This window comes from Crotalus tigris, unplaced genomic scaffold, assembly GCF_016545835.1.
Source record: "Crotalus tigris isolate CLP2741 ecotype Arizona unplaced genomic scaffold, ASM1654583v1 scf7180000024297.1652928, whole genome shotgun sequence".
Lineage (NCBI taxonomy): Eukaryota > Metazoa > Chordata > Lepidosauria > Squamata > Viperidae > Crotalus > Crotalus tigris.
This window is the reverse complement of record NW_024100470.1, coordinates 341,951-486,129: the sequence shown is the minus strand read 5'-3', so window position 1 is coordinate 486,129 and position 144,179 is coordinate 341,951. Positions and strand designations below refer to the sequence as shown.

Here is a 144,179-nt window from a genome sequence, read left to right as displayed (position 1 = left end):
CGATCACCCTCACGTTCGATGGTGACTCAGATCGGTTAGCAGTGTTCCTGAGCCACGTGCTAAACCACCTGGACCGCTATACCACCTTATATTCCTCCAATTGGGCGATGGTGGTGGCGGTCACAGCATGCTTGCAGGGTGAAGCCGCTGCTTGGGCCGCAGATCTATACAGCGACCAGGCCGGAGAGTTGACCGACGTAGGGCTGTTCCTCGAGGCGCTGAGAGCAAGGTTCGACGACCCAACCCGGTTACAAAGAGCTGAGGCCCAAATAGTGGGGTTAAAGCAGAGGGGTAGACCGGTGAAGACCTATATCCGCGAATTCCAAAAGGCGGCCGGGAGGCTGAGGTCGTGGCCGGATCGTTTACTGATTCACCACTTCCAGGCTGGCTTGGATTCGGACATACGTCGCGCCTGTGCGGTGAGAGGAGTTGTGGGACGCCTGGTCGACTGGTTTAAAGCTGCCATGGAGTTGGAGTTTGGACTGAGGGACCGTCCCGACGTACGTGCCGACAGGCCGCCCGCGCGCCGTGCTCCAGATCGATCCGGAGAGGGCAGTACACAAGCCGTACCGGGTACCACCCGGCCGAAGCCCGTATTCAGGTGCTTCCGCTGTAACCGGCCGGGCCACCGGGCCGCAGAGTGCGGGATAACAGATCTAACCGAGCTGACCGGTACACCAACGGCAATCGGAAGACCGGGCGTTACGCCGAAGAGAACGGCGGAGAAGTCCCGAGTTGCATCCCAGACGGCTCAGACGTCATTCCAACAACTCCCTGGTGATACGACCCCAGTGCTCCACGAATATGAAGAGGAAGGTCAGGTGGAGGATCCTATGGTGAGTGAACCGATAGTCCCATTTAACATTCCGGTAACATTGACTAGCCCGGTCACTGGGGAGACAAAATCATTCCAGGCATTGGTTGACACTGGCTGCACCAGATGTCTTATTAGCAAGGAGGTGGCGTCCCAGATGCATATTAGGGTGACCCGATTGAAGTCCCCCATTCGCTTTGAGCAGGTGGATGGGTCCGTATTAGGAGGGGCCCCGACTACGCTAGTGACTGAACCCGTTAGGATGGAAGTAGCCGCGCATTGGGAGATGTTGAGATTCATAGTAGTTCCATCCATGTCAGAGGCTATTATCCTGGGGTTGGCGTGGTTGGATAAATGGACACCAACCATATGGTGGGCAGATGGCTCCCGCCATCTACGCCTTACAGCAGGCCCTCAACCACCAGTCCCGGAGCGGTATAATAGCAACATGAAAGGGGAAGGGGCAGATCACATAACGGATGGGAATCAGGGCGAGTACCCAGCAGTGTACGAGGATCTTGCAATGGTCTTTAGTGAGCAGGAGTGCGACAGTCTGCCTCCCCATAGGCGTACAGATTGCGCGATTGAACTTATCCCTGGGGCGAAACTCCCAAAGGCCCGAATGTACCCAATGACGTTCACGGAGTTACAGGAGATGAGGCAGTACGTGGATAAGAACTTAGCCAGAGGATTTATAGTACCAGCACGGTCTCGGATGGCCGCCCCTGTACTGTTCCAGGGAAAGAAGGATGGGGGTTTGAGGTTATGTGTAGACTTCCAAGGTCTCAATGCGGTGTGTATAGAACAGGTGTATCCCCTGCCCCTTATAAAAGACCTTCTGACCCACTTGGCTACTGGAACCATCTTCACAAAGCTGGACCTCCGTGAGGCATACTACAGGGTTCGCATCAGGGAGGGAGATGAGTGGAAAACAACCTTTAACTGTCCGCTAGGCAGTTATCAGTTCAAAGTAATGCCATTCGGGTTACAAGGGGCCCCGGCTGTGTTTATGCAGCTGATCAATGAAGTGCTGCACGACCACTTATACAAGGGTGTCCTCGTGTATCTGGATGACATCTTAATCTACTCACGATCACTAGAGGAACATGTGGAATTGGTGCGCACGGTTCTACGAAAATTGTTAGACGCTCAGCTGTACTGTAAAATATCGAAATGCGAATTCCACAAGGAGCGTATTGACTATCTTGGCTTCAGAGTGTCGGCGGCAGGGATAGAAATGGATCCCAATAAAGTAAAATGCGTATTGGAATGGCAAGCGCCAAAAACCCGTCGTCAGCTACAGCGGTTTCTAGGGTTTGCGAACTTTTACCGGCAGTTCATCCCCTCCTTCGCTGACGTGGCCCTGCCGCTGACTCAGCTGTTGCGCACCAAGCGATTAACCGGAAAACCTCGCCCAGGACAACCTCTTGCCTGGACTATGGCCTGCCAACAGGCTTTCGAGTCCCTTAAGGGACTATTCGCACGAGAACCCATTCTGATACACCCCGATCCAGGCCGGCCATTCGTCGTACAGGCCGACGCCAGCGATGTCGCCATTGGGGCGATATTGTTGCAACGTAATACAGACGGACTGTTACAACCGTGTGCCTACACATCCAAAAAGTTCACGGACACGGAACGCCGCTGGGCAGTGTGGGAGAAGGAAGCGTTTGCTGTGAAATGGGCCCTGTCGACATGGCGTCATTTGCTGGAGGGCGCACAGCACCCCTTCGAGGTGTGGACAGACCATCAAAATCTAGCGGTCCTCCAAACCCCAAGAAGAGTAGCACCCAAACATGTGCGATGGGCGCAATACTTCCAACGGTTCAAATTCCACCTGAAAGTCGTTCCGGGAGGGAAGAATTTCCTAGCCGACGCACTATCCCGGCTACCACAGTACAATAGCAAGAGAGAGCAGGTGATTCACGCTATCATACCTCCGTATAATCCGGGTCCCGGCCTGCCTGAGAAGGGTGCACAGTTAGGAGCCTTCGAGGATGGGCTGAGATCGGCTTTGTTAACAGACCCCTGGATTTTGGCTAACCCTGGGGTCTTGAGTCGTTGTGATGGGTTAGCCTGGTATGGGGATAAGCTATACGTTCCACTGGCACTAAGGAACCGAGTGTACCACAGATGTCATGACTCAAAAACAGCCGGCCATTTTGGATTTGTAAAGACACTCCATCTAGTGAGACGCCAGTTCTGGTGGCCAGGGATGAGGAAAGACATTGAAGAATATGTCAAACGGTGTCACCTTTGCGCCCAAGCAAAAACGGTACCGAAAAAACCCATGGGATTACTACAGCAAGTATCTGACCCGGACCGCCCATGGCAGGATCTCGGGATGGACTTCATTGTAGATCTGCCAAACGTGAGGGGCTACACGGTGATCTGGACAGTGGTGGATCTCTTTTCTAAGCAGGCCCACTTCATCCCCTGCAAGGGTCTGCCATCTGCAAAACGGTTGGCGAAATTATTTGTACAACATATTTACAGACTACATGGGGCGCCCCGTCGAGTTATTTCAGATCGCGGCGTGCAGTTCACAGCCCGCTTCTGGCGAGATTTCCTAGCCAGTATTGGAACCACACAAGGATTGAGCTCGGCATACCACCCCTGTACCAACGGGGCGGCAGAACGGGCAAATGCAGCGATTGAACGGTACTTACGCTGTTATGTATCGTATCAACAGCTGGATTGGGTGGACTATGTTCCATTTGCTGAACTAGCGTATAATAACGCAGTGCATAACAGTACCGGTCTAACCCCATTTCAGGTTGTTTATGGGTATGATGTGGTCCCCTTACCCGATTGTGTGTCACCAGACCCCCCTCTACACCGATCAGAGGGTTGGTTTGCTCGAGCGGGCCAGGTGTGGCGTAGCGTAAAGCAGGCACTAGACCAAGCAACACAGGTGGCTAAGTATCACGCTGACAAGAGACGTCGACAACCGCTCCAATTCCGTGTGGGGGATAAAGTATACTTATCAACCAAATATGTTAAGTTACAGGTCCCCTGCAAGAAACTGGCACCAAAATATATCGGGCCCTTTCGCATAGCACAAATCATCAATCCGGTAACGGTGAGGCTCGAATTGCCAAAGCTTCTAGGTAAAATACATCCGACATTTCACGTAAGTTTATTGAAGCCGGTGGGGAGGACATCTCATGGACAAACCCCAGGCCCTGTCACCCCAGGACGGTACGAAATAGAGGACATAGTTGACTCGCGACTACGGGGTAAAAGACTGTACTACCTGGTCATGTGGAAGGGGATCCTTTGTCTGAAGCCTCCTGGGTATTGAGTAAGGATGTATCCGCCCCCGAGCTAGTTAAAAGGTATCACAGAAGGGTACCACACGGAGCGCGGGGGGGGCAAGGGGACGGTTAATCGGCGTATCTGGCCAAAGTGCACACGCGGTGACTCATCTGTTACCTTTGTTTCAGGGGGAGTTGTGGTGAGGGGAAGCCGAATGTCAGACCCAGCACACTACCAACCTGGCCGCTACCAACCTGGCCGTCTGCAGCCTCCAGACTGCGCCAACGGCGAGCGCGTCCTGGCGGCTCCGGCGGGACGGCACCTACACCGCCGGCGTGATCTGCGTGCAGCCAGCTGATTGGGCATGTGACGTCCTCACGTGGAAGCCAACACGGAGGATGGGGGCTGTGGGCAGGAGCTATGAATTGCCGCTGGGTCTGACAGGATCTAATATCAGTTAGGGCGGGGGGACTGAGGACTTGTTTCATGGGGCTTGCTGCGGTGGAGGTTAGCACAGGGTGGGGTGGATGGGTGGATTATGGGCGGGGTATCCTTATAAGGCTTGATGAGGGTGTGTGCTGTGGGTGTAGCCCGGGACGGCATATAGCGCGCCGGGTTGGAGCCTCTCCCAGGGTAAACTTTGTTTCCTGCAACGTGCAATAAACTTTGTTGGATTCTGGAGCGTGCCTGGTGTATTGCTTGCCTGATTCACTCAAGGACGTTCCTTACATACATCAGATGGTTGAAGAAGAAAAAATGGCTTTGGAAGAATATCTGAAGAACAATGATGAAGATGCACTGAAATTAGTATATCAGGAAGGCTTACTAACTACTGGAGAGACCAAACTGGCCTACAAGAAAGACCAAATGAAGAACAGAATAGAGGCATGGGAAGACAAAGCACTACATGGCCAATACATGAAAAAAATAGCTGGGAAAGCAGATAATAATAAAACCTGGCAATGGCTAAGAGCAGGAAAATTGAAGAAAGAGACCGAGGGACTAATTCTGGCTGCACAAGACCAAGCCTTAAGGACAAATGCATACAAAGTCAAAATTGAGAAGACAGCAACAGACAGTAAGTGCCGCCTGTGCAAAGAAGCTGAAGAAACAGTGGACCACTTGGTAAGCTGTTGCAAGAAGATTGCACAAACTGATTACAAGCAGCGGCATGACAAAGTAGCAACAATGGTGCATTGGAAGATCTGCAACAAATATCATTTGCCTGTAAGCAAAAATAAAATAGGGATCATAAAATAGAGAAAGTCATAGAAAATGATAAAATTAAACTGCTCTGGGATTCAGAATTCAAACAGACAAGCACCTGCAACATAACACCCCAGACTTAACAATTGTCGATAAGAAAGACAAAAAAGTCTGGATAGTGGACGTGGCAGTGCCTGGAGAGAGCAGAATAGAAGAGAAAGAACTGGAGAAGATAACAAAATACAAAGACCTACAAATAGAAATAGAAAGACTGTGGCAAAAGCAAGCAAGGGTAGTACCAATAGTCATAGGCTCCTTGGGTGCAATCCCAAAACAACTGGAGCACCACTTGAACACCATTGGCATTGACAAATTCGCTATTAGTCAATTGCAAAAGGCGGCCTTATTAGGAACTGCTTCCATCCTGCGACGATATCTGTAATACCATCAAACATCCACATCTGCCTATCCCAGGTCCTGGGTAAGGACTCGATAGGTAGACAAAATGCCAAATCCAGTCTGAACATCTGGCTGACTGTGCGATGATCGATAATAATAATAATAATAATAATAATAATAATAATAATAATAATAAGTGGTAGTGCCCAGTGAGGCACTACCTTGACGTGGTTGTGGGGCTTGTGTACTCTGAGGAAGATGAGAGCTATGCCAGAGGTTCAACCATACTGGACAGGTCTCATCAGAGGAGTCAGACAAAGAGTGTCTCTCCCATAAAAAATATGGTGAGACGTAAATTTCAGAATGCCATACCGGCTCGGACGTCGCCCGGGTTAACAAGGTCCGCGCTAGATATTGGAGTTCCTGGATATCTGGTGAAAAATGGGTTACAGGACTCAGGACTGTTGGCTGAGCAACCAGGGCCAGCAGCTGCAGAACTACTGGAAGAAAAGGTGTTTACCCGTCGCAGATACACAGTGATGGAAAACAAAGAAATAATGATCTGTTACTACAGATCAAGTCCAACAAGAAGAGGATATCTAAAACGAATGCACCAGTTCTGGAAAGAACAACATCCAGAATCAGAAATAACAGAACAGAGACTAGCAGATCAACGCCGATTTATAACACGAAATAAAATATTCACAGAAACAGAATTGGACGAACTGCAAAGGTTTACCCAGGGCAAAGAAATCAAAGCCTTACCAGAAGTAATTCAGAATGTAGAGGCAAACCAGGGGGAGTTGGCAGTGAAGGAATCTAGCAGAGATATACAACTGTTCTCATTTGGAAACCAGGCACCTCTACCTCAGGAAGAACAAAACCCTCTAACTAAAGAAATAAAAGAATTGAAACAAAGAATAACTGAGCATCTAGAACAGCACAAAAACAACAGAATAAGGCTACCTGCATTGAAGCTTGTTCCAAAGAAACAGCTAGCACAAGCATTAAAAGATGCAAATACTGCAATATCAAGTATAAGCACCAATTCACTGCAAGAAACAAACCAACTAATGTACAGCACAGCTGCAGTTATAACAGAATACCTGGGATGCAAAATCAACAAAAAAGAAAAACAAACAAACAGTGCACCAGAAAAATGGAAGGTTAGACTAGAAAATAAGATCAGCAAGTTAAGATCACATGCAAGCAAGCTAGAACAGATGAAAGAAAAGAAGCTGAAGAACAAGAAGACCAAAGAATACCTAATCAAGAAATACCACTTAGAAACAAGGAAGATCAAGGAAGCACTGGAAATAATAAAGCAACAAATAACAGCTATAGCCAGGAAAATCAGTAGATATGAAGCTCGAATTGCAAACTATAGGCAGAACCTCCAATTTCAATCCAATCAGAAACGTTTCTACCAATCCATCAATGGAGAAACTGCAAGGAATCAGTCAGTACCTGACAAGGAAGAAACAGTGCAGTTCTGGAAGCAGATATGGGATAACCCAAAGAAATACAACAAGGATGCGGCTTGGTTAAAAGAGGTGGATGCAAATAAAACAGAAGTTGAAATGAAAGAACTAGTAATAACAACAAAAATGGTAGAAAAAAGAGCAAAGAAAATCAAAAATTGGTCAGCACCAGGTGAAGATGAACTGCATGGGTTTTGGTTGAAACATCTAACTGTTATACACCCACTCATTGCCAAGCAGTTCAACAATATACTACAAGGAGGAGAAATTGAAAAGTGGCTAACAACTGGGAAAACCTACCTAATAATGAAAAATCCAGCAAAAGGGGCAACACCAAGCAACTACAGGCCAATTACCTGTTTACCAACAACTTTCAAATTACTAACTGGTGTGGTAGCTGATGCAGTACAACAGCATCTAGTTGAAAACAATCTCTTTCCACCTGAGCAGAAAGGAAACCGCCCCAATAGCAGAGGAACAAAAGATCAACTCCTAATAGACAAAATGATCTTGGAAAACTGCAAGAGAAGGAAGACCAACCTGAATGTGGCATGGATTGACTACAAAAAGGCATTTGACTCTCTGCCACATGATTGGATAACAAAGTGCCTAGAAATAACAGGAGTCAGTAGAAACATCAGAAAATTTGTGCAAAGATCAATGGCACAATGGAAGACACAGTTGCAGATCAATGGTGAGAAGCTGGGAGAGGTTAATATCAAGAGAGGAGTATTTCAAGGAGATTCATTATCACCATTACTATTTGTTATTGCACTGTTTCCTTTGTCAACAATACTGAATAACTCAGGACATGGCTATCAAACATCAAAAACATCTGCCAGACTATCCCACCTCCTTTACATGGATGATCTGAAGCTGTATGGAAAAACATCATCTGAAATAGAATCGCTGCTCAACACTGTCCGTATATATAGCCAAGATATTGTAATGGAGTTTGGCTTGGACAAATGTGCCACACTTACTATCAAACAAGGAAAAATAGTGAAAACTGAAGGAATCAAGATGCCCCACGAAAATAGCATTAAGAGTCTGGATGAGGAAGAGTACTACAAATACTTGGGTATCCTTCAAGCTGACAACATCAAGCACACTGAAGTCAAGAAAAAGATTAGAGGTGAATACATCAAGAGAGTGAAGAAGATCTTAAAGTCCAAACTCAATGGAGGAAATACCATAAAGGCAATCAACACCTGGGCAATCCCAGTCATTAGGTACACAGCTGGAATAGTGGACTGGACTCAAGCAGAACTAAAAGCAATGGATAGGCATACCAGAAAAATAATGACAATGAATCATGCCCTTCATCCACGCAGTGACATTGATAGACTTTATCTACCAAGGCAAATAGGTGGGCGTGGAATGCTACAAGTACATCAGATGGTTGAAGAAGAAAAAATGGCTTTGGAAGAATATCTTAAGAACAATGATGAAGATGCACTGAAATTAGTATATCAGGAAGGCTTACTAACTACTGGAGATACCAAACTGGCCTACAAGAAAGACCAAATGAAGAACAGAATAGAGGCATGGGAAGACAAAGCACTACATGGCCAATACATGAAAAAAATAGCTGGGAAAGCAGATAATAATAAAACCTGGCAATGGCTAAGAGCAGTAAAATTGAAGAAAGAGACCGAGGGACTAATTCTGGCTGCACAAGACCAAGCCTTAAGGACAAATGCATACAAAGTCAAAATTGAGAAGACAGCAAAAGACAGTATGTGCCGTCTATGCAAAGAAGCTGAAGAAACAGTGGACCACTTGGTAAGCTGTTGCAAGAAGATTGCACAGACTGATTACAAGCAGCGGCATGACAAAGTAGCAACAATGGTGCATTGGAAGATCTGCAAAAAATATCATTTGCCTGTAAGCAAAAACTGTTGGGATCATAAAATAGAGACAGTCATAGAAAATGATAAAATTAAACTGCTCTGGGACTTCAGAATTCAAACAGACAAGCACCTGCAACATAACACCCCAGATTTAACAATTGTCGATAAGAAAGACAAAAAAGTCTGGATAGTGACGTGGCAGTGCCTGGAGACAGCAGAATAGACGAGAAAGAACTGGAGAAGATAACAAAATACAAAGACCTACAAATAGAAATAGAAAGACTGTGGCAAAAGCAAGCAAGGGTAGTACCAATAGTAATAGGCTCCTTGGGTGCAATCCCAAAACAACTGGAGCACTACTTGAATACCATTGGTATTGACAAATTTGCTATTAGTCAATTGCAAAAGGAGGCCTTACTAGGAACTGCTTCCATCCTGCGACGATATCTGTAATACCATCAAACATCCACATCTGCCTATCCTAGGTCCTGGGTAAGGACTCGATAGGTAGACAAAATGCCAAATCCAGTCTGAACATCTGGCTGACTGTGCGATGATCCATAATAATAATAATAATGTTGGAAGGGACCTTGGAGGTCATCTAGTCCAACCCCCTGCTCAAGCAGGAAACTCTATATCATTTCAGACAAATGGCTGTCCAGTCTCTTCTTAAAAACTTCCAGTGTTGGAGCATTCACCGCTTCTGGAAGCAGGTTGTTCAACTGGTTAATTGTTCTAACTACCAGGAAGTTTCTCCTTAGTTCTAGGTTGCTTCTCTCTTTGATTAGTTTCCATCCATTGCTTCTTGTCCTGTCTTCAGGGGCTTTGGAAAATAGCTTGACTCCCTCTTCTTTGTGGCAGCCCCTGAGATATTGGAACACTGCAATCATGTCCCCCCTCATCCTTCTCTTCATTAAACTAGACATACCCAATTCCAGCAGCTGTTCCTTATATGCTTTAGCCTCCAGTCCTCTAATCATCTTTGTTGCTCTTCTCTGTACTCTTTCTAGAGTCTCAACATCTTTTTTACATCATGGTGACCAAAACTGGATGCAGTATTCCAAGTGTGGCCTTACCAAGGCATTGTAAAGTGCTATTAATACTTCATGTGATCTTGATTCTATCCCTCTGTTAATGCAGCCCAGCAGTGTGTTGTCTTTTTTGGCAGCGGCAACACACTGCTGGCTCATATTTAAGTGATTGTCCACTAGGACTCCAAGATCCCTTTCATAGTTACTACTATTGAGCAAGGTACCCCCTATACTATACCTGTACATTTGGTTTTTCTTGCCTAAATGTAGAACCTTACTTTTTTCACCATTTCACCATTTCATTTTGTTAGATAGTGTCCAGTGTTCAAGTCTTTCCAGATACTCCTGTATCTTAAGCCTGTCTTCTGGAGTGTTGGCTATTCCTGCCAGCTTGGTGTTGTCTTCAAATTTGATGAGTTCCCCATCTATTCCCTCATCCAAATCATTGATGAAGATGTTGAAGAGCACTGGGGCCAGAACAGAGCCCTGGGGCACCCTACTACACACTTCCCTCCATGTAGATGCGGTTCCATTGAGAACCACTTGCTAAGTATGGCTGGTCAGTCAGCTACAAATCCATCTGGTGGTGATGCTATCCAACCCACATTTTTCTATCTTATCGAGTAGTAGGTTGTGATTTACTTTATCAAATGCCTTACTGAAGTCCAAGTAAATTATATCCACAGCATTCCTCTGATTCACTAATTTTGTCACTTGGTCAAAGAATGCAATAAGATTTGTCTGGCATGATCTGTTTTTGACAAACCCATGTTGACTTTTAGTAATGACTTTGTTTGCTCTAGGTGTTTGCTGATTATCATTTTGATTATCTTGTTTGGTTATCTTTTCCAGAATCTTCCCAGGTATTGAGGTCAGGCTGATAGGTCTGTAATTTCCTGGATCCATTTTTTTTTTCCTTTTTTCAAAATGGGAACTACATCAGCTCTTTTCCAATCCTCTGATAGTTCCACAGTGCTCCAGGATCTTTGAAATATATAGTTCAGTGGTTCTGAGATGACTTCTGCCAGTTCCTTGAGAACCTTGGCATGTAATCCATCTGGTCTTGATGATTTGAACTTATGTAGGCTGGACAAGTGCTCATTTACCATTTTCTTGCCTATCTTAACTTGTCTTTCTATTCTGTTTTTTATGGCACTATTTTTTGATACGTTGGTCTGTTTTTTCCCTTTGTGTAAAGACAGATGCAAAAAATGAGTTAAATAGTTCTGCTTTCTCCCTATTGCTTGTCACCTTCTTGCCACTTTCACTCACTAATGGACCAAACATTTCCTTCACTTTTCACTGTTTTTTACATGTTGAAAGAAGCTTTTTTGGTTATTTTTGACTTTGGTCACAAGCGTTAGTTCATTATGAGCCTTAACTTTCCTCACTTCATCTTTGCAGGCTCAGGCTATTTGCTGACATAGTTATGTGCCCCTCTTTCCACTTTCTATACTTGTCTTTTTTATCTTTCAATTTATCAGAGAGTTCTTTATGCAGCCATGCTGGTTTCTTTTGAGAGCTGTTATTTTTCCTCTTTGTTGGTATTGTGCTACACTGGGCTTTTATTATCTCACTTTTCAAAATTTCCCAAGCTTCTTGAGTTGTTTTCTCCTGAAGGATTCTCATCCATGGAATCTTTCCCAAACCCTCTCTATGTTTATTGAAATTTGCTCTCTTGAAGTCCAAGACTCTAGTTTGACTGTGTTCCATTGCTTGTGCATTTTTGAACAAATGAGTCAAAAAATGTATTCTTCTTCATTTATTTATTGAGGAGTGCTGATCCATAAAGTGGCTGAGGGTCAGACATGACTGAATGGCTGACTATGACAATAACAGTGTATGGATAAACATAGATACAGATGAATGCAACAAGGAATTGGATGTCTACAATTATTGCCTTAACCACCAAGCTAAAGCTTATCATCACCAAGCATTATCGATACTCTCTTTATGCACTAATCTCTGTAGGGGAGAATTAGATGTCATCCAAGGCTCAGGAATAATAGCGACATCAAAATTAAAGAAGTCACCAATGGTGGGACAGTAGTCTTCATGAACAAGACTACTTTTTCAGGGAGGCTGAGAAGAAGATCTCCAAGATCATCAACTTCAAATACCTCTCCTCAGGTTATAGAAAAACAGACCTCCTAGGCCAGAGATAGGCAACCTTGGCTCTTTTATGACTTGTGGAATTCAACTCCCAGAATTTTGAAGTCCACGAGTCATAAAAGAGCCAAGGTTGCCTATCCCTGGCCTAGGCTTTTATGACTATTGGAGAACAAGAACACTAAGTCCTCTTGTTTCTGGCCTAGCACCTCCCCTGCTACAGCAAAGTGGCTCTCAGACTTTCAGAAATGTGGAAAGGGATGTTAATTTGAATTTTTCTATACCTTGAAATGATTAAGGGGAACAGTGGGATATCTTGAAGTGGCAAAAAAGAAACTTTTTTATTATTACTATCTTGAAACACAGAGAAAGTTGACAAGCATTTGGTTTCACATTTTCCAGGGATGATTTTAGTGTAATGAGTCATATAAAGTAGATATTTTCTTTCTTTTTGGAAGAAATATGGTGTAACTCATGGGCTTCAGGATTTAAATCCATTCGTTTTTACACTAATGCACATTATATCACTAAAATATTTTTAATATTTCTTGATTAGCTATCCCTTACTATTCTGATTAGTAATTATTTAACATTCCAAAGAAAACATGCAGAGCAGTTCTATAGCTTGTTAAATGAACTTTTCAGTGCAATTGCTTTGTATATTAATGTAATGATGGAGGGAAGAATGCAGAATCTCAAGCTGGGGGAAAGAAAATCTATAGGCTTAAAGTAACCAATTCGGCTTTATTCAAAGTATCTGGTGATAAAATCAGTTTCATTTTTTGATTAGCTGCTTCTTCTTGTTCAGATCAGGTCTCAGAATAATAATATTGAGGGAAAGATGCAACCCAGTAATCCAGCTGCTGAAACCAAAATGGAGAAGATCTCTACAGCCACTATATATTTTCCCTTGGTGTTCAGATAGGTTGGAACAAATGACACCCAAACACTGCAAAAGACCAACATGCTGAAAGTGATAAACTTGGCTTCATTAAAGCTGTCAGTTAGATTCCTAGCTAGGAAAGCCACCGTGAAGCTGGCAGTAGTCAAGAACCCCCAAAAGGAAAGGACTGTATAAAACATGGTTGAACCTTCATTACATTGCAGAACAATTTCTTCAGCCATGGAGTGCATGTCAGAATCTGGGAAGGGAGGAGAAATTGCCAACCACATTATACTGATGTTAAATTGAGCCAGGAAGCAAGATAGGACAATAGCAGTGGCCATCTTTTTCCCCACCCATTTCCTAATTTTGGAACTGGGCTTGGTGGCCATGAAAGCAAGGACCACTATAATTGTTTTCCCCAATATACAAGAAAGAGCTACCGAGAAGATAATGCCAAAAGCAGTTTGTTGCAAGAGACATTTGACTTGGTCAGGTTGCCCAATGAAGAGAAAAGTGCAAAGGAAAGAGAGGAGGAGAGCAATGAGAAGGCTTCACAGGTGAGGTTCTTGTTATTGGCTTTAACTATAGGTGTGTCCTTATATTTAATGAAGATCCACAGCACCACAGCTAAGATGACAGAAAAGGAGACTGCAATCACTGCCAAAGAAATCCCCAATGGTTCTTGATAAGTTAAATAAACTATACTTTTGGGAAGGCAACCGTCCTTATCCTTGATATTGATCCTCTGGACATGGGAAACAGTCATCTAAGTCTGAAACAGAGACCATTCATGAAAACATTATTGTTTTGAAGCATCTTCATTTCATTTTCAGCCCTGATTTTACAGCATTCTGCAGTTTTATTGAGCTCCCAATTTGATTATGGAATCTCTTTATATGGTGCTGCCCTTGAAGACCATTTCAAAACCAAACCTGCTCTGCAGTTAACTAAATCAGTTGTACTACTACTGCTATACTTGCTCCTAGTGACTTTCCATATGAAATTCAAGTTGCTGGTTATCACCGTTCAATCCCTGAATGTCACTGGCCCAAGTTATAGGTGTGCCCACCTCTCTTAAATGGTATCAGATACCATTTATTTATTTCTCAATAAGTCTGATAGGTGGGCGTGCTCCAGATCTTTTCTGTTAAATGTTGTGATGTGGGAGTTCAGAGTTGAATCTGATCTATACCATCCAGCCTTTTCCAATACTCTTCAACCTGAATTATGAGCTATTCCTAAATTTTTATTCTTGTAGCTGGCTGGAAAATTTTGTTGTTCTCCAAAAGTGTTGGAGTAGGTTGGGTGTTGACTCAGGATGGTGATTTGTCTGGCAGCCGGTAACAAGGGTGAGTTTTTAAATTGTTATTTCTGTTTTTAAATATTGTGGGAAGCCTCTTAGTCTTATTATATGAGATAGATAGCATTATGAATTCCAGAATCATTCAATCAATCAATCATTCAATCACTTTACATTTTTCTTTTTTTCAGTGTCCAAGCTGGAGTGGATTCTATATGTTAAATTTATTTGGTATTTGGACTCCTTTTTCTCTTTTTAGGTACACCAATTTTTTGTACTGTTGTTAGTACTGGATGTTTGTTTTTGTTTTGTTCTACTTTTTTTCTGTTTTGTATTTTACCTTTCATTGTAAAACAAAATAAATATTAAAAAAATAATAAATAAATAATTTCGGTAGAAAAGGAGGTGAAAAAAAAAAAGAGAAAAGCATGGAAAAGTTTACCAATGCAAAAGCACCCTGACTTCCAAAAAGTAAAAACAAAGATTTCTGGGGAAAAAAACTGTTTATAATCTTTCAATGTGATCTTTCAAATTTTTCAATCACCATAATATGTATTAAAAATTCAGCCCTGGCTTATATTTATTATATCATTGATACATTTGATATATTCCTTTGCTTGCCCATCTGGTCAGCTATCTTCCCTTCTGGACAAAGTTTACAGTCATAGCAGCAGGATAATTTTACTTCTAATTTTATCTTGCTATGGCCTAGAGGACACTCCTTATTACAGATGGAAAGTGGTAATGTCTATTCAGAAATAAAATGAGAATTCACACATAGAATTTATTTTGGGAGGGATTATTCTCTTCATCAATTGTACATACTTTAGCTCTTCGTATGTAATCCAAACAGTGGGATTGCATTTTCCAGTTTTCTTCCTGATGTAAACTCCCCATTGTATCTTCAACTGCTTCTTATTTCTTACCTATTACATTAATCAATGGATCATTCCATTGGAGCAATATACCTGAAGCTGATGTGGGAAAATCTGTAACTCTGGATCTCTCAGAGTATGCTCTGCTTGATGTCCCATTTTGTTTGGGTCATGTAAAATCAAATCAAATTTATTCATATAAAAAGGTTAAATACTTTAACATAGGGCTTTTTAACCTTTTCACCGATTGTATCACTTTTAGAATATGGCAACGTTCGAGTACCACCAGTCACCTAGCGAGGTGTCAAAAATTTTATGACCCCCCCCAAAAATGGAAAAAAGTGATAAGGTACAGGTAGTCCTTGACTTACAACAGTTTGCTTAGTGACTGTTCAAAGTTACAATGGCACTGAAAAAGTGACTTATGACCATTTTTCACACTTATGACCGTTGCAACATCCCCAGGGTCATGTGATTTACATTTCAATGCTTGGCAACTGATTCATATTTATGATAGTCACATTGTTCCAGGGTCATGTGATCGCCTTTTGCAACCTTCTGACAAGCAAAGTTAGTGGGTGGGGAAAAGGCTGGCCAGCACTATTGTCCTATTTTGCTCCCTGATACATGTCACTATTTGTAGTGTGTGGCTAGCAATTTCTCCCCCATTCCTAGATTCAGGCATGCATTCTATTGTTGAAGAAATTATCCAGGAATGTAATGAAGATTTAGCCATCATGTTTTACACTGTCATTGGCTTTATGGAGTTCTTGGCAGCCATCAGCTTTACAGTAGCCTTCCTAGCCAGGAAGTTACCTGATAGCTTTAATGAAGCCAAATTTATCACCTTCAGTATGTTGGTCTTTTGTAATGTCTTGATATCCTTTGTTCCCATCTATCTGAGCAGCAAAGAAAAATACATGGTGGCTGTGGAGGTCTTCTCTATTTTGATGTCTGCAGCAGGATTACTGTGCTGCATCTTTCCCCCCAAATGCTATATTATTATTCTGAGGCCTAGTTTCAACAGAAAGGAGCAGCTAATAAAGAAACACATGTGAAATCTTTTTGTTTATATTTATTTAGTAAGCTTCTTACTCCAGGTCCAACTGGAGCTTCTTTCAGTTTGCTAAATTTGTTCAGAAATAGTTCTTTTTTTCCAGAGTAATGAAGAACAATATATGCACTTCATCAGAAAGGTAATCCCATTATTTATATGAGCAATGAATATTTTTTCTTTTAAAAACACAGGAACAACCATACAGTATATTTCTGGTTGAGCGAATTATAGTTATTCCTAAACATTCAATGCAGGAAAATGTTACATTTTCTAGAAAAAGAAAGTTTGCCAAAAATATCTGATTTCTATTCTAAACTGCTCAGTTTTCAAACTAGCATTTCAGAGGGAGAAAAGATGGATAACTCCCTACTTAATTTTTACTAATTTTCCCTGCATTCTCAAAATGTGTCTACACTTATACTAAGAGTATGGAAAATGTACTCAGGCACTTGAATACTTACTACTATAGGAAGCATACATTTTAGGGAGATGTAATGGGATGACTCTTCTGATTGGAATATAGCACTTAAAAATACCATTAATCCACAAACAAGAGAAGTAATTAAAAAGAGAATGATTAAAAGAAGTGGTACTGTATATACATTTTTCCCCAAACTGGTCAGATATGTAAAAGTATGAATCTGGTGATGCTAATGAAAACAAGTGGGTTAAAATAATTGTAAATATGTAAAGTATGTTGGTGGTAGTGACTATCACCAACTCACACCAGAAGAAAGTGTAAATGATGAGTTTCAAAACCTTCTAATATATCTTAAAGTGTTTCACCACACTGACCATATTCTAGAGGCAAAGTCTGCCAACTGTGGCTCTTCCAGATTATTTATGATTTTTCATTTTGACAACTAATGAATGAGTTTATTGGTTCTTGGATTTTTATGACTCCCAACATATAATATATATTGAGTGTATATGTATATGTACTTTTCACTTGAGTTACTCTTCCTGCTTAGAAGGAGAAGAAAGTAATATAAGCAATTTAGTAAGGTTAGAGTTTAAGATTAATAAAATACTAAGAGCAGATACATTATTTTGGAGATCAAGTTGCAACTTTAAATAATTGGAAGCTTCTTGGATGAGAAGTGAAACATCTTCAAAGAAAAACAAGAAAGTCCAGTTGCCTTATGAAAAAGCATCTTTGGCACAATCTCTCTCTTGATTCAGTTTGTAGCAGAGAGAATAAATACCAAGTCATATCTTCTTAAGTTTGACTTCAATTTTTTTATGTCATGTATTCTCTCATAGCCTTAGGCCCTGGGTCACAAGCTACACATGTGTTTGAGAAAAAAGTCACTGCAAGTACCACAAGTCAAAATTGATTCAATCAACCATAACATCAAAACTGACTATAAATTTTCTAAATGAAACCATTTAATGATATTTCAAGGACTGACGGCCAGAGAAGAGTAACAAACTCTTGGTGATCTAAAACCATGGATGTTTTGTGACAAATAATGAAGTTTTTTCATTTCCTCATTGGTAAAACCTACTCCAAGGGGATACTTAATTTCTGTGTCATACCATCACACAGGCCAAACCTGACAAACTTATTTTTTTTTCATACATTGTATTATTTATTTGGTTTCCTTTGTCTTCTTTGCCTTCTATTGCAATCTGCTTTTCTGTTGCTACTATGCAGAATGCCACAAACCATTTACTCCAACCTTATTATTTTATCCTATTATATCAGAAAAACAAAAGATGTTGTATCCCATAATTGACTATGTTTAATTCTACTCCTCTGAGCTCTAGGGAGTTTCAAAGATCCAAGCAAAATAGAAGCCAACCCAGACTGACTGATGTTATTAATATTCCTCATTTCTAAACATATTGAAATACAGCAATAAAGAGCAACAATGTATGAGTTTGTTTTTCTTATGTAATGTAGTTCTTCATTTAGATTATCCAAGAGAAAAAAGCAAAGTGTTAGGTTTCCCTATATTCAGAAGCCATATCAATGATCATTTGTACAACATGCATCTATGATTTGGAATCTTCCTCTTCAAACTGTGGATGAAAAAATAGCTTCTTCAGATCATGTTCCGTGATGCTAAATGCACCATCAACAATCCAATTGTTAAATACAAGTCTTACCATTCAGGTGATCTCATCATTGGTGGCATTATTTCTCTGATCTACATGATGTCTAACCTAATCACCTTCAAAAGAATTCCATCTGAAGAACTTATTGATGATCCCTTGTATGTAGCTCTCATTTTTAATTATATCAGTTCACAAATCTGACTGGATAATTAGTTAATGTATTTTAGGGAGGCCATGAATGATTGAAATATATCTTTTATCTTGAATGTGTATGTATGTATGTATGTATATATATATATATATATATATATATATATATATATATATATATATTCCTTGAATCATTGAAGAACATAAGAACTCAGTCAAAAAAGAGGAACCAACATCTTCCCTGGTCCAACACCTTAAAGCCACAGGACATGAAATTGACTTTAAAAATACCAGAACCATTGCCAAAAGTGAACATTTTAATAACAGAATAATCAGAGAAGCCATCGAGATAGAAAAACGCCCACACAGCATGAACAAGCGAGATGATACCTCCCGCCTACCAGCCATTTGGAAACCCGCCCTTATTGACAAACGACTCCCTAACCCCAAAATCTTAAACCCCTCTGCAACTCAGACTAACCTGAGCACAACCAAACAGAACACTCCCCCAGCCAATCAGAGCACAGCCAAGCCCCTAACCATTCAGAACACACCTCCACCCAATCAGAACACAGCCAAGCTCCCATCCAATCAGTTCATACCCTCACTGGCAGTTAAAAGGAAGAAACAGCTAAAACCACACATTGCTGCTCAAAGCAAGAAGCTAAAAACACCAGCCTGAAGATGACGAATGTGACTTCGTCGAAACGTTGCCAAGACACTTCCAATTTTACGCGGGAGAAAACCCGAACAACCAAAGACCTATATACAAATACCCGCGAAAACCTCAGAAAACAAATATCGAACCTCTACGGGGAGGAAATCCACCATCTGACCAGGACCTATGAAAAACTTGAAGTCCAAAGAGCTTCCATTTTATGTGACCTCGCATTCCTACGTAACTGCCGAGATCAAAATCTAATCCCCACATGTTTCCAACTGAAATTCCACTCCAACTCTGCAGCCACCAAACGGATCCTGAAAAGAACAGAATTGGCCCTAATCAGAAATGAACTTCACACAAAAAGATTCCTCCTAGACCGAATTAACAAAGATCTCCTCACACTCCACCTCAAACTCAGCAACAAGATCCACCCCGCACTTTGGGACAAATCCAAACAACTCGCCGTCTGGAGAGCCGAAACACAGACCACCCTCAAGACAGATACACACACCAACAAACTCCGAAGACTACAAGAACGCCAGAAACAAACCCCTCCTCCCTCACAGCCACACATGAAACAAACAGTGCATAACATCTCAGATAGGATCCTCACCAAAGCCGAAACCAATGTCCTTTCCAAAGGATTCAACTTTGCAGTCGCTCCCAAACACATCCCCACTGAAACCATTATATGTGGAGTTGAAACCAGCCTGACCAAAATCAACCCCGATGACGCTAACAAAATCAGACTCAAAATCACCAACATCCTCTGCACCAGCAAGCCACCCAAAAGCAACTTACCCAAAGAGGAACAGACAGCACTACGTAACCTGAAAGAAGACACCAGCATAATAATCCTACCAGCAGACAAGGGCAACGCCACGGTGGTTATGAACACATCTGACTACCAAACCAAATTAACCAACCTACTCCAAGACTCCACATACAAACCCCTAAATACAGATCCCACCACCTACCTGGAAAAAACCACCAGAACCAAGATAAAAGCCTCCCCCATTAGCGAAGAGATCCAGCAAAGAATCATTCCCAGAGAGAAATCATCCAGATGCCCTAAACTCTATGGTCTCCCCAAGATACACAAAGAAGGAACCCCACTCAGACCTATAGTCAGCTCCATAGGCTCACCTCTACAAAACCTAGCCAAATTTCTCGCCAAACAACTACAGCCCTATGCAGAATCCATCACCTCACACGTAAAAAACTCATTCCAGTTTATAGAGATCATAAAGAAACAAAGCTTACAGCCCAGCGACCTACTAGTGAGCTTCGATGTCATATCCCTCTTCACCCAAGTGCCTATCAAAGAAGCCTTGACAGCTATTCAAAACAAATATAACCCCCCCAAACACATCTTAGATCTGACCAACCACTGCCTATCCAACACATACTTCATCTATAACGGACAAAAATACAAACAAACAGAAGGAGCACCCATGGGATCACCCCTCTCACCTGTCATTGCCAACCTCTACATGGAACACTTTGAAACCCAAGCTCTAGAAAAATCGGATCACAAACCCAAACTCTGGCTCAGATACGTAGACGACACCTTCATAATCTGGCCACATGGGAAAGAAAAACTGGACAACTTCCTCACACACCTCAACAGCCTACACCCCAAAATACAGTTCACCATGGAAACAGAAGCTAACAACCAACTTCCCTTCCTGGATGTCTTAGTCTACAAGAAATCCAATGGCTCCCTAGGACACACCATCTACCAGAAGAAAACACACACAAACCGCTATCTGCACGCTCTCTCACACCACCACCCAGCACAGATCAACTCTGTAGCCAAGACACTCATCTCCAGAACAAAACGCTTAGCTGACGAACAACACCTAAAACCCGAACTACACACTCTCACCAATGTACTAACATCCAATGGATTCCATAGAAATAAGATTACAAACCTAATCCAAAAAGAAACCCCCACTAAAATCCAAGACAAAGAACAAGAAAACGGCAAAGCCCTCCTCCCATACATAAAAGGCACCACAGACAGAATCAGTAAGATCCTCCATAAACACAACATCAAAACAGCATTCTGCACAAACAGAAAAATATCCACCATCCTTAGAAACCCCAAAGATAAAATTGAATTAGAAAATCAAGGAGTATACGAAATCCCATGCACCACTTGTCCCACCACATACATCGGACAAACCAACAGAAGAATAAGTGCACGCATTGAAGAACATAAGAACTCAGTCAAAAAAGAGGAACCAACATCTTCCCTGGTCCAACACCTTAAAGCCACAGGACACGAAATTGACTTTAAAAATACCAGAACCATTGCCAAAAGTGAACATTTTAATAACAGAATAATCAGAGAAGCCATCGAGATAGAAAAACGCCCACACAGCATGAACAAGCGAGATGATACCTCCCGCCTACCAGCCATTTGGAAACCTGCCCTTATTGACAAACGACTCCCTAACCCCAAAATCTTAAACCCCTCTGCAACTCAGACTAACCTGAGCACAACCAAACAGAACACTCCCCCAGCCAATCAGAGCACAGCCAAGCCCCTAACCATTCAGAACACACCTCCACCCAATCAGAACACAGCCAAGCTCCCATCCAATCAGTTCATACCCTCACTGGCAGTTAAAAGGAAGAAACAGCTAAAACCACACATTGCTGCTCAAAGCAAGAAGCTAAAAACACCAGCCTGAAGATGACGAATGGACTTCGTCGAAACGTTGCCAAGACACTTCCAATTTTACGCGGGAGAAAACCCGAACAACCAAAGACCTATATACAAATACCCGCGAAAACCTCAGAAAACAAATATATATATATATATATATATATATATATATATATATATATATATATATACACATACAAAAGAAAGAAAGAAAGAAAGAAAGAAAGAAAGAAAGAAAGAAAGAAAGAAAGAAAGAAAGAAAGAAAGAAAGAAAGAAAGAAAGAAAGAAAGAAAAATCTGTAGCACTCTACTTGATCCTTTCCGGTTTCCCAATGTTTCTGTCCCAAACTTCCATGGCACACCAATTCCAGTATAAAACTGTATGCCTGTAACTGATCAGATCACATCCTGCAAGGAACAGACATTTCTGTAAGCTAAACCTAAAGTTAATTATTTTATGTCTGAGATTAAATATATGCAGAAGTTCCATGTCACTTTTTTAAAAATTGATTTAAGTATGGCTGGAATTTGGAGTAGACATAACAGTGGCCCAACCAACATGTTTTTAGTTGAGAACAGTTTCTATTCTGGTTTATAGTCATGTAAAAAAAAAATCTAAGCACACTTTTATTTCATAACACTTTGGCCTTTACTTCACATGTAGGAAGAATTCTGCATCTTCCACTGAATTTAGCCTGGGTAGTTTTGCAGTCTAACTCATCTATATAATTCTTTTTTTTCCTAATCAAACAACCTTGAAATCAAAGAAAGGATTTCTTAGGTGCTAAAAATGTTTCCTTTCCAGCTTTTACATATTACCATTCCTAATGTGGCTCAATATACAAAATTTGATCTTTCAAAATGAGATAGAAATATCCCAATACTAGAAAAACATTGTAAAAGGGATAATTTACAGTACTCAAAGAAATGGATATCAAACAGGTTGTCATCCAAGTAGTTTATTCTATATTCAAATTTATGGAACAGTGAGGACAGGTATTTTCTATAGACTATCCTTGGGATCTTGGAGTCTAATTTGAATCTTGCTATTAACAAAGATTATTAAATTAAAATGTAACAAATTCTTTGTTTGGAAATATAAATATTGTGACAGAGGCAGTACTCTCCCTTGAAGTTTGTTTCTACAGAACTATTTGCATATCTTGTCCTTGGTATTTGCTGTAAAGGAGATCAATGAAAATCCTCAGATCCTGCCAAACATCACTCTGGGCTTTGGTATATATAACAACTATTTAACAGCAACATGGACTTACCTTGCTTCTATGGAGCTTCTTTCTTCACATGACAAATTTGTTCCCAAATACAAATCCAGCATCCACCAAAACTTAGTATGTGTTATTGCGGGACCAAACTCTCATCTCTCTCAGGTTATGGCAGACATCCTGAGTATTTACAAGATTCCACAGGTAGGACCTACTCAAGAAAAAAGCAAAACTCCTATTCTTTTTAATGGAATTTATTGGATTGGCTGTAAACTAATGTCAATCAGTAGATATATAACTTCAGGTTACACAACACTTAACATTTTTCCTATCCTGATTTAATGAAAATTATGTTGATTTTGGGCATCTTGTCTCAAATTGGAAAAAAAAAGAAAAGAAATGAATCCTCTTGGTCTTAAGAGAGATTTTTCTTTTAATTTAAAATAATTTTCTGTTGATTTCCGTGAAATTTCCAAACCAATTAAGGTAATAACAAGACTAAAATAACAAGAAATTGAAATATATTATATATTTTGAAGTTGAAAGTGGTGTACTATAATAAAATAGAACATATGACTGAATCGTGATTTGTTCCTACAAATGATTTAAAATAACATTTTAGTTTGTCTAAAGACAATTATGGAAATGTTTGTTTTATTGAGGCTAGGTGGTTTTTCTTGGTTCATTTTTCTCTTTCCTTCACTGGATTATGGAGTAGGAGCTTAAATGAGAAGGTGATTGGAAATTACACTTAGAAGGCAATTACAATTATCCAGAAGCATTATTTACATTACAAATTTCTCTGGTTGATAAGTAGTATCAAATAATCTAATACAGGTAGTTGTAGTACCAATAATCTCAGTCACAAGATTTTCTTCCATGACAAAATATGATTGCTTTAAATAATGTATTCATTCCATGCCTTATACCCCAGTATTTCAATCTACAAGAATGTAGCTGCATTCATATTCTTACTAAGAAAAGAAAGAAAGGGAAGGAGAGAGGTTTATGGTTCTAAAATAAAAAAACTATAACAAAATAGTGCATTAAGACATTATTGTTAAATTATTACTTAATGGATCTTTGGAGTTACAAAGCCTTAATGAGAAGTTACTCTGATCATCAAATTCTGCCAATGAAATCTTTTGCTACACATGTACTGTATATGCTCATTTTTTTCTGGATAAATATGCAGCAGGGTTGTACCCATCATAACCAGCTATGTGAGTTCTCAACAGAGAACTCAATACTAAATTGTTCAAAATGTTCAATTAATCCTACCTAAACTGGATGAAAACCAGTTTTTTGATGATCTGAAATACATTATTAGAGGCAGAAAAGAAGTAAATATACTACATCAATTCTGAACTCAAGTTTAGTTTAGACTACTCTGATAAACCATACAAACTGGCTTTTTATATTTTTAGTCTTCTCTCAAACCCAATGCATTCCACCCACATTGAATGTGGTTGATATTTTAAAAACAATGGGTTTATTTTAATTATTTTCATAGAAATTAAAAGATGATTCTTAATGAGGTATGAATAATCCCTGAAAATCAAACCAACAATATGGATCAGTCAGATTTAATTCATTTATCATTTATATGAAAAACATATGCCTATGGTTTGCATTTCTTTATTTCCTAAGGTTACATATGGCTCTGCTCCAGTGATGGATAACAGGATTCATACAGCTTTCTTTTATCAAATGTTTCCAAATGAACATCTTCAAATTATGGGGATTCTCCAGTTACTGCTTCATTTTAAGTGGTCCTGGATTGGGATACTTTTTCACAAAAATGAGATTGCTGAAAGATTTATCAGAGAAGTGCTTGTCTTATTTTCCCAGAATGGAATCTGTTTCGATTACATTGAAGAATTTCCAATAGTAACTTTTTCAAATGATTTGGGAGAAAAAATGGATAGTTTTCTTCAAATATACAAAGTCATTACAACAAGCATATCTAGTGTTGTGATTGTATATTGTGAAAATCAGATTATGGTTCTTTTCAGAATTATCTCCTCTGTTTCAGAATATTTGGACACAACATTAGAGAGAAAAGACAAAGTCTGGATTTTTTCAGCCCAGATGGAATACACTTCACTTCCATTTCAAAGAGACAGCAGTATGGACTTCATCCATGGGGCTCTTTCTTTCTCAGTTTCATCAAAAGAATTATTAGGATTCAAGACATTTCTTCAGATGAGAAACAGTGTTCCAGAAGAGGAAGATAGTTTTTCAAGGGTCTTTTGGGAACAAGCCTTTGGATGTTCCTTCTCAAATTCCACTTTAAATACAAAGTCAGAAGAAAGGTGCACTAGGGAAGAGAAGTTGGAGAATCTTCCAGACTCTGTTTTTCAACTGGGCATGACTGGGCAAAGCTACAGTATCTACAATGCAGTCTATGGTGTGGCACATGCTCTCCAAGCCATACATACATCCCACTCCAAGCACAGAGCAATGGCTGCTAGAGGGAAGCAGAAGCTTCTCTTTCATCAAGTATGGCAGGTAAGCTCCTATATTTGCTAATTTAGGAGGTGATTTTGCTTCCTTATCTACAACTGTCCACATAGTATATAGAAAGTAATTTAAATATAATGCTGGAGGAATGACTTAGATGGATCATAATGTTCACATCTCCCGATCTTGTATCAAAAGGTTAATTTCCCCCAGAATTTTTCTTTATGATGCAAAGTTCCAAGTATTCCAATGTATTTGGATTTCAAATGACTTTGATAATCAGTTGACTAAAGTATTGCTGCAAACAAGGAATGCTTGTTTGCAATAATACATTAGTTATCTGATGATCCAACTAAAGGTGCAATTATTGTGTCATTTCTCCATGACATTTCTAATTAAATTGTAAATAAGGACCCTGAAAGAAACATCTCCCATGAACCTTTCCCATGAGTGGTATTGCTATCACTTTTCAGAGCAAATTAGGTTGTTTAGGAATGGTGAAATATAATGAAATGGTGCATCCACTTTCTCAATGTATATCACAGAATTTTGAAAAAACAGTTAGTGCTTTGGAAAAGATGGATACATAATTATGACAGGGGAGAACAGTGGCTTCAAGCACTAAAATAAAAATTACAGTACAGAGAGGACACAATGGTGAGCAAGGAGATAGCAAAAGATGGCATGATTGTCAAATTACACTAAGGAAGAGGAAAACATGCTGTTGGTGGTTGTGGCACGTATTTCCATGTGATGGAACTGTCTTACACCACTGGGATTGGCTCATATGACTCCTGCTGGCAGAGGGGGTATGTTGCGGGTCCCATCAGCCCAAATATTTCAGCTGGTGGGGTCCAGGACAACAACCTTCTCTGCTGTTGCTCCTACCCTCTGGAAAATCTTGCCCCACCTGAATTTGAGGTGGGCCCCAACCGTCCTATCTTTTCTTAAGGGCCTAAAGACAAGGTTTTGCAAGTTGGCTTGGGGCCCCAGTGGGGGAACAGCACAATGTTGACTGAGTAATAACAGATCCCCCCTCCCCCCTCACATTCTGTCCCCCTCCCTCACAATATGTCTTTGGTGTTAAGGTTTGATTTTATCATTTACGTTTTAATTTAGATCTAACTATATGCCACCTATGTTACCCTATGGTAAGATGGGTGGCCAATACATTTTATAGATGATAGATGATAGAAAGATAGATAGATAGATAGATAGATAGATAGATAGATAGATAGATAGATAGATAGATAGATAGATAGACAGACAGACAGACAGACAGACATACATTAAAGGGGGGCTGTTGGGGTCCATACCATTTCTCTGTCTTTTTTCGTGAGCATTCTGGATGCTGTTGATTCAAGTGATGAATTAATAGTATTATTACTATAAATAGGGAGCACAACAATATCTTTTGAAATAATATTGCTGTAGGTTTTTCCTATTGTTGTATATCTTTATTAATTACTGTCATGTTCTTCTCTTGAGCTTCATCACTACCTGAGAAAAGTCTCATTTAACAACAGTGCTGGAGAAAACATACTATTTGACAAGAATGGGAAGGTTGCAACTGGCTTTGATATTATCAACTGGGTCACCTTTCCAAATCAATCCTTTCTTAGGATCAAAGTTGGGAAAGTAAATCCATCAGCTCAGCTTGAAAGCCTTCTTTCTCTATCAGTAGATAACATTGTCTGGCCCAAGCTTTTTAACCAGGTACAGTATCTATTATTCATTTTTCAATGGGTAGTTCACTGTTCATGCTGAAGCTGTTCTCTGAAATTAATGAATTAAGTACAAGAAAAACAATATTCTTGATACACAGGACTTTGAAGTGGATTTTGCAGAAGAAAAAGAAACATAATGTCCTATCTATGAGCTAATCAATATTATATTGAAGCCTATCAGATAAATAACAGATTTTTCATTTTACGTGACACATTATGCCAGAAGGATATTTTATGAGATAAGATAAGCCTTGCATACTAGCACTGAATCTTTCATTGAATCTTTCTGACCAAAAGAGAAAAGAAAAGATTTCTCCAAAATGATTATTTCTAGAATGTTAATTTTTAAATTCTAATTGTACTGTACTTTCATTTATTAACAGACACAACCTCTTTCTTTGTGCAATGCTCATTGCTCCTTGGGGTACAGCAAAGTCAAAATAGAAGGGAAGCCATTTTGCTGTTATAAATGCCTTTGTTGCCCAGAAGGGAAAATTGCCAACCAGACAGGTAAGAGATGCCATGCAAGAAGTTGTGTAATGGAATGTGAGAATACCCTTGGTGGAAAAGGGCAAGATATGCTATCTACAATAAAGAGTCAAACAAAGTAATTTTAAAAGGGCCTGCCTTAATCGGTCAATAGAGCTAAACATAGCAGAGAAAGGTTTTGTGCTTTCTGACTTGAAAGATTCTTTAATGTAGCTGTATAACAATGTAGAATTTGCTCACTTCTTTATTTTTCCTGTCTGATTTATTGGGGAGGATTGATAACATTTGATATCTATTAACTCTGAAGGTTAATAAGTTTAAAGCACTATGCAGGCTACACATTCTTAAGAGATGGATAACTACTATGTCCATGGGGATTGTTTCTAGTCAACATGGCCCCAACTCACAAAAAAAGGCAATGGGACATGATCTCTCTCTCTCTCTCTCTCTCTCTCTCTCTCTCTCACACACACACACACACACACACACACACACACACACAGAGAGAGAGAGAGAGAGAGAGAGAGAGAGAGAGAGAGAGACATCAATCTATCATCTAGCTATCAAATTCAAGGGGTATTCTTTTTGCTTTTCCTTTTTTCCTCTAAAGGAGGGTTTATAATCTTATTTAGAGAGAGCATATACATTGGTTTCAGACTTGAGCTAAATTGCCTGGTTCATACCCTTTTTTACACAGCACCAAATTGCATTCAGCTAGTTAACAAACTTCTTACAGCATACAACACGATAAAATGCAACATATCACTGAAGATTCATTTACTGTATTCATACATAATTTCTTTCCCAAAAATCTAAATATAATAAGAGATGAACAGGTTGAAAGGTTTCACCAGGACATTGCCACAATGGAAAAACAGTATCAGGGAAACTGAAATCCATCAACACTTACTGACTATTTTTGGACACTGCAGACAGATAATACAAACATTATGGAATTAAATATGTTATAACATGTTTTCCCCTAACTAAGACCAACTGGAAAATAAGCCCTAGCAAGATCTTTCAGCATTCCTATAATATAAGCCTCACCACAAAAATAAGCCCCAATTAAAATCGTCAGCCAGACACATGGATTTAGTACCGTATTTCTCCAAAAATAAGTCCTAACCAGAAAATAAGCCCTAATCTGTGTTTTATATCTGTTACTATAAATATTGTTCATGTGTTCTAATGCACCAATTTATTTCCCCTAAAGCAATAGTGTAAGTGGGAGGTATAATCCAATTTGAAATGTACAATGATATCTGAATGAGTAATCCAATTTCAAAGCCTATGTTATCAGACAAATTAGATTTAATTTTTTCTTGCCTATAACTTTCCAGATAAATTGAATTTAAATTCTCTAATTCCCAGACATTGTGATGAATACCTGGAAATTCCAGGGACTCAAATATTTTATTTTTAAAAGTTCAGGATGGTTAAGCTAACTTTCAATTCTTATGTGCTTGACAACTCTATTTCTCTTCCAGATTTAGATGACTGTATCCCATGTCCTGAAGAAAGCTATCCTAACAAGAACCAAGATCTGTGCATTCAAAAACATCCAACCTTCTTGTCTTACAAAGAACCCTTAGGAATCACTTTGACCAGTGTTGCTTTCTTTTTTTCTTTCATCTCAGCTGTGGTACTGGGGGTCTTCATTAAAAATCAGAACACTCCCATTGTCAAAGCCAACAACCGGAACCTCACCTACATTCTTCTCATTGCTCTCTTCCTCTCTTTCCTTTGCACTTTGCTTTTCATTGGACAACCTGACCAAGTAAAATGTCTCATGAGACAAACTTCTTTTGGCATCATATTCTCTATAGCCCTTTCTTGTATATTGGGTAAAACAACCATAGTGGTCCTTGCTTTCATGGTCACCAAGCCAGGCTCCAAAATGAGGAAATGGGTCGGGAAAAGGCTGGCCAACATTATTGTCCTGTCTTGCTCCCTGGTACAAATCACCATTTGTAGTGTGTGGCTAGCAATTTCTCCCCCATTCCCTGATTCAGACATGCATTCCATGGTTGATGAAATTGTTCTGGAATGTAATGAAGGCTCAGTCATTATGTTTTATATGGTCCTTGGTTTTATGGGGTTCTTGGCGGCCATCAGCTTCACAGTGGCCTTTCTAGCCAGGAAGTTACCTGATAGCTTTAATGAAGCCAAATTTATTACCTTCAGTATGTTGGTCTTTTGTAGTGTCTTGATATCCTTTGTTCCCACCTATCTGAGCAGCAAAGGAAAATACATGGTGGCTGTGGAGGTCTTCTCCATTTTGATGTCTGCAGCAGGATTACTGTGCTGCATCTTTTCTCCCAAATGCTATATTATTATTCTGAGGCCTGATTTGAACAGAAAGGAGCAGCTAACAAAGAAACACATGTGAAATCTTTTCGTTTATATTTATTTAGTAAGCTTCTTATTCCAGGTCCAACTGGAGCTTCTTTCAATTTGCTAAATTTGTTCAGAAATAGCTCTTTTTTTTCAGAGTAATGAAGAACAATATATGTACTTCATAAGAAAAGCAACCCCATTGTTTATATGAGCAATGATTTTTTTTCTTTTAAAAACACAGGAAAAACCATATAGTATATTTCTGATTGAGCAAATTATAGTTTTTTCCAAACATTCAATGCAGGAAAATGTTACATTTTCTAGAAAAAGAAAGTTTGCCAAAAAATCTGATTTCTAGTCCAAACTGCTCAGTTTTCAAACTAGCATTTCAAAGGGAAAAAAGATGGGAAACTCCCTACTTCCTTTTTCCTGCTTTTCCCTGTATTACCAAAATGTGTCTACACAGATACTAAGAGTGTGGAAAATTTACTCAAGCACTCGAGTGCCTACTACTATAGGAAGCATAAATTTTAAGGAGATTTGATGGAATGATTCTTGTGATTGGAATATAGAACTTAAAAATACCATTAATCCACAAACAAGAGAAGTAATTGAAAGGAGAATGATGAAAAGAAGTTATACTGTATATAAAACTTAACCAAAAAAGGGTCAAGTATTTAAAAGTAGAAATGTGACAATCCTAATGAAAGCAACAGTAGAAATAACTGGAAATATGTAAACTATGTTGGTGGGTGTTGACTATCACCAACTCACTCAGGGAGAAAGTGTAGATGATGACTTTCAAATCTTGTGCCTTAAGGAGTTTAATCTCACTGATCATATTCTAAGGCAAAATCTGCCAACTGTAGTCCTTCCAGAGAATTTATGATTTCTGTTTTGACAACTGGTGGATGAAGGTTTATTTATTTTAGTATTTTTATCACGCCCAGCATCAGGTACTTCATAAGAAATATATATATTGAGTGTAGGTATGTATATGCATATGCATATGTATATGTACACTTGAGGAAAAGAATCAAACACGAAGATAATTACAAACAAAACTCTTTAATAAACTTATTGTCATGGTTCCAAAAAGAAGCAGCTTTTCAAAGAACTTTGAGGCTTATTTACCTTAAAGAATTCTTTTATTGCTACATAAATCACCCCCAATCACCCGTAACAAAGCATAACTCACTCCTTCATTTTACAGTCATCAATCAGATTCTCCAATTAGTATGAAGTGTGAAATGTCCCTCCCATAAGCCTCCTGTTACAGCTGACCTTGGCAATGCTGTGCTGAAATGTTGTTATGGTTAACTAGTATATTTTCTCATGCACTAGGCTAGTATTGTCTGCTTTAACTCTAGAAGTGATATGCAGGCTAAATAAAGCATGTTTGCTTCTTCATATATGGCAAGCAAGAACATCCGATGTTAGCAGTCTTGACACTTAGCTTTTGTTGGCTAACTGCCGAAATTATCAGAGTAAAATACCAGAGGTTTGGAAGCTTGCTTATGAGACTGGCTGTTTTGTGCTCTGCTCATTCAGCGAGTTACCGGTCTACATGCTCCAGTTGTCCGTATTACTTGTAGTTGTCCTGCGTCTGTCTGTGTGATCCTAGATCAGGAGTCGTCGCCTCTTTCATTGTCACTCTCCTTGCTTGCCTCATTCATATCTGAATACCCGTCGCTGTAGACTGGTCCCCTAACGCCACCTCCCTGTTGCTGTGTGTGTGCCCAGGCTCCCATCTTTGGTTCTTACGCAGGTTCCAACCTCTGGCGTTTTACTCTGACAACGTCAGCAGTTTGCTGATGAAAGATATGTTAATTAAACAGTTTTGTTTGTATTTATCCTGGTGTTCGATTGTTTTCTTCAAGTACGAATGTATCCAGGATTTGTATTTTTAGTATAATTAAGGATAATGTATATGTATAGGTACTTTGCTCTTGAGTTATATCTCTTCATGCTTAGAAGGGAGAGAAAGTAAAGTAAATAAGATTAGGGTTGGTTAATAAAACACTACACACTATACAACGATGTAAAAAAGATGTTGAGATTCTAGAAAGAGTATTATTATTAGTAGTAGTAGTAGTAGTGGTAGTAGTAATAGTAGTAGTAGTAGTAGAAGTAATAATAATAATAATAATAATAATAATAATAATAATAATAATAATAATAACCCCCAGTGAGGCACTACCTTGACGTGGTTGTGGGGCTTGTGTACTCTGAGGAAGATGAGAGCTATGCCAGAGGTTCAGCCATACTGGACAGGTCTCATCAGAGGAGTCAGACAAAGAGTGTCTCTCCCATAAAAAATATGGTGAGACGTAAATTTCAGAATGCCCTACCGGCTCGGACGTCGCCCGGGTTAACAAGGTCCGCACTAGATATTGGAGTTCCTGGATATCTGGTGAAAAATGGGTTACAGGACTCAGGACTGTTGGCTGAGCAACCAGGGCCAGCAGCTGCAGAACTACTGGAAGAAAAGGTGTTTACCCGTCGCATATACACAGTGATGGAAAACAAAGAAATAATGATCTGTTACTACAGATCAAGTCCAACACGACGAGGATATCTAAAACGAATGCACCAATTCTGGAAAGAACAGCATCCAGAATCAGAAATAACAGAACAGAGACTAGCAGATCAACGCCGATTTATAACACGAAATAAAGTATTTACAGACACAGAATTGGACGAACTGCAAAGGTTTACCCAGGGCAAAGAAATCAAAGCCTGACCAGAAGTAATTCAGAATGTAGAGGAAAACCAGGGGGAGTTGGCAGTGAAGGAATCCAGCAGAGATATACAACTGTTCTCATTTGGAAACCAGGCACCTCTTCCTCAGGAAGAACAAAACCCTCTAACTAAAGAAATAAAGAATTGAAACAAAGAATAACTGAGCATCTAGAACAGCACAAAAACAACAGAATAAGGCTACCTGCATTGAAGCTTGTTTCAAAGAAACAGCTAGCACAAGCAGTAAAAGATGCAAATACTGCAATAGCAAGTATAAGCACCAATTCACTGCAAGAAACAGACCAATTAATGTCAGCCAGCTGCAGTTATAACAGCATACCTGGATGTAAAATCACAAAAAAAGAAAACACAAACAGTTTACCACCAGAAAAAGGAAGGTTTAGACTAAAAATAAATCAGCTTAAGATAACCTGCAGCAAGCTAGAACAGATGAAAGAAAACGAAGCTGAAGAACAAAGAAGACCAAAAGAATACCTAATCACAATACCACTTAGAAACAGGAAGAGCCAGGAATCACTTGAAATAATAAAGGCAACAAATTAACAGCTATAGCACAGAAAATCAGTAGATATGAGGCTCGAATTGCAAACTATAGGCAAAACCTCCAATTTCAATCCAATCAGAAATGTTTCTACCAATCCATCAATGGAGAAACTGCAAGGAATCAGTCAGTACCTGACAAGGAAGAAACAGTGCAGTTCTGGAAGCAGATATGGGATAACCCAAAGAAATACAACAAGGATGCGGCTTGGTTAAAGAGGTGGATGCAAATAAAACAGAAGTTGAAATGAAAGAACTAGTAATAACAACAAAAATGGTAGAAAAAAAGAGCAAAGAAAATCAAAAATTGGTCAGCACCAGGTGAAGATGAACTGCATGGGTTTTGGTTGAAACATCTAACTGTTATACACCCACTCATTGCCAAGCAATTCAACAATATACTACAAGGAGGAGAAATTGAAAAGTGGCTAACAACTGGGAAAACCTACCTAATAATGAAAAATCCAGCAAGAGGGGCAACACCAGGTAACTACAGGCCAATTACCTGCTTACCAACAACTTTCAAAGTACTAACTGGTGTGGTAGCTGATGCAGTACAACAGCATCTAGTTGAAAACAATCTCTTTCCACCTGAGCAGAAAGGAAACCGCCCCAATAGCAGAGGAACACAAGATCAACTCCTAATAGACAAAATGATCTTGGAAAACTGCAAGAGAAGGACGACCAACCTGAATGTGGCATGGATTGACTACGAAAAAGGCTTTGCCCTCTGCCACGATTACTTGGGATAATCAAGGCTGCCTGAAATAACAGGAAGTAGTAGAAACATCATAAAAATTTGTGCAAAAAATCGATGGGCACATGGAAGACACATTGCAGATCAATGTGAAAAGCTGAGAGGTTAATATCAAAGAGAAATTTTTCAAGGGAATTCATATCACCATTACTATGTGTTTATTGCATTGTTTCCTCTGTCAACAATACTGAATAACTCAGGACGTGGCTATCAAACATCAAAAACATCTGCCAGACTATCCCACCTCCTGTACATGGATGATCTGAAGCTGTATAGAAAAACATCATCTGAAATAGAATCGCTGCTCAATACTGTCCGTATATATAGCCAAGATATTTTTATGGAGTTTGGCTTGGACAAATGTTTCACACTTACTATCAAACAAGGAAAAGTAGTGAAAACTGAAGGACTCAGATGCCCCACGAAATACATTTAAAAGTCTGGATGATTAAGAAATCTACATAACTTGTGTCTCCTTCCAAGCTGACACATCAGCACACTGAAGTCCGAAAAGATTATATGTAATACATCAAATGAGAGTGAAGAAGACTTAAAATCCAAAACTCAATGGAGGGAAATACCATAAAGGCAATCAACACCTGCAATCCCGATATTAGATAACGCAGCTGGAAGAGTGGACTGGACTCAAGCAGAACTAAAAGCAATGGATAGGCAGACCAGAAAAATAATGACAATGAATCACGCAGTGACATTGATAGACTTTATCTACAAGGCAAATAGGTGGGCGTGGAATGCTACAAGTACATCAGATGGTTGAAGAAGAAAAAATGGCTTTGGAAGAATATCTGAAGAACAATGATGAAGATGCACTGAAATTAGTATATCAGGAAGCTTACTGACTACTGGAGAGACCAAACTGGCCTACAAGAAAGACCAAATGAAGAACAGAATAGAGGCATGGGAAGACAAAGCACTACATGGCCAATACATTAAAAAAATAGCTGGGAAAGCAGATAATAATAAAACCTGGCAATGGCTAAGAGCAGGAAAATTGAAGAAAGAGACCGAGGGACTAATTCTGGCTGCACAAGACCAAGCCTTAAGGACAAATGCATACAAAGTCAAAATTGAGAAGACAGCAACAGACAGTAAGTGCCGCCTATGCAAAGAAGCTGAAGAAACAGTGGACCACTTGGTAAGCTGTTGCAAGAAGATTGCACAGACTGATTACAAGCAGCGACATGACAAAGTAGCAACAATGGTGCATTGGAGGATCTGCAAAAAATATCATTTGCCTGTAAGCAAAAACTGGTGGGATCATAAAATAGAGAAAGTCATAGAAAATGATAAAATTAAACTGCTCTGGGACTTCAGAATTCAAACAGACAAGCACCTGCAACATAACACCCCAGACTTAACAATTGTCGATAAGAAAGACAAAAAAGTCTGGATAGTGGACGTGGCAGTGCCTGGAGACAGCAGAATAGACGAGAAAGAACTGGAGAAGATAACAAAATACAAAGACCTACAAATAGAAATAGAAAGACTGTGGCAAAAGCAAGCAAGGGTAGTACCAATAGTCATAGGCTCCTTGGGCGCAATCCCAAAACAACTGGAGCACCACTTGAACACCATTGGCATTGACAAATTTGCTATTAGTCAATTGCAAAAGGCGGCCTTATTAGGAACTGCTTCCATCCTGCGACGATACCTGTAATACCATCAAACATCCACATCTGCCTATCCCAGGTCCTGGGTAAGGACTCGATAGGTAGACAAAATACCAAATCCAGTCTGAACATCTGGCTGACTGTGCGATGATTGATAATAATAATAATAATAATAATAATGACAAATTCGCTATTAGTCAATTGCAAAAGGCAGCCTTATTAGGAACTGCTTCCATCCTGCGACGATATCTGTAATACCATCAAACATCCACATCTGCCTATCCCAGGTCCTGGGTAAGGACTCGATAGGTAGACAAAATGCCAAATCCAGTCTGAACATCTGGCTGACTGTGCGATGATCGATAATAATAATAATAATAATAATAAACTGCTTCCATCCTGCGACGATACCTGTAATACCATCAAACATCCACATCTGCCTATCCCAGGTCCTGGGTAAGGACTCGATAGGTAGACAATATACCAAATCCAGTCTGAACATCTGGCTGACTGTGCGATGATCCATCCTCAATAATAATAATAATAATAATAATAATAATAATAATAATAATAATAATCAAGGAACCACTGGAAATAATAAAGCAACAGATAACAGCTATAGCCAGGAAAATCAGTAGATATGAAGCTCGAATTGCAAACTATAGGCAGAACCTCCAATTTCAATCCAATCAGAAACGTTTCTACCAATCCATCAATGGAGAAACTGCAAGGAATCAGTCAGTACCTGACAAGGAAGAAACAGTGCAGTTCTGGAAGCAGATATGGGATAACCCAAAGAAATACAACAAGGATGCGGCTTGGTTAAAAGAGGTGGATGCAAATAAAACAGAAGTTGAAATGAAAGAACTAGTAATAACAACAAAAATGGTAGAAAAAAGAGCAAAGAAAATCAAAAATTGGTCAGCACCAGGTGAAGATGAACTGCATGGGTTTTGGTTGAAACATCTAACTGTTATACACCCACTCATTGCCAAGCAGTTCAACAATATACTACAAGGAGGAGAAATTGAAAAGTGGCTAACAACTGGGAAAACCTACCTAATAATGAAAAATCCAGCAAAAGGGGCAACACCAGGTAACTACAGGCCAATTACCTGCTTACCAACAACTTTCAAATTACTAACTGGTGTAGTAGCTGATGCAGTGCAACAGCATCTAGTTGAAAACAATCTCTTTCCACCTGAGCAGAAAGGAAACCGCCCCAATAGCAGAGGAACAAAAGATCAACTCCTAATAGACAAAATGATCTTGGAAAACTGCAAGAGAAATGTATGGAAAAACATCATCTGAAATAGAATCGCTGCTCAACACTGTCCGTATATATAGCCAAGATATTGTAATGGAGTTTGGCTTGGACAAATGTGCCACACTTACTATCAAACAAGGAAAAATAATGAAAACTGAAGGAATCAAGATGCCCCACGAAAATAACATTAAGAGTCTGGATGAGGAAGAGTACTACAAATACTTGGGTATCCTTCAAGCTGACAACATCAAGCACACTGAAGTCAAGAAAAAGATTAGAGGTGAATACATCAAGAGAGTGAAGAAGATCTTAAAGTCCAAACTCAATGGAGGAAATACCATAAAGGCAATCAACACCTGGGCAATCCCAGTCATTAGGTACACAGCTGGAATAGTGGACTGGACTCAAGCAGAACTAAAAGCAATGGATAGGCAGACCAGAAAAATAATGACAATGAATCATGCCCTTCATCCACGCAGTGACATTGATAGACTTTATCTACCAAGGCAAATAGGTGGGCGTGGAATGCTACAAGTACATCAGATGGTTGAAGAAGAAAAAATGGCTTTGGAAGAATATCTGAAGAACAATGATGAAGATGCACTGAAATTAGTATATCAAGAAGGCTTACTAACTGGTTTCTTAAAGTTTCTTATTTGGCGGAAATGGCAAAGATTTCGGCTTTCCTGAAGGATCAATCTCCAGAGAAGTATTTTGTGGTATGGAAAAAATGGATAGATTTTATACAATATAAGTTGGATATTAAAAAATATTATTTAGTTTTTTAACAACTTATATTTAAAATTTAATTTTCTTTTATCTTTTTTCTTTTTCTTTATTCTTTTTCTTTCTAAATATTTTTTTTCTTTTTTTGTATTTATGTTTTTTATACATACACTATTGTTAATTATTTTATAATTTCCTTAAGTAATGTATTTAGATTTATTTATGGTTTATATCTTTTTAAAGATTTTTTGAAGAAACTTTAATTAAGCCTATATTCAGCTCTGGGAAGGTCGGGGGAGGGAATGGGAGTGTTGGGGAGATTTGGGGAAAGATTGTTTTGTTTTTGTAAAATTTAAAAAAAAATTCAATAATTTTTTTTTTTTTTAAAAAGAAGGCTTACTAACTACTGGAGAGAGCAAACTGGCCTACAAGAAAGACCAAATGAAGAACAGAATAGAGGCATGGGAAGACAAAGCACTACATGGCCAATACATGAAAAAAATAGCTGGGAAAGCAGATAATAATAAAACCTGGCAATGGCTAAGAGCAGGAAAATTGAAGAAAGAGACCGAGGGACTAATTCTGGCTGCATAAGACCAAGCCTTAAGGACAAATGCATACAAAGTTAAAATTGAGAAGACAGCAACAGACAGTAAGTGCCGCCTATGCAAAGAAGCTGAAGAAACAGTGGACCACCTGGTAAGCAGTTGCAAGAAGATTGCACAGACTGATTACAAGCAGCGGCATGACAAAGTAGCAACAATGGTGCATTGGAAGATCTGCAAAAAATATCATTTGCCTGTAAGCAAAAACTGGTGGGATCATAAAATAGAGAAAGTCATAGAAAATGATAAAATTAAACTGCTCTGGGACTTCAGAATTCTAACAGACAAGCACCTGCAACATAACACCCTAGACTTAACAATTGTCAATAAGAAAGACAAAAAAGTCTGGATAGTGGATCTGGCAGTGCCTGGAGATAGCAGAATAGAAGAGAAAGAATTGGAGAAGATAACAAAATACAAAGACCTACAAATAGAAATAGAAAGACTGTGGCAAAAGCAAGCAAGGGTAGTACCAATAGTCATAGGCTCCTTGGGTGCAATCCCAAAACAACTGGAGCACCACTTGAACACCATTGGCATTGACAAATTCGCTATTAGTCAATTGCAAAAGGCGGCCTTATTAGGAACTGCTTCCATCCTGCGACGATATCTGTAATACCATCAAACATCCACATCTGCCTATCCCAGGTCCTGGGTAAGGACTCGATAGGTAGACAAAATGCCAAATCCAGTCTGAACATCTGGCTGACTGTGCGATGATCCATAATAATAATAATAGTAATAATACAAAAAATATCATTTGCCTGTAAGCAAAAACTGGTGGGATCATAAAATAGAGAAAGTCATAGAAAATGATAAAATTAAACTGCTCTGGGACTTCAGAATTCAAACAGACAAGTACCTGTAACATAACACCCCAGACTTAACAATTGTCAATAAGAAAGAGAAAAAAGTCTGGATAGTGGACGTGGCAGTGCCTGGAGACAGCAGAATAGACGAGAAAGAACTGGAGAAGATAACAAAATACAAAGATCTAGAAATAGAAAGACTGTGGCAAAAGCAAGCAAGGGTAGTACCAATAGTCATAGGCGCCTTGGGTGCAATCCCAAAACAACTGGAGCACCACTTGAACACCATTGGCATTAACAAATTTGCTATTAGTCAATTGCAAAAGGCAGCCTTACTAGGAACTGCTTCCATCCTGCGACGATACCTGTAATACCATCAAACATCCACATCTGCCTATCCCAGGTCCTGGGTAAGGACTCAATAGGTAGACAAAATGGCAAATCCAGTCTGAACATCTGGCTGACTGTGCGATGATCAGTCATAATAATAATAATAAAAAGGTTGGAAGGGACCTTGGAGGTCATCTAGTCCAACCCCCTGCTCAGGCAGGAAACCCTATACCATTTCAGACAGATGGCTATCCAGTCTCTTCTTAAAAACTTCCAGTGTTGGAGCATTCACCGCTTCTGGAGGCAGGTTGTTCCACTGGTTAATTGTTCTCACTGTCAGGAAGTTTCTCCTTAATTCTAGGTTGCATCTCTCCTTGATTAGTTTCCATCCGTTGCTTCTTGTCCTGTCTTCAGGCACCTTGGAGAACAGCTTGACTCCTTCTTCTCAGTGTCAGCCCTTGAGATATTGGAAGACTTCTATCATGTCCCTCCTCGTCCTTCTCTTCATTAGACTAGACCAGTGGTTCTCAACCTTTTTAATGCCGCGACCCCCAACCGGTCGTAAGTCGAGGACTACTCAACCGGTTGTAAATCGAGGACTACTCAACTGGTGCAGCACCGTTTACAGAATGGGACTTTTGGCGGGCTCAGCAGGGCAGAGACAATTCCTATTGGCTTTTGAAAGCCAATAGAATTAGACTCTATTCAAGAGAGTCTATTCTATTGGCTTTCAAGAGCCAATAGAATAAAAGGGAGTAGCACAGCTAAGGAAAAGGGGGAAAAAATGGCAGACTGCGTTGTTTGGCGACCCCCGTGAAATGGTCGTTCGACCCCAAATGGGGTCCCGACCCACAGGTTGAGAACCACTGGACTAGACGTACCCAATTCCAGCAACCGTTCCTTTATGTTTCATCTTTGTTGCTTTTCTCTATACACTTTCTAGAGTCTCAACATCTTTTTTACATCATGGTGACCAAAACTAGATGCAATATTCCAAATGTGGCCTTACCATTATATATTTATATTATATAATGTATCCTTTGTAGTGGAAGTTATTATATGTGTCTGTCCATCTGTCTGTCTATCTATCTATCCATCCATCCATTCATTCATCCATTCACCTATCTCACCATACAGATAGTCTCTGTCTTATGACCAACTGCCTGTCAAGGCGGTTGTTAAGTGAGTTGTGACTTCAATTTTACAACCTTTTTGCCACAGTGGTTAAGTGAATCACAGCAGTTGTTGAGTGAATCACAGTGTCATTAAGCAAATCCAACTTCCCTGAGTGTCTTTGTTTGTCAGGAGCTGGCTGGGAAGATTGCAAATGCTGATCGGATAACTCCAGGATGCCGCAACTGTCATAAATATGCTGGCTGCCAGGCACATAAATTTTGATCATGTGACCATGGGAATGCTGTGTAGTGTGAAGAGTGGTCAGAAGTCACTTTTTTCAATGCCCTTGTAACTTTGAACAGTTGCTAAATGAACGGTTGTAAATTGAAGACTAGCTTTGGTAAATCAGTGTGTACTGATGACGTTACCTACTACTGGGGTAAGGAAATGTCTGCAAGCAAAACAACCAAGCACTTTTTGTGCTAGAACAGTGATCCTCAACCTTTCTAATGCCGTGACCCCATAATACAGTTCCCCATGTTGTGGTGACCCCCAAGTGGGTGTGGCCACCAATAAGAGGGAGTAGGACAGCTAGGGAAAAGGGAAAAAAATGGCGGACAGCATGGTTTGGCAACCCCGGTGAAATGGTCATTCGATCCCAAATGGGGTCCCGACCCACAGGTTGAGAACCACTGTGCTAGAAATTCTGCAAAAGAACAGAATAGGACTTCCAGTTTTGCGTCCACAGCACATGGCCATGTGAGGGTGGACCTCCGCTCCCCACGGCTAGTTTCTTCCTGCTTGGGGGGCCCTAGATGGGTCTGAAGTTGCCCCAGAGAGGTGACTGTGAAGGAAGGGTGCCTGTTAATTAATTATTATTGTCCTCTCTTTTTTGTTAAAATGTAAACCAAGCAGCACGCTGTTCACCAGGCACTGGAGATTGTTATAGTTAAAAACCAATAAAATATCTACATATATAAAAGAACAGAATACAAGTAAAACTATGTGCAAACAACCCATAATATATAACATGCCTCAGATTGAAGGAAAAATCCTGTCCCATTTTCAGTCACTAAAAACCAACCAAGAAGATTCTTCCATCATTTGGCCCAAATGCCTGTAAAACGTAACTATCAGACAGAACTGAATGCTTTCATATAATCATATTCTTTTGAACTCTATTCCTATATATTCCTATAATCTATTTCAACTTCTCTACTCAGGATGCTGCTATAGGACATTGCATGCCAAAGCAACTAGACACAAAGATAGTTTTTTTCCCCTATGCCATCACTCTGCTGAACACTTAATTCCCACAACACTGTTTCATTTCTCATCTTCTCATATTTCCTACTGCCTCCTCCATTCAGTCTCTTATGATGTATCGATTGTTCTTTGTAACCTATGATTAATGATTGTAACTATGATTACGACCTATAACTTGCTACTTATGCACTGGAGATAAATTCTTTGTGTGTTCAATCACACTTGGCCAATAAAGAATTCTATTCTATTCTGTTCTGTTCTGTTCTGTTCTGTTCTATTTCTATTTCTAGTCTAGTCTATCCCACCCCACCCCACCCCACCCCGTTCTATTCTATTCTATTCTATTCTATTCTATTCTATTCTATTCTATTCCATTCCATTCCATTCCATTCCATTCCATTCCATTCCATTCTATTCTATTCTATTCAATCCCATCCCATCCCATCCCATCCCATCCCATCCTATTGCAAACTGACATCTAGACAAAGAATGCAAGTCCTCTTTACCTGACTTCTAAATTCTTCAAAACTAGATGGATAAATGCTTGTTCCAAGCTACTTACTGGTTTGCAGAGTTAATGTTACTGGCAACATACAGACTAATTACCTGCCACTATTAGATTACCTATACATGAGTAGGATGAAATACGGATATTTATGTCATATTTATTTATGCACACAAATATTTGCATACTACACACATACATTATATGTTAGAGAATTTTAATTTGTCTATTGGTGAAAAAATAAATCAGAAGCTCTCACAGTTGACTACATTTAACTAATTCAAAAGCTTCACATTGGCTGACTGAGTTACCACATGACTCTTCCTGCTCATGAATATTCCAACATTATATATACATACATGCACTCATACACACAGGTGTATATAATATGGGAGCCCCTTTTCCAGTTTAGGAATTGCGGCCCAAAATATTCCTTCCACTACTGGGACCATTTTGGCCTTGACTTTCCACATCTTCTCCAGTTCCTCCTTCAGGCCCTGCTACTTCTCCAGCTTCTCATCCTCCTTCTTTGTGGTGTTGCTGTCACTTGGCACCACTATATCTAGCTTCACCACAGTGCTCTGGGCTTTGCTTGGTTGATTGGTTGATTGGTCAGGACTTGCTTGTCCATCTAGATCTGGAAATCCCACAGTATCTTATTCTTCTTCTCCACAACCTTCAGTAGATCTCTCATCTGGACTTAGGAGGGCCTCGCCATACACCATGAAGATGTTCCAGTACATAACACCAGCTACTTGGTGGTGGGGTTCAGCATATGCTGTTGGTGCCTGCAATTTAAACACTCCCACTATGCATTGGGCTGGCTCTGAGGCCTCTCTGCATAGTCTGCATCTTGGACCCTGAGTAGTGTGGTAGACCCCTGATTCTATGGCTCTGATACACAGAGCATTAGTTTAGAAGTGGGGTATGTACAAGAAAGGGCAGGGCAGCTTTGGAGAGAGAAAAGGGTATGTGCCTCTCTCTCTCCCTCCCTCCCCCCCTTTCTCTTCCCTCCTTTCTCCTTTGTTTATAGTTTAATTTTTCTTTATTTTTATTATATCCTATTAATAATTCAAATACATGAAAAATTATCCTAGAAACATTTTTTTAAAAATTGGACTGGGCAAAATAGGATATAAACAGACAGAAATTTAATTTAAATATCAAGGTTTAGGGATAACCAATTTTAATGAGCTTCCCTGCTATGTCTTTTTTATGCAGCAGATCACATTTCTGCTGTGATTTACCTCATTTGCACATGTTTGTTCTTTATGCAAAGTGTATCACTTGGAACAGAGGTATTACTACAGTGCCCCAATGAGGTTCTCTCTGGATTAAAAAAAGAAGGAAATAAATATCTTTCCCTGAATCAGATTTCTCCTATTTGTACTGAATAACAATTCCATGTAATAACTCAAATATGGTGTCAGTTTTATTTTGGGTAGAGGGAGAAACATGAATGGTGAGTCTTAAATTCCTTAAATATTTAGAATTAGAATAACGGAATTGGAAGGGCACTGGAAAAAGTGACTTACAAACAGTCCTTGCGCTTATGATCGTCACAATTTTTCCAAGGTCATGTGACTGAAATCCAGGCACTTGGCCACTGGCATGAATTTAGGACAGGGGCAGCCTCCAGAAATCATGCAATCACCACTTGTGACCTTCCCAGTTGGTTCCTACAGGCAAAGTCAATGGGAGAAGCTGGGTGTGCTTAAATCATGGCCACACAATTCATTCAACAATTGCAGTGTTTTGCTTAACCACCTCGGCAAAGTAGGCTGTAAAGCCATGTGCAGTTTGATTAACAATCGCTTGGAATGGAAATTCTAGTGCTCTGTCAAGCAGGGTTGATACATGCCTGGACCGGCCCACTTTCCTCCAGGTAGCCCAATTTTCCATACTTATGGGTCAGGGTGTGCGTTCAGGTCTTACATCCCAGCCTTAAAGGGAACCTGTCCACCTTTCTGGGATTCTCAGCCATCGGTCAGCAGAACTTCTGAAAACTATTTATGATAGAAGACAACATGAGAGCCAGTGCTGGCTTGCATAACTTTCTGTCCTGCCAGTTTCACCAGCAGACCTCAGACTTGTTTTCCCTATCTCTTGAGTTTTGTATGAATTTAGAATACATTCATGAATAAAGAGGACCAGTTTAGTCTAGTCCAGGGTAGGTCACCTTGGCTCTTTTATGACTCGTGGCCTTCAACTCCCAGAATTCCTGAGCCAGCCATGCTGAGGGGAAAGGGAGAGGTTTCCAAGCTGAGCCATGCTGGCTCAAGAATTCTGGGAGTTGGTCCATGAGTCATAAAAGAGCCAAGATGGCCTACCCCTGGTCTAGGCCTAGGCCGCTTTATGACTCATGGACTTCAACTCCCAGAATTCCTGAGCCAGCCATGCTGAGGGGAAAGGGAGAGGTTTCCAAGCTGAGCCATGCTGGATCAGGAATTCTGGGAGTTGAAGTCCATAAGTCATAAAGCGGCCTAGGCCAGAGGTAGGCCACCTTGGCTCTTTTATGACTGGTGGACTTCAACTCCCAGAATTCCTGAGCCAGCCACACTGAGGGGAAAGGGAGAGGTTTTCAAGCTGAGCCAAGCTGGCTCAGGAATTCTGGGAGTTGAAGTCCACGATCATAAAAGAGCCAGGGTGGCCTACCCCTGGTCTAGTGGTTAAGCTGCTGGTCTAGAAACCAGGAAATTGAGAGTTCTAGCCCTCACTTATGAAAGCTGACTGGGTGACCAGTCACCAAGAGTTTGTGAATTCTAATCCCATCTTAGGCACAAAAGCTGGCTGGGTGACTTTAGACCATATAGCAGGAGGCCATGAGTTCTAGTCCCGTCATAGGCATGAAAGTCAAAGGAGTGACTTTGGGCCAGTCTTTCTCTCTCAGTCTAATTCATCTCAGGGTTGTTGTTATGGGGAAAATGGGGGGGGGGGTGAAGGAATATTAATGTTCACCATCTTGAGTTTCCTGTAAAGTAATAAATACAGGATGAAATTCAAACAAGCAAGTAAACAAATAAATAAATTTGACAGTCTTGCTGATATTTACACTTTAAGAAGCGGGTTAACAAAATAGACAATGACTGCAAAAAAAAAAAAGTTTATTTGGGATGGTGAAGCAACGGAGCGTTTGAATGTCCTCCTGAACTACTTTGGCTTTTGGGCTTACGGAAAGTCACAAAACATCTATCCTGTCATCTCCAGAGCGCAATCTTTTCTTTCCCCCAAAGTGTGTACCTCTAAAAAGAGAAGAATGTGAGAGAATTCTGTGCCCTCTCACTCCCGTTCCTGTTAGCTGGGGATGATGGGAACGACATCTGGAAGGCATAGGTGGCGAGAACAGAGAGAAAGAGGGAAGTTTTCCAAAGCTGTTCACTCACGTTAGAGCTTTCCCCCAAGAGGTTATCCAAAACCACATTAGCCATTTCACTTTGAGATTGTAGGCACACACACACACACACACACACAGAGAGAGGGGGGGGGCACACACTCTTTTCTCTCTCTCCCAGGATACACACTGCACTTCTAAACTAATGCTCTTGTTGTACTGAGCAGAAGAGAAATCAACCAGAGAACAGGGAAATGATTATATGAAGAATGAATAGGGGCTATTCTCTCTCTTTCTCTTCATTGGGAGAGCCACTTGGTGGAATTGACTCTCTTTTTGGATGTAACGAAATCAACCTAGAGATTTCTTTTTAGGAATCCAGGAAGCACAAGTAAGTCTCATTTGTAGTTTTTTTTTATAACTTCCTTTCTCTTTTCATTCCTCTCAAGGCAGAATGCTGATATTTAACAGTGGTGACTTTAATAGCTTTCAGAAGTTAAACTCCTGTCTTGGATGTGTTCACCAAGAGGAGAAGAAGAAGGAGAATTCAAAAGTGCCCACTCAAAAAATAAAATAAAATAAAAAATGCGTATGATGTATAGGTTGGATGGGGCAGCAGGGAAGTGAAAGCTACTTTGCTTTGAGTGTGATGCCTGTGTGATGTGTGTGATTTTTAGATGAGCAGAGATGAAGAATAACAAGCAAAACCATTAACACTGAGCGGAATGTCTTTGATTGATTATTTCAGTCAAGAAAATGGGTGGATAAATGAGTTGGTCCAAACAATCTGGAACCATCTCACATTATCACCATTCATTTACATTTTTAGGCTGTTGACAATGTGAAAATATTGTTGCATCTGATTTCATTGGGTAATTACATCCCCACTCTTCCTAGCAAAGATCAGAAAAAATGTTAATTCTTCCAATAAAAATAAAAATATATAGATGGCCCAACATGACACACCAGAGATTTATAGAATGACATTGTGCATATGGTCATTGATCAGTTCCCCAAAATTACTGGTAATTGTGATTTTTTTTCCTTATCACCTTTATATAGTACTAATATTATTAATAAATCAGTAAATTAAACAATTTTGTAATTGCTGTCATAAAAAGGTCACAGATTAACAATCTACGTGGGAAATTAAGATATTTTGTTTCTCAGTCAGATTCTGGCATTTTTTTTCTTTCCTTGAATGTCATTTGATTTTTTGTATGGAGATTTTGCTATTTTTTTTTTATGATAGATCTTACTGGTAATTTAAAATTATTTGCAAGTTGTCAAAGTCATAGCTTAGTCCTTGATGATGTGTGTACAGTTTTGTGGGAAAAATAAACAATGTTTTTATCAGCTCAGTTTAACAGTCTGAAAAGGACCAAGCTAGATATTCTACAGCCATTATGATTTCTTACCATATATTTATAGAGGAGCTACTCAAAATGTTCTGGTAATCAAACTACTTATTGGTGCACTCCAAAAAGTTAGCAGGAAGTGGATTTATAATGTCATTTTCCATAATTTTATCCATTTTACCTTGTGTATGTAATAATAATAATAATAATAATAATAATAATAATAATAATAATAATAATAATAATAATAATAAAATTGGAAGGGACCTTGGAGGTCATCTAGTCCAACTCCCTGCTCAGGCAGGAAACCCTATACTATTTCAGACAAATGGCTGTCCAGTCTCTTCTTAAAAACTTCCAGTGTTGGAGCATTCAGTGTTGGAGCTACTCAAAATGTTCTGGTAATCAAACTACTTATTGTTGCACTCCAAAAAGTTAGCAGGAACTGGATTTATAATGTCATTTTCCATAATTTTATCCATTTTACCTTGTGTATGTAACAATAATAATAATAACAATAATAATAAAGTTGGAAGGGATCTTGGAGATCATCTAGTCCAACCTCCTGCTCAGGCAAGGAACCCTATACCATTTCAGACAGATGGCTGTCCAGTTTCTTCTTGAAAACTTCCAGTGTTGGAGCATTCACCGCTTCTGGAGGCAGGTTGTTCCACTGGTTAATTGTTCTAACTGTCAGGAAGTTTCTCCTTAGTTCTAGGTTGCTTCTCTCTTTGGTTAGTTTCCACCCATTGCTTCTTGTCCTGCCTTCAGGCACTTTGGAGAATAGCTTGACTCCCTCTTCTTTGGAGCAGCCCCTGAGATATTGGAACTCTGCTATCATGTCCCCCCTCGTCCTTCTCTTCATTAAACTAGACAGACCCAATTCCAGCAACTGTTCCTTATATGTTTTAGCCTCCAGTCCCCTAATCATCTTTGTTGCTCTTCTCTGTACTCTTTCTAGAGTCTCATTATAGGACAATATAAAACCTTCAGTGAAATCTGAGTATAAGGTTTGATTGTAGCTTTTTTTTTTGCTAAAACTTATAGGATGGAGCTTGCTGATGAAAAATAAAAATTTGATGAAGATCTAAAAAGACATTAACTACAAGTTAAAAATCAAAAAAGTATTTATAAAGAAATAAAGGATTTCTATAATAAGGAAGTAAGAAAAAGGCAGAAAAAATGATTGATTTTGCTGACATTCGATCACATTAAAATATTTATAGCTTGGTGGTCAACAATTAATATGCTACAATGTATTCCGTTCTGCACACTCAATTAATTAAGGAAGTGCTGAACTTCAAACTTCATGACAATTGTAAATTCTTTGTTCATTAATCTCATTTGGCCTAAATCCAGACCCTGATTGGGCTCAACCTATCAAAACAACCTCTTGTCAAAAGCTGGCAGGTAGTTATTGAAAATTTAAAGCCAAAAATGTATCCACTGACTGGAGATTCCCATTTCAAGCACCTCCCTATAAGAAAGAAAACCTGAGATTTGATAGGTATCAGCTTCAATAATATCTCTCCTATTGCCAATTCTACAGAGTAATTGGCATCTATTTAATGAAATAGAAAGTGCACAGCCAGAATAGAATAGAATAGAATAGAATAGAATAGAATAGAATAGAATAGAATAGAATAGAATAGAGGAATGATAGAATGGAATGGAATGGAATGGAATGGAATGGAATAGAATAGAATAGAGCTGGAAGGGACCTTGGAGGTCTTCTAGTCCAGCCCTTTGCTCGAGCAGGGGAACCTATATCGTTTCAGAAAGGTGGACATCCAGTCTAGACAGGTGGATGTCGAGTCTTGAACTCATGAAATTATTTTGAGTCACCTGGATGTTGTTGTACAAAAAGAACACACATTACTGTTGGTGATGATGGGGAAAAGACCCCACAATCCATATTTTGGCACATTTTTATTAAAGCTAGTTAAATTAACTGGTGCTCTCTGTGGTGCTGAAAATTTGATTTTGTTTATTTATTAAGTTTGTTTATCAATACTGACTGCCCTGTAGCCAGGGGTGGAGATAATAAATGTTCTAGCAAGCACTGAGCAATAAAAAATGCTGAGAAAGTTTTATCTGCAATACTTACTTTACAGGATGGCAGATGCTAATACTATTACCAGTTTATAGAGGAAAAATATCTTAGAACAAGAAGAAGGAATCAGATTGCATTGTAATTTTGTATTAGGTTTCATTGGTGGACACTGTGGAGATAACAGGGTGATATTATGCTTAAGTGACAAACATATGTCTGTTTTCTATCTGTCTGTTAGAGTTCATTCTTCTAATAATTTAAATCTGTTGTAGGACCCTGGTTGAAATTAACAGAATAACTGAGGTCTTCTAGTCCTATCTCCTGATCAAGCAGGAAAGTCTATAACATTTCAGAGAAATGGCTGTCCAATCTCTTCTTAAAAACCTCAACTTCTGGAGATAGGTCATTCCACTGGTTAATTGTTCTTACTGTTAGGAAATTTCTCCTTAGTTCTAGGTTGCTTCTCTCTCCTTGATTAGTTTCCATCTGTTGCTTCTTGTCCTGCTTTCAGGCGCCTTAGAGAACAGCTTGACTCCCTCTTCTCTGTGGCAACCCCTGAGATGTTGGAACACTGCTATCATGTCATCCCTTGTCCTTCTCTTCATTAAACTAGACATACCTAATTCCAGCAACCGTTCCTTATATGCTTTAGCCTCCAGTCCCCTAATCATCTTTTTGCTCTTCTCTGCAGTCTTTCAATCTAGAGTATTAACATCCCTTTTTATAAGATGGCGACCAAAACTGGATGCAATATTCCAAGTGTGGTCTTACTAAGGCATTGTATCAGTCCTAAGTTTGAAGTTTCATATTGCATGTCTTTTAACTTTTCAGAAAGAACATCTAAACTACTTTTGAGGATCTTTCTGTGGTAGTTTTTAGCAAGACAATTTCTTTAATGCTGCATCTGCTGCATTAGTTGTTTGATGCTGTAAGGGTGTTTATTACTATATGTCAGTGGCGGCAAACCTATGGCACGGGTGCCAGAGGTGGCACTCAGAGCCCTCTCCGTGGGCATGCACACCATCACCCCAGTCCTAGGCCTTCAGCTGGGTTTTATAAAACCTTTTCGCTTTAGGCCTCCGCCGCCATGTTAAAAAAAAAAAAGGTTCAGTCAATCAATCAATTTCAACTTCTCGCAGGAAAAAAAAAGATCTTGCAAAGTTGGAATTGATTGGTTGAACTTTTTAGTCCCCCCCAGTCTGCCGTTACCACCGCAGCCACGCCCACCCAATGGGCCACACCCACCCAATGGGCCACATCCACCCGGCATTCGATGATGCATAAGTGGATTTTGGGTTGCAGTTTGGGCACTCAGTCTCTAAAAGGTTTGCCATCACTGCTATATGTTATATTTGTTTCTTTTACGACTACCTGGTTTTAGGGCTGTAAGTAAGGATAAAAAAAATCAGTCTGTTTTTGACCTGTGTCTATTTCATATGATTTCACTCATAACTCTTGTTGTTAATTGCGAAGTCATGTCTGACCCATCGCGACCCCATGGACAATGTTCCTCCTGTCCTCTACTATCTTCTGGAGTCCATTTAAGTTCACACCTACTGCTTCAGTGACTCCATCCAGCCATCTCATTCTCTGTCGTCCCATTCTTCTATTGCCCTCAATCTTTCCCAGCATTAGGCCCTTCTCAAGTGAGTCCTTCCTTCTCATTAGGTGGCCATAACTCTAGCTGTTCTATTTTCACATTAAGCTGAGATGTCTTTTTTTTTTTTTTTTAAAAAAAAAAAACTATGTAAAAATTGGTATTTAATCTAAATACCGTGTTTTCTCTCTTCATACCAAGAACTTGTACAGTATATATTCTTGGTAGGAATATAAAATGTATGGAGATTTTATTTTCATGTAACTTACTGTAGGTAGTTTTGAATTTATGACCATAATTGGGACCAGAAATTTTCTTACTAAGCAAAGCAAGTGCTAAGTGAGTTGCACCTGATTTTACGACTTTTTTGTTATGTTTGTTAAGTGAATCCTGTGGTTGTTGAGCAAATCTTGGGTCCCCCGTTGACTTTATTGGTCAGAGGTCATCTGGGAAGGTCACATATCATTATCACGTGACCCCAGAATGTTGCAAACCACTGCAAATTATTGCAGATTGCAAAGCAACCATATTTTGATCATGTGACCATAGCGATATCGTGATGGTCATAAATGTGAGGACTGATTACTAAACAAATGGCTATGTCAGGAACTATCTGTAATTACATAAAAAAAATGTCTGAAAACATCTCTGAATTCTCAATCTCTTTGCTCATGTTGGCTTGTAATCCTGTCTATTCTGGTTCTTCACCCCACCCTATTGTAATCAACATCTATATGGCATAGATTTCCAGCCTTCAAAGTCTGATGGAGAACCAAATTTTAATGGCTTCCCTGAAAATATCTTTAAAGGGGGACCTTTCAGATAAAAGATAATCCTCGATTTACAAAAGTCCATTTAGTGACTGTTCGGCACTGAATTTTTTCCCCCCACATTTACAATCCTTGCACCATCCTCATGGTTCCATGATCAAAATTCAGATGCTTGGCAACTGATTCACATTTATGATGGTTGCAGTGTCCCGGGGTCATGTGATCCCCTTTTGTGACCTTCTGACAAGCAATGGGAAAGCCAGATTCATTTAACAACCATGTTACTCACTTAACAACTGCAGTGATTCAGATAACAACTATGGCAAGAAAAATCGTAAAGTGGGGCAAAACTCGCTTAACAAATGTTTCACTTAGCAGCAGAAATTTTGGGCTCAATTGCGGTCGTAAGTCGAGGACTGCCTGTATGGGGAACAGAAGTGGAGATGGGAGAAGCTATGAACGGTATCCCTCTGAATCCTGTATCTTTTTGTGGGCTTCATAGAGGCCCCTGTTTACTTCCGTGGGAAAAAAAAAAGGTTTCAGTAAAATCCAGTAGATATTTTCCTATGTTTTTAAAGTAGGAGAATCTCCATCAGTGATCTCAGTGATCCCAGTATTTTCTAAGTAGTTCTTGACTCATTTATTTGGCCACCGTTCGAAGTTATAACGGCACTGAAAAAAGTGAGTTACAACTGGTCGTTGTACTTACAGGGTACCCATGGTCATGTGATCAAAATTGGGTGCTTGGCAGCTGGAAATTCAGATCCCGATTATGGTTGTAACTTGAGGACCACCTGTGCCCTGGTGCAGAGATGTGTCCAACAATGTGATGCTAAAATCCTTCAGGAATTTCACCCCCATCCGTGCCTGAACATCAACATGGACATTCAGAGCAAAGCAAACTTTTGCCCAAATTGCTGGATTATTATGAGGCATAATTATAATTACTATTACTAGGCATCATTTGGTCAGATCATCACAGCTACTAACTAATGGGTGTCTGCAGTTTGGCAAAGGGAAGACTTGAGCCATTACAGTATTCCCTCGTTGCCTGATCTAAGAGTGATATCAAGCCATACATAATTCAAACGCAGCTTTTCAAATTACCCTTGTCCCATCATCCCATTTGTCTTGAGTAATAAAAACAGCAGTAAATCTTGAATGAGGTTTATTGATTGCCTTTGGAAGAGAATACATTCAGGTCAGTTGTATTCTTCATTTGAAAAAAAGAATGAGAAGAAATAACGTGTAAAGGAAACAAATCTAGTAAATAAATAGTTGCAACCCATTTTTTTTTTTTAGTAAGAGGCTATCTAAAGACTAAAGTACCACTCATGCTACCTGCAACGTTTCCTGCTGAGAGTAAGAATAATACTGTTGCATTTTGTGTATATGTCACACAGGCTGCCAAATGTTCCCTAAATATCATGTGTTATTCCATACAAGCTAAAATTGTGAGTCTGTGTGATTGCCTGCATCCCACCAAAAAGGAAGTACGTGCAATGGACTGATTTAGACTGGAATGTTTTCAGTACTATGTTGAAAATGCTTCTGCCTTGATAGGCTGCAAGTGTACCTTGAGAAATGATAAAATATGGATATAATTTGCTTATGAAGTGGTGACTTATTTGACATGCATGTAAAAACGGCATCTAAGCTGATGATTAAAAAAGGCTGTTATTCTGTGCAAATGAATGAAAAAATTAAAACATACAAGATTACTTTCTTAATTTTGGAACACTTTAACTTTCAGAGGACTGTATAGAACCCCTGCCCACACCCCATGGTTTTTAGAAGATCTTTATAAATGATGACATATTATTACAGTTGTGTTTTATAATTCTGGATGAATGTAGGTTAAATTAAGCAGCTTGGAGTCACGTTGAACCATGTGATGAAAGGCAAATAAATTTAATAATAATAAAAATTAGTGACTAGTAAAAAAAATAATTTATTAGTGATTAGTAAAACAGAACAACAGAATATCAGAGTTGAAAGGGAGTTTGGAGGTCTTCTAGTCCAACCCCCTGCTCAGGCAGGAAACCCTATACAATTTCAGACAAATGGCTGTCCAATCTCTTCTCGAAAATATTCAGTGCTCACTTATAACTTCTGGAGGTAAGTCGTTCCATTGATTAATTGTTTTTGCTGTCAGGAAATTTCTTCTTAGTTCTAGGTTGAATCCCTTGATTAGTTTCCACCCATTGCTTCTTTTCATGCCTTCAGATGCTTTGGAGAAGAAGTTGACTTTGGAGATCTTAATCCAACCCATTGCTCAAGCAGGAGACCCTAGGCCAGTGGTGGCAAATCTCTCTGCGGGCACGCATGCCGTTGCCCCAACAGAGTTCGCCAGAGTAACCAGCACATGGTGTTTGGAATTGACAGAGCAGGAAGTGAGCGAACAAGTGGTGTTGGCCCCCCAGGGATGCCCTGGAGATGGTGAGGGACTAGCCCTGGCCACGTTCACCCAATCTGCCGTGACCACTGCAGCCACACCCACCCAGGGGGCCACCCTCCCCAAGAGCACCACAATGCTGATGCAGCCCTGGCACTTTGCAATAAATAAGTGGGTTTTTGGTTGCAGTTTGGGCACTCGGTCTCTAAAAGGTTCGCCATCACTGCCTTACGCCTAGACCAGGGGTAGGCCACCTTGGCTCTTTTATGACTCATGGACTTCAACTCCCAGAATTCCTGAGTCAGCGTGTCTCAGCTTGGAAACCTCTCCCTTTCCCCTCAGCATGGCTGGTTCAGGAATTCTGGGAGTTGAAGTCCATGAGTCATAAAAGAGGCAAGGTGGCCTATCTCTGGCCTAGGCCCAGGCCGCTTTATGACTTGTGGACTTCAACTCCCAGAATTCCTGAGTCAGCATGTCTCAGCTTGGAAACCTCTCCCTTTCCCCTCAGCATGGCTGGTTCAGGAATTCTGGGAGTTGAAGTCCATGAGTCATAAAAGAGCCAAGGTTGCCTACCCCTGGCCTAGACCATTCTGGACAAACATCAGTCCAATCTCTATTTTAAAACATCCAGTGTTGGAGCATCCACAACTTATGGAAGCAATCTGTTCCTCTGACTAATTGTTCTCACTGTCAGGAAATTCCTCCTTAGTTCCAGGTTGCTTCTCTCCTTGATTATTTTCCATCCGTTGCTTCTTGTCCTGCCTTCAGAATTAGTCTGTAAATACTGTATGGTTTGGCCACGCTGAGGGAATGAATAAGGACCAAATCACAAAACAAATATTTGAAGGAAGAGTGAATGAATCAAATTGGTATGGAAAGATAGAAAAACATGATTGGGTGAAGCTGAGGAGATCTTAAAAAGTGAAATTTAGAGAATTAAAAATCAATAGAAGAAAAGATACTGTGAACTGTGAAATCTTTGGTGCTCTCTGACCTTGGTTTTTTTTTTTTTTTTTTTTTTGCTCGTAGATGTTTCATTACAGAATTAGATAGCATTATGAGGGCAAAAATAGGTAGTAAAGCCCATACTCACTTGTACTGATGATGCTACCAAGTAGGGTAATGGAATGTCTGCAAGAAAACAACTAAGTTTAGAGACCACCAAGAATTCCTCAAAAATCAATGTATAAAGTGAAATTTCCTGACAGTTAGAACAATTAACCAGTGGAACAATCTGCCTCCAGAAGTGGTGACTGCTTCTGAAGTTTTTAAGAAGAGACTGGACAGCCATTTGTCCGAAATGGTACAGGGTTTCCTGCCTGAGCAGGGGGTTGGGCTAGATGACCTCCAAGGTCCCTTCCAACTTTACTTTTATTATTATTATTATGGTGATGATGATGATGGAACCCAAGATGGAAAGTTGTCGAGAGGTATAGTGAAGAAAGTTGGTGTAAGCTAGATATATTTCTTACTTCATAAATTTATTATCTTTAGTTTGTTTTTTCTGTCTCCTGTACTCTGCATAACATGTTGAAAGGGAAGAATTCAATGAGTATGTGTGAGGCTCATGGGATCATATTTCCCAAACATTTTCATGTCACTGTTTTGTATCATCCTCGACTTATAACCTTTGTTTAGTAACCCTTTGAAGTTACAAAGGCACTGAAAAACAGACATGACTATTTTTTGCACGTATGACTGCTATAGCATCCCCATGGTCACATGATCAAAATTCAGGCACTTGGCAACTGGTTCATATTTATGACGGTCGCAGCGTCCCAGGCTCACGTGATCCTCTTTTGTGAAAAGCAAAGTCAATGGGGAAGCCAGATTCACTTTGCAACCATGTTAGTGACTTAACAACTGTAGCAAGAAAGATCATAAAATGGGGAAAAACTCACTTATCAACTGTTTCACTTAGCAACAGAAATTCTGGGCTCATAAGTCCAAGGACGGTCTGTATTTCAAAAATTGGTATCTTTACTCCAGGACTTCCCATCCCAGTCAATCAGAAATTAGAAACCATTCATTTAGGGACCGTTCAAAGTTACAACTGCATTTTAAAAAGTGACTTATGGCCAGTTCTCAAACTTATGACTGTTACGGCGTCTCCACAGTCCTATGATCAGACTTCGGAGCTTGGCAGCTGGCTTGTGTTTATGATGGTGGCAGCCTCTGTGTGTCCTTGGAATTGTCGCTTGCAACCTCCTGAGGGAGGCAAAGTCAATGGGGCAAGCCAGATTCGTTGAAGTACCACACGATTCACTTAGCAACTATAGAGATTCACTTAACAACCATGGAAAAAAGGTCATGTCAGAATCCATATTCTAAGGGGGCTCTATTCTATTCTTTAACCCTACTCTCTCGATATTCTAGATTCTGCCATGCTCCTGGAGGGGAGAGGGGATAAGCATGGCGGGTTATTGCTCTGTTTTCCTCAATCGCTACACTGTCACACTTTGTGTTCCTGCATACTTCCTTTGTGAACTATCATTCCCCTTGATGTCAGCTAGAAAGGGGGGGGAGAAGAAACGAATGCACCTCGGGCAACTGGTTTATCTCTGTTTTGGAAGGGAAGGCGTGAAGAGCTGACAAAACATCGCTGCAACCCTGAGACAGCCTGGCGCTATCTACTCTTTCCCACAATGGACTTAACACCTGGGGATTGGCATATTTGAACTGACCGGATGAATTATGGGATGTGGTTTGCTTGGGACACTTTTAACCTATTGATCTGAGTGGGAAACCCTCAGATCCTGTCTATTATGCTGGCTATCAGCTTCTCCTAATAAAAGTTCCTTTTGGAAGAAACTGCTTCCACGAGTTCTACTTTCTTAGGATGAGAGTTTGAAATGGGCCCTGACAGGTCATAAAATGGGGCATGACTCACTTAACAGCTGTCTTGCTTACCAAGGGAAAGTTTGGGCTCAACTGTCATTTTAAGTCAAAGGCGATCTGTACTATAGTCCAGGGGTCCCCAACCCCCAGTCTGTGGACCAGCACCAGGCCGTGGCATGCCAGCAACCGAGCCACGGAAACAAGCAAAGCCCCATCCATGGAATGCAGGCAGCACACAAAACCACGCATTCTCCAGTCCGTGGAAAAACCTCTCTCCATGGAAGCAGTCCCTGGTGCACAAATGGCTGGGGGCCTTTACTGTAGTCCTATTTCAGTATATATTTATGATATATATTGGGTATGTCTAGTTTAACAAAGAGAAGGACGAGGGGGGGACATGATAGCAGTATTCCAATATCTCAAGAAGAGGGAATCAAGCTATTCTCCAAAGGAGCTGAGGGCAGGACAAGAAGCAAACGGATGGAAACTAATCATTTTCTGTTCTTGTTTTCCCAAGGTACACAATTATATTGTATATTTTGAGCCATTTTGCTGTAGCCTCAAGAGTAGTACAGTTTTGGCATTTCTAAACCCTTTGGGTACGTATAAGGAATGGTTGCTGGAATTAGGTATGTCTAGTTTAATGAAGAGAAGGACGAGGGGGGACATAATAGCAGTATTCCAGTATCTCAGGGGCTGCCACAAAGAAGAGGGAGTCAAGCTATTCTCCAAAGCGCCTGAAGGCAGGACAAGAAGCAACGGGTGGAAACTAATCAAGGAGAGAAGCAACCTGGAACTAAGGAGAAACTTCCTGACAGTGAGAACAATTAACCAGTGGAACAACCTGCCTCCAGAAGCGTTGAATGCTCCAACACTGGAAGTTTTTAAGAAGAGACTGGACAGCCATTTGTCTGAAATGGTATAGGGTTTCCTGCCTGAGCAGGGGGTTGGATTAGATGACCTCCAAGGTCCCTTCCAACTTTATCATCATCATCATCATCATCATCATCATCATCATCATCATCATTATTATATTGTTTGGTTTCCTTGCGTGCTTTTTCACTCTGCTTTCTCATTATGCCCGTCAAAGAGCATGTAGCAGCTGAGTGGCTAATCTACCCATCTTTTTTATCATTCCATAACAAGAACGATGCAAAAATGGCTACTGGAGGATTGTTGGGTGCAGAAAACTTCCGCCGGTTCACTCCGGAGTCTTTGGCCACCATCAAGAAATGTATCATGGCCAAGAGAGATTTGCCACCATCAGAGAAACTGAGGCCTCAGCTTGATCTTCAGGCTTGCCAGAAAGTCCCTGCCCTTTATGGAAACCCTCCTGTGGAACTTATTGGAGAACCCTTGGAAGACCTTGACCCCTATTATCACGATCACAAGGTATAGTAGCTTGTTGCGAATCAATGGGAGCATTAGTATCATAAGAAAAACACACGTATGTTGTGATGATGCTCTTGGAGAAAAATGAGATTAGTTTGTTAATGCCTGCTTGAAATTCTCATCTAGCCAGCATCTATGCAAACTTCACTGGTCTCAAAAAGTTAATCAGGATCAATTCTCAATAAGTCTTGGAAAGGAGACCACTAGGAAGGCTCAAATTGGACTGGGACATCAGGAACATTGCTAGCCAGAAAATAGAAAACCATTTCTATGAGGAGTTTTTGGTGTTCCCCGAACTTGGCTGTTTTCTTGCAGATGTTCCATTACTCAAACAAGGTAACATCATGGGTGCTTTGAGTAATGAAGAGTCTGCAAGCAATCAAGTTCAAAGAGCATCAAAATTCCATAGTCCTCCTCCTCCTCCTTTCTGCAAGGGGGAAGGATCCAAATTCTGCACCAAGTAAACTTTAAAGAAAATTAAACAGTCTGGCAGCAAAAATACTTCCCCGTATGTAAGACCAGGGTTTTTCCCCCCATGCTGAATTTTCGCTGCCATACTGTTTTAACTTTCTTTAAAATTTGCCCTTCTGCATCAAGTAAATGTTAAAGAAAGTTAAACAGCATGGCAGCGAGAATCCAGCAAGGGGAAAAAAATAAATGGTTTTTTTGAGACGCCAGACTAGCGTGCATTCACATGCCTCCAATCCCCTTGCTTGCTGCAAAGCCAGATTGGAGTCCTCAGACTGCTCCTTCCAGTCCGTTTCAGAGCTGGTCCAAAAGCGAAAGGAATGGTTCCCATCCCATCTGATCACTGCATGGCTTTGTTTCCAAAAACCCTCTGCACAGGATTTGAGATTGAAAAAACAGCAATGGGAGTGAAGGGCTGTTCAAAGGAGGAAGAGGAGGAGGAGGAGGAGGAGGAGGAGGAGGAGGAGGAAGGAGAAAATGGGAAAAGTCACTACCAAATTCTACAGGCGAGGTGTGACAGATGTCAGGGCGTGGTAGGCCTGGCTGTGGGGGCCCTTTGGCACAGTAAGCAGTTGTGGGGTGCATGGGGCAGCTCCCCCCTCCCCCACCTGCCTCTTGGCAACAACCCCCATGCCTCCCTCCCTGTCTCCCCTCCTGCAGAGAACCAGTTGTTAAATTATTTGAATCCCACCACTGGTTGGGTCCCTCTCAGAAATTAGAAAGAAGAGGCGGGCACAAGTTTTAACCCAGTCCTCACAGACAAAACAAGAGGAACTCAATGTGAGCATTGTTCATCACTTTGTTTCTGCCAGACCTTGGTGGAATGTCGAAGTTTCTGCCAAGTTTGAGAACCCAGTTTAATTTTCTAAGTTCAAGTCTGCTTCAGTGGCGTTGCTCTGAATTTTTAATCATTCTGTTTCACTACTCCTCACTATTCCAAAGTTCTGGATATTCCATCCCTTCCTTCGAGACTTATCCACTGAAATGGTCACACACACACATCCATGTTTCTCAACCTTGGCAACTGGAAGATGTGTGGATTTCAACTTCCAGAATTTTTCAACTAGCTTTGGCTGGCTGGAAAGTTCTGGGAGCTGAAGTTCACTCATCTTTAAGTTGCCAAGGCTGAGAAACACTGTTCTACATTTTTATTCCTTGACTGTGATTTTTGTAGTCTGCAAATATGAAAGTTAGGCAACTTTCTCTTTGGGAATAGGGGTAGTCCTTGACTTACAGCCATTTGATTAATGGCCATTTGAAGATGATGGTGCTAAAGAAAAAGACTTACAGCCAGCCCTCACACTTGACTGTTGACTCTTGCAATATCCCCACGTGATCAAAATTTGGGTGCTCGGGAACTGGGAACACTCATGTGTATTTATCATGCTTGCAGAATCCTAGGGTTACTGACAAGCATGGAAAAATAGCAACAGCACCTAGACCAATGGTGGCAAACCTTTTAGAGACCGAGTGCCCAAAAACTGCCCCTGCTCCACCCCCTGCCCCGCCCCCACTCCGCCCCCCCCATTCCTCACACCACTTGCCCGCAGGGCCACTCACTGCTTCTAGGGCCCGCCGCAGATCATCCAGGCAGCCCAGCAGCGCTATGGCAGTCACCCTCTGCCTGCACCCTGCAGCATCAGCTGTGCACAATGGGGTGTGAGGGCAGGGTCTTGTCTACGCTGCCTGGCTGCCATGTCCTTCAGGGGGGCTGCTGGAAAGGAGGGGGTTGTGGGGGGAGGCAAGGCTGGGGCAACGGCACGTGTGCTCACAGAGAGGGCTCCAAGTGATGCCTCTGGCACCCGTGCCATAGGTTTGCCACCACTGACCTAGACTTATATATACCATTTCACAGTGCTTTGCAGCCCTCTCTAAGCAGTTTATAGAGTTAGCACATTGCCCCCCCCCCCAACAATCTGGGGTCCTCATTTTACCGGCCTCAGAAGGATGGAAGGCTGAGTCAACCTTGAGCTAGTTAGGATGGAACTGCTGGCAGTTGGCAAAGTTAGCCTGCAATTCTGCATTCTAACCACTGTGCCACCACAGCTCTTCTAAAATCAGGAAGTCCAGGAAGTTTAAATGAATATAAAGGTTTATTGCAAGCTTATGCTCTCTACAAGAATCTGAACTATTAAAAGTCGAAGCGAATTGGCGGGTAGATAAGAATGAATGGAATTCAAGGTTGGCTGGGCTTAGATCCTATGTGACTCGAGAGTGATGACACATTTGACCCCTCCCTCGGGCTCAGCCTAGTTGTCTTCCACTGTCACACGATCACTATTTGCAACCCTCTCAGCTGGCTTCCGACAAGCAAAGTCAATGGGAGAAGTGCAGTGATTTGCTTAACAAATGCAGCAAATGAAGTCACAAAATCAGGCACAACTGATTTAACGATTGCATCGTTTAGCAGGAGAAATTCTGGTCTCCACTGTGGTCATAATCAAGGACTGCCTGTAGATGGTGCTGTTTATGACATACTTGGGGAGCAAGAGTCTTTCTAGTTAATTTCTTACTTTTCTTCTGCAGACATTTATGGTCTTGAACAAAGGAAAAACAATCTTTCGATTTACTGCCACAAATGCTTTATACATCTTGAGTCCTTTCCACCGAATCAGGCAGATGACAATTAAAGTTTTAATTCATTCATATCCTTTACATAATTGCTTTTTTTCCTTCTCTGTTTTCATTCTGGCATTTTTTTTAATGAGAAAGTACCTATGTTCTCTAGGAGAAATGCAAGAAAATGTTTAGTGTCTAGAGATTAAATAATTTATCCCCGAAATAGTTCAGAGCTATTAATTTGTATCTCTTTTAAATAAATCAGGAATGGGGATCTATCCAAGAGCAATAGTTTTATGTGGATAATATTTCTAAGCTATGGATACTGAGGACTATTGTCATGTTCCCAAAACATCATTTTCCTGAACTCCTATAATTCACATTGTTTACTTGGTTTATCATGCTCACTATTTTAACTAATTGCGTGTTCATGGCTCTTTCGGATTCATCACAAACAAACAGCAAAGATAACTCTTCAAGCAAATATGTTGAGTAAGTAGCTTTAGCACTATTATTCCATTTTCATTATAATGCATTATTCCATTAAAAAAAGGGTAAAAAAAGTAAAAGAGTCCCTGCAGATTTTATTCTGCTAGTTGTTGCCAACTCTCAGGGGTGCTGCTCATCTCTGTTTCAAGGCTATTGAGACAGCGGTGTCTGAAGACATTTCTGAAGTCATGTAGCCAGCATAACGTCATGGAGCGCTGTTAACTTCCCATCAAAGTGGTACCTCTTTATCTAGTCGCATTTGCATGCTTTTGAACTGGCAGGTTATTAATTTTTACCCCATTGTTAGTTTCTTTGTATCCTTGAACCAACCCAAAGTTTTCTACTACTTTCTGGAGAGAGGTATGTTGCAAGACAACAAAAGTACAAGCAGTCCTTGACTTACAACCAGAATAACGGACATTAAGTTGTTGCTGTCATTAAACAAGGCATCCATACAATCCTTTTTTTTAATTATAATTTTATTAGTTTTTTACACAAACATAAGTCATTCAATAGTAGGTAAACAGTGTGGTGTCTGGGTTACATTTGTAAAAACAGTGCTTAACAATTAATTTCTATAGTCTGTATTTCATATATTAATTTTGTTTACTTTCCTTTTTCCCTAAAAACATCCTTTTTTGCAAACATTGCGTTAATACAATTCTTAATATTTTAATAACTGACAATTTAGTATATATTTTTTTCAATATTCCTAAAAATAATCATCATATTAATACATTTCTTTTCTTTTCATTCATTTGGATTTGCCTTATCATCAATCCTGTTACAGTCATTATTTTAGTTTATTTCTCCCATCAAATTCTGAGTATTTTTACTGGTAGCAATTAGTTCCATTTACGTTGACTGACTTGATTCTATTTTTTCCATATAAGCCATCTCACATTTTTGTGTTTCTTAAGTATTAAATATAAAAGTAAAAAGAGAGGGGAAGAGAAAGAGAATAAGAGAAAAAATAAATAAAAAAATTACAAAAGAATAGAAAAAAGCAGTTGTAACAGAACAGAGAAAATAACATAGTACTTAAAATATATCTCTCTCCTAGCTTAGTAGTATTTATTTTCTCGAATTTCTAATTCTTTTTAATCATAGTTAAAAATATATTTAATCTTTAAACATTCTGTTCAATAAATCTAGTCATCTAATCAACTCTAATTCAAAACATTTTATATGTATTATATATATATTTTCTTGAGTCCATACAATCCTTGCTCTCTCTGTTGCGGTCATTATGCAGAGCATGGGGTGCCTGAGGGGCTGGGTAAGGCTGGTTTGCTGAATAACGATCATATTGGGATCTACTTGTAGGCATAAATGTGAGGTTCCCAGGAGAAGTCCACCAACTGCTCTAGGTGCAATCTGGCATTCTCACAAAATATTCTTATGGGCAGAGGCATCCAAGATCTGCGTTGACCTGTTTTTCCTCTACTCAGGTATACGTTCACTGGCATTTATACTTTTGAATGTCTAATCAAGATTCTGGCAAGAGGGTTCTGTTTGAATGAGTTCACTTTCCTCCGAGACCCGTGGAACTGGCTGGATTTCAGTGTCATTCTAATGGCGTAAGTGGCAGCGTTCTCCTTTGATTAACCTATCGTTAATTGAACTGGGCTCCTTAATTTTTTCCCCTCAGGATGTGTTAGGACAGTAATGGCGAACCTTTCAGAGACCGAGTGCCCAAAAACTGGCCCGCCCTCACCTTGCACCCCTGCCCCACCCTGCTCCACCCCCACTCTGCCCACCTGCAGGGCCCCCCACCGCTTCCACAGCCTGCCACAGATCGCCCAGGTGCATCAACTGCACGCAACGGGGTGTAAGGGCAGAGTCTTGTCCCACTGCCTGGCTGCCATGTCCTTGGCTGCATTGCTCTGTGTGGGCCATATTCGGGGGCGACTTTCCTCAAGGGGGGGCTGCTGATGAGGGGGCCTCGGGGGGAGTTGGGGCTGAGGCGATGGCGCACATGCCCACAGAATGGGCTCTGAGTGCCACTTAGGGCACACATGCCATAGGTTCGCCACCACTGTGTTAGGAGACGCTCAGTCATCCAATCACAGTGGTTTCAAAAGTCCTTTTGAAGAGGCAATTGGACTGTTTATCCATGAGGAAGAAGAAGAAAAGTTTTGCTTCTCATCCTTGAAACTTCCTCCATTCTGACTGAATGGTGTGTGTGTGTGGGGGGGGAAATGAAAGGATAAGTTTTGACAGGATGAAGCGGAGGGGGGGGATCATATTTATTTGCAGTCATCTCATCATTAGCACTCTCTCTGAGAGTCATTGAGGCCACTTGAGGTTTTATCTTTTCCCTCAGTATTTGTTTGTTTATTTATTGTTTGTTTGTTTAATGGGAGTTCTTTATCTCTCCAGTCTTGTTGGTATCCATGGTAAAATAAAATAGAGAACAAAATACAAAATACAGGGGTACCTTGGTACTCAACTACTTTGAAACTCATCGAATGTGGTACGCAATGCATTTTGACATGAGAATTTTGTCTCAATGCTCATTGCTTGTTTGGTATGCAACACACAAGCTAGAACTTATTGGTGTCAACTGCCTTGTGACTCACGACGCTACTCCTTATGGGAAAAATTTGTTCAGTGCTTATCATTTTTGATACTTACTATGACTCCCGGAACCAATTAATAATGAGTACCAAGGTGCCACTGTAATAACAACATTACTGAAAAGTATTATAACAACAATAATAATAATATGGTTGGTCAAACAGTCTACCAGCATTTAATAGTTGTAAGTCGAGGACTATATTATAGTCCAGTGGTGGCGAACCTATAGCTAGAGTGCCAGAGGTGACACTTGAAGCTCTTTCTGTGGGTACACATGCCTTCGCCCCAGCCTCGCCTCCCCCCACAGCCCTCTCATCATCAGCCCCCCCCAGAGAGTCCCCCCCCCGGGTGCAGCCCAGGCAGAGCAGAGCAGCCAAACACATGGCAGCTGGGCAGCAGATGATGCTGTAAGGTGGGGGTGGAAGGTGTGGTCACCATGGTGCTGCAGGGCCGCCTGGGTGATCTGCAGTGGGCCCTGAGAGCGGCAGGGTGAGGGTGGAGCAGGGTGGGGGTGGGCGGGCGGAGCGGGGTGGTTTCGGGCACGATCTCTAAAAGGTTCGCCATCACTGCTATAGTCTTTTCGTAATCCAAGATGACCTATCAGTAAATGTGGTTCCATTTGTTCTCTGCATCTGGCTGGGGATTTCTGGGAGTTGAAGTCCACCCAAGGTTGAGAAACACTGATGTTTATGCCACTAAAATATGACAGTGAAATTGTCATTCTTTCTGGCAATTTTCCAAGTTTTTAATTGCCCGGCAGCCTGGCTATTAGGCACCCCCCCACACACCCAATATGGAAATGTTCCCAAGCCTGCATTTCCCTGTCAAAGAAGAAAAACGGATCAATATTTTGAATTTCTGACAAGAAGCATCACATTTTAAGCCCTCCTGAAAGGAAACCAAAGAGGCAATTATGGGTCTCCATGAACAATTAATCCCCAGATGTCAAATCTCCCACTTGTGTCTAGTTTTTGCATTTATTTGCATTTCTCAGTTTTGCATTTGTTTTTTTGCATTTATTTATTTTGCAAAAATATCAGGTCAATTATTATTAAATTTATTTGCCACCTAGAGTGTTCCCATGATAAGATAGGCAGCAAATATAGATTATATTCAGAAAAAATATGGGAGTATAAAGTTTCATTTACTTTATGAGTAAATTTTATAGTAACTGTTGTAGAGATTTGTTTATATGACTTAATTTAAGGGGAGTTAAAGGTTAAGTATGATGTTTTCTTTTCTTTTCTTTTCTTTTTTCTTTTTTCTATTATTGTTAACTTTCTTATTAATAACCCTGTACTCTGCTCTGGGAAGCAAGGGGGGGAGGGTTGAGGGTGGGTGGGTGGGTGAGTGGGTGGATGGGTAATGATAATATAGTTATGGCAAATGCTTGGGCATTTCCCCAATGCTGCGTTCATGTGTGTGAGAGGGATGAGAGGGGAGGAAGGAGTAGGGAGGAAGTAGGATGGTTAGAGGAGATGTGGAGGGGAAGAGAGTAGGAGGGGAGGAGAGAAAGAGGAGGGAAGTAGGGAAGGATTAGAGAGGGTGGACGCAGCCTGGGGGGAATGGCAGGTGGTACCAATGGTTAGGAATTTATTTTATCTTGTGAATTGAATTGTATTTTGTATGAAAATGAAAAAACTTTTTATTATAAAAAAAAGATAGGCAGCAAATACATTTAATAATAATTGCAATAAGCAGCTTTACTTAGAACAGTTTACATCATATGATGATACCTCATTTAGAATTATTCAATGACAGCCTCTGCCTATGCCAGGACCTTGGGAAGGACTCCACACATTGACAAAAATTCCATATCCAGTCTGTAAATTTGGCTGACTGTGTGACAGACCATAATAATAATAATTTTGTTGTTGGCCTGCGCAGAGGTTGGATTTGCCCAATTCCTGAAAAAATGTTTTTCCCCACTGACTAATGATGTTTAATGGGAGTTTAAACAAAGCTGGAGTCAACCCCCATATCCAGTTTTAAAGATAGCACTAACACTGACATTTGCCCTATGTTGACGTTATAGGTATATAGGAGACTTTATTGACCTGGGAAACGTCTCTGTTCTTCGGATGTTCCGAGTATTGAGAGCCTTGAAAACAATTTCCATTGTCCCAGGTATGAAACTTGTGGAATAATTTCTCATGGTTATAAGAATAACAGAATAACAGAGTTGTTGGATGTCATCTAGTCCAACCCTCTGCTCAAGCAGGACCATTTCAGACAAATGGCTGTCCAGTCTCTTCTTAAACAAATCCATTGGAGCATTCACAACTTCTGGAGGCAGGTTGTTCCACTGGTTAGTTGTTCTAACTGTCAGGAAATTCCTCCTTAATTCTAGGTTGCTTCTCTCCTTGATTAGTTTCCATCCATTGCTCCTTGTCCTGCCCTCAGGCGCCTTGGAGAATAGCTTGACTCCCTCTTCTTTGTAGCAGCTGGAGATACTGGAACATGGCTATCATGTCCCCCCTCATCCTTCTCTTCACTAAACTAGACATCTCCAATACCTGCAACTGTTCTTCATATATTTTTGCCTCCAGCCCCATAATCATCTTTGTTGCTCGTCTCTGCACTCTTTCTAGAGTCTCAACATCTTTTTTTATATTGAGATTAAATGTGACCAGGCCTCAGGCCCCTGTTGCCCCCTGAGCTTTGTTGTTTTCTTGAAGACATTTCATTACCCAAACTAGGCAACATCACTAGCATTGATGTTCTCCAGCTCTTATGACCTTGGCTTTTCTTTCATTCTTGTGCCTCTGTGCAGGACTGAAGGTCATTGTGGGAGCTTTGATTCAGTCAGTGAAGAAACTCACAGATGTGATGATTTTGACCGTTTTCTGCTTGAGCGTCTTTGCCCTCATTGGCCTCCAACTCTTCAAGGGACACCTGAAGCAGAAATGTGTCAGGAACTATACGGAATTTATCAATCAGAGCATAAGTAACATTTCCTATGAGATTTTCACCAACAATGAAGGTAAGATACCTTGACTTCTGCCATGACGATTAATCATTATATATTTGGGCCTCCTGTCTGGGCTATGTATGGAAAGTGGAAAAAATAATAAAGCATTAAGAATTCAGTTCCATGTTTGGGACTTAGAAAACTTCAGGATGTAGGGAGATTGGCTGGGGTCCATCTTGAGCTTTTTATTTAAAGCAATGTACTTGTTCTTAAGAAAAAAAAGGGTTGTGTTCAGGATACGCTGTAGAAAGCTATTTTCCTGCATCAATGCACATTAGAAATTTTGGATTTAAAAATGTAACATATCCAAGACAGAGGGACAAAGATGTATTTTTGGCTGAATAAGAGGAGAAAGATGCTTCAGAAGAATCGGGAGAGGATGGAATGGAAGAAAGTTTGGAAAAACAGGGCTGATTTGTTTTCAGGACATCCTAATATTTTCACAATCAAAAATCTTGTGCCCAAGAAACTCTTCCATTATTTATAGAGCTTGGTCTTTCTGATTTTGCAGAAAATTACCAACTGAAAAATGGCACTGAAGACTTTTTGCTGTGTCGCAATGGCTCAGATGGAGGGTAAGTGGGTCTAGCTATTATTTGTTTGAAAATTTCCGCCTTGGTTTGGAAACTAAGAGTCTGCGTTTCAACTGGATAAGAATCTTGAAAAAACTTTTCCTATTGCTTCAGCTGAGACCACAGGTAGCCCTCCACTTATGACCACACTTGACTGCAAAATTTATCGCCATGCAAGACAACTGTGAGTTATGCCCCATTTTATGACCTTTCTTACCACAGTTTTTAAGTGGATCACTGTTAAGTTAGTCACACAGTTGTTAAGGGAATCTGGCTTCCCCATTTGACTTTTGGAAGCTCGCAAAAGGGGAATCACTGCAACTGTCGTAAGTACATGCCAGTTGCCAAGCATTTGAATTTTGATCATATGATCCTGGGGTGCTACAACGGTTATAGGTGTGAAAAATGGTCATAAGTCACTTTTTTAAGTGTTGTTGTAACTTCGATTGGTCACTACATAAATGGTTGTAAATTGAGGACTAGCTATATTCATTAAATTTGGATTCTGCAACTGAACCATTACGAGAGAGCAGCTAACAATAAAAAAATAAAATCCCAATAGAGATAAATAAAACTGCTGGTTATAGTAGTCAAGAGAACCAGGAAAAAACCTTAAAAGCCTGCATGATATAAGTTTTAACTGTCCAAACAGCCTACAAATTCACCTTTAGTTTGGTGCTTAAAGCCATCCTACGTAGGAGTCTCTAGTTCAAAGAATTGTAAGAGAAACATGAGGACTAGCCTCCCCTGTAAGGGCACAAAGCCAAAATACACTTATTTACTTGAATACAAAAGTCAAATCTAGAGAATCAAAAGTAGAGCAGATGAAGAATTTCACAGTATCCTACAAGCAATAAATGCATAAAGAAGAATATAAAAGACATTTATAGCAAAATACAGTCCTTTCATTTAGGAAACTCAGCTACTGGTTTTTTTTCTTAGCTGGTATGACCTCACATTTAGGTCAGGCCCTAACTGTAATGGGGGGGTGTTGATCTGGAGGCATTTTCCAGAAGTATCTTGGATCCCTTTAGGTCAGGAGTAGGCCACCTTGGCTCTTTTATGACTCGTGGATTTCAACTCCCAGAATTCCTGAGCCAACCTGGCTCAGCTTGGAAACTCTCCCTTTCCCCTTAACATGGCTGGCTCAGGAATTCTGGGAGTTGAAGTCCACGAGTCATAAAAGAGCCAAGATGGCCTACTCCTGGTCTAGGTCCTTACTTAACCACCTTAGAACAAGGGTCGTCAAACTTGGCCCTTTTATGACTCGTGGACTTCAACTCCCAGAATTCCTCAGCCAGAATGGCTGGCTGAGGAATTCTGGGAGTTGAAGTCCACAAGTCATAAAAGGGCCAAGTTTGAAGACCCCTGACTTAGAGGTAAGAGTTGTTGGTCCTAATTCCAGTCATTAAGAGAGGATTACCTGTACTCTAAATGAAACCATTGTCTCTTTTAGCTCCTGTCCACCACAATATGTGTGTCTGAAAGTCGGAGAAAATCCTGATTATGGTTTCACCAGCTTTGATACTTTCGGCTGGGCTTTTCTTTCCTTATTTCGCCTCATGACACAAGACTACTGGGAACGGCTCTACCAACAGGTGTGTGTGTGGAGCCCTTGTTTTATTTCTTTGCAGCCTGCTAAAGTTGCTTCCATTTAGGCCAGGGGTCCTCAACCTTGTCATCTTTAAGACTAGTGGACTTCAATTCCCAGAATTCCTGAGCCAGCAAAGCTGGCTGAGGAATTCTGGGAGTTGAAGTCCACAAGTCTTAAAGTTGCCAAGGTTGAGGACCCCTGATTTAGGCAAAGCCCCAAAGCTGCTTTTCCAAAACACAGCTGAGTTTTTCCCTTGCAAACATTTCTCATTCAAAAAGCTTCTTCAGTTCTGACTCAATCTTTCCTGTCCCATGCAAAGAAGATTACTGGACTCCACATGAAACAGGCAGAGTAAACTCAACGGATGATGTCATATGAGATTACTTTTATTTTCCAGGTATCCTCAAAACGTTAACTCACAGTTATTGCAGAAGTTCTTCCGGAATGTAAGTTGTAATCTGGGCCCATCGTGTAGGTAAAGGTATAATGGATTTCCCCCATCCTACGTAAATCTTACATGCTGCTGTTAATGGAGCTCCTAGCCTTGCCATGCAGCTAGGATTCATGGAAGGATAATAAAAACCTGGCATATAACAGGATGTCTGGCCATCCTCCCAATGGCCAATCAAAACACATGTAATATCTAAACTACATTTCCCAGAAGCCATCTCTTAATGAGACAGCACTTTAACCCTTAAAATGCTACTTGCTCTACACACAATTTTCTAAGCTAAATATATGCTCTGACCAGATTTACATACTGGTCCAGCACAGTGGAGAATAGAAGGATTTATATTCTTTGCAGTCCTTTGCTCAATGGCACTCTGAGAATCATTGAGGGGTTATATCTGTATCCTCAGAGCCAGCTGAATCAGAGTGCAAATGGGTATGGAGTCTTCTTGGGGCTGCTGAAAGGACTGTTTTTAAGGGAAAAACAATCAAGCAAGTCCAGTTGCCTTTTGGAAAAACATCTTTGGGACAACCATGATCTGATGACAGAGAATCTCCATAGACATTTACTCATACAAAACTCTCTCTGTGCAAAAACTATTCTGCCAGATGAAACCTATTGCCTAGTTTCCTGCTTGGCTGCTGGTATTTGTTCTTTATCGCCCTGATTGCAGAGTATATTTACTGATTTAATAAAATGTTTACATAGCATCTCTGCCCCCCAAGCAACCTAAAGTAACAGAAGGGTGCATAAATATTTTTAACACAGGGGAGTATTTTTAATTATGGCGACCACCCGCAGCCTGACGTGGGGGTGTGTTCACAGGCTGAAAACTCTTTTTCCCTGTTCTGATCTCCTGAATGATAAACAGATTAAATTACATGGGGTCAATGGACCCCCACTGGAAAATCTCCCGTAGATTGGGGGGATCCCTACAGCTTGAGAAGTGGCTAGACATGCAGGCAATGTGAAATTGTGGAAAATACCCTGAACATTTTAATGGAAAGAATGTTTAGTGTCTACAACTTGTAGTTTCACCCAGTTCCTCTTATTTTGGAGTGTTAGAATGCCGAGCAAAGGTTTTATGTATAATCTGATGTTCATTGCACAGTTTTTGTACCCCTGATTTTGAACACCTAAAGTTGGTTAAGATGTAGGATAGCTTGGGTCAGTCCTACTGTTAGACTCTACCTTCAGATTTGGGGTGTTGCAAAAGTGGACTTATCTCTCCACTTAAGGAAAAGGACAGTAATGAATAGGCACAGCCATGTTTTGACTTCTGGGTGGCCTTCAACAGGCAGGAGTACAAGGGTTTAATGAATAGTCCCAAGATCATTTCATTTATATCCTACCTTTATTATTTTTTATAAACAACTCCAGGATGCAAATATATCTCCTTCCTTCTCCTATTTTCCCAATAAAGACAACAACCCTGTGAGGTGGGTTGGGTTGAGGGATTGGACCAAAGTCACCTAGCTGACTTTTGTGCTTAAGGCAAGATTAGAACTCACCATCTCCTGGGGATTGCCCAGCCAGCTTTCATGACTAAGGCAGAATTAGAATTCACTGACTTCTGGTGATTGACCCAAAGTCACCCAGCTGGCTTTCATGCTTAAGGCCAGAATAGAATTCAGCATCTCCTGGTTATTGGCCCAAAGCACCCAGTTGGCTTTTGTGTCATCTCTGATTTCTAGCCCGGTTTGTTTGTTTATTAGTTCGTTCATTCATTCATTCAATCATTCATTCATTCATTCATTCACTCACTCACTCACTCACTCACTCACTCATTCATTCATTCATTCATTCTGTAATGTATTGATGTGAAATACTTGGTTCTGTTGAAAAAACGGTCACAAGACTTTGTCAGTTAAGTGCCAGACTTTCTCTCTACATGCTCATTAACTTGTGTTAAAAGTGGGAACTAATACTCCAATCCTATTGGCCGCCACCTAGTTGCTGAGTGTATAAATAGGGGTGGAGCGACAGTTATCCAAGCTTCTGTTTAAATCTTAAATAATGAGTTGTTGTTGCACCTGCTGCCTCGTCGATGCCTCGCCGATCACCAAACATCATTCATTCATTCATTCATTCATTCATTCATTCATTCATTCATTCTCTCAATATAGTGAATATAGCATTCCTTCCTCCATTTTTTCTCTCTCACCATAACAAAAATCCTGTGAAACTGATAGGCCCTAAGACAACCAGGGGGCTTTTGAAGTGGAGGGTGGCCTAAAAGAAGTTGAACAAACGAATTTAATCCAGAGTCCTTGCCCATAATTATCCCACCCCCTCCAAATACCCCAGAAATGTTGGTTAAAGTACCATAGACTAAATATAATGCAAAGTACATTCCATTATTGGGAAAGAATGCTTGCAGATCCACACATGATCTGATCTAGCTGAAGTATTCATTTATCTTTATTACCCAGTTCAGCTAAGGAGTGTACACCCTTGTCTTCCCTCTGTGCTGAAGTAGAATTAGTCTGTTTCACCGTGTTTTTCTCATGTTGTGACTTCCTGAGAGACATATACGTTTTCATAAGAATGAAACATTCTAGTTGCTGTTTTCCTAAGGGTAATCCACAGCTTGATCCAGTTGACCTAATCAAATAACTTCCTTGGGTCACACCCCTAACTTGTCTATCTTTGTGGCTTTCTTTGTGAAACGCAGAAGGAGTGTCCCTTTTGCCTTCTCTCATGCAATGTGAAATGATCTCTTGACTATTGTCAGTAACATATGAAGAGTGGATATATAGCTAGTCTGGAGAAAAAAAGGACTAGAGGTGTCATGATAGCAGTATTCCAGTATTTGAGGGATAGCCACAAAGAAGAGGGGGGGGGGTGTCAGCCTCTTCTCCAAAGTGCCTGAAGGCAGGACAAGAAGCAATGGATGGAAACTAACCAAGGAGAGAAGCAGCCTGGAATTAAGGAGAAACTTCCTGACAGTGAGGACAATTAACCAATGGAATGGATGCTCCATCACTGGAGGATTTTAAGAAAAGACTGGACAGCCACTTATCTGAAATAGTATAGGTCAGGGGTAGGCAACCTTGGCTCTTTTATGACTCATGGACTTCAACTCCCAGAATTCCTGAGCCAGCATGGCTCAGCTTGGAAACCTCTCTCTTTCCCCTCAGCATGGCTGGCTCAGGAATTCTGGGAGTTGAAGTCCACGAGTCATAAAAGAGCCAGGGTTGCCTACTCCTGGTATAGGGTCTCCTGCTTGGGCAAGGGGCTGAACTAGAAGACCTCCAAGATCCCTTCCAGCTCAATTCTGACTGAATAAAACCAACCTCTGCCTTCAGCATCTTCCAATATCTCTGCTGCTTCCCAATATTTATTTATCAAAATTGAAAACCTATCTATCTCCCTCAGAGACAGATGTACAAATATAGTTGCTTGCTTGCTTTAGTTGGCTACCTAGGATGACCTTTGCATCTTGGGTAAAGATCCTATAGAACAGGGAGGTCAAACTCACAACCTCATGTGACGTGACATGACATATCATGACTTTTTTTGCCAATGCCAGCAATGGGGTAGACGCGGTTTTGCTATGATCTGGCCCGCAGGCCGGCAGTTTGACACCCTTGCTATAGAAAATACCATCTTCATTGGTGCTCAGTGACCCCACCACCAACATGGTGAGGCAGCACAGCGGGACCTATGGAAGTAATCTTTTAGGCATCCTGTTTTGATTTAATAAAAAAGCTAAAACTTTATTAATGTCTCCACCCATTGTTTTTTCAAGACGTTAATTATAAAACTTAATCACCAATATTAAAAGAGGGATTCCCAGATTGCTGATTTCTCAATCCACCATAAATCTTGATTGCACATTTATCAAAATGATCACACCTTTTAGCAGAGTGTGAGTTTCCACGGATGGATACCATACAGCTTTTGAATAGGAATAACTAGGAGTGAAAGGTTAAAATTGAAGCCCTGAGGGCAGGAGAAGTGCTGGAAGGAGAGAACCAACCTAAAATTAAGGAGAAATTTCCTGACAATGAGAACAATTAATCAATGGAACAGCTTGCCTCCAGATATTGTGGGTGCTCCATCACTGGAGGTTTTTAAGAAAAGATTTGATGGCCATTTGTCTGGAATGGTAGAAGGTCTCCTGCTTGAGCAGGGGTTGGGCTAGAAGACCTCTAAGGTCCCTCCCAACTCTGTTATTCTTTAAATGTTAATCAAAGATTGAACCAGAAGAATAATTTGGGGTTCCAACTGAAGCCAGAGTTATACTACTACTACTACTACTACTACTACTACTACTACTACTACTACTACTACTACTACTACTACTATTACATCAGAAGTTGAAATGAAAGAACTAGTAATAACAACAAAAATGGTAGAAAAAAGAGCAAGGAAAATCAAAAATTGGTCAGCCCCAGGTGAAGATGAACTGCATGGGTTTTGGTTGAAACATCTAACTGTTATACACCCACTCATTACCAAGCAGTTCAACAATATACTACAAGGAGGAGAAATTGAAAAGTGGCTAACAACTGGGAAAACCTACCTAATAATGAAAAATCCAGCAAAAGGGGCAACACCAGGCAACTACAGGCCAATTACCTGCTTACCAACAACTTTCAAATTACTAACTGGTGTAGTAGCTGATGCAGTACAACAGCATCTAGTTGAGAACAATCTCTTTCCACGTGAGCAGAAAGGAAACCGCCCCAATAGCAGAGGAACAAAAGATCAACTCCTAATAGGCAAAATGATCTTGGAAAACTGCAAGAAAAGGAAGACCAACCTGAATGTGGCATGGATTGACTACAAAAAGGCATTTGACTCTCTGCCACATGACTGGATAATCAAGTGCCTAGAAATAACAGGAGTCAGTAGAAACATCAGAAAATTTGTGCAAAGATCGATGGCACAATGGAAGACACAGTTGCAGATCAATGGTGAGAGGCTGGGAGAGGTTAATATCAAGAGAGGAATATTTCAAGGAGATTCATTATCACCATTACTATTTGTTATTGCACTGTTTCCTCTGTCAACAATACTGAATAACTCAGGACATGGCTATCAAACATCAAAAACATCTGCCAGACTATCCCATCTCCTTTACATGGATGATCTGAAGCTGTATGGAAAAACATCATCTGAAATAGAATCGCTGCTCAACACTGTCCGTATATATAGCCAAGATATTGTTATGGAGTTTGGCTTGGACAAATGTGCCACACTTACTATCAAACAAGGAAAAATAGTGAAAACTGAAGGAATCAAGATGCCCCACGAAAATAACATTAAGAGTCTGGATGAGGAAGATACTACAAATACTTGGGTATCCTTCAAGCTGACAACATCAAGCACACTGAAGTCAAGAAAAAGATTAGAGATGAATACATCAAGAGAGTGAAGAAGATCTTAAAGTCCAAACTCAATGGAGGAAATACCATAAAGGCAATCAACACCTGGGCAATTCCAGTCATTAGGTACACAGCTGGAATAGTGGACTGGACTCAAGCAGAACTAAAAGCAATGGATAGGAAGACCAGAAAAATAATGACAATGAATCATGCCCTTCATCCACGCAGTGACATTGATAGACTTTATCTACCAAGGCAAATAGGTGGGCGTGGAATGCTACAAGTACATCAGATGGTTGAAGAAGAAAAAATGGCTTTGGAAGAATATCTGAAGAACAATGATGAAGATCCACTGAAATTAGTATATCAGGAAAGCTTACTGACTACTGGAGAGACCAAACTGGCCTACAAGAAAGACGAAATGAAGAACAGAATAGAGGCATGGGAAAACAAAGCACTACATGGCCAATATATGAAAAAAATAGCTGGGAAAGCAGATAACAATAAAACCTGGCAATGGCTAAGAGCAGGAAAATTGAAGAAAGAGACCGAGGGACTAATTCTGGCTGCACAAGACCAAGCCTTAAGGACAAATGCATACAAAGTCAAAATTGAGAAGACAGCAACAGACAGTCAATGAGAAGACAGGAGTAAGAAAAGAAGCTGAAGAAACAGTGGACCACCTGGTAAGTGTTGCAAGAAGATTGCACAGACTGACTACAAGCAGCGGCATGACAAAGTAGCAACAATGGTGCATTGGAAGATCTGCAAAAAATATCATTTGCCTGTAAGCAAAAACTGGTGGGATCATAAAATAGAGAAAGTCATAGAAAATGATAAAATTAAACTGCTCTGGGACTTCAGAATTCAAACAGACAAGCACCTGCAACATAACACCCCAGACCTAACAATTGTCGATAAGAAAGACAAAAAAGTCTGGATAGTGGACGTGGCAGTGCCTGGAGACAGCAGAATAGACGAGAAAGAACTGGAGAAGATAACAAAATACAAAGACCTACAAATAGAAATAGAAAGACTGTGGCAAAAGCAAGCAAGGGTAGTACCAATAGTCATAGGCGCCTTGGGTGCAATCCCAAAACAACTGGAGCACCACTTGAACACCATTGGCATTGACAAATTCGCTATTAGTCAATTGCAAAAGGCGGCCTTATAGGAACTGCTTCCATCCTGCGACGATACCTGTAATTCCATCAAAAATCCACATCTGCCTATCCCAGGTCCTGGGTAAGGACTCGATAGGTAGATAAAATGCCAAATCCAGTCTGAACATCTGGCTGACTGTGCGATGATCCATAATAATAATAATAATAATAATAATAATAATAATAAAGTTGGAAGGGACCTTGGGGGTCATCTAGTCCAACCCCCTGCTCAGGCAGGAAACCCTATACCATTTCAGACAAATGGCTGTCCAGTCTCTTCTTAAAAACTTCCAGTGTTGGAGCATTCACCACTTCTGGAGGCAGGTTGTTCCACTGGTTAATTGTTCTAACTGTCAGGAAGTTTCTCCTTAGTTCTAAGTTGCTTCTCTCCTTGATTAGTTTCCATCCGTTGCTTCTTGTCCTGCTTTCAGGCGCCTTGGAAAATAGCTTGACTCCCTCTTCTTTGTGGCAGCCCCTGAGATATTGGAACACTGCTCTCATGTTCCCCCTCGTCCTTCTCTTCATCAAACTAGACATACCCAATTCCAGCAGCCTTTCCTTATATGCTTTAGCCTCCAGCCCCCTATTCATCTTTGTTGCTCTTCTCTGTACTCTTTCTAGAGTCTCAACATCTTTTTTACATTGTTGTGACCAAAACTGGATGCAGTATTCCAAGTGTGGCCTTACCGAGGCATTGTAGAGTGGTATTAATACTCACATGATCTTGATTCTGTCCCTTTGGATAAATAAAAATGAGATCCAGACTGCTATGAGGAAAGAAGAAATATTTATTCCTAAAAGCAAACAGTTTACCTTTAGGGACAGCCGCAGAGAAATGGGGTACAGCTACAGACTTTTATAGGGGAGCTTATCCTGGTGTGGAAGTGTCTATGTGACACCTGAGGTATGTGTGTATGTGTCTCTGTGTGTATATATATCTGTGTATGAGGTTTAAACATGCAATTCCACTGGGAAACCTATTTTAATTAACCCTATTTGTGTTTGCAGACCTTATCCTTTGATATGTGGGTTAGGTCTAGGTAACTTATTTGGGTGTTTGAGGAAGTTTGGGTAAAAGATTCCCCCCCCATTTGCTGTTTTTGCTTGTTTCAGCTTGACTGTCAATTATCTAGTGGAGATGCTGATTCTCAGACCATTGTCGATTCTGCTGATGTTTAAAGGGAAGATGGAAACAGTATAAAGAATAAAATATATTTTCATATAAAACTTCTCACAACTGGTTAATATATTCTTCTAATTTCAGACACTAAGAGCGTCTGGGAAGATCTACATGCTGTTTTTCGTGCTGGTCATTTTTCTGGGCTCGTTTTATCTGGTCAACCTAATCTTAGCTGTGGTTACCATGGCTTATGAAGAACAGAGCAAAGCCACCATTGCTGAAACAGAGGCCAAAGAGAGAAAGTTCCGGGAAGCCATGGAAATGCTAAAAAAAGAACAAGAGGTGTCTACAACTCTGGTTGCTTTCATTAAAATGACTAAAAGAACATTGTGCCACTACATCACAACCTCCACTTGTGACAGGCAGGATAAACCTGCACAGAGCAAGTCCAAAAAGTTAAGCTGGTTGTTTAAACCATATAATTCAGACATGTCAAACACAAGGCCCAGAGGCCGGATGTGGCCTGTGAAGTGGTTTCATGTGGCCCGCGAAGCCATCCTGGAAACAGTGAGGGAATGGCCCCCACTGCCTTGGCCCTGGCCCAGGCCGGCCGCAAGCCAATGTACAATTTTGTGGTGGCCATCTATGCTGAAACACATTCAGTCTTAGCTCCACAAGGCCGTCTGGAAACAGCGAGGAACCAGGAGAACCTAGAGCAGCAGCCTTGAGGAAGTGGGGGCTGAGTTTGGTGCCGCAGGTGCTCAAGGGCCCGGCTGGGCATTTGACCTCTGCTGCCCAGGGCTCTGGGCAGCCCACACCACCATCCAGCCCCCCCGCATGGCCTGAGAGGAACTGTGAGGCTCCTCCAGTGGACCATGCCTTCTCAACCTGTGGGTTGGGACCCTATTTGGGGTCAAACGACCATTTCACAGGGGTCGCCAAACAACACAGTCTGCCATTTCCCCCCCCTTTTCCTTAACTGTGCTACTCCCTTTTATTCTATTGGCTTTTGAAAACCAATAGAATAGACTCTCTTGAATAGAGTCTAATTCTATTGGCTTTCAAAAGCCAGTAGGAATTGTCCAGGCTGTGTCTGCCCTGCTGAGCCCGCCAAAAGTCCCATTCTGCAAACGGTGCTGCACCAGTTGAGTAGTCCTCGACTTACGACCGGTTGAGTAGTCTTCGACTTACGACTGGTTGGGGGTCATGGCATTAAAAAGATTGAGAACCATTGCTCTGGATTCTTCCCACAGGTCTTACACTTGTATACCACTTTAAAGCCCTCTCTAAGCTGTTTACAGACTCAACCTATTGCCCCCACTAATCTGGGTCCTCATTTTACCGATCTTGGAAAAATGGAAGTCTGCGTCAACCTTGAGCCAGTCAGGATCGAACTCCTGGCTGTGGGAATGTAGAGTTAGCCTGCAATACTGCATTCTAACCACTGCACCACCATGATTCCTATACAATACTTTTATCACAACATCCAGCTTAACTAGTTAAAGCAAGTTTGGTGACTACAACAGAAAGGAGATTGATTTATAGGAAATTCTGATAGAGATAGCAAGTCTAACTAGACCTTACCAGGAAATAAGACCAAGGACATATACTATATGTGTGCCAGGAAAAAAAAGGAGGAAGGAAGTGACTCAGATTTTCAAGGAGGTTTTGAAGGTTATATGCCAGTAGTGGCAAACCTATGGCCCGGGTGCCAGAGGCGGCACTCAGAGCCCTCTCTGTGGGCACGCGTGCTGTCGCCCCAGTCCTAGGCCTTCAGCTGGGTTTTATAAAACCTTTTCGCTTTAGGCCTCCGCTGCCTTGTGCAAAAAAAAAAAAAAGTTCAATCAATCAGTCAATTTCAACTTCTCGTGGGAAAAAAAAAGATCTTGCAAAGTTGGAATTGATTGATTGAACTTTTTAGTCCCACCCAGTCTGGCATTACCACCATAGCCATGCCCACCCAATGGGCCACACACCCCCAATTGGCCACACCCACCCGGCACCTGACGATGCATAAGTAGGTTTTGGGTTGCAGTTTGGGCACTCGGTCTCTAAAAGGTTCGCCATCACTGTTATATAGTTTGGATTTACAAAGATATGCCGGACATATTTTTAAAGGAGATATATTGAAAATATTACGATTGAGAAAAGACTGCAATTATTTGATAGTCTTTTAGACAGTCATGGTAAACCAGCAGCTGTATACAGGGAAGCTGTCCTTTTAAATAGTAATCTTTTTTAAAAAATGTATGTGAAAACAGAATTGTATAGTTCCCTTTTGCTCTTTCCACAATCTAGGAATTAAACGCTAGAGAGAATGACAGTATGTCTCATAGCTCCTTTGAAGTATCTCCAGCATCTAAGGAAGACAAAGAAAGAAGCAACCGAATGAAGAAATTGTCCTTAGGAATGGAAGATTCGGGCCCAGCCTCAAATGACAGTCATCGGAAAACAGTACGTTAATATACAGTACAGACAGTTCTCAACTTACAATGCTTCATTTAGTGAATGTTTGAAGTTAAAACGGCACTGAAAAAAAGTGACCTATGGCTATTTTTCACACTTATGACTGTTGCAGCATTACCATGGTCACGTGATCAAAATTGAGATGCCTGGCAACTGGTTCATATTTATGATGGTTGCAGTGTCCTGGGTGTGTGTGTATTCATGTGATCTCCTTTTGCAAACTTCTGACAAGCAAAGTCAATGGGGAAACCAGATTCACTTAACAATCATGTTGCTAACCTAACAACTAAAGACTCATGCAAAACTGGAATCTTAAAACTGTGAAAAAAATGCACCAATTGAAAAAAACCGACTGCACTATGCAATTTGTAATCACCAGTTGGTGACCAAAAACCCTTGCATGGAAGTTTTTAGTAAATTTATACCTTCAAAAAGTGACTTTCCCAAAGCCAGGCCCCAAAGTAAACATCTAAAAGTTTTTTTTCTGAAAGACAACTGGACTTGTTTTTTTCTTTGAAAACATCTATGGAGATTCTCAATCATCCAGGTCATGGTTGCCCCAAAGGTGCTTTTAAAAAAGCAACTGAACTTCCTTATTTTTTTCCTTGAAAATATTTTGCTTCTCACCCAAGAAGCTACTTCAGTTCAACTGAAGATTAGAAGCTGGATAAGAAGCAAAATGTTTTCAAAGAAAAACCAAAGAAGTCCACTGACTTTTGGAAAAGCAAATTTGGGACAACCATGACTGAATGATTGAGACTCTCTATAGATATGTCCCTAAAGTAAGTTGCAGAAATAAATCATAAATAACATTCTTTATTGACAGGGAGCTCAAAACATTCATATTTTTTCTGCATTGGGCAGTAGATTCACAGTCCGTATTTTCTGATCCAGAGTTAAGTTGCTTTGTAAATCCAGATCAGACAGATAAATTCAATAAGAATGATTATAAAACAGACATTTTACTCAGAGATACTTGCAGTTGTGTTGTTGCTTCTGGATAATACACATCTGTTCATTCTTATAGGTAAGAAATTAATACTTCCTCCACACCAACGTCTAACATGGAATGAGGCCATCTGAGTCCTCCGGTGGTTCCATGCTTAACTCAGACAAAGGCATTCCAAACTGGCACATGGCCAGGATATCCTGTGATGAACTTTACTGGCTCCTCCCACAGATCTGATAACATGGGATTGCTGACTAGCTAAAACTACATTACCCATAAGCCATCTTTTAAGGAAACAGCACTTAACCCAATAAATGCCAAACATTCTAACATACAGAACTACATGCTCTAGGTCAGGGTTACACGATCCAGAACACCTTGATTTTATTTGAGGGCCCTTGGTACATGAACTTGGTTGTTTTCTTGCAGACATTTCATTACCCAAACTAGGTAACATCATCAGTGCTAATGGACTGTCTGCAAAAAAACAACCCAACTCAGAGAGCATCAAGGACCCCTCAATTCAATTCTGAGCTATACACAATCTCTTTTAGTAATAATAATAATGATAAAGTTGGAAGGGACCTTGGAGGTCATCTAGTCCAACCCCCTGCTCAGGCAGGAAACCCTATACCATTTTGGACAAATGGCTGTCCAGTTTCTTCTTAAAAACTTCCAGTGTTGGAGCATTCACCGCTTCTGGAGGCAGGTTGTTCCACTGGTTAATTGTTCTCACTGTTAGGAAGTTTCTCCTTACTTCTAAGTTGCTTCTCTTTTTGGTTAGTTTCCACCCATTGCTTCTTGTCCTGCCTTCAGGCGCTTTGGAAAATAGCTTGACTCCCTCTTCTTTGTAGCAGCCCCTGAGATATTGGAACACAGCTATCATGTCCCCCCTCATCCTTCTTTTTGTTAAACTAGACATACCCAATTCCAGCAACCGTTTCTTATATGTTTTAGCCTCCAGTCCCCTAATCAGTCCCCTAATCATCTCTTCTCTGTACTCTTTCTAGAGTCTCAACATCTTTTTTACACTGTGGTGACCAAAACTGGATGCAGTATTCCCCAGTGTGGCCTTACCAAGGCATTGTAAAGTGGTATTAATACTTCACGTGATCTTTATTCTACCCCTCTGTTAATGCAGCCTAGCACTGTGTTGGCTTTTTGGCAGCTGCAGCACAATGCTGGCTCATATTTAAATGATTGTCCACTAGGAGTCCGAAATAACTCTCACAGTTACTACTATTGAGCAAGGTACCCCTTATACTATACCTGTGCATTTGGTTTTTCTTGCCTAAATGTAGAACCTTACTTTTTTCACCACTGAATTTCATTTTGTTAGATAGTGCCCAGTGTTCAAGTCTGTCCAGATCCTCCTGTATCCTAAGCCTATCTTCTGGAGTGTTGGCTATTCCTGCCAGCTTGGTGTCGTCTGCAAATTTGATGAGTTCCCCATCTATCCCCTCGTCCAACTCGTTGATGAAGATGTTGAAGAGCACTGGGCCCAGAACAGAGCCCTGGGGCACCCCACTACACACTTCCCTCCATGTAGATGCGGTTCCATTGAGGACCACACGCTGAGTACAGCCAGTCAGCCAGCTACGAATCCATCTGGTGGTGATGCTGTCTAACCCGCATTTTTCTATCTTATCAAGTAGTAGGTTGTGGTCTACTTTATCAAATGCCTTACTGAAGTCTAAGTAAATTATATCCACAGCATTCCTCTGGTCCACTAATTTTGTCACTTGGTCAAAGAATGCAATAAGGTTTGTCTGGCATGATCTATTTTTGACAAACCCGTGTTGGCTTTTAGTAATGACTTTGTTTGCCTGTAGGTGTTCGCTGATTCATTGTTTGATTATCTTTTCCAGAATCTTCCCAGGTGTTGAAGTCAGGCTGATAGGTCTGTACTTTCCTGGGTCCTTTCCCCCCCTTTTTTTATTGAAAATTTTTTAAAATTTTACAAAAAAAGAGATTCCCCTCCCCAAACTCTCCCAACCCACCCCAACCCTCCCCCAACCTTCCCAGAGCTGAATACAGGCTTAGTTACAACTTAAAAGAAAAAAATTTTTAAACACTGTATACCATAAACAATTAATTACAATAATTAAACAAATTATAAAATACTTTAAGACCAATATATAAAAAGCAAAAAAAAATTATGATTACAATCATTAGACATATTATAAAATACTCTGAACATTTTCTAATGTCATACTTATATTATTTAAAATTTATCCACCATTCTTTATAAACACCCTCAAAAACACACATACAAACATTACTTATAACATTGAAATTCCCTTATACACATTTAAAACAAAATATTCCTTTAAATGCTCCTTAGATATCTAAACATACGCTACCTATCTAAAATTTTCATTCAATCTCCATAATATCATACATATTATATAAAATCTAATCTCTCCCTCTTTCTTTATCATCAAACACAAAAATAAACATATAAACGTTAGTTATACCATTAAAACAAGATATTCTTTTGAATAATCTTTAAATTACTAAACTTAAACTTCTCATCTAAAGTTTTCATTTTATCTCCATAATCTTTCTCTCCTCTTTACCAATAACCAATTCCATCCACAGTGAACTGTAATCTATCAATAACCTGAAAACAATCTATACATTCTTTATCAATCTCTCTTATCCAAAAACCTCGAGAGAAGTGCTTGGAATTCTGCCCTTAAAGGTTGCTCCAAAAAGTTTATAGATCTTGCTTCTCCCGCAGACTCAGAAACAAATACTTATGAGGCTTCCTTAACCCCCTTCTTCTGTTGCTTCTTTTCTTTGCGTTTATGTGATACATGAGTTATCCTCTGCTCCTTCATCTCAACTTGTTGAGGCCCCTCAGTCTGAGATTTCCCAATTTTCATCAATATAGGCTCTTCAGACTGCAATTCTACCTTCTTCTCTTCCAAAGCGATAGGTGGCGATGAACATACCCCCAGGACCGAAGTGTAAAACTCTTTTGCTTTGAAAACAGTATTAAGTCTATAACGTGTCCCCAGATAGTTCACCACCATTCCAGTCGGGACATCCCATCTGAACAACATTTGCCTCTTTTTAAGTTCATCTGCTAAAAAAGCAAACTCCTTTCTTCTTCTTAAAATTTTAGATGGGATCTCCTTTAAAATTATAACGTCTTGTGAGGCAATCTGAAACCTCTTATTGTAAAAAGCTTGTATAATTTCATTGCGCAGGGATCTTTTCCCAAAATAAATCACCACATCTCTTGGCAGATTTCTTTGCTTTGCCACCACAGTTAACTCTAAATGTTTTTTCAATTGCACTAAATATTTCCTCTTTTTCTCTATCCAGAATCACAGCAAAGTCATTTGCAACCATCTCTCTCAGATCTCCTTGCAAAGAATCTCTCAAACCTCTAATTCTTAAAGCATATTCCATTTCTCTATATTGAAGCATAAGAATCTCATCTTGAGAATTTTCCATCTCTTTTTCCATGCCTTCAAATTTTCCCTCCAACAGCTCCACTTTCTCTGGTACCTCTTCTACACGAAAGTTCAACTTTTCAAGAACAGAGGCAACTCCTTTCAAAGCCAAAACTCAGAATCCTATTATTTTCCGCTAAAATCTCTTTCACTTCTCCCCTGATTTGAGATATAGCATTTCCCATTATGTCTTGCAAATCCTTTACCGTTAATAACTGTGCCAAAGGAGAGGGTGAAGCTGTTAATTTAGATTGTTGCACTGATGATATCACCGAAGAAGAAACCACCTTAGGAGCTGTGGGAATTACTGGACGCTTTGGAGCCATCTTAAAAAATCTTTACTCCTTCTTAAAAATTACCCCAAAAAAAAGGGAGGGAAAGAAAAGTTAAGCAAAAAAAGAGAGATTAACTCCAAAAAATCAAAAACTCCTTCAAAAAGGGATCATTATAATAAAAGGAAAAAAGTTAAGAACCATTTTCAAAAAGAAAAAGTTTTGTTTCTTCTTTCCTCCTTCTTTGAAAAAGAAAATAAAGAAATACAAAAAAAAATCCCTTAAAAGAAAAAAAAGATAGCAAAAAAGAGTTTAACAAAGAAGAATCTTCCCAAAACACAAATCCACCTTAAGAAATTTTTTTTTAAAAAAAGAACAATCTAGTCCATTACATTCCATTTCACTCGCTTTTTTTTTTTAAAAAAACTTTCCGATCGCCATTTTACTTTCACTCTCACAAAAAGAAAAAAAAGAGAAAAAAGAAAGGAAATAAAAATCAACCTTTCAAACTAAAGTCCAAATAAAATCCAATAAAAAAATCCTTTATCCAACTCTGTCCGCTTTTAAAAGTAACTCACCCGGTCTCTTTAAGCGCGGAGGTGGGAGCGGCGTCTTGCTTTGTCCCTGAGGGACAAAGACAGCTGAGAGGTGGAGGCAACCCGAACTCCGAGGGAGCACTCTTTTCACCCCCCAAAGAAAACTTCCTGGGGGGTCCAAGAGGCTCTACCTCTATTCAGGTGATACTCCCCTCACCCCCTTTGCCCGGGAGGGAGGTTTTGAGCCACTGGAAGTCCCTTTTTTCCCCCTTTTTTGAAGATGGGAACTACATCAGCTCTTTTCCAGTCCTCTGGTAGTTCCCCAGTGCTCCAGGATCTTTGAAAAATATAGTTCAGTGGTTCTGAGATCACATCTGCCAGTTCCTTAAGAACCTTGGGGTGTAATCCATCTGGTCCTGGTGATTTGAACTTGTTTAGACTGGATAGGTGTTCATTTACCATTTTCTTGCCTATCTTAATTTGTATTTCTATTTTGTTTTTTATGGCACTATTTTTGATAGGCTTGTCTGTTTTTTCCCTTTGTGTAAAGACAGATGCAAAAAAAGAGTTAAATAGTTCTGCTTTCTCCCTGTTGCTTGTCACCTTCTTGCCACTTTCACCCACTAATGGACCAATCGTTTCCTTCACTTTTTTCTTGTTCTTATCATGTTGAAAGAAGCTTTTTTTTTGTTATTTTTGACTTTGGTTGCAAGCCTTAGTTCATTTTGAGCCTTAGCTTTCCTCACTTCATCTTTGCAGGCTCAGGCTATTTGCTGATATTCTGACTTAGTCATATGTCCCTCTTTCTACTTTCTATACTTGTCCTTTTTATCTTTCAATTGATTAGAGAATACTTTATGCAGCCATGCTGGTTTCTTTTGAGAGCTGTTATTTTTCCTCTTTGTTGGTATTGTGCTAGACTGGGCCTTTATTATCTCACTTTTCAAAATTTCCCAAGCCTCTTGAGTTGTTTTCCCCTGGAGGATTCTCATCCATGGAATCCTTCCCAAACCCTCTCTAAGTTTATTGAAATTAGCTCTCTTGAAGTCCAAGACTCTAGTTTGACTGTGTTCTATTGCTTGTGCTTCCATAATGTTGAATTCCAATATTGCATGATTACTTCCTCCCAAGGTTCCTATGGCTTCAACACCTTCTATCATTTTATCTCTGCTAGTGAGGAGAGATCCAATATGGCTAATCCCCTAGTTCTCTTCTCTACTTTTTGGGAGACAAAATTGTCTGTTAGGTTTGTCAGGAATCTGTTTGATCTTCCATTTGGTGCAGAGTTTGTCTCCCAGTTGATGTCAGGGTAGTTAAAGTCCCCCATTACTGTTGTGATGTGCTTCCTACATACCTTAGTTAGCTGACTAGCAAAAAGTTCATCTATTTCCTGTGTTTGGTTGGGTAGTCTGTAGTATACACCTATGGCAATGTCGTTTCCCCCCCTTTTATATTGACCCAAATGCATTCAGGACAGTTTTCATCATTGTTGTGCTCTATTTCTGTAGAGATGTAGTTATTTCTTATATAGAGAGCAACTCCACCTCCTCTTTTATTTGGTCTGTTTCTTTTAAATAATTTAAATCTCTCTATCTGTGTGTTCCATTTGTGGGTTTTGTCCCACCATGTTTCTGTTATGGCAACAATATCATATCTGCCCTCATTAACCTGAATTTCTAGTTCACCCTGTTTGCTGTTCATACTCTGTGCATGTGTGTATAGACATTTGAGTCCTTTATGACCGACCCTGTGTTTACTTCCTACATAACCTGTGTGGTGCCTGAGTTCCCCTAATGTCTTACTACCTATTTGGTTAGTGCACTTTGTGTGGCACTTGCTATTAAGAGCTTGATTTTGCTTGACAGCAAGGTTGGTATTTTTGTCCACACACATATCTACGTTACATGCACTGATAGTCCTATTGTTTTTAGATTGCCGGGGACAGGGATGTCCTGTATCAGTTAGCTCACTGTCCCTGCTGTTTAGTTTAAATATTCCTCCAGAAAATCTGTGAATTTATAGCCAAATAACTCAGTCCCTTTCTTTGATGGATGCAAACCATCTCTTTTGTATATTTTTTTCATGGGACATCATGACTAATATATTCAAAACCTTCTCCTTTACACCACTCCTTTAGCCACATATTGAATTGTGCTACATGCTGGCCTTTTCCATTTTTGTCCTTATACACTGGTAAGACCTCTGAAAAAATAAGCCTACAGCCTATTCTGCTAAATTCCTGCCCCAGGCTTTGGAAGTCATTCTGCACAGTGAGTACATCTTTTTGGGACAGATCGTTAGTGCCAAGATGTACAATAGCCTCCACATCACAGTCCTTGCTGGCATTCTTGATTATTTTACAAATACGCTTCTTGTCCCTACTGACAGTAGCACCTGGAAGACACCTGACCTCATTCAAAACCTCTGTGTCCTTTCCTAAATTTACATCTCTTATAATTGAATCACCAACCAGAAGGTGGCTTCTCTTTTTTGGTGCCTTTCTGTTCTTGTATGACTGATTTGCACTTCTCCCTATTGAAAACAAGTTCTTCATCTCGGATCAAGATCCCCTGCTTATTTGAGTTGTCATCACAAATACCTTTACTTGTCTCCTTAATGTCCCTATTAAGGTCAGCAAGGGCACTGTATCTGTTGAGCAGGGGCACAGCAAAAGCTTTGTGTTTATGATTCACAGCTCTCACCCTGCCAGATCCCACGGTTTTCCACAATGCCCTTCTCCTGCAGGATCTTTGTGGTAGAGGGGGCTAATAGCTTGGAGGCTCAGTGGAGTAGAAGGGCTGAACTGAACACCTAATTTCTGCCTGAAGAGCAGAGATTACAGACCCTAGATAGGTAATCTGCCCTTGTAGACTAATGATTTGTTTACAGATAGGACAGTTTCCATGATTGAAAAGGGTACTGCGAAAGACAGCTACAAAACAAGTGTTGCACTGAACTATGCCTGACATTCTTAGATACAAGGAATCACAGACGCACTTGCCCTGAATGTACTGCTGCTGTTTGATTTTTGGTTATGACTTTCTGGTTGCTTTTGGAGCTGAATCCCCTCCCCACTCACAGTTATAGAAAGCACTGAGAAGTTTAAATGCAAAAGATCCAATCAGCAAGGCCCCGGTTGCTTTTGGAGCTGAATCCCCTCCCCACTCACAGTTATAGCAAGCACTGAGAAGTTTAAATGCAAAAGATCCAATCAGCAAGGCCCTGGCTGCTTTTACCATTAATTTATTTATTTGAAGAACTTCCCTAGCTGATGGAAACCAACACATGCCAATGTTGTGTTGCATTTCGTTTCTCCCATCTTTGTACTCTGCAGATCTTCAGCTATGGCTATGGACCTTCTTCAAACCCAGCAAAACGGAGACCCAGTCATGGCAGTGTCTTCAGTTTCTATCTGTCAGGGAAAGAGACTGGATCCAAGACTGAAGTTGGGGATGAAGACTCCAATGATGTTGGGGAGATGGAGCTCCATCGTAGTTGTGTTTTGCCTACGCGCATATTCAGGCATCCAAGCACCCAAAGCCAAGCCAGCTATGGGTCTCATCCAGCTACTCCTAACTACATGCAGTCCAACAGATGGAATGCTGGAGATGATTGCAACGGGTTGGTCTCCTTGGTAGGACCTGGTGGAACGAGGTCCTTGAACGTGGAACCTCTTGCAGGAGAAGCCTTGTTGCTTCCTCCTGTTATGCAAAATCCCAAAATGAGCAACCAGGTGGGTTGAAAATATTGGCAATTATTTGCTCTTTCAAGAAAGCGGGCTATGCTTCATAGGCTGTTCATGATGCAAGTGTAGTTATACATCAGAATTGTATACATGGTTGTATATTAGATAGGGATGTTTTCTGAAGGACCCCAAAATAGGGAGCACAGGCTAATTGTCCTTTGGGACAACACAGCCTAATATTTTCATAAAAGGAGGTAGTTTCTGTGTGAGTATATCAACTATACTTCGTAGCATACAAGTAGTCCTCAACTTATGATAAATTGAGCCCAAAATTTCTGTTGCAAACCAAGTCAGTTGTTAAGTGAGTTTTGCTCCATTTTACAACCTTACTTGTCACCATTGTTCAGTGAATCTCAGCAGCTGTTAAGTTAGTAACATGGTTGTTAAGTGAATCTGGCTTCCCCATTGACTTTGTTTGTCAGAAGGTCACAAAAGGGGATCATCATGTGACCCCGGGACACTGCGACTGTCAAAAATATGAACCAGTTGCCATGCCTCTGGATTTTGATCACGTGACCATGGGGATGCTGCAATAGTCATAAGTGTGAAAACTGGCCATGAGTCACTTTTTTCAGTGCTGTTGTAACTTCAAATGGTCACTAAAAAAATGGTCGTAAGTCAAGGACTACCTCTATATTATAATCATTTGACTGAGTGAGTGAGTGAATTGGGTAAGTGAATAATGCTGAGTCATTTTCAACTTTTACGGACCACACTGATAGGCAGATTTTCTCTACGATTATAATGAATTATATTTGTTTAATGTATTTATTTATAGGCTGCATCTTTAAGCAAGCAGTTTCTACAATTCATAAGACATACTTGAAAAAAGCTAGTCACTGTGTGAACCTCACTGAAGTGGTATAACTATTTCTCTTGTTAATTTCAGAGGTGTTATAATTATTTTAGTCTGAATATCGGAGGGAGTCTGTTAGCACTTTTATGACTAACAAATGAACTGTAGGTACTTTCTTTATATGCATAATTTGACTAATTTAGGACTAAAGTTGAGGGGAATTGGGAGGGAAGGAAAGAAGAAAAGCTGGTTGTGCAGATGTAGATTAAATATGAGACAGATTACAAACACCTATCAATTAACAACTGTAATACAGGGAGTCCTTGACATACGATTGTAATGGAGCTTGGACATTACAGTCATAAACAGGGTCAGTCATGTGATCAGCCTGAATTTATTATTTTTTTTGCAGCAGTTGTTAAGCAAATGCTATTGTCATGCAATGAATACTGTAGTAAAATGAATTCGACGGTCATTATTTGTTACCATTGCAAAACTTCTGCTTTTTATCAAAAATGTCATAAAATGCGGTCATGTGATCACAGGATGCTGGAAATTACTATAAACGCAGCCATGTTGCTGAGCACCCAAAGTCATCGGGGGTGGGGTGGGGTGGGTGACTGTCAGAACTTTGGAACCAGGTTCATAACTTTCTTTTTCCAGGTGAGTTATAACTTCAAGCAATGGACAACTACTAGCAATGTGGATATTTACAGTTTAAATCCTACTTCAGTCAAGTTGCTCTGTGCATCAGATGAGGGAAGCAGTAGCTCAAGAAAGCAGCTTGACTCCCTCTTCTTTGGGGCAGCCCCTGAGATATTGGAGTACTGCTATCATGTCCCCCCTCATCCTTTTCTTCATTAAACTAGAGCAGTGGTTCATAACCTTTTTGAACGAATTGCCCCCTTGAGCCAATGAGGAAATTGTCATCGCTCCCCTCCACCAATCACAACATACGAAATAATTCTTCAATTTATGCAAACACTTTTTTTGTTTTCTTTAAAATTGTCATCAGGACATATCGATGCAAATAATTTATTTCCAGTCTTTTTCCCATATGTCAACTGTGTGAAAAATTTTGGTGCCACCTGTCACATTTAATGATTGAATTACAAGTGAAATTTAAGACACAAAAAGAAATATAAAAAGGGCATAAGAACAAACCGCAATGCAGGAACTAAGAATTTCAAGATGAAAACTCTGAAACTAAATTAAGATTCGAGGAAAGTATATATAGTCACGCACACTGTAAAAAGGATTAAAAAGACACAAAGAAAATATAATATCGCACTGGAGTGCACGCTTAAAAATTACAATACAAAGAGACACACAAAATGTTTTACAGAGCACAACAAAAATTCGAAAACGAAGCTGAAAAGTCAAACTGGAACGTGAAATCCAATGCAAGCAAATACAACGATAAAAGCTCAGACAATTATTAACGAAAAAACAAACAGCAAAAATAAAAAAAGAACTTAAATGGCTGCCTTGGGCTTGGTGAGCTGATGCCAATTTCTTGATGTCTGGAACCATTTTTGTTAATCGCATTCTTAAATCACCGCACTCAGAGATCTTCAACATTACAGCTGACAATACAGCTGACGTCACAGGGGACAGCCACTCAGCATGCAATGTTTCGAAAGAAGTGCTCCCCCCTCCATCACTGCCCATTCTGGCCAATGGCGCGCCACTGTATGGGTAGAGGCTGCTGCTTAATGTGCATGAAGATAAGCGATGCATATTCACATATGTATGGCTTTCTGTACTGAAGCTAGCTGGAGGAACATTTGAAAACACAATTCAATCCACTAATAGTGAGCGATCTGATGTTTTTTTACGGCAGATATACAGCGATTCACTGTACAAAAAAGTCTCAAAAGTGTCCCCCAAACTTCTTGCTCCATTGCTCCCATATTGCCCCCTTTTCGTTCCTTCGCCCCCCCTGAAAAATGAAATTGCCTCCTGGGGGGGTGATATCACCCAGGTTAAGAACCACTGAACTAGATCAGGGGTAGTCCACCTTGGCTTTTTTATGACTCGTGGACTTCAACTCCCAGAATTCCTGAGCCAGCATGGCTCAGCTTGGAAACTCTCCCTTTCCCCTCAGCATGGCTGGCTCAGGAATTCTGGGAGTTGAAGTCCACAAGTCATAAAAGAGACAAGGTTGCCTACCTCTGAACTAGACATACCCAATGCTAGCAACTGTTCTTTGTATGTTTTAGCCTCCAGTCCCCTGATGATCTTTGTTGCTTTTCCCTGCATTCTTCTCTGCTCTCATACAGACTACCTGTATAGGACCTGTATAATATATTTCAGTTTTAAGAATCCTTTGACTTGCCTGATGTATAAATTGTCATATTTCTGTCCAAAGAGCAGGAATATTTATAGGTAAACCTACTGCATGTGTTTTTAAACAGATGTCTTTGTATGATGAAACTAACAAGATGGTCCAAGTTCATCGACTGTCAGTTGATTATTACAACCAGCCACTTCAGAGACAACGGGCAGCAAGTGTAGCCAGCATTATCACCAGCGCCATTGAAGGTACAAATTTTCTTTTGCAGAACTTTTGTTGCTAAACAAGGGGATGGTCTAGTGCAGGGGTAGGCAATCTTGGCTCTTTTATGACTCGTGGACTTCAACTCCCAGAATTCCTGAGCCAGCATGGCTCAGCTTGGAAACCTCTCCCTTTTCCCTCAGCGTGGCTGGCTCAGGAATTCTGGGAGTTGAAGTCCACGAGTCATAAAAGAGCCAAGGTTGCCTACCCCTGGACTAGGCCTAGGCCGCTTTGACTTGTGGACTTCAACTCCCAGAATTCCTGAGCCAGCATGGCTCAGCTTGGAAACCTCTCCCTTTCCCCTCAGCATGGCTGGCTCAGGAATTCTGGGAGTTGAAGTCCACCAATCATAAAAGAGCCAAGGTGGCCTACCCTGGCCTAGTGAGTCCTGCCCAATTTTACAACCTTTTTGAGATCATTGTTAGGTGAATTGTGTTGTTTTTTAAGTGAATCCAATTTCCCCCATGGACTTAGCTTTTCAGAACTGGCTGGGAAGATAATAAAGGGTGATCACATGACCCTGGGACAGTGCAACTGTCATAAGTACATGTCAGTTGCCAAGCACCCGAATTTTGATCATGGGTGCAAGGATCAGTCCTAAGTCACTTTTTTCATGGCTGCTGTATCTTTGAACTGTCACTAAATGAATAGCTGTCAAGGATTATTACAGTAGCAATTCCTTTCCAGTAGAAATTGTAGATTAGGAAAGTCTGTCATATTTATTTATGTATTTATTGTATTTATTACATTTTGATGCTACCCATCTCCCCTGTAAGGTGATTCTGGGCCACTGTATTTTTTTTATGGTCCGTTATTTTGAAATTTTTACAAATGCTTGCATCCCAACTTTCTGTTGTGTGGAATTTGCAGTCAAAAGTGTTTCTTAAAAAACATAAAGAGTAGTGATTGAAAAATAAAACACCTTTTCCTAACCATTCAAATTCCTACAATTTATTGAAGTAAAACATATTTTATCTAATGTCAGAATGTCATCAGAGACCATTGCATCTTTTTAGGGAATGAGCTGCAGAGAAATTTAAAGAAGGAAGATATTTTGTACATTCTCAACCAAAGTTAAAAGGATAGGCCATAAAAAAACTTAAATGAGTATGTCAATAACTACTTCTTCTTCTTCTTCTTCTTCTTCTTCTTCTTCTTCTTCTTCTTCTTCTTCTTCTTCTTCTTCTTCTTCTTCTTCTTCTTCTTCTTCTTCTTCTTCTTCTTCTTCTTCTTCTTCTTCTCCTTCTCCTCCTTCTTCCTTCTTCTTCTCCTTACCCTCCTCCTTCTCCTCTTTCTTTCCTTCCTTCCTCCTTTCCCTCCTCCCTCTCCCCCTCCCCCTCCTCCTTTTCTTTCTCCTCTCCCTCCCCCTTCTTCCCTTGTTTAGAGATGGAAGAATCAGATCGAAAATGGCCTCGCTTCTTGAATAAGTTAGCCCGCAAGTATCTTATCTGGAACTGTTGCCCTCTGTGGCAGAAAATAAAGAAGAAAGTGGGTGTGATTGTAATGGACCCCTTTACCGATCTCATCATCACACTTTGCATTGTGATGAACACTCTTTTTATGGCTTTGGACCACTACAAAATGACCCCCCAGTTTGAGCAAGCTCTTTCGAGTGGTAACATGGTAAGCAAATCCTGAAGCAGAAGAGAATCTACCCCTGTTTTACGTCCATAAAATGCTAAAACATTGGTTGATCCCTTTGGCTGGAGCAGAGGTTCTCAACCTTGGCAACTTTAAGGCTTGTGGACTTCAACTCCCAGAATTCCTCAGCCAGCTTTGCTTTGCTGTCTGAGGAATTCTGGGAGTTGAAGTCCACAAGTCTTAAAGTTGCCAAGGTTGAGAACCCCTGCTGGAATGTTAGGGGATCTCTATGGGTTTCTTTTTCTTCTTGATTTGAAACACAAAAGGAGATCTTTGGATCTTTGGCACGTGATATGCTGATTGCTGTTGCAACTTCTTTGCTAATTATTTTCGATAGTTTTAATTTACTGTCAGATGACCAACGTCGTAGTTCAAGATGGAAGGATGTGACTTGTTTAAAAATATTAAACCTGTTGCTATACAGGGAGTCCTCGACTTACAACCACAGTTGAGCCCAAAATTTCTGTTGCTGTGAGAAATTTGTTAAGTGAGTTTTTCCCCATTTCGCGACATTTCTTGCCACAGTTGTTAAGTGAATCACTGCAGTTCTTAAGTTACTCACACGGTTATTAAATGAATCTGGCTTCCCCATTGACTTTGCTTGTTAGAAGGTCGCAAAAGGAGATCACGTGACACTGGGATACAGCAAGAGTGATAAGTATGAGTCAGTTGCCAAGCATCTCAGTTTTGATCACATGATCATGGGGATGCTATAAAGGCTGTAAGTGTGAAAAATAGTCATGTTACTTTTTAAAGTGCCGTTGTAACTTTGAACAATCACTAAATGAACTGTTGTAAGTCAAGGAATACCTGTACTGATAAAAAGAGGAGAAGTCATTTGTTTAAACAAATAAAAGATCAAAGACGAACTCACATTAAGAGAATTTATGGGGTCCTAGTAGAATTGAACTCAGAAGCAGAGTTAGTCAAAGAATGTATGATTAAATGGGCACAAAACTTTGGTGAACCGTTTCTACTAGATACCTGGGAAACTATTTGGGTGAGGAACGTTAAGTTTACGCAAGCCCAAAATTTAAGGGAGAATTTTTATAAAATGTTTTATAGATGGCACCTTGATCCACAAAAAATGTCTCGTATGTATCCTGATCTACAGCCTAAATGTTGGAGATGCGGATGTTTGGATGCTACATACTATCATATCTGGTGGTCGTGTAAAAATATAAAAGTTTTTTGGATTAAGATATGGTGGAATATTCAAAGAATTTTTAGAAGGAGGGTAAAATTTACCCCACAACTGTTTTTATTAGGTATTGTTACTGATTGTGATACCAAAGATATCACATTGATGTTAAACTTAATTACAGCTGCAAGGTTGTTAGTAGCACAATGTTGGAAGAAGGAATCTTTGCCTACTTTGCAGGAGTGGCTTTTTAAAGTTTCTTATTTGGTGGAAATGGCAAAGATTTCGGCCTTCCTGAAGGATCAATCACAAGAGAAGTATGCTGTGGTATGGAGGAAATGGATAAACTTTATACAACATAAGATGGATATTAAAAAATATTATTTAGCTTTTTAATAATTTATATTAAAAAGCTAACTTTCTTGAAAAGCCAAATTTTTTTTATTTTATTTTTCTTCTTTCCTTTTTTTATTTCTTTTCTTTTTTTTGTACTTATCTTTCTTTATATATATTTTACTCTTAATTATTTTATAATTTGTTTAAGTAATGTATTTAGATTTGTTTACAGTTTTATAACTTATACTGAAAAGTTAATCTCTTTTTCATGTTTTTTATGCATTTCTCTTTTTTTCTGGTATTTATGTTTTTTTTTACATATATATTATTGTTAATCATTTTGTAATTTGTTTAAGTAATGTATCTAGACTTACTTATATTTTATATTTTTCTTAAGACTTTTTGAAGAAATTTTAATTAAGCCTATATCCAGCTCTGGGATAGTCGGGGGAGGGAGGGGGAGGGTTGGGGAGGGATGGGGAAAATTGTTTTGTTTTTGTTATTGTAAAATCTTAAAAATTTTCAATAAAAAAAGAGGAGAAGTCTTTGATTGTGTGGACTTGGTTGCCATCTTGATTTTTTTTTAACCTTCTTCTTGACTCTCCTCTTTGTTTGAATTGATAATAATAAAATAACCGATCAAGGATCACATGACTTTGACAAAGACTAAACTGAACATATGGAAGACTAAGAGAGAGTCAGTTCAGTTTAGTGGTGAAGGCCCAGGAAACTGGGAGTTCTAGTCCTGCCTTAGCTATGAAAGCCAACTGGATGGCTTTGGGCCAATCACCAGGAGGCTGTGAGTTCTAGTCTTACCTTAGCTATGAAAGCTGACTGCATGACTTTGGACCAATCACCAGGAGATGGTGAGTTCTAGTCCTGCCTTAGCTGTGAAAGCTGACTGGATGACTTTGGGCCAATCACCAGGAGGCTATGAATTCTAGTCCTGCCTTAGCTATGAAAGCCGATTGGATGACTTTGGGCCAATCACCAGGAGGCTGTGAATTCTAGTCCTGCTTTAACTATGAAAGCCGACTGGATGACTGTGGGCCAATCACCAGGAGACAATGAGTTCTAGTCCTGCCTTAGGCATGAAAGCCAGCTGGGTAATCCAGTCACTCCCTCCCTCAGCCAACCACCTCACAGATTTCTTGAAGTGGGAAAAAGAAGGAGTATTAGGTATTTTCACCATCTTGAGCTACTTATAAAGCAACGAAGGCAGGATTAAAAAAAAATCTAATAAAGAAATAAACATGAAATAGCCCTTACCTTCCTCAGGATTGACTCTGCTATTTTTTCTTTCTCTGAATCTGACAGATTTTCACAGCAATTTTCACAGCAGAAATGATCCTGAAAATCATTGCCATGGACCCTTACCATTATTTTCAGCAGCGCTCAAACATCTTTGACAGCGTGATTGTCCTGATCAGCATAGTTGAGCTCAGCACCTCCAGCGAGACCAAAGAGGACAGAAAAGGAAAAAAAGGCGGGAAAAAGGGCAGCTTTTCTGTGCTGCGAACCTTGAGGCTGGTAACTGTTTGTTCCATGGCTTCAGAACTACAGGTGGTCCTCGACTTACAACCACAACTGAGCCCAAAGTTTCTGTTGTTAAGTGAGACATTTGTTAAGTGAGGTTTGCCCCATTTGACGACCTTTCTTGCCTCAGTTGTTAAGTGAATCACTGCCGTTGTTAAATGAGTCACATAATTGTTAAGTGAATCTGGCTTCCCCATTGATTTTGCTCATCAGAAGATTGCAAAAGGGGATCACATGACCCCGGGGCACTGCAACCGTCATAAATATGAGTCAGTTGCCAAGCCTCTGAATTTTGATCACATGACCACGGGAGATGTTGTAAATGGTCATAAGTCACTTTTTTCAGTGCTATTATGACTTTGAACGGTCACTAAATGAATTATTGTAATTCGAGGACTATCAGTAAATGGACAATATTTTTCATTTATGGATTGCTGGCAGAGATGAGTTGAATGTTTAAGAAAGGAAGTCATGATTGTGGCTTTTTATCTCAACTTTTTTTGGCCTCTTGCTTCCTTTAGTTATCTTTGAACACAGTACTTGACATACTGTATTATTCTGTTATTGTTAAAATTGATTTGAAACTGATTTGATCTTTTCGTATTCAACAGATGAGAGTCTTCAAGCTGGCAAAGTCTTGGCCCACCTTAAACACCCTCATAAAAATCATCTTAAATTCAGTGGATGCTCTGGGCAACCTCACCCTGGTCCTGGCCATTATCGTCTTTATTTTTGCTGTATTTGGGATGCAACTGTTTGGGAACTATTATAAAATGTTTTGCAAGAAGTTAGATCCCACTTGCAAAGTACGCTGGCACATGGAAGATTTTTTCCATTCTTTTCTCATTATCTTCCGAATCTTGTGTGGCGAATGGATTGAGACCATGTGGCACTGCATGGTGGTAGCTGAGCAGTCGCTGTGCCTGCTGGTCTTCGTGCTGGTGATGGTGATTGGGAATTTAGTGGTGAGTTTCTCTGAGCTTCTTTCTTCTCTTTACAGTCTGTCTGTCTGTCTGTCTGTCTTTCTCTATCTCTCTGTTTTCTATATACTCTATTTTCAATGTCATTTTAACTTTAAACGGACACTAAAGGAAAGGTTGTAATTTAAAGACTACTTATACCAGGGTTAGGCCACCTTGGCTCTTTTATGACTCGTGGACTTCAGCTCCCAGAATTCCTGAGCCAGCATGGCTCAGCTTGGAGACCTCTTTCTTTCCCCTCAGCATGGCTGGCTCAGGAATTCTGGGAGTTGAAGTCCACCAGTCATAAAAGAGCCAAAGTTGCCTACCTTTGACTAGGCTTAGGCCGCTTTATGACTCATGGACTTCAACTTCCAGAATTCCTGAGCCAGCATGGCTCAGCTTGGAAACTCTCCCTTTCCCCTCAGCATGGCTGGCTCAGGAATTCTGGGAGTTGAAGTCCCTGAGTCATAAAAGAGCCAAGGTGGCCTACCCCTGGCCTATATCTATGAAATTATCAGGATATTTTTTTTTATCCAAATATTCTTTCCTCTTGTAAATGACCTCTGTCTCCCCATTCGTATTCCAAATGATAATAATGATATAATCTGTTATATTACCTGTAAGCAAATCTAATAATAATTTGCATCTGTTATTAACCTTTTGCTTTCTCCTTCCTCTGAGGTTCTCAATCTGTTCATTGCCCTTCTGCTGAATTCCTTCAGTACCGATAACCTCACTCAGCTCCCAGAAGAGGACAGGGAGACCAACAACTTGAAGATTGCCTTTGCTAGGATCCACAGAGGACTTCATGTTGCAAAACAAGCTGTATTGACCATTTTCTTCCGAGTTTTGGGGTGGAAGAGGAAAGCAGCCACCAAGAAAGTAAAATGTGACTTGGAGAAAAATGAGGTAGAATTGAGAAGCAACGTCCATAATTCCAAAGATGGTCACAGCAGCCCCTGGGCAAGTGAGAAGAGCAACCAAGATGACTTTATCTCCAATCCCAGCGTGCTTATCTGTGTTCCGATTGCTCACGTGGAAACTGATAGCGACATCTCAGAAGATCTGGGCTCGGTCATGGAGACAGAGTGTACAAAGCAGGTTAGGAGCTAGATTCAGGTCATCTCAGCATATCACAAAGTCAAGTTGGGTCAGTAGAAGATCAGCAGGACGTTCCTAGGTTGAAACTATATCTCTGAAGAAGACAGTGGCTAGCCCTGTGATGGGTCCATGAAAACACCAGGATTGAACTTGATTCCAAGAAGTTATTGTGTATTAGTTATTTCCCTTAGAGGTGTGTTTCTCAACCTTGGGAGCTCTAAGATGTCTGAACTTCAACTCCCAGAATTCCCCAGCCAGAAAGTTGTATGGGGAATTCTGGGAGTTGAAGTCCAAACATCTTAATGTTGCGAAAGTTGAAAAACAGTGCCTTAGAGAGGATCAGTACTGGTTCATCAAGATCTCCTGGTTTTGTTGCTTACCTAGAAACCAAATTTTTGTCAGAAATTGCAAATCTGGCAAAAGGGTTAAAATATATACTATTTCCCTGCACCTTCTCTTTCTATGAGAAGATCTACTTAAGTCTGTAGGCAGAAATGCTGATAAATAAATACTAGGAAGATGCATATGATATTTTGTATCATCCTTTAATCATTTTGTAGGCCTCTCAGGGTGACTATAATTAGTGAGATGGATGGCATATAAATTTAATAAATAAAAATTCTTCTTTCTTGGATAAACAGCAGCAACATATCTGCTGGAGTGTCCAGAAAAGTAAAAACACAGCCACAACCATGGGATCAAAGCTTCAACTCCTTTTCGTGGATTTTTTTGTGGAAACATCCCTGGACAGGAGGTTTAGGTGCGAGGATTTTTGTTGGAAAATGGTACAGGTGGTCCTCAACTTACAGCTGCAGTTGAGACCTCAAAATTTCTATTGCTAAGCAAGACAGTTAAATGAGTTTTGCCCCACTTTATGACCTTTCTTGACACAGTGGTTAAATGGTTAGTGACACGGTTGTTAAATGAATCTGGCTTCCCCATTGACTTTTTTTTTAATTGAAAATTTTTAAGTTTTACAAAACAATTCCCTTCCCCAAACCCCCCCAACCCTCCCCTCCCCTCCCCCGGCCTTCCCAGAGCTGAATACAGGCTTAATTAAAAATTTTTCAAAACATCTTAAGGCAAATATAACTCATAAACAAATCTGAATACATTAATTAAACAAGTTGTAAGATAGTTAACAGTAATATGTAAGAAGAAAATACAAAAAAAAAGAAAAAAAGAAACTTCTCTTAAAAATAATAATAAAAGAAAAAAAATATTTTTTAAAAAAAATCATTGAACACATTATAAAATACTCTAAACATTTTCTAGTGTCATACTTATATTATTATCCATCATTCTTTATAAACTTCCTCAAAAACACAAATATAAACATTACTTAAACCATTAAAATTCCCTTATGCATATTTAAAGCGAAATGTTCCTTTAAATACTCCTTAAATATCTTAACATACAATATAAAATCTAATCTCTCCCTCTTTCCTTATCCTAAAACACAAAAATAAACATATACACATTCATTATACCATTAAAACAAAATACTCTTTTGAATGCTCCTTAAATTGCTTCTTAATACTCCTTAGATATCTTAACATACAATATAAAATCTAATCTCTCCCTCTTTCCTTATCCTAAAACACAAAAATAGACATATACACTTTCATTATACCATTAAAACAAAATACTCTTTTGAATACTCCTTAAATTGCTAAACTTAAACTTCTTATCTAAAATTTTCATTCGATCTCCATAATCTTCTCTCCTCTTTACCAATAACCAATTCCATCCACAATAAACTGTAATCTATCAATAACCTAAAAACAATCTATACATTCTTTATCAATTTCTCTTATCCATAAACCTCAAGAGAAGTGCTTGGAAATCCGCTCTTAAAGGTTACCCCAAAAAGTTTGTAAATCTTGCTTCTCCTGCAGACTCAGAAACCAATACTTGTGAGGCTTCCTTAACTTCCTTCTTCTGTTGCTCCTTTTCTTTACTTTTATATGTTGCACGAGTTGTCCTCTGCTCCTTCATCTCAACTTGTTGAGGCCCCTCAAACTGAGATTTCCCATTTTTCATAAACATAGGCTCTTCAGACTGCAATTCTACCTTCTTCTCTTCCAAAGCTTTAAACGTAGTAGATGGCGATGAACATAACCCCAGGACCGAAGTATTAAACTCTTTTGCTTTAAGAACAGTATTAAGTCTATAATGTGTCCCCAGGTAATTCACCACCATTTCAGTCGGAACATCCCATCTGAACAACATTTGCCTCTTTTTAAGTTCATCTGCTAAAAAAGCAAACTCCTTTCTTCTACTTAAAATTTTAGATGGGATCTCCTTTAAAATTATAACATCTTGTGAAGCAATTTGAAACCTCTTGTTATAAAAAGCTTGTATAATTTCATTGCGCAGGGATCTTTTCCCAAAATAGATTACCACATCTCTTGGCAAATTTTTTTGCTTTGCCACCACAGAGTTAACTCTAAATGTTTTTTCAATTTCAGTAAGTATTTCCTCTTTTTCTCTATTCAAAATCACAGCAAAGTCATTTGCAACCATCTCTCTCACATCTCCTTGCAGAGTCTCTCTCAAGCCTCTAATTCTTAAGGCATGTTCCATTTGTCTATATTGAAGCATAAGAATCTCATCTTGAAAATTTTCCATCTCTTTTTCCATGCCTTCAAATTTTCCCTCCATTACTTCCACTTTATCTGTTACCTCTTCTACACGAAAATTCAGCTTTTCAAGAACAGAGGCAACTCCTTTTAAAGCCAAAACTATATCTTGCCTCAAAATCCTGTTATTTTCCATTAAAATCTCTTTCATTTCTCCCCTAATTTGAGCTATAGCATTTCCCATTATATCTTGCAAATCCTTCACTGTTATTAACTGTGCCAAAGAAGAGGATGAAGCAATTGATTTAGATTGTTGCGCTGATGATATCACCGAAGAAGAAACCACCTTAGGAGCTGCAGGAATTACTGGACGCTTTGGAGCCATCTTAAAAAATCTTTACTCCTTCTTAAAAATTACCCCAAAAAAAAGAAGGGAAAGAAAAGTTAAACAAAAGAAAAAGAGAGATTAACTCCAAAAAATCAAAAAATCCTTCAAAAGGAGATCATTATAATAAAAAAAAGTTAAGAAAAAGAAAGAAAAGGGAAAGAGAAAAAAAGAAAAATAATTAAATAAAAAATCCATTCCATTTTTAAAAGTACAAAAAACAAAACAAAACAAAAGAATCCTTCAAAGAATAAAAAGAGTTAAACAGGAAAAATAATCCTCCTAAAATCCAAACCCAACATCAAAAAAATCATTATAGATAATCAAATCCATTCCATTCCGTTCCAGTCAAAAGAAAAAAAAACACCAAAAAGCCTGCCGATCGCCATTTTACTTTCCCTTTTAACAAAAGAAAAAGACAAAAAGAGGGAATAAAAGTAAATCTTCAAACTTAAAATCCAAATAAAATCAAAAAAAGCAAAATCCTCTACTCTGTCCACTTTTTTTAAAAAACTCACCAGATCACTTTAATCGTGGCTTGTTTTGTCCCTGGAGACAAAAACAGCTGGGAAGTGGAGACAGTCCGAACTCCGTGGGAGCACTCTTTTCACCCCCCAAAAGAAAACCTTGAGGGTGCATAAGAGGCTCAACCACTATTCAGACGATCCTCTCCTCCCTCCCTTTGCCCGGGAGGGAGGTTTTGAACCGCAGAACAGCTGATGTCCGCTGTTCATAGCAGTTCTGATACTTTCCCAGGAGGACGGCTACAAAGTAGCCACCATCGCGCGCGCAGATCCACCGGAAGCCTGCTTCCCCATTGACTTTGTTTGTCGGAAGGTTGCAAAATGTGGTCCCAGGACATTGCAACCGTTGTAAATACATGCCAGTTGCCAAGCCTATGAATTTTGTTCATGTGACCTTGGGGATGCTGAAACAGTTGTAAGCATGAAAAATGCTCGTACGTCACTTTTTCAGTGCTGTTGTAACTTCAAATGGTTACTAAACAAATGCTTGTAAGTTGAGGACTGCTTGTACATGGAAAAGAAGATAAATAAATTTAGCCAGAATCCTGATTTTTATACTCTGTAGGGTTGGCACCCGCAAAAAGGAGGTGAGGCCTGGATCATGTGATTGTGGCTGCTATATTGGTAGCCAAGGCAACCAGCGCTTAGCAAACTCATTTTGAATCCCAGCTATTATGATTTTCAGCAAGAAAACCAGTTGCGCTTGAGGGGAGAAAAGGCCAAAAGCTGCGAAGTCTGGAACCGGATGTCAGAAATTTCTATTCCCAAAGGGAAAGTCAGATCCTCGCTGTCTAAGGAAAAAGAGGTAAATACCACTCCCCAATCTACAGCCAAGAAAAATGTTGCCAAAGTGATATATGGGTGAAGTTCAGGTGTAGGAGAAGAAGTGCAGAACGTGGGGCGGGGTGCCTACAGTTGAGCATAGCCACTCAGGGACAAAGTCCAAACTCCCTTGAATTCCATATAATAGTAATAATAATAATAATAATAATGATAATAATAATAATAATAATAATAATAATAATAATACCATCACCTGAACACCATTGGCATTGACAAATTCGCCATTAGTCAATTGCAAAAGGCGGCCTTACTAGGAATTGCTTCCATCCTGTGACGATATCTGTAATACCATCAAACATCCATATCTGCCTATTCCAGGTCCTGGGTAAGGACTCGATAGGTAGACAAAAATGCCAAATCCAGTCTGAACACCTGGCTGACTGTGCGATGATTAATAATAATAATAATAACAACAACAACAACAATAACAACAGAATAGACGAGAAAGAACTGGAGAAGATAACAAAATACAAAGACCTACAAATAGAAATAGAAAGACTGTGGCAAAAGCAAGCAAGGGTAGTACCAATAGGCTCCTTAGGTGCAATCCCCAAACAACTGGAGCACCACTTGAACACAATTGGCATTGACAAATTCTCTATTAGTCAATTGCAAAAGGCGGCCTTACTAAGAACTGCTTCCATCCTGCGACGATACCTGTAATACCATCAAACATCCACATCTGCCTATCCCAGGTCCTGGGTAAGGACTCGATAGATAGACAAAATGCCAAATCCAGTCTGAACATCTGGCTGACTGTGTGATGATCTATAATAATAAGGACCCCTCAATTCAATTCTGAGCTATACACAATCTCTTTTAGTAATAATAATAATAATGATAAAGTTGGAAGGGACCTTGGAGGTCATCTAGTTCAACCCCCTGCTCAGGCAGGAAACCTTATATTATTTCAGACAAATGGCTGTCCAGTCTCTTCTTGAAAACTTCCAGTGTTGGAGCTTTCACCGCTTCTGGAGGCAGATTGTTCCACTGATTAATTGTTCTGTCAGGAAATTCCTCCTTAGTTCTAGGTTGCTTCTCTCCTTGGTTAGTTTCCATCCGTTGCTTCTTGTCCTGCCTTCAGGCGCCTTGGAAAATAGCTTGACTCCCTCTTCGTGCTGAGAAGATTCCTAGGCATAGGCTTAAATCTGTTTAATTGGCCCTTCATATGTGTGGACCTAATCTTTCACCCTCCCATATGGGAATTCTCCGGGGAACATAGCTGCTCAATCTTTCTCAGCCCAGCTTATCTATCTGTACGTCCTCAACTTATAACAGTTCTTTGAGTGACTGTTCGAAGTTACAACAGCACTGAAAAAACTGGCATATGACAATTTTTCGCACTTACCCTCAACATATGACCAGAATTGAGCCCAAAACCCCTGTTACCAGGTTGAGACAGCGATTAAGTGAATTTTGCCCCATTTTACTTTCCTTTTCTTGCTACAGTAGCTAATTGAATCCCTGCAGTTCTCAAATTAGTAACACAGTTGTTAAGTGAAGCTGACTTCCTCATTGACTTCGTTTGTCAGAAGATCACAAAAGGAGATCACGTGACTCTGGGACACTGAAACCATCATAAATAGGAGTGTTGATTACCAAGCATCCGAATTCTGATCACATGATCACAGGGATGTTGCAACGGCTGTAAGTGTGAAAAACAATCACAAGTCTCTTTTTTCAGTGCCATTGTAACTTGGAACGATCACTAAATGAATTCTTGTAAATCAAGGACTACCTGTTAGAACTAGGAATATGCAGAGATCAAAATCTGTTTAACACCCACCCATGGGTGTATTCTGTGATCCAGTAATGGCCTTTGAGAAAAGAACACATCTGGTTTGAATTAGTGTTGTATTCTTCAAATTACTTTTGCCATTTGAGTTCAGATCATGCAGAACCCCAACTCCATGTTTAAAAAAAATGGTGGTGTCTTCTCTCAGCATTTACTCCAGGAATGCCAAGGGACAGCTGATCCTGTGGAAATATCTGGCCTGTCTTTTTTGTTTTGTAGATTGCAGACTCTACCAGCTGTTCAGAAGGCAGCACTGTGGATCTGATAGACCCAGATGACTTCCTGAAGAACATCTTCGAGCTTGATGAGGATTTCAAGCAGCCAGGCAATTGTTTCCCAGAAAGTAAGGAGCCCCTTGAAGATTTATATGATTTTATAAACACCAGGTTGTCCCCAGAGATATCTGTGAGTCTGTGTGTCAGAATCTACCAGATGGTGACCATCTGTAATTGAAGTGTCATTTGTAATTGAAGTGTCATCCCCTCATGTATCTGCAGATGTACAGTAGTCAGCTTATGACTGGATGCCTGCAATTTTTGAGGTTAAAACAAACCTTTCTGGGTGCTTACAACCCAGTTCTGAAGTTCTGATGACTCTCCCCCCTGCCAGTAACAAGACCACATTTCAGGTATTTGATAACTGGCCCAGATTTATACCTATTTGTAATGCCCCACGGTTATGTGACTATGTTTTACAATATTGGCATTTACTTCCATTTTTTGCCAAAAGACTCCTGATAGCAAATAATTGGTTCCTTTAATGACTGCAACATTCAGTTAGCTACTGTGGCGGTCACTTTAGGTCTGTGGTGTTAGTGACCTCTGCAAAAAAAAAAATCGTAAAAACAAATCTGGTCACATGACAACACATTCTGTGATTATCATGATGGTCTACCTACATTTAAGGAGCAAGGCTTCGTGACACCATATCCATCACCATGCAGATTTTGATATATGGACTCACAGACATATCAAAGCATCACCAAAACGGTCCACTCTGAATTTCTTTTAAAGTATGGTTCTTTGAAAACTGTATACAATTTTCTTCAAGGACTGCCCAGCTGATTTCTCTTTTAACAGTCCAAAGATCCATGCATCTTCAACTAATACTCAAACAGATCTCAATCCATGCATCTTAAATGTCAGAACTTTAAAACTTGAAAATTGATAGCAACTGACTTGCTTCTTTTCAACAAGTCTTTAATACAGGAGTGTCAGACTCAATTTCACTGAGGGCCGCATCAGCATTGCGGTTGGCCTTGGGGGGCCAGGTGGATGTGGCCAGAGTGGGTGCAGCCTACTGGATGGAGTGGATGTGGCCTACTGGTTGGGCGTGGCCAATTCTACATCTTTTGCGTTAAGGGTGCCTGTGGGGGCCTGGGCAGGAGTGGGACAGATCTGAGGGTCTCTGGCAGAAGGGGGTGGGACCAGGGCAAGTGCCAAGGCATGGTGAACCAGGGCAAGTGCCAAGATGGCCACCACAAAATTGTACATTGGCTCCTGGCTGGCCTGGGCCCAGGCCAGGGTAGCAGGGGCCGTTCCCTCACTGTTTCCAGGATGGTTTCGCGGGCCACATGGAACCACTTTGAGGGCCGTATCTGGCCCCCGGGCCTTGTGTTTGACATGTCTGCTTTAATACATCTTAACACTATTTAGTCCTTGACTCAATTTACATGCTTCTCCGTTGGTAGATATCTATGGAGACTCTTGATCATCCAGATCATGGCTGTCACTAAAGTGTTTTTTCAAAAGCAACTGGATTTTTTTTCTTTTTCCTTGAAGACAGTGCTGAAGAAGCTTCTTGGATGAGAAGCAAAATGTCTTCAAGGAAAAAGAAAAAACAACTCTCGTTGCCTCTTGAAAAAGCACTTTGGGATGACTTAAGCTCGTAGTCCATGGGTAGGCCACCTTGGCTCTTTTATGAGTTGTGGACTTCAACTCCCAGAATTCCTGAGCCAGCATGGCTCAGCTTGGAAACCTCTGCCTTTCCTCTCAGCATGGCTGGCTCAGGCATTCTGGGAGTTGAAGTCCACCAGTCATAAAAGAGCCAAGGTTGCCTACCCCTGTCATAGGTATATCACCAATCTATTTTTCCCCACTTTTTTTTCCATCTAATCAACTTTCCTGAAGATAAATAATTGATTTTGTACAACTTTTGTTGTTATAGTAAGGTATAGTAAGGTGTCTTTCAACATGTAAAAAAACAAGAAAAAAGTGAAGGAAATGATTGGTCCATTAGTGGGCGAAAGTGGCAAGAAGGTGACAAGCAATAGGGAGAAAGCAGAACTATTTAACTCATTTATTGCATCTGTCTTTACACAAAGGGAAAAAACAGACCAACCTATCAAAAACAGTGCCATAAAAACAGTATAGAAACACAGGTTAAGATAGGCAAGAAAATGGTAAGTGAGCACCTGTCCAGCCTAGACGAGTTCAAATCACCAGGATCAGATGGATTACACCCCAGGGTTCTCAAGGAACTGGCAGATGTGATCTTAGAACCACTGAACTATATTTTTCAAAGATCTTGGAGCACTGGGGAACTACCTGAGGAGTGGAAAAGAGCTGATGTAGTTCCCATCTTCAAAAAAGGAAAAAAAAATGGATCCAGGAAATTACAGACCTATCAGCCTGACCTCAATACCTGGGAAGATTCTGGAAAAGATTAATCAAACAATGAATCAGTGAACACCTACAGGCAAACAAAGTCATTATTAAAAGCCAACACGGGTTTGTTAAAAACAGATCATGCCAGACAAACCTTATTGCATTCTAGGGATCTAGGAGTCCTAGTGGACAATCATTTAAATATGAGCCAGCAGTGTGCTGCAACTGCCAAAAAAGCCAACATAGTGCTGGGCTGCATTAACAGAGGGATAGAATCAAGATCACGTGAAGTATTAATACCGCTTTACAATGCCTTGGTAAGGCCACACTTGGAATACTGCATCCAGTTTTGGTCACCACGATGTAAAAAAGATGCTGAGACTCTAGAAAGAGTACAGAGAAGAACAAGAAAGATGAATAGGGGACTGGAGGCTAAAGCATATAAGGAAAGGCTGCTGGAATTGGGTATGTCTGGTTTAATGAAGAGAAGGATGAGGGGGACATGATAGCAGTGTTCCAGTATCTCAGGGGCTGCCAGAAAAAAGAGGGAGTCAAGCTATTCTCCAAAGTGCCTGAGGGCAGGACAAGAAGCAATGGATGGAAACTAATCAAGGAGAGAAGCAACCTAGAATTAAGGAGAAACTTCCTGAGAGTTAGAACAATTAACCAGTGGAACAACCTGCCTCCAGAAGCGGTGAATGCTCCAACACTGGAAGTTTTTAAGAAGAAACTGGACAGCCATCTTTCTGAAATGGTGTAGGGTTTCCTGCCTGAGCAGGGGGTTGGACTAGATGACCTCCAAGGTCCCTTCCAATTCTGTTATTCTATGATTCTATTCTCCAAAGCACCTGAAGGCAGGACAAGAAGCAATGGATAGAAACTAATCAAGGAGAGAAGCAACCTGGAACTAAGGAGAAACTTCCTGACTGTTAGAACAATTAACCAGTGGAACAACCTGCCTCTAGAAGCGGTGAATGCTCCAACACTGGAAGATTTTAAGGACAGCCATTTGTCTGAAATGGTGTAGGGTTTCCTGCCTGAGCAGGGGGTTGGACTCGATGACCTCCAAGGTCCCTTCCAACTTTATTATATATATATATTATGTGTAATATATAATAGCAATATATATATTATAACCATTTGTATAATGTCCATTTGAAGTTACAAAGGCACTGAAAAAAAGTCCCGGAGTCATTTGCAGCTTTCACAACCAGCTTCCAATAACAAAATCAATGGTAGAAACCAGATTCGTTAAGGATCACATCCTTTACTTAATAAATGTGGCAAAAATGTCATAAATGGGGCAAAACTCACTTAACAACTGTCTTGCTTAGCAATGGAAATTTTGGGCTCAGTTGTAGTTGTAAGTCAAGGACCACCCGTACTTTTATGAATTTTATCAATTTTTCCTCTCCTCGATCAATTCAAGTTACAATTGCTTTTGAACATTTTGAAAATTTCTTCATCCAGAAAGGATGGTCTAAACTTTTCATCATCCCAGACAGAATGGCCAACTGGATTAGTGGTGTCTTCTCAGAGAGATTCATCAAGCATCTTGAAAGACAGGATGCAGAACTAATATATATATATATTTAACCTGTTCATGGGAATTGTCTTTGTGCATTAATTTTACATTGTGACTTTAATGTCTCTTTCAGGATGCGTTCACCGTTATCCTTGGTGTTCAGTGAATACTACTAAGTTTCCAGGGAAAACCTGGTGGAATTTAAGAAAGACATGTTACCAAATTGTGGAACACAACTGGTTTGAAAGCTTCATTGTGTTCATGATTTTGCTGAGTAGTGGAGCGCTGGTATGTGTAAATTGTTTTTCCTTTAACATTAAATGAAGCAGAAGAAATGAAAGTACATTGTCATTTCCAGTAAGGAATAATGTAGAATCTGGTTTCTCAACCTTGACAGCTTTAAATACCTGGACTTCAACTCCCACAATTCCCCAGCCAGCTGGCTAGCTGAGAAATTCTGGGATTTGAAGTCCATGCATCTTAAAGGTGCTGAAACTGAGAAACATCAGTGTAGACAACATTTTGTTTAGTAATCGATCAAAGTTATGTCATCACTGGAAAAAGTGACTTACAACTTTTTTCACACATTGCAATATCCCCATGGCCATGTGATCAAAACTTAGACGCTTGGCAACTGACTCATATTTTTGATGGATGCAATGTCCCAAGATCATATGATCCCCTTTTGTGATCCTTGTACTAGCAAAGTCAAAGGGGAAGCCAGATTCACTTAACAACTGTGTTACTCACTTTAAAACTGCAGGGATTCACTTAAAAACTGTGGCAAGAAAGGTCATAAAATGGGACAAAATCCACTTAACAACTATCTCCTTTTAGCAACATAAATTTTGAGCTCACTTGTAGTCATAAGTTGAGGACTGCCTGACAACAAAAGGAGCTGGGTTAAAAATCTGATCCGTCACTGATCTACCCATTTTATGATTCTTTCAAAACAAAACTCATTGTTTTGGGGATCTGGCTGAATGTCTAATTAGGTTTTCATGGAAAGCCACTTATATACTTGCCTCCTCCATAGTCTGCTTTTAAATCTGATTAGTTTTGAGGTTTTTGTACTTTCGCTAATTTGAAGGCACCATCATATCAAAATGAACTTTTTTCATTTCATCAGCGTTCAGGATTTGCTTCAGCATCTTATTAATTGTCAATGGAGGAAAAAAATGAAATTCTTAGTGGCCTGAGAACATTGAGAGATAGAATGGGAAAGGAAAGTGAGTTAAAGTGGTAGCTAAAGCAACAGAAAAGAGAAAAAATGCTGTGGTCAGAGGAAAGCATAATAAAGGAGGTTTATTAAAAAAAAAAAGTAAGAAGTTTGACAGACCCTTTTTTTTACCCTGATTTTTTTCATGAGTTTTCCATTTATATTTGCTATGCCTTCCTTGTATTATGTCTAATGTTCCATCAGCATGTATATGTTGTGTGCCTGTGGATATGTGTGTATGCCTCTCTCTCTCTCTGTGTGTGTGTGTGTGCATGTGTGAGAGAGAGAGAGAGAGAGAGAGAGAGGGAGAGAGAGGGAGAGAGGGAGAGAGAGGGAGGGAGAAGGGGAGAGAGGGGGAAGAGAGAGGGAGAGAGAGAAAGGGAGAAGGGGGAAGGAGAGAGGGAAGAGAGGGAGAGAGAGGGAGAAGGGGAGAGGGGGAAGAGAGGGAGAGAGAGGGAGAAGGGGAGAGGGGGAAGAGAGAGAGAGAGGGAGAAGGGGAGAGAGGGGGAAGAGAGAGAGAGAGACGGAGAAGGGGAGAGAGGGGGAAGAGAGAGGGAGAGAGAGAAAGGGAGAAGGGGGAAGGAGAGAGGGAAGAGAGGGAGAGAGAGAGACAGAGAAGGGGAGAGAGGGGGAAGAGAGAGGGAGAGAGAGAAAGGGAGAGGGGGGAAGGAGAGAGGGAAGAGAGGGAGAGAGAGGGAGAAGGGGAGAGGGGGAAGAGAGGGAGAGAGAGGGAGAAGGGGAGAGGGGGAAGAGAGAGAGAGAGGGAGAAGGGGAGAGAGGGGGAAGAGAGAGAGAGAGACGGAGAAGGGGAGAGAGGGGGAAGAGAGAGGGAGAGAGAGAAAGGGAGAAGGGGGAAGGAGAGAGGGAAGAGAGGGAGAGAGAGGGAGAAGGGGAGAGGGGGAAGAGAGGGAGAGAGAGGGAGAAGGGGAGAGGGGGAAGAGAGAGAGAGAGGGAGAAGGGGAGAGAGGGGGAAGAGAGAGAGAGAGACGGAGAAGGGGAGAGAGGGGGAAGAGAGGGAGAGAGAGAAAGGGAGAAGGGGGAAGGAGAGAGGGAAGAGAGGGAGAGAGAGGGAGAAGGGGAGAGGGGGAAGAGAGGGAGAGAGAGGGAGAAGGGGAGAGGGGGAAGAGAGAGAGGGAGAAGGGGAGAGAGGGGGAAGGGAGAGAGAGAGACAGAGAAGGGGAGAGAGGGGGAAGAGAGAGGGAGAGAGAGAAAGGGAGAGGGGGGAAGGAGAGAGGGAAGAGAGGGAGAGAGAGGGAGAAGGGGAGAGGGGGAAGAGAGGGAGAGAGAGGGAGAAGGGGAGAGGGGGAAGAGAGAGAGAGAGGGAGAAGGGGAGAGAGGGGGAAGAGAGAGAGAGAGACGGAGAAGGGGAGAGAGGGGGAAGAGAGAGGGAGAGAGAGAAAGGGAGAAGGGGGAAGGAGAGAGGGAAGAGAGGGAGAGAGAGGGAGAAGGGGAGAGGGGGAAGAGAGGGAGAGAGAGGGAGAAGGGGAGAGGGGGAAGAGAGAGAGGGAGAAGGGGAGAGAGGGGGAAGGGAGAGAGAGAGACAGAGAAGGGGAGAGAGGGGGAAGAGAGAGGGAGAGAGAGAAAGGGAGAGGGGGGAAGGAGAGAGGGAAGAGAGGGAGAGAGAGGGAGAAGGGGAGAGGGGGAAGAGAGGGAGAGAGAGGGAGAAGGGGAGAGGGGGAAGAGAGAGAGAGAGGGAGAAGGGGAGAGAGGGGGAAGAGAGAGAGAGAGACGGAGAAGGGGAGAGAGGGGGAAGAGAGAGGGAGAGAGAGAAAGGGAGAAGGGGGAAGGAGAGAGGGAAGAGAGGGAGAGAGAGAGACAGAGAAGGGGAGAGAGGGGGAAGAGAGAGGGAGAGAGAGAAAGGGAGAGGGGGGAAGGAGAGAGGGAAGAGAGGGAGAGAGAGGGAGAAGGGGAGAGGGGGAAGAGAGGGAGAGAGAGGGAGAAGGGGAGAGGGGGAAGAGAGAGAGAGAGGGAGAAGGGGAGAGAGGGGGAAGAGAGAGAGAGAGACGGAGAAGGGGAGAGAGGGGGAAGAGAGAGGGAGAGAGAGAAAGGGAGAAGGGGGAAGGAGAGAGGGAAGAGAGGGAGAGAGAGGGAGAAGGGGAGAGGGGGAAGAGAGGGAGAGAGAGGGAGAAGGGGAGAGGGGGAAGAGAGAGAGAGAGGGAGAAGGGGAGAGAGGGGGAAGAGAGAGAGAGAGACGGAGAAGGGGAGAGAGGGGGAAGAGAGAGGGAGAGAGAGAAAGGGAGAAGGGGGAAGGAGAGAGGGAAGAGAGGGAGAGAGAGAGACAGAGAAGGGGAGAGAGGGGGAAGAGAGAGGGAGAGAGAGAAAGGGAGAGGGGGGAAGGAGAGAGGGAAGAGAGGGAGAGAGAGGGAGAAGGGGAGAGGGGGAAGAGAGAGAGAGAGATGGAGAAAGAGAGAGAGAGAGATGGAGAAGGGGAGAGAGGGGGAAGAGAGAGGGAGAGAGAGAAAGGGAGAGGGGGGAAGGAGAGAGGGAAGAGAGGGAGAGAGGGAGAAGGGGAGAGGGGGAAGAGAGAGAGAGAGAGATATGGAGAAGGGGATAGAGGGGGAAGAGAGAGGGAGAGAGAGAAAGGGAGAGGGGGGAAGGAGAGAAGGAAGAGGGAGGGAGAGAGAGGGGGAAGAGGGGAGGGGAGAGAGAGAAAGAGGGAGAGAGAGAGAGAAAGGAAGAAGGAGTGGAAGAGGAAGAGGAGGATAGAAAGGGAAAGGGAGGAAGGGGGAGAGGGAGAAGGAAAAGGAGAGGGAGATAATTCAATTGTCGCTGGTTTCATCCTGCTGAGAATTGAAAGATCGCTGGGACCTTAACAGGGGTCTCCAGATGTGGGGGCAGAGCCATTGTGGCTACCACCACGTTAGGCGCCAGGATGTAAGGTTTTCCACTTAGCCTCACAATTGCCCCAGCATTACTCAGGAATTTAAAAGAGCCAAAGACACTCCTGAGCCGAGGTTTCAGCAAGCAAACAACTTTTATTTTGATCAAAACAGAGTTGGGTGACCCCATCTCTCTTCGTGGCTGGTAGAGAGATGAAGACAACAACCAGAAAAGATGTCTTCCACCTTTTATGCCTTTTCAGAACAAAGAGATCAGGTCTTGGTACTAGGCATAAGAGGGCACAAAAAAATAATTCCTAGATGATGATTCATACACAGCAACCCAGGCTTCATCCGTAACTCCTTTTCCCCCTCCCCTTACTGTGTTCTTTTCATATAAGCAATCACCTATACCTAAAGCATGAAGCCCTTACTTTTCCAATATATATATATAAAGCATCTGATCAAGCAATTAAGCATCTGATCAAGCAATTAACTACAAAATAATGATGACAAAATAACAAAACAATGATTACACGATAACACTATAAGTATCAATATAAAATGGTCACTATATATAAAATAAATGCTAATGTCAAACTTAAACATACTAAAATCATAAGCACAATAAAATCCCTTCAGTGTAATAATATTCTACAAATGTAATAATATGTTCATTCTTATCTCAGGCATTTGAAGACATTTACTTGAGCAAAAGACAGAATATTAAAACCATGCTGGACTATGCTGACAAAATCTTCACCTACATATTTGTCTTAGAGATGCTGCTGAAATGGGTGGCTTATGGATTCCAGAAATACTTCACCAACGCTTGGTGCTGGCTTGATTTTTTGATTGTAGATGTAAGTATTGCAGCTGAAACAGAATGGATCTCATTGATTTTCCAAGTGAGCATGAGTTGATTGCCAAAATCAACTGGCACAATGGAGACAACACAGCAAAGGTTTTGGCTTAGATGGCAAATGTATTCATGCTAAAGCACAGCATATGCTTAAGGCACTCAGAGCATAGACCTGGAAAAAAGATAATTTCATGGGATGGATGAAAAGGGATCAGCAATAAAATTACCCAGATTGTAATGCCCTGATATACATCTATGATGCAACCTTGTGTGAAATTCTTTGTATAGTTTGAGAGGAGGACGACGACCACGACAAAGATGTATTGACCTACTCATTTAAGTGTTTCTTATGGGCCAGCTTTTAACTTTGGCTGAGAATGTACAAAATGTCTTCCTTTTTAAAACTTCTCTGCAGCTCATTCCCTGAAAAGATCCAATGGTCTCTGATGAAATTCTGACATTAGATAAAACATGTTTTACTTCAATAATTGTAGAAAAAGAAGGGGAGGGGGAGGAAGAGGGAGAGGAGGGGAGGCGAGGAGGAGGAGGAGAAGAAGGAGAAGGAACATTTTTACAGTTTGGGACTGCTTAAATTTGAAGAAAGGCAAGTGGCTGAGAGTGATTGAGTTGTATAAAATAGTACTGTACAAAACGATTTCTGAGTGAAGGAAGGAGGAAGAGCGCCATCTGGTGGGATCCAGGAGGCACATCTCTTCCACTGTAGCACCTCATCCCTGGAAGGAACTTGCCCCCACTCTCCTGACTTTCAGAAAGACTCTAAGAATCTGGTTCTTTCTTTGGCTACGGGGCCCAGGATGATTCAAATTCCAACCAGGAGAACAGAACTGTGAATTCTGATCACTTATTCATTAATATCATGGATTACTGCCTTGTCATGGTAATAGTAATAGCAATAGTAGTAAAGTTGGAAGGGACCTTGGAGGTCATCTAGTCCAACCCCCTGCTCGGGCAGGAAACCCTACACCATTTCGGACAAATGGCTGTCCAGTCTCTTCTTAAAAACTTCCAGTGTTGGAGCATTCACCACTTCTGGAGGCAGGTTGTTCCACTGGTTAATGGTTCTCACTGTCAGGAAGTTTCTCCTTAGTTCTAGGTTGCTTCTCTCCTTGATTAGTTTCCACCCGTTGCTTCTTGTTCTGCCTTCAGGTGCTTTGGAAAATAGCTTGATTCCCTCTTCTTTATGGCAGCCCTGAGATATTGGAATACTGCTATCATGTCCCCCCTTGTCCTTCTCTTCGTTAAACTAGACATACCCAATTCTAGCAACCGTTCCTTATATGTTTTAGACTCCAGTCCCCTAATCATCTTTGTTGCTCTTCTCTGTACTCTTTCTAGAGTCTCAACATCTTTTTTACATCGTGGTGACCAAAACTGGATGCAGTATTCCAAGTGTGGCCTTACCAAGGCATTGAAGAGTGGTATTAATACTTCACGTGATCTTGATTCTATCCCTCTGTTAATGCAGCCTAGCACTGTGTTGGCCTTTTTGGCAGCTGCAGCACACTGATGGCTCATATTTAAGTGATTGTCTACTAGGACTCCGAGGTCCCTCTCACAGTTACTACTATTGAGCATGGTGCCACCTATGCTGTACTTGTGCATTTGGTTTTTCTTGCCTAAATGTAGAACCTTGCTTTTTTCACCATTGAATTTCATTTTGTTAGTTAGTGCCCAGTGTTCAAGTCTGTCCAGATCCTTCTGTCTCTGAAGCCTGTCTTCTGGAGTGTTGGCTATTCCTGCCAGCTTGGTGTCATCTGCAAATTTGATGAGTTCCCCATCTATCCCTTCATCCAAATCGTTGATGAAGATGTTGAAGAGTACTGGGCCCAGAACAGAGCCCTGGGGCACCCCACTACACACTTCCCTCCATATAGATTCAGTTCCATTGAGGACCACTCGCTGAGTACGGCCGGTCAGCCAGCTACGGATCCATCTGGTGGTGGTTCTGTCTACCCCACATTTTTCGATCTTGTCAAGTAGTAGGTTGTGATCTACTTTATCAAATGCCTTACTGAAGTCCAAGTAAATTATGTCCACAGCATTCCTCTGATCCACTAATTTTGTCACTTGGTCAAAGAATGCAATAAGATTGTCTGGCATGATCTATTTTTGACAAACCCATGTTGGCTTTTAGTAATGACTTTGTTTGCCTCTAGGTGTTCGTTGATTCGTTGTTTGATTATCTTTTCCAGGATCTTCCCAGGTATTGAGGTCAGGCTGATAGGTCTGTAATTTCCTGGATCCATTTTTTTTCCTTTTTTGAGGATGGGAACTACATCAGCTCTTTTCCAGTCCTCTGGTAGTTCCTCTGTGTTCCAGGATCTTTGAAAAATATAGTTCAGTGGCTCCAATATCACATCTGCCAGTTCCTTGAGAACTCTGGGGTGTAATCCATCTGGTCCTGGCGATTTGAACTCATCTAGGCTGGACAGGTGCTCACTAACGATTTTCTTGCCTATCTTAACTTGTGTTTCTGTTTTGTTTTTTGTGGCACTATTTTTGATAGGTTGGTCTGTTTTTTCCCTTTGTGTAAAGACAGATGCAAAAAATGAGTTAAATAGTTCTGCTTTCTCCCTGGTGCTTGTCACCTTCGTGCCACTTCCACCCACTAATGGACCAATCATTTCCTTCACTTTTTTCTTGTTTTTTACATGTTGAAAGAAGCTTTTTTTGTTATTTTTGACTTTGGTCGCAAGCCTCAGTTCATTTTGAGCCTTGGCTTTCTTCACTTCATCTTTGCAGGCTCGGGCTATTTGCTGATATTCTGACTTAGTTATGTTCCCCTCTTTCCACTTTCGATACTTGTCCTTTTTATCTTTCAATTTGTCAGAGAGTGCTTTATGCAGCCATGCTGGTTTCTTTTGAGAGCTGTTATTTTTCCTCTTTGTTGGTATTGTGCTAGACTGTGCTTTTATTATCTCATTTTTCAAAATTTCCCAAGCTTCTTGAGTTGTTTTCCCCTTGAGGATTCTCATCCATGGAATCCTTCCCAAGCCCTCTCTAAGGTTATTGAAATTAGCTCTCTTGAAGTCCAAGACTCTAGTTTGACTGTGTTCTATTGGTTGTGCTTCTATAATGTTGAATTCTAATATTGCATGATCACTTCCTCCCAGGGTTCCTATGGCTCCAACACCGTCTATCATTTCATCTCTGTTAGTGAGAATTAGATCCAAGATGGCTAATCCCCTAGTTCCCTTCTCTACTTTTTGGGAGACAAAGTGTCTGCTAGGTTTGCCAGGAACCTGTTTGATCTTCCACTTGGTGCGGAGTTTGTCTCCCAGTTGATGTCAGAGTAGTTAAAGTCCCCCATTACTATTGTGATGTGCTTCCTACATACCTTAGTTAGCTGACTAGCAAAAAGTTCATCTATGTCCTCTGTTTGGTTGGGTGGTCTGTAGTATACACCTATGGCAATGTCATTTCCCCCCCCTTTTATATTGACCCAAATGCATTCAAGACAGTTTTTATCATTGTTGTACTCTATTTCTGTGGAGATGTAGTTATTTCTTATACAGAGAGCAACTCCACCTCCTCTTTTATTTGGTCTGTTTCTTTTAAATAATTTAAATCCCTCTAGCTGTGTGTTCCATGTGTGAGTTTCATCCCACCATGTTTCCGTAATGGCAACAATATCGTATCTGCCCTCATTAACCTGAATTTCTAGTTCACCCTGTTTGCTGTTCATACTCTGTGCATTGGTGTATAAACATTTGAGTCCTTTGTGGGTGGCCCTGTGTTTCCTTTCTACATAACCTGTGTGAAGGGGCTTGCATAACTCAATGAAGCTATGAGCTATGCCGTGAAAGTTATGAAAGCTATGCCATGGAAGTTGGACCATAAGAAAGGCTGAGCGCCAAAGAATGGAGGCCTTTGAACTCTGGTGCTGGAGAAGACTCCTGCGAGTCCCTTGGACTGAAAGGCGTTCAAACCGGTCAGTCCTAAAAGAGATCAACCCCGACTGCTCTTTAGAAGGCCAGATCCTGAAGTTGAAACTCAAGTACTTTGGCCACCTAATGAGAAGGAAGGACTCACTGGAGAAGGGCCTAATGCTGGGAAAGATGGAGGGCAATAGAAGAAGGGGACGACAGAGAATGAGATGGCTGGATGGAGTCACTGAAGCAGGAGGTCTGAGCTTAAATGGACTCCAGAAGATGGTAGAGGACAGGAAGACCTGGAGGAACATTGTCCATGGGGTCGTGATGGGTTGGACACGACTTCGCAATTAACAATAATTCATTAATATGGACGCTTGGCTGAATTCTCCACTGAAACTACTCAAGCCAAGCTTGAGATTAGGACATCTTTCACCTATTTTATGGATCTGGACTGTTGGAGATCAAACATGAAAAAGCTGACCAACTGGGTAGTAGAATACAAATGCCCCTTGACTTACAATCATTTGTTTAGTAACTGTTCAAAGTTATAAGAGCACTGGAAATAAGTTACAACCAATCTTTACACCTAGAACTATTGTCACACAATCAAAATGTGGGTGACAGGGTTCCGGCTGACAAACCCAACCAAGCAAAAACCTTTGAGACATTCCGATCTCTTAATGTAAAACTTTATTGAGTACATTATTTCCGCACTGATCAAAGCAAAACCAGCTCTGGCAAAAACCCACCCAAGCCCTACATAATGAAAGCATAGAATTCTCTCTCCTCCCTCTGGATTAGGTCACAATGCCCAATTAGATGCAGCAATATTGTTATGAGAAAGTATCTCCAGGTCTGGCCAGACACCTGGTAAATGTCCTTGGTTCCCATGGTCCACTTCCTTAATCTTTGAAATCTGCATTCCAATCTGATTCCCTCCCCTCTGAGTTCATTGGCAAGCTGAGAAGCAATAACTGTTGCAGCAGGAAAAAAAACATGCTTCGAAACTTGACATTGGGTGCTTGGCAACCAGTACATATTTCTCATGGTTGCAATGTCCCAGGGATCAGGTGATCACCATTTGTGATCTTTCCAGTCAGCTTTTGACAAGCAAACTCAATGGGGAAAGCTGGAGTTGCTTAACAACCACATTATTCACAACAACTGCAGTTTTTTTTTCTTAATAATCATGGCTAAAAAAATTGTGTAAGACTTAACAATCTTGCTCAACAACAGAAATAATTGTGGTCGAAAGTTGAAATTTATCTGTACAGCAGAATACTTACAAATCGGAATATTCATGCTAAATTACTAGTACAAGGTTAGAGAAATACTAGATAATCTCTCACTGGTCCATTCTCCAAATTTTTGTAAAGTCAAATCCTATTGTACCATTTCATGATGCCCTCTTTTAAAAGTTACGCAGAAAATTAATTGGCTGGTGTATTTTTAGCACAGGAGGAGGCAAAATGCATGGTATTTAAAGTAATGCCTTGAAATTAATCTTCCTACTTTCTGTTTTAGATCTCCTTGATAACTCTTATAGCACCTTTGCTTGGAAAATCAGATGTGAGCTCCATGAAATCTCTCCGTACGTTGCGAGCTTTGCGACCACTAAGAGCCTTGTCTCGATTTGAAGGGATGCGGGTAAGAAGAACAAAAACTGCTGCTTTTTAAGCAACTTCAGAATTATTGCCACAAGCATGAGATGATCAGAGGATCAGAGCAGAGATTTCCCTAAAGTGTAATTAATCTTATAAATGCAGCACACATAAAAAATGAATAGAGACGAGATAATAATAATAATAATAATAATAATAATAATAATAATAATAATAATAATAATAATAATAATAATAATAATATTGGGAGGGATCTTGGAGGTCATCTAGTCCAATCCCCTGCTCAGGCAGGAAACCCTAGACCAGTGATGGCGAACCTTTTAGAGACCAAGTGCCCAAACTGCAACCCAAAACCCACTTATGTATTGTCGGGTGCCGGGTGGGCGTGGCCCATTGGGTGAGCGTGGCTGCGATGATAATGGCAGACTGGGTGGGACTAAAAAATTCAATCAATCAATTCCAACTTTGCGAGATCTTTTTTTTCCCGTGAGAAGTTGAAATTGATTGATTGATTGAACCTTTTTTTTTTTGCACACAGTGGTGGAGGCCTAAAGCGAAAAGGTTTTATAAAATCCAGGTGAAGGCCTAGGACTGGGGCAATGGCGTGTGTGCCCACAGAGAGGGCTCTGAGTGCCGCCTCTGGCACCCGTGCCATAGGTTTGCCACCACGGCCCTATACCATTTCGGACAAATGGCTGTCCAGTCTCTTCTTAAAAACTTCCAATGTAGGAGCATTCACCACTTCTGGAGGCAGGTTGTTCCACTGGTTAATTGTTGGATAGAGCTTTGATCATACCCTTTTTAAGAAGAGATTGGGCAGCCACTTGTCCGGAATCTTATAGTGTCTCCTGCTTGAGCAGGGGGTTGGATTAGAAGACCTCCAAGGTTCCTTCCAGCTCTGTTATTGTGTTCTGTTACTCTGCTGTTCTTTCTATGGCCACGTGTATCCATCCCATAAAGCCTCCAAAGAAAGCCTGGAATAGTATAGGATCTCGAGGGTTGGACTAGAAGACCTCGAAGAACCCTTGCAACTCTGTTATTCTGTTATTTTTGGGTTATGCTCTAGGACCCCCTGCATTAATAGCTTTTGGGTAGATAGGCTTGTTTTTTTAGCATATGTCATCTACAGAGATCATGCAATACTGACACACAACACTAATAAAACACACCATACATACATACGTTTAAGTAGAGCGTCAGCAAATATACTGTATGTATAGCAGATGATTGACATCACAACTTGGAGTAGGGAGTAAAGAACAGCAAGATAGTAACATCTTGGGGTTTATAAAACCTTACCCCTGGATGATTGTTTTTGTATTGTTGTTTGTTATGTTTTATGTGTTTTTTATCGTTAGCCGCCCAGAGTCCTTCGGGAGTGGGGCGGCTTATAAATTTTAAAAATAAAATAAAATAAAATAAAACATGAGAAAACTTCTCAGACAAATTCCCTAATTCACACAAAGATAAGGTGAAGAAGAGGTTTTCTGGTCTCAAAGGTGCTTTTTCAAAAGGCAACTGGACTTCTTTTGTTTTTACTTTGCTTCTCACCCAAGAAGCTTCTCCAGTTCTGAAGAACTAAAATCTTCAGTAAATCCATTTTCTTCCAAGGAGTGATTTTCCTTTATCTTTTCTAGTTTGCTGTTGCTTTTGACATATGTTCCAAGGAGCTGTTTTTGATTACTTAAGTGTTTAATAGTTTGATTCCAAATTGCTAAGAGGGTATGCCTCTGATATATCCCCATATACAGTACTTTCTGTGGAACGCCCCTAACAAATCGCCATGGCATTAACAAGGATGATACAGGTGAATTTTCCATTCTAGATATACTTTGCTGATCCTGCTCCTATATACCATAATAGTTTTATTTACAAATGGGTATAAGCAGTGATGATGAATATGCATACTAAATCCATAACTGAACTTGGAAAGATGTTCAAATCATATTGCATTGCCATAAGTTATTTTTTTCCTACTGCTGATAAAATAGCAATAGCATTTAAACCAGTGGTTCTCAACCTTTTTAATGCCACGACCCCAACCGGTCATAAGTCAAGGACTACTCAACCGGTCGTAAGTTGAGGACTACTCAACTGGTGCAGCATTGTTTGCAGAATGGGACTTTTGATGGGCTCAGCAGGGCAGAGACAGCCTGGACAATTCCTATTGGCTTTTGAAAGCCAATAGAATTAGACTCTATTCAAGAGAGTCTATTCTATTGGCTTTCAAAAGCCAATAGAATAAAAGGGAGTAGCACAGCTAAGGAAAAGGGGGAAAAAAATGGCGGACTGCGTTGTTTGGCGACCCCCGTGAAATGGTCGTTCGAGCCGAAATGGGGACCCGACCCACAGGTTGAGAACCACTGATTTAAACTGATATACCACTTCACAGTGCTTTGTAGCCCTCTCTAAGTGGTTTATAGAGTCAGCCTATTGCCCCCCAAAATCTGGGGTCCTCATTTTACCAACCTTGGAAGGATGGAAGGCTGAGTCAACATTGAGGCGGTGAGAATCGAACTGCTGACAGTCAGCAGTATTTGTCTGCAATACTACATTCTAACCACTGTGCCACCACTGCTCTCTAAAATGCCACAAATAAGCCACAGTAGTCCTCTCTTACTGACCACAATTTGACTGGCAGTTTTGTTGCTAAGTAACATGGTTGGAAATTGAAAAAAAACATCATACTGACCTATAATGGCAGTCCATTGTTAAGTATAATGTCATGTGACCATAACTTGAAACACTGGCTTCTCCAATGACAGGGCTTTAATTGTTAGATGCTGGCATTAAAAATTGGAAATGATGGGACCATTGTAATTGTGCGCTGGTTGCCAAGCACCTCAATTACCATCAAGTCACCATAGGGACACTGTGACAACTGCAACTTCCAGATCTGGTCATAAATCCCATCGTTCAGGACCATTATAACATTGAATAGTCACTGAACAAGTGGTCATTAAATGAGGACTACCTGTATATTTTTCTCTTGCATTAAATAGCTTTCCAGTAAATTATACCATCTGTATAAAAGATGATATCTTATTTCATCAGTGTTTATTCAATGGATAATTTAAACAAACCCCAGAGAAATTTTAAAGCTCATCACGATACCTTAAATCTATTTTATACTTAATTGGGAGCCCTTTGCCTCACAGGTCACCCTGGTTTGATGGATACGAGATTATGTTCATGTATATAATAACTGAGCTAAAGCAATTTAGCCCGAAACAGAGCAGAGAATCAAAGGTGCTAACAGAGATCATGAACTCTGTCAGAATAAATGATGTTGCACATGGAAACTAAAGACTGCAATCCTTAAAGTAATTATTTTAAAGTAGTCCAGACAATGAGGCTACTTCAGAGATGATCCTCTCTATATAATATTTGAGTACAGAAAAGTTAATGTACCCTTTCTGTCAAAGCACTGAAATTAGTTATGGTGCTGAAGTAAGTATTCTGACGTGTGTTTGAACCTGTTGTTCAAATTGAGGCAATCCTCTAACACAGTGGTTCTCAACCTTTTTAATGCCGCGACCCCCAACCGGTCGTAAGTCGAGGACTATTCAATCGGTCAAGAGAGTCTATTCTATTGGCTTTCAAAAGCCAATAGAATAAAAGGGAGTAGCACAGCTAAGGAAAAGGGGGAAAAAATGGCGGACTGTGTTGTTTGGCGACCCCCGTGAAATGGTCGTTTGACCCCAAATGGGGTCCCGACCCACAGGTTGAGAACCACTGCTCTAACACTAGGTGATCTTCCCCCATTCATGGTTTAATCCAGAGTTTTTCAAAAATTGCCAACGTTAAGATGTGGAGACTTCACTGATGCTGGCTGGAGAATTCTGGGAGTTAAAGTCCACACATCTTAAAAGTTGCCAGTGTTGAAAAATACTAGTTTGGTCCTATCAAGAGAAGAATTATATTTACTTAAGGATTACCTGTACTAGACCAGGCCAAGCCCATCAAAGACCTGTATAGGTAGTCCTCAACTTACAACAGTTCATTTAATGACTGTTGAAAGTTATAACGGCACTGGAAAAAGTGATTTTGACTATTTTTTTGCACTTATGACTGTTGCAGCATCCCTGTGGTCACATGATCAAATTTCGGACATGTGGCACTTGACTCATAGTTATGACGGTTGCAGTGTTCTGGGGTCATGTGATCCCCTTTTGTGACCTTCTAACAAGTGAAGTCAATGGGGAAGCCAGATTCACTTAACAACCATGTTACTAATTTAATAACTGCAGTGATTCACTTAATGGCTGTGGCAAGAAAGTTTATAAAACAGAGCAAAACTCACTTAGTAAGACAAATTTTGGGCTCAGTTACGATTGTAAGTCGAGGACTACCTGTATTATGTTTCTCACAGTGGCCAATGCGGCTACTCGCAGACAGGAGAGGTGAAACCCACCCTCCCTCTACTGCTTTAACACACAAACACAAACACAAGTCCTGAGAACTGATTTCCCCAGGGATCTCCTGATCCCATTTAGCTTTTATTTTAAACAAAGGCTGCCAAATCTGGTCCTGACAGGTGATTTCTAAGAGCTCTGGAGCATCCAATAAAGAGAGCAAGCTATCTCTACAACTGTGAACTTTTTACTTTTGTCATTAGGAAGCAACATTCAGACCCATGAGGCAATATACAGAAGTAAAATAGCAACTTAGATAGAACAATGCTAAATCAATGGGTAGATTTCCAAATATGCTAATAGGGAATTCTGCGAGTTGACGTTTACACAGCATAAAATTGCCTAGTCAGGGGTAGGCCATCTTGGCTCTTTTATGACTCGTGGACTTTAACTCCCAGAATTCCTGAGCCAGCATGGCTCAGCTTGGAAACTCTCCCTTTCCCCTCAGCATGGCTGGCTCAGGAATTCTGGGAGGAAGTCCACCAGTCATAAAAGAGCGAAGGTTACCTATCTCTGGCCTAGGCCTAGGCCGCTTTATGACTCGTGGACTTCAACTCCCAGAATTCCTGAGCCAGCATGGCTCAGCTTGGAAACTCTCCCTTTCCCCTCAGCATGGCTGGCTCAGGAATTCTGGGAGTTGAAGTCCACGAGTCATAAAAAAGGCAAGGTGGCCTACCCCTGGCCTAGGTTGAGAAACACTGCAGTACAGATAGTCCTTGACTTATGACCGTAATGGAGCCTGCCCACTACAATAATAAGTTGTGATGGTGATAAAGCCTGTCATCCATGTCACTGATTTGACTTTGTGACCTTTTTTTTTTGGTAGTGGCCATTATGTAAATGCCAATGTTGTTAGGTAAATCCATTGTTTATTGTGAGGTGGTTTTTCACTGAAAACCAGGAGTAAATGTCAGTTTTTGGCAAAAAAAAAAAAAAAGTCACATGACTACGGGATGCTGCAAATAACTGTAAAGGTGGGCCAGTTGCTGAGGGCTGACATGTAATGTGAACATGAGAGGGGGAACCCGGCCACCAGAACTCTGGAACTGGATCAGAACTACCTTTGACTGGGAGGAGGGGGGGAACCTATCATAACTTCAAACAGTTGCTATGCGACCGTTGGCAAAAGTGAAAACAGTTTGGGGATATTACATTTGGAAGGTTCTTAAGAAATTTAATTCAGATTTAGTAGCTGGAGCAGTGAGGTTGTGCAGTCAACCAGAACACACAGGGTTGATTGATTGGAGAGGGCGGGCTGCCATGTGAGGCAACCTTCACTGTGATTGGTTGCTGTGGAGGGGGAAGGGGAGTTTCCCCTTTTTCCCGCCTTTTTTTCCATGTGATCCGTGATTTACCTCATGATGCTCCTGTTTTCCTGACTATCTCGTTTGCTGTAAATATACCTGTAAAACATATTTATTTATATAAAACTATGTTAATGATATCTACATCTTTAAAAGAATGATGAATAGGATTTTTTAAAAGCTGGATTTGAATAACATTTATTTTTTTTAAAAAAATCTTGGTAATAGAGGATTTAGATTTACAGCTACTGCAACTAAAAAATGCATCAATTTTAAAAAAATCAAATTTCCTTCCTTCCTTCCTCCCTCTCTCCCTCCCTTCCTGCCTCCCTCCCTGCCTCCCTGCCTCCCTTCCTGCCTCTCTCCCTCCCTCTCCCTGCCTCCCTGCCTCCCTCTCTCCCTCCCTTCCTCCGCATCACAGGTGGTGGTCAATGCCTTGCTTGGAGCCATTCCTTCCATTATGAATGTGCTGCTTGTCTGCCTGATTTTTTGGCTCATCTTTAGCATTGTTGGAGTCAGCCTATTTGCTGGAAAATTTGGAAAATGCATTAATCGGACCGAAATAAATAGCTTTATCAATGAAAGTATTATTTTTCGGAAGTCAGACTGCAAGAATAAAAACAGTACCGGACAACTGTATTGGACCACGGTTAAAGTGAACTTTGATAACGTTGGCTTAGGCTATTTGGCTCTTCTTCAAGTGGTAGGTTTGAGAATTTGTGTGATTTTTCTTCCTTTTATACACATGCACATAACTACCCCATCCTACCTGACCTCTTGCAGATTTATCCTCCTGTCTCAGCCATAATTTAATTCCATGCCTATTTAACTCGTACTCTGCTTTCCATCATTCATGCAAGTTTTAGAAGTAGATGAGCTGGTCAACCAATAGCACAAAAGTCCTAGAAAGTTTTTCTTCATACATTAATATTCTTGGTGGTGAATCCATCACACCTGGATCCTGCAGCATTCCCAGGTCATGTGATGAAAATTTTGGGAATTGAAGTCCACAAGTCTTAACATTGCAAAGTTGGGACAGTCCTGATCTAACTTAAAAGGTCAGCATCTTCTAGGCTTTGGGCTAGAAGCTAACTAGGTTTAGTTTGGTTAGTATTTAGTTGAGACTCTACCTGGGAATCTCAGAAATATAGATTTGCCTGGGAAATTGAAAAGAATCCTAGAAGGCAACAATAAACTGTTAAGCTTCTCAAGAAAAGTCTATGGATGCAAATTTTTAGAAGACAAACATAATTTATTGAGACCTTATATCTTTTAATTCAAAACCACATTTTATTCAAAATGTTAAAATATGTATGTTTATATATCTGTCTTTTTCTTTTTATCTGCATTTATTTTCTTTTTGTGTATGTGTGTTCAATAGTCTTGCTTTGCTTTTATACTTTTTTCCCCTTTTGGAATTTGTATTTTAATGTTTTGAATAAAAAAATAAAAAATTCTTGGTTAAAAAAAATTAAGAGAAAAAAAAAGCCACACGTGTGATTTTCTCCAAGAGGTCCTGAATGGAGACTAATGCAAACCTTCAGCTCTTTATTATTTGCCTGTTGTCCAACAGCTTCTTTACACTGCATCAATTATTTCATCCTGTTTTTCTTATTTTCTTTTAGGCAACTTTTAAAGGTTGGATGGACATAATGTATGCAGCAGTTGATTCAACAGGAGTAAGTCTTAGACAAATTTATTTACTACTTCTTGTGTTAAATCAACACTTCCCTTCTCTGTCCAATTGGAATATAGGGCATCTTTTATAAGGCACCTTTCAAGGCTAGTTTGGTTAGTGGTTCCGGCACCAGGCTAGAAATGTGACTTTTAGATGGTGACTTTTAGTCTCGCCTTAGGCATGAAAATTGGCTGGATAACTCTGGGCCAATCACCAGGAGACTCTGGGTTCCAGTCCTGCCTTAGGCATGAAAGCTGGCTAGGAGAATTTGGGCCAATCACCAGGAGACAATGAGTTTTAATCCCTCCTTAGGCATGAAAGACACTGAGTGACTTTGGGCCAGTCACTCTTCTTAGCCCAAATAGGAGGAGAAAGAAGTATGTTCATCAGCTTGAGTTATTTATAAAAATAATAAAGATGGGTTATTAAAAAGTAAATTAAATAAAAAAATCTGTTCACAGCCACTGTGAATGTCAGATGAAGTATGAGGCTGTTTCTTGGCTATGTGGAGGACAGTGATATCTAGATGCTTTCTAAAGCTATCTTCACATGTATATACATAACTACCGGTATGTACGGTGAGAAAGAAAATATGTATGTAATTTAGGTAAACCATTCGAAATCTGTGCAATTTACAATTAAATTTCTCACACTGCCAAAACATGTCGCTAACATGCAGACTAAAATAGGGTATGGGAGTTTGTGATACATTGCTATGAGAACCCAGTTAGTTTGTTTTCCCTCAACTTCACCCCATTACAAATATTGCCATATAGACAGTCCAATAACTTCGTGAAGGTCCCTCCAGAGCAGTGGTTCTCAACCTGTGGGTCGGGACCCCATTTGGGGTCGAACGACCATTTCACGGGGGTCACCAAACAACGCAGTCCACCATTTTTTTCCCCTTTTCCTTAGCTGTGCTACTCCCTTTTATTTTATTGGCTTTTGAAAGCCAATAGAATAGACTCTCTTGAATAGAGTCTAATTCTATTGGCTTTCAAAAGCCAATAGGAATTGTCCAGGCTGTTTCTGCCCTGCTGAGCCTGCCAAAAGCCCCATTCTGCAAACGGTGCTGCACCAGTTGAGTAGTCCTCGACTTACGACCGGTTGAGTAGTCCTTGACTTACGACCGGTTAGGGGTCGCGGCATTAAAAAGGTTGAGAACCACTGCTCCAGAGCTTCTTGCATTGTCCACTAGGCACCTATGGCCTATGCTTTCTCTTATCTGACCATTTTCTAGGTAGCATTTCTTAGCCTGATTTCTCAAGATTATTTCCACATCCCATTACAGTTACTGGCAGTGTAGTTGTCAAAGGTTGGAGTTCCACAGCTTCTATGTAAAGGTAAAAATAAACGTTTCCTCTGTCTGGTTGTGTCCGACTCTAGGGGCTGGGTGCTCATCTCCTTTTCCTAGCTGAGGGAGCCAGCGTTGTCCCTGGCCATGTAGACAACATGACTATACGCCAACCACATAGAACATTGTTGCCTTCCCACCAAAGGGGTACCTATTTATCTACTCGCATTTCCAGCTTTTGAACTCTAGATGGGCAGGAGCTGGAGCAATAACAGGAACTCACCCTGTTGTGTGTTGCTCAGGTCTTGATCTGGCCTGTCAGCTTTCCAGCTGCCAAGCTCAGTTTCTTTTACCACTGTGTTGACCAAGAATCAGGAGAAAGCATAGATTGTATATATGTGCAGGTGGCCCCTCTATCTCTGGGTACTTCAGGGCCATGAAAAATCACCAAGGGAACACCCAATGTCCCAAGACATCTGAGAACACCCAGTGACTTTAGGGAAACACCCAAAAGAATATCTTTAGCTATTTCTATTCTTTCTTATCTTATCTATAGCCTTTCCAAGTAAATTCTTTCTCATATAATAATAATAATAAAGTTAGAAGAGACCTTGGAGGTCATCTAGTCCAACCCCCTGCTCAGGCAGGAAACCCTATACCATTTCAGACAGATGGCTGTCCAGTCTCTTCTTAAAAACTTCCAGTGTTGGAGCATTCACCGCTTCTGGAGGCAGGTTGTTCCACTGGTTAATTGTTCTCACTGTCAGGAAGTTTCTCATTAGTTCTACGTTGCTTCTCTCTTTGGTTAGTTTTCATCTGTTGCTTCTTGTCCTGCCTTCAGGCTCTTTGGAAAATAGCTTGACTCCCTCTTCTTTGGGGCAGCCCCTGAGATATTGGAACACTGCTATCATGTCCCCCCTTGTCCTTCTCTTCGTTAAACTAGACATACCCAATTCTAGCAACCGTTCCTTATATGTTTTAGCCTCCAGTCCCCTAATCATCTTTGTTGCTCTTCTCTGTACTCTTTCTAGAGTCTCAACATCTTTTTTACATCGTGGTGACCAAAACTGGATGCAGTATTGCAAGTGTGGCCTTACCAAGGCACTGTAGAGTGGTATTAATACTTCACGTGATCTTGATTCTATCCCTCTGTTAATGCAGCCTAGCACTGTGTTGGCCTTGGTGGGTGGATTGCTTATGTAATCAAAAAGTATAAATATGAGGATTTATTGTCACTCTGGGCTTCCTCTCTTTTAGAGGGGCCCGTTTTTCTTCAGCTGAATAAACACATAAGCTTAAAGGCAACTTCTGATTTCTTGCATTTGTTACCAAGCCACACTTCAGATCCTACATAACATTTTAGGTGAGCCAGCCAGGAGAAGTGCTTGGTCTTAGAAAGGCTCAGGAAAAGGATATGCACCCAGCAGGCTCTGGGATTTCCTGGAGATGCCCCCATTCTTGAATCTTCACTGGGTTTCTAAACAAGGGTTTGAAAAGCCAGAACTTTTTTCGTTGCTTTTTACTTGTTTCCTGCCTGCCTAACCACTGAGCCAGCATATCTCTGTTCCTCAGCTCCGAGTAAGTGCCTTATTCAGCTGCAGGGAACTGCTCCCATCATGCACTGCCTCTCTTCACCATTTTGACTTTTACTCTAAAATATCGGGCCTATGCAGCTTATTTCTTGGGTTTTTGGGGGAGGGGGAGGAGTGTGTATGGGGATCTAGGAATGTCATAGGAGGCAAAATGCAAGCCTTCCAGAACATATCCAAAACACGGTAACCTTCCTATGCAAAACCTATCTGAGATTCAGCGGAGATTGCCATAAACTGGTATAAAACGGAATTGAATTCTAATGTGTTTGGGCAGATAAATTCTTCCTGTTGTTTGAGACACAGAAATTATAAGAAACACAAGTATAGAAACTCCAGCATCATCAATGCAATTCTCAACCTTGGCAACTTTAAGACTTGTGGACTTCAACTCCCAGAATTTGCTGGCTGAGGAATTCTGGGAGTTGAAGTCCACAAGTCTTAAAGTTGCCAAGATTGAGAACCCCTGAATTAGAAGGAGAACTGGAGGAAGGGAGAGATTCTGCTGTTTTTTTCCAAAATGGGGAACTGGATCTCAGTACATCTGCTTCTTCAGTTTCTGTCTTACTAACCAAGTTGAGAGTGATGTGGGAATCCAAGATAAACAAAGTGTTCCTAAAGCCAAACTGGTCCTTTGTTTTTTTCTATCCCATCTTTATTATTTTTACAAATAACTCAAGGACGCAAACATGTTCAAACTACCTTCCTCATCCTATTTTCCACAGTAACAACACTATGAGGTGGGTTGGACTGAGAGAGAAGGACTGGTCCAAAGTTACCCAAATGGTTTTTCATGTCTAAGGCAGAATTACAGTAGATCTCAGCCTCTCCTGGTCATTGAGTGAAAGTCATCTGGGTGGCTTTCATGCCTAAGGTGGGATTAGAACTCTCCTTCTCCTTGTGATTGGTCCAAAATCACCCAGCTGGATTTCATGTCTAAGTTGGAACTAGAATTTAAAATCTCCTGGTGACTGGCTCAAAGTCCCACTGACATTTTTATGCCTAAGACAGAACTAGAACTCAGTAAAGTAATGTCACCTATGAGTTGATCTCCATTCACATGGACACATCTGTGTCTTTTATTTGGTGAAATATGGAAATGATTTGCTATTGCTTTATTTTGGGTTGTTTTCCCAACTCTTTCAGCTTCCTAGATATCACATAGATATGGGATATCACATAGATAGCTGATATCACATAGATATGTATAAAATGTTCAGATGGTTGTAATAAAAGAGCCAATTGAGAGAAGCTTAATGGAAAAGCTGAAAGCTTCAGATAAGCCAAAATAGAAATTCAAGTTATTATGTAGGGCTTGCTAATTTTTTAAAATTAGTTTGACATTGCTAGCCTTCCTTATAGTAATTGAATAATTACATGGTAATTACCCACTTGCAGATTTTCCTCTTCAAACTGAGACTGAATTACTGTCTCACTATAATTTCGGGAGCTTGAATTTTGAATAAAGTTTGTGAGTTGAAAAAGATGCTATTGAAAGAAGCTGTTGTCATCTCGTCTAGTGGAAAATATAAAGCACATCTCGGTTTTTGAAGTGAAGCATTTTGGATTTAATATAAGTTATTCTTGTATTCTACAGGAACAAGGAGATCTAACCAAACTTATTGTGTCTAGTTTCCTGGAACAATAGTAAGGGGGCACAGGTGGTCCTCTACTTACAACTGTAAAATTGAATCTGGAATTGCAGTCATAAGTTGTGTCTGTTATTAGAATAGAATAGAACTGAAAGGGACCTTGGAGGTCTTCTAGTCCACCCTTCCTGAAGCAGGAGAACCTATACCATCTCAGACAAGTGACTGTCTAGTCCAGTGATGGCGAACCTTTTAGAGGCCGAGTGCCCAAACTGCAACCCAAAACCCACTTATTTATCACAAAGTGCCAGGGCCGCATCAGCATTGTGGTGCCCTCGGGGGGGGGGGGCAAGGAGGTGCCTCTGAGTGTCGCCTCTGGTACGGAAAAACCAGGGGCACAAAAATGGGCTACTGTGCTGCAAGGTGCAAAAATGGCTGCTGCCGCGTCGCAGGGTGCAGATACAAGGTGCTGCACCATGCAAGAACGGGGCAGGGCTAGTGAGTATCATGCAGGCACTAGCCCCGCCCCATTTGCAGCGCATGCGTGCTCGCCGCCCCTTGTGCACATGTGTGCATGTAAAATGCTTCCCCTCCCTCTTCTTCCAGTTCACCAATCGACAATGGTTGGTGACCTCTGCTCTACCACCTCTACTCGAGCTTGCTAGTCGGCCGCTTCGCCTCCTTTGTGCTGGGTGGGGCTCCTGCTCTGGACTGCAGTGGTGGCCTGATGCACCTGCTACTGGTGGCGGTGGCACATGTATTAACAGAGAGGGCTCTGAGTGCCAGCTCTGGCACCCCTGCCATAGGTTCGCCACCACTGGTCTAGTCTCTTAAAAACCTCCTGTGATGGAGCACCCACGATTTCTGAAGACAAGCTGTTCCACTGGTTAATTGTCCTCACTATTAGGAATTTATCAAGTGGATCATCATATGACTGACCCAACTTGACAACATTGTTAAGTATATTTGTGGTCATTAAACACCATGGTCGTTAAGTGGACCCATTGTCCTCAATGGGAAGATCTTTGCCAGAAATTGGAACTAAGTGGCAGTTTCCCGCAAAAAAACATAGTAAATTGTGGTCATATGACTGCAGAAATGTGCAGCAAATGTGCAATCACAAGAGCAGGGATGGAGGGCCCAGATGTTGGAATTAAGAATCTGGATGATTGGTATCTTTTGGGGGAGTCCATCATAACTCTGTACAGTGTTAAGCAACCAGTCGTAAGCCGAAGACTATCTGTAAACATTAGATAATAGGAACTGTTGAAGTGTTTGCTTCTCGTTTCTACATGTTTCATAATAATTGTTCTGAGATAATGAGAGACAGCATTCATCTTTATGTAACTGCAACCTGTGGAAAAAATATTAATATCTGTATTGGTTCATATATCGGATTGCACCAAGATATTTTTCTCTAGCAAAACACAGGTCTTGACTAGCTATAAAGAGGATTTAAAAAAAAAAAAAAAAAAACTCAGTCTAAAAGCCACGTCTCTGTCCTTCATTTTTTCCAGGTTGAGCGTCAGCCAAAATGGGAGTACAGCAAATATATGTACATCTACTTTGTGATTTTCATCATCTTTGGCTCTTTTTTCACTCTGAATCTTTTTGTGGGGGTCATTATTGACAATTTTAATCAACAAAAGAAAAAGATAAGTATCCACGTTTCTTGTCTTGCTTTGTGCTCGCTGAATGGGAAAGAGAATTGCAAGAGTTAGGAGGGTGCCACACCTGACTGACCTTCTGTAGGTGGAAGGTATCAAGAACTCAATTTATATTCATTTTTTAATCTTGCTAGCAGAAAGGAACTTAGTTTTTTATATACAGTACATGCAGGTTCTTCCTCCACAGTTTTGCAATAAGTTTTGGAAAATGCTCAGTTTTCTGTGAATATCAGAGGAGAAATTTTTTTCAATTTTATTCTCTTTTGGGGGGGCAGGGATGGGGGAAATGGGAAAATTTCAGTTCTGTTGTAGAGCAGTAAAATTGGGACAGGTATATTAGGAGGCAAACTCTATTGGGATGAAAACATCTTCATGTTTTTAATTCTTAGTTCTCAAAATAGCAAGTCTGGAGCAATGAACAGCTTAACTTTAGGACAACTTAAGGATTTCAATATGGTCAGCAAAGAGTCTTTGATTTGTTTGTAATAATTCAGCATGACTTCAGAAGAAAGATGAGTGATGTTTCAAAAATAGACTGTTGGCTTTGAAACAATGCAAAATGCACTGTCAATAGTATTTGTTGTGTTTTCTCCTTGTACTTTGGTGGACAAGACATCTTTATGACAGAAGAACAAAAGAAGTACTATAATGCTATGAAAAAACTGGGATCAAAGAAGCCTCAAAAGCCTATACCAAGGCCAACGGTAAGAATACCCTCCAAAGGATTACCGTTAGAATATGCTTGCCAAAATGAATAAGGCTGCCCACTTCAAATCAATCTACGTTATCTGAAATGGTATAGGTCAGTGATGGCGAACCTTTTAGAGACTGAGTGCCCAAACTGCAACCCAAAACCCACTTATGCATCGTTGAGTCCCGGGTGGGTGTGGTCAATTGGGTGGGTGTGGCCAATTGGGTGGGTGTGGCTATGGTGGTAACGGCAGACTGGGTGGGACTAAAAAGTTCAATCAATCAATTCCAACTTTGCAAGATCTTTTTTTTCCCCATGAGAAATTGAAATTGACTGAACCTTTTTTTTTTTTGCACATGGTGGCGGAGGCCTAAAACAAAAAGGTTTTATAAAACCCAGCCGAAGGCCTAGGACTGGGGCGACAGCGCGTGTGCCCACAGAGAGGGCTCTGAGTGCCGCCTCTGGCACCTGTGCCAAAGGTTCACCACCACTGGTATAGGTTCTCCTGCTTGAGTAAGGGGTTGGACTAGAAGACCTCCAAAGTCCCTTCCAACTCTCTTATTCTGTTATTGTATTCTATTATACTTATTAGTATAATTATATTATTGTTATTCATATTTAATGGACTGGAGTAGATATATATTTTAAATACTTTTTTAATTAATTATCATTATAAGATAAAAATATAGAAGAAATATAAGTTAGCAAAATAAGAAAAGGAAAGAGAAAGGGGTGAGGAGAGAGAGAAAAAACTAAATTTTTTTTTTGATGCAGTAGATTACAAAGATAGTGCAACCTCGACCTTTTGCTTTACATTTCACAAAATTTTGAAGCCATTTCTATAATCACAAAATCCTAAGCCTCAAAACCTCAAATCCGTGCAGCTCACACAGCATAGACGTTACATGGGCAAACCTAGATGCCCCTGCTGTGAAAGTTAAAGTTTCTGGGTAGTCTTCAAGGACAGCCCCACGTAGAGCGCATTGCAGTAATCTAGATGGGAAGTAAACAATGAATCTTAGGGTTAAGATTATACATTAGAAGTGGCAGAAATTTCCGTACAGACAGGATAATCAAGTTTATCATCAGCAAGCAATTCAGGAGACATTTTTCCAGGGCTGCAGTTAGAGGGATCATTTGCCCTAAGGAAGAGCAGTGGGTTTTTTTTTTTTTTTCTCATAACAGGTAGTCCTCAACAAACAAATTTCATTTAGTGACAGTTCGAAGTTACAACGGCATTTAAAAAAGTAACTTATGATCATTTTTCACATTTACAACTACTGCAGCATCCCCATGGTCATTTGTTCAAAATTCAGATGCGTGGCAACTGGGTCATATTTATAACGGTTGCAGCATGTTGGGGTCACGTGATCCCATTTGTGACCTTCTGACAAGCAAAGTCAGTGGGAAGCCAGATTCACTTAACAACCGTGTGACTAACTTAAGAACTGCAGTGATTCACTTAGCAACTGTGGCAAGAAAGGTCGTAAAATGGGGCAAAACTCACTTAATAAATATCTCTCTTAGCAATAGAAATTTTGGGCTCAATTGTGGTCATAAGTCGGGGACAACCTGTATAGAACTGTCCTTTGTTACACAGATAAGAAAATAACACTAGAAGCACCAAGAGTTTATTTCCTGATTGCATTCATTTGTAACATAAATTATTGGGGGTCGGTTTTGGAAAATAATGAGTACAGCTGTGCTTGCTTTGGAGAGAATATGAAAAAAATGTTTTGGGTGTTGCACAAACCACAGAGGGCCTGTACTATCATTAAAGCATTTTCAGCATGAGCCAAAACAAAAGGTTCAACTGCTTTAAAATTTGCATTGATTTTAATGAGCAGAGTCATTAAAGTGGTCACAACTATTTTTTGTTCTGCGAGACTGAAAAATAAAAGACTATTCTAAGGAAAGGTAGAAAGGTGCTTTGTATGATTTGGGTTTGTGCAAAGTCCAATGCACTTTTTTCCAGATGTATTTCTGGTGTGCACTGCCCTATTCCAAGCTAATCTGTGGGGTCCTTGGTGCTCTCTGAGCTTGGTTGTTTTCCTGAAGACGTTACATTACCTAATTAGGTAACATCATCAAATATCTGCAAGCAAACAACCCAACTCAGAGAGCACCACAGAGCCCACAGTTGTCTTCTTCTTCTTCTTCTTCTTCTTCTTCTTCTTCTTCTTCTTCTTCTTCTTCTTCTTCTTCTTCTTCTTCTTCTTCTTCTTCTTCTTCTTCTTCTTCTTCTTCTTCTTCCTTCTTCTTCTTCTCCTCCTCCTCCTCCTCCTCCTCCTCCTCCTCCTCTCTCTCTTCTTCTTCTTCTTCTTCTTCTTCTTCTTCTTCTTCTTCTTCTTCTTCTTCTTCTTCTTCTTCTTCTTCTCCTCCTCCTCCTCCTCCTCCTCCTCCTCCTCCTCCTCTCCTCCTCCTTGTCCTTGTCCTCCTCCTCCTTCTCCTCCTCTCTGCAAAACCCCACTCCCTTCTACCACTGATGATATTGGGTCATAACATGTCTGTAAAAAACCCAACCCAAACTCAGAGAGCACCAAGGCCTCCACAGTTCAACCCCTGAGCTTCAGAGATTCTCTTCTGTTGATAATACATTAAATTCTGAGCAAGGTTGCTTCTCTTCTTCTTCCCCTTGCTTCTAGAACAAGTACCAAGGCTTCCTTTTTGATATTGTGACTCACCAAGTGTTCGATATTGCCATCATGACTCTCATCTGCCTTAATATGGTCACAATGATGGTGGAGGCGGACGACCAGTCTCAGGAGAAGATCTATGTGCTGAACAAGATTAACATCCTCTTTATCACTCTGTTCACAACTGAGTGTGTCATGAAGCTGGTGGCCTTGAGACATTACTATTTTATCAATGGATGGAATATTTTTGATCTGGTGGTTGTGATCATGTCAATTGTAGGTAGGTTGATCTTACTGGTTATTATTATTATTATTGGCAACGCCAGCTAGAATGCTAAACGTGGTAGAATGGCGGCGCGCTGCATCGGCTGTCGAAGATGAAAAGTTTTGGGAGAGATATTAAGGGATATGGGCCACATGATCAGGAAGGTTTTGATGTGTTTGAGAAACGTGGTGGAACTAAGGTAACATACGACCGACAATCTTTGCTGGCATGGCAAGTTTCTAGCTGTTTCGGAACTGTTGGTGAGACCGTTAAAAGTCGTTGGCGCTGTTTGAAATTGTTCTGCCAGCAGCAAGATCTGACTGCTGGCCCAGCGATGGATTCTATTGCAAATCAGGGCCGTTTCCAAAGGAGGCAGAGGAGGAGAGGTCCCGGGGCTTATGAGGCGAAGGAGGTGAGGTGGCGCAGCAGTTAGAGTGCAGTACTGCAGGCCACTTTAGCTGACTGTGTTCAGCAGGTCAGCGGTTCAAATCTCACCGGCTCAAGGTTGACTCAGCCGTCCATCCTTTCGGGGTAGGTAAAATGAGGACCCAGACTGTTGGGGGCAATGTAAATATATATATATATATATACATTGCTTACTGGTGTACACCGCTTAGAGAGTGCTTGCACTTAAAGCGGTATATAAGTCTCACAAACAAACAAACAAACAAACTGGATGAGGCTGTTGGCAGGCCCAGAGGATGGGAGAGAGGCTTTTGGAGGAGTTGGGGGCAGTGGCAGCGTGCTCCAGGGGCAAAAAGAAGCAAGGCCTCTTTAAGGAAAAGGTGGAACAGTCAGGATCAAAAAAAGGAAAGGAGGTGAGGTTGTTGTGCAGGAATACAAGCTAATTTGAGGCCTAATCCACATGGAGCTCCGGTTCCATCTGTCCTGTTTGCCATCGTTCGCTCCCTAGAGACTAAATGGACGATCTGAAACTTGAGCTGGCCACGAACAAGGAGTATATATCGGAGGTGGTGACTCTTTGAGAGCTGTATGCAACAAAATTTCATTTTGATGTATGCTGATTGGTGTACATTCAAAGTGACAATAAAGTTATTATCAATATCAATAAAGTCAAGCACTAAAACCTTTGAAGTCCCCTGCTAAATTGTGCCTATTGAAATCAGGGGTGTCAAGAGTTAAAGAAACACCTCTATTGCACCTCTATTGCAGCTCTTCACTGGATACCATAAGCCATATACCTACAAAGGCATTTTGATGTCCACTTCTCTCCAAAAGAGACAGGAGACAGTAGCACTTGGTGTTGTGGTCCAAACCCTGCAAAGACTTCTCCAAAGATCCAAAGATGTCCCCAACACTTAGTCAAAGGAAGCAGATGAGGCTCCCCATTAGTGGTAGAACTGGATGACTTTCTATACCAGGGGTCTTCAAACTTGGCCCTTTAATGACTCATGGTCTTCAGCTCCCAGAATTCCTCAGCCAGCATGTCTGGCTGAGGAATTCTGGGAGTTGAAGTCCATGAATCATAAAAGGGCTGAGTTTGAAGAGCCCTGTTTTATGGGATCAGATGCGGTTTTGGTCTTGTTAGTATTTGCACAAGAGACTTCTCAGTGTTGTAGGTTACACTAGAAATAGATAGATGGTAGATATATATATATAGATAGATAGATAGATAGATAGATAGATAGATAGATAGATAGATAGATAGATAGATAGATAGATAGATAGATATAGATAAAAAATCTCTGAGAGAGAAAGAGAGAGAGAGAGAGATGTAGGAAGAGAGGGAGGAAGAGACAGAGACAGGAATAGAGAGAAAGAGAGAGAGATTCTGGAGGAAACTAGTAGCAAATTATTTATATTGCTTCAAAGAAACTACGTGGATTTGTGCATGAAGTGACTGGCATCAAGCTTGACTTAATTTATATGATTTACGTAATAATTCTAGAAAGACTATGGGCGGCTCACAACAATATCAAGAGAATAAAATACATTATGAATAAGAAGAGAAAAAGAGATGCTAATTAGAGGACAAGTATAGAGAACAAAATGGCCAATCAGGGAACGCAGTCTGTAAAGACACACGTTTGTTTTAGCCGGGAGGGAGAATTGAAAGACTGAAGGAGACGTTGCCCTGAGCAGATCAGGGCTCCAGTGATGCCAAGAAATTTTGGCCAGAGGCCCTGGAAGGAAGAGAGCAGCCAAGAAGGTAGAGAATCATGGTCCTCCTTCACGGCGGCGGAGGGGGGGGGGGAAGCAATGTATCATTCAGACCCACATGCGTTGTGTGACCTGTCAGGGGTTGTGTTCTCTGAGAGGACCAGGGATGATTATCTTACCAAGGGACTTTAAAAGTGCACAATTTTAGCAGTACAGATTCATTAGACATCATGTAGCTTTTAAGGAAAATTGCTTTGCTTTTAAAAGTTGTATTTCTAAAGTATCCAGGTGTTTTTGATATCTTTATCAACATTTCCATGGAAACACCATGGAGAGCTTCCTTCCTTCCTTCCTTCTTTCCTTCCTTCCTTCCTTCCTTCCTTCCTTCCTTCCTTCTTTCCTTCCTTCCTTCCTTCTCTCTCTTTCTTTCTCGCTTTCTCTCTTTCTTTCTTTCTTTCTTTTTTTTTCTCTCTCTCTCTCTCTCTCTTTCTTTCTTTCTCTTTCTTTGTCTCTTTTTCTTTCTCTCTCTCTTTCTCTCTCCTCTTTCTTTCTCCTCTCTCTCTCTTTCTCTTTCTTTCCTTCTCTCTCTTCTTTCTTTCTCTCTCTCTTTCTCTCTCTCTTTCTTTCCTTCTCTCCTTTCTTTCTTTCTTTCTTTCTTTTTTTTCTCTCTCCCTTTCTCTCTCTTTTTCTTTCTCTCTCATTTTCTTTCTCTCTTTTTCTTTCCTTCTCTCACCCCTTTCTTTCGTTCTGTCTTTGTCTTTCTTTCTTTCTCTCTCTCTCTCTTTCTTTCTCTCTTTCTCTTTCTTTGTCTCTTTTTACTTCTCTCTCTTTCTCTCTCTCCTCTTTCTTTCTCCTCTCTCTCTTTCTCTTTCTTTCCTTCTCTCTTCTTTCTTTCTTTCTTTCTCTCTCTCTCTCTCTCTCTCTCTCCTTCCTTCCTTCCTTCCTTCCTTCCTTCCTTCCTTCCTTCCTTCCTTCCTTCCTTCTTTTCCTAAGTCAATACACCCAGTGAAGAAGAATTTGATCCCTTCTGTCTCCCTTTCAGGTAACGTACTGTCTGGGATTGTCGTCTCTTTCTCGCCCACGCTTTTCCGGGTGATCCGTTTAGTACGGATAGGACGAATCCTTCGGCTTATTCGATCTGCTCGAGGAATCCGGACCCTCCTTTTTGCCCTGATGATGTCTCTCCCTGCTCTGTTCAACATTGGCCTCCTGCTTTTTCTGGTGATGTTCATTTACGCCATTTTTGGCATGGCCAACTTCGCGTATGTTGTCAGAGAAGCTGGGATTGATGACCTGTTTAACTTTGAAACCTTTGGGAACAGCATGCTCTGCCTCTTCCAGATCACGACCTCTGCTGGCTGGGATGGGCTCCTCAGCCCCATTTTGAACACCGGGCCGCCATTTTGTAACCCAAAGCTCAACGTTCCTTCGACGTCTTCTAAAGGAGATTGTGGAAACCCTGCCATGGGGATCATCTTCTTCGTGACTTACATCATTATATCTTTCCTCATTGTGGTGAACATGTACATCGCTATCATTCTGGAGAACTTCAACGTGGCCACAGAAGAAAGCACTGAGCCTTTAGGGGACGATGACTTTGAAATGTTTTACGAGGTATGGGAGAAGTTTGACCCCAAGGCAACCCAGTTCATTTCATATTCTGAGCTGTCTGACTTTGCACACGCCTTAGTGGATCCCTTGCGCATCCCTAAGCCAAACAGCCTTGAGTTGATCGCAATGGATCTGCCCATGGTCAGTGGAGACAGAATCCATTGCTTGGACATTCTCTTTGCTTTCACCAAAAGGGTTCTGGGGGACTCTGGACAGATGGACATACTCAAGCAACAGATGGAGGAAAAGTTCATGGCTGCTAACCCATCCAGGGCTTCCCACGAACCAATCACCACCACCCTCCGACGTAAATATGAGGACGCTTCAGCTATCATAATCCAGAAAGCCTTTCGAAGTCATTTGCTTCAACGTTCCCTGAAGCAAGCCTCCTTCTTACACCGTCACCAAAACTCTGATGGTGACATCCTGGAAAAGGGAGGCCTCGTTGCCCTTTTGATGAATGAAACTTATATCCGACACCTGGAAGAGTCTCAAACACCATCCTTGGAGTCTATCCCTCCCTCTTACCATAGTGTGGCAGGAGACCAGGAGGGTGATGGTGAAGACCACGAGGGAGGGAGTGAACAGAAAACTGCAGACTCTTCTAAGAGTGACAGGCTTAGAGTGGGTCAGTTGTTTCCTGACAAAGACAAGAAATCCAATGTTTAAAGAAGGACCCCTGAGCATAGTATTAAAATTAAGATAAGGTGGAACACATACTGAGAAGAACTCTTAGTTATCTTAGTTATCTAAGAGTTGTTTATCTAACATTAAAACATTTAATATTTTTGACCATATTAGGTTTCTTGAAGTATGAGAGCAAGATGTTACAAACCGTATTTCTAATTGATCTATCGGGAATCTGGTGGTCAAACTGAGATTATAATTTCCTGGCTACCACTGAACTAAAATTCAGCTTTTTAGTTCAGTTCAGCATGGATCAGGCTGGCAATCATAGAACTTTCTCAAATGTTTTAATTTCTGATCAGCTTCCGACTCATAGTTATGACTCTCTGGAACCCCTAACCAAGGAACAGTTCTGATACAGAAAGACACAAGCTATGACTATCATAACCACCTTTGGACACCTGAGTTCTACACAGTTTTGAATGTATAGTTCCCCATACTTTTTTTGTCTCCGTGAAAAAAAAAATCTCTACGCCAAGTCTTTTGACAACAAGAAAACTTCTCAATTCTCAGTGTTCTTCTTTTGCATCTATTTCTGGTAACTATGTGGTAAGATGGACGTCTAATGAATTCTGCCAATAAAATAAATAAATTTGGGAAAAGGCACACTTATGAAAGAGAAATCTCCAGGAAGACAACCAAAGTCAGCCAGATTACTGCCCTGGAAGGCTTTTATCTCAGAATGAGTCTAAAAGAGTAATCTTTTGAACTGAAATGAAATAATTTTGAATGGAGTCAGCAAAGGACAGACAGACTTGCCATTAACAGACCCTCATTTACTGGTTATACAACACTGCAGCCTAATTGTTGATTTAAAATTGATATGTAAAATGCTGTCATTATTATTGCTGCTCTGATCATTTTCATTTTATATGGGTAATAAAATGTAACGGCTCTTTACAGAACAGCAAATATCAATCAATGATAATTAACTTCCCCAGGCACATTTTAATTTTAGTGTTTTCCTTTTATGACCAATATAGATTGCATGGTTTTACTGACAGGATACTTCTACTGAAGTATGACAAATGTCATAAATGACAAATATCCAGGCTAATATGGCAAACATATGTTAAATCATCATGGCATGTATATCAAGTATTGTAGCCATGTTAGTGCCATTGCTATGAAACAATAAATATACCAACAATCAAACTTGTATTGTGTAGCCAAAACTCACTCTCCAGAAACATTTTGTAGCAGTCAATACCTTTTTTTAAACTCAATATTTTAATACTATTTTAATTATCTTTGATAGCTAAGCAGGTTTTATCTTGCATTGACAGTCTTCGACTTAATGACCACAGTTGGGGGGCAGAATTTCTGTTGCTAAGCAAGGCAGCCGTTAAGTGAATCACACCTGATTTTATGACCTTTTTGCCATGAACCATGCTATCTTTCAACAAATCCCAGTTGGGAAGTTCGAAAATGGCGATCACCTGAGACCCTTGGACGGTGCATATATTGTTTATTTTCAATAGAAGAGAATTTCTTTAGTTTACAGTTGAACGGTGCAGTTCTTGGTGCTCTCTGAGATCAGTTGTCTATTTGTAGACATTTCATTTCCCAGCTAGGTAGCATCATCAGGAAACTGATAAGAATCTAACTAAGCAAAGAATCAAGCTTTGAGAGCGCCAAACACTCCACAGTTACTTTATTTTATCTGGTTTGTGAACAGTTGGGAAATGGAGAGAGAAAGAGAAAAAAAATATGTTGAATCACTTACAGATTGTTGGAATGGAAGGTTTTTTTGATCTCTGGAGCCTTGACTGACTTTTCTGTTCAGCAACAGTTCAGAAATTGTCATCCAGATTTCCTATAACATCTGCTTTCTTTTTAACATCCCTTTTGTTTTTTTTTCTGTACCTTAAGAACCAGTTTCTGTTTCACTGATCAGCAGGTGGGACTCCCTCATTAACAACGTGGGTCTTATGCACCCATCTGCCATAAAAATTGTTGAATTATCTAGCTAAACATGAAGAGTAACATGAAGGATTTTTCAGAATAATTGCATGCCGTATGAGAAAGTGCTTGTTAGTGTTGAAGCACACCACATGAAATGTTTATATGTGGGTTTGTGTGTGTGTCTCTCATTTGTTATTCTGTCTACCACAGCACTTCAAATAATGTTCTGCCTAATTTCTTTGCTATTTTCCCACGGTGCAGACTTTCTGCTTCCTCAAACTGAAGTAATTGTATAAAACTCCCTTAAAAGGCTTGAATTCTTTCCTGTCCTAGATTTGACTTACATACAAGTATCCAGAAATTCTGGAAGTTATGCAGGTAATCCTCAACTTACAACCATAATTTCAGTTGCTAAGTGAAACAGTTGTTAAGTGAGTTTTGCTCCAGTTTACAACCTTTCTTGCCACAGTTGTTAAGTGAATCACTGCAATTAACAAGTTAGTGGCATGGTTGGTAAGTGAAACCGGCTTCCCGGTTTCACTTACCAACTTTGCTTGTCAGAAGGTTGCTTATCAGAAGGTTGTAGAAGGGGATCACGTGACCCCAGGACACTGAGACCGTCATAAATATGAGCCAGTTGCCAAGTGTCTGGATTTTGATCACATGACCAAGGGTCGTAAGTGTGAAAAATGGTCCTAAGACACTTTTTCCAGTGCTGTGGTAACTGGGCGGTCACTAAATGAATAGTTGTAAGTCAAAGATTACTTGTAGTTGAAGAGAAAGCCTCCATCAGCAAATGGTAGATGGTATATCTAATCCTGGTTAAAGAAATGTTTATGAATTACTAGGTGTAATAGCACTAATTTGCACATATGTGGAAGATACAGCACTTGTTTTCAAGGAAAATAATTATTTCACAATGCCACAGAAAGATTTGGTGTGCTTTTTCCCATTAAAACACATATTTCCAAGAATTTCAGCATGCTTGCCAGCAGAAGTCTGAAAATGCAAGTTTGCTGGTATGGATTTACTCTCAGTATATGCTATGCTTGGTAAATGACTCCTAAAATGGCTTTCTTCTTTTTTATATAGTGCAGTTTACATACTGAAATAATAATGCTAATGGGTTTATATGTAG

General features: G+C 40.6%; 1 protein-coding gene across 1 annotated transcript; it reads left to right on the top strand.

The window, feature by feature from the left end:
• The first annotated feature begins 46,019 nt into the window (after positions 1-46,019).
• LOC120299490 (sodium channel protein type 5 subunit alpha-like) lies at positions 46,020-142,213 on the top strand. The gene is made up of 29 exons (XM_039324341.1): positions 46,020-46,097; positions 57,864-58,109; positions 61,104-61,222; positions 61,518-61,628; positions 63,077-63,205; positions 66,241-66,332; positions 66,979-67,188; positions 67,688-67,751; positions 69,205-69,346; positions 77,554-77,697; positions 78,797-78,812; positions 85,960-85,983; positions 86,512-86,528; positions 92,133-92,181; positions 93,579-93,817; positions 96,630-96,842; positions 97,460-97,813; positions 98,492-98,911; positions 103,088-103,207; positions 105,260-105,383; positions 109,305-109,459; positions 113,899-114,072; positions 119,492-119,614; positions 125,730-126,011; positions 126,934-126,987; positions 132,976-133,113; positions 133,725-133,829; positions 136,462-136,732; positions 139,881-142,213. The coding sequence occupies exons 2-29, from the start codon at positions 57,876-57,878 to the stop codon at positions 141,116-141,118; spliced, it is 5,361 nt and encodes a 1,786-aa protein (XP_039180275.1). The 5' UTR covers positions 46,020-46,097; positions 57,864-57,875; the 3' UTR covers positions 141,119-142,213.
• The last annotated feature ends 1,966 nt before the right edge of the window (positions 142,214-144,179 follow it).

What these genes read in the sequence shown, in the direction of transcription:
- LOC120299490 (XM_039324341.1), top strand. Translation starts at nt 57,876, where the DNA reads ATGGCTACTGGAGGATTGTTGGGTGCAGAAAACTTCCGCCGGTTCACT. An exon ending in TGCTGAGTAGTGGAGCGCTG is followed by an intron (nt 109,460 to 113,898) that starts GTATGTGTAAAT and finishes TTCTTATCTCAG; the next exon opens with GCATTTGAAGACATTTACTT. An exon ending in TGTGATCATGTCAATTGTAG is followed by an intron (nt 136,733 to 139,880) that starts GTAGGTTGATCT and finishes TCTCCCTTTCAG; the next exon opens with GTAACGTACTGTCTGGGATT.